The 144,179-nt window shown below is 40.6% G+C and overlaps 2 protein-coding genes across 10 annotated transcripts; one reads left to right on the top strand and one right to left on the bottom strand.

Moving 5' to 3' along the window:
* Window positions 1–35,608: 35,608 nt before the first annotated feature.
* WDR41 (WD repeat domain 41) lies at window positions 35,609–62,752 on the top strand. The gene is made up of 13 exons (XM_049794432.1): window positions 35,609–35,738; window positions 39,660–39,775; window positions 43,820–43,868; window positions 45,704–45,835; window positions 46,174–46,236; window positions 46,799–46,910; window positions 48,284–48,346; window positions 49,578–49,688; window positions 51,022–51,206; window positions 54,216–54,337; window positions 55,321–55,409; window positions 57,091–57,224; window positions 59,502–62,752. Exons 1-13 carry the CDS (start codon window positions 35,688–35,690, stop codon window positions 59,652–59,654), a joined length of 1,380 nt encoding a protein of 459 aa, XP_049650389.1. The 5' UTR covers window positions 35,609–35,687; the 3' UTR covers window positions 59,655–62,752.
* Window positions 62,753–63,668: 916 nt separating this feature from the next.
* PDE8B (phosphodiesterase 8B) lies at window positions 63,669–141,777 on the bottom strand. Of its 9 annotated transcripts, none has more exons than XM_049794409.1 (23): window positions 141,460–141,777; window positions 106,332–106,391; window positions 101,386–101,576; window positions 99,999–100,058; window positions 97,962–98,019; window positions 92,840–92,928; window positions 88,962–89,040; window positions 88,398–88,538; window positions 86,570–86,658; window positions 85,850–85,910; window positions 81,943–81,960; window positions 80,979–81,003; window positions 78,005–78,082; window positions 77,053–77,129; window positions 75,699–75,863; window positions 74,846–74,891; window positions 74,273–74,408; window positions 72,424–72,622; window positions 71,280–71,497; window positions 70,127–70,262; window positions 66,938–67,105; window positions 65,235–65,364; window positions 63,669–64,719 (listed from the first exon to the last, which is right to left on the bottom strand). In XM_049794409.1, the coding sequence occupies exons 1-23, from the start codon at window positions 141,775–141,777 to the stop codon at window positions 64,604–64,606; spliced, it is 2,658 nt and encodes an 885-aa protein (XP_049650366.1). In that variant the 3' UTR covers window positions 63,669–64,603. The 9 variants fall into 9 exon arrangements, with proteins under 9 accessions (XP_049650366.1, XP_049650368.1, XP_049650367.1 ...); XM_049794411.1 differs by having other exon boundaries at window positions 85,850–85,901; XM_049794410.1 differs by having other exon boundaries at window positions 106,332–106,388.
* Window positions 141,778–144,179: the final 2,402 nt, after the last annotated feature.

Genomic DNA, 144,179 nt, shown 5'->3' with positions numbered 1-144,179 from the left:
GGCACCGACACCTCCCTGCCTCCCCCAGTGGCAGCACATCTCTCTGTCTCCATGAGCTGGCTTCAGGTGGAATGGGCACATTGGGTGTTAGCCCAGTCCATGTACACCCTTGCAGTCAGAAACACTCCTCTTCAGGTGTTATACCAGTGTCCCTCACTCTACAGATGGGGGTTAACAAGCCCCTGCAGAAGATGTCACCACAGAAGGGAGCAGCTCAACCATTACCAGGCTGGCTGACACTTGCTAGTGTTTGCTTCTCTGGTTAATTTATTTGTGGAAACAGCCAACCCATTATTCATTAGGTAACGGGCTAGTAGTACGTGGACCACCTCTTCTGCAATTGGTGGAACAAGGAGTCTCCAAAACAAGTGATCCAGAGGTCTGCTTTCTAACCAGTTTAAGACCGACACAGACAGAATGTTCCTCAGCTGTTCCACAAGCTTCTGAGTAGAACAAGGTCATTTATTTCTGGAACCAGCACTGAAGGGAATGAGGGCTATCTGCAATTTAATAAAATTTTTTAGCGGTACACATTCAGAGTCTCTCTTCTCAATAAAGAAGCCAAATACAAACTGGTACTGTAGGCTTATAAGGCACACAACTGTGGGATGTCTGCATGTCTTTCTCCATGTAATAAACATAATATTGTGTCAAGCTTTATTTCCTGTGGTTTGAAAACCCACCCATGAAGTTATGTATTGTCCCATATCTGACATGGCTGAATAGAGGACTTTTCCTGACACTGATAAGAAAAATGTATACTACTAAAAAATAACACCACCCCCACCCCGCAATAAATCCAAACAAATACACACTGAGTTATTAATCATTTTCAGCCAGATCAATTATCAGAATGTCTTCAGAATAAAGCTGGTGTCATTTTCTAAGTTGTTTGGCTAATCCAATGAGGCTACTGAATATCACCAAGTATTAAAGATGTGAAGTCAAAAAGCTTTTTTTCAGCTCAGCTGTGCTGAATGGCAATTACACATTCTGAACAATCATACAACTTCTTTAATCAAATGAGGTAATATGAAATTGGCTAGATTTTCCTTAATACTTTCAACTTCAGTGAAAAATACAATAATTAAACTCTCGGTACAATGACTTTCAAACCTCTGCACACTCTCAGCCCCCTCCCTTCTTCTCTCTCTGGATAATAAATCCTTATGAAAGCTGCCACCACGACTGAGACAGGTTGTGAAATTGTTTAATAATGTTGACTCAAGTAGTGACATCATTTGGAGACTTTTGGTTTTCTTGCAGTGTCTTTAAAGACAACTGCGAGCTGCTGGATGTGACAGAGCAGATACAGCCCCCAGCAGCAGGAAAGAAAGTGTTTGCAGCTAGAGGGGGGGGCTCTATATCCCCCATGGGGATTGAGGTGAGTCAGCTTTAGGGGGGAGGAAACCCCAACATTGTCCTCTTTCTGCTTCCCTGGTGGCCCATCTTACAAGCCCTTTTTTGAAACACTTCTCTTAGGAGATGGACAGAGACAGGTGAGTTAATGCCTCATATTTTGGAGGCCAGGAAGGGTGCCCAAGCCCCTCTTGGCAGCCCAAGCAAAACATTTTAATGTCCCTGGAGAATAGAAACACCCAGTGAAAAGTAAACCCTGTGGAGCCAATTGCTTTCCCCATTCTGAGAAGCAGCCGCTGATCAGGCCCCAGGGCACTTGCTGAACCCAGGCAGAGTTGGCAGTCGGACTCTGGGAACATCTGTTTTACAAAACTGATCGTTTCACCAGGAAGACACAAATCTACTTTAAGAAGGAGGCAAAGAATGAGCCCATGAGGTTCCTTCCCACTGCCGTGCTTTTTCATCTGTGAATGTTAGCCTAACTCCAGCAAAAATTATCACAGTGTACCTCAACCAGCTGTATACTGGGAAAAGAATCACTTTTGTTGTTCCTTGTATGGGATGTGTTGTGAGTCTGAGCACCCTGGCTCCGGTGACACAGCCACACCACATTTCAAAAGGCAGTTCAACCCCCCCAAAGTGGTGCAAAATAATAACAAACTCCCCAAATATCTTGTGGTTTTAGAAGTAAGTATCTAATAAATCTGAACATTATCTGTTTAAACGGATGTAAAATGTCTGTCTCTCAAAAGCTGAGCCGTAATTCTAAGGATGCCATGGAAAGAAGAAAAAAAAATTACTAGCTCTAGTAACAGATGTGAAATTACATTAGATAAATATAATCATTAGTTTCAGTCTCACCCTGGTTAATTTGTTTGTGGAAATGTGCAACCCATTATTCATTAGGTAATTTTTCACACATTGATTAGAAAGCCATGTCGAATTGTGACCCAGCACATTGGGGTTTGCCTATCTCGCAGTGAACTATATCGCTTACAATAGTGGAAATGGGGGACAAAATGTTTATCTCAGGCTGATTTTGTGCCAATAAATAAAGTAAATCAATAGCCAGTGAAGTGTGAACGACATTTCTCTGCTGTATAATACGGTTTTGGGGGCAATTTGACATGCTACAAGGGGAAACAAGGGTCTTGAACAGAAAGGTAATAAAAGCAAATCATGTTGGTAACTGTTACTGAAGTCCTGTATTTTTCTCCACATGGGCAGCTTTAAGATGAGAAAAATAATGCATGTAACAGTATAAAAACACCGAGACACTCCCCAGCTTTGTAAACATTGGGGATCAAATCCAGATGTGGTCAAGGGAGGGGCAGGTCTCTGGGAAATGGATGTGCCCAGGGATGCCGGCTCTGCGTTTAGATGGGACCTTGGGCTGCGCTGGCAGTGCCGACACTTCCCTGACAGCATTCACCTCTGCTGGCTTCTGCCCTCCGGTAGCTTCCTTTCTAAGGGGTTAATTTCTGAGGCTATAAATAGTTTTGCATCAAATCACAGAAGCAGTATTCCCATATCCCCTTGAGACCACTGCAGCATGGATGCAGCTTATTTTAAGCGGTGTTTGCCACTGGTGTAAACCAGTGGAACTTCATCAGCTTCGGTGTGTTATACCTGTTTGCACCAGCAAAGAACTTGACCATTCATTACTGTTATTCAGCTTTGATATTTTGCCTTTGCAAATTGCAGATAAGTAAAAAAGGAAAGGAGAGAGGATTACACATTTGCGGTTGGTGCTGTCAGGTCTGTCTTTTACACCCCTGCTGATTTATTCTTCCCAAAAGACAGTTTGGTCAACATGCGTACATGATCAGTGATTTTATGCAAAAGACCCATTGTGGCGTACCTTGTTTCATGCATACTGCTTCCTGAATCAGCCAAACGTAAATGGGAGTAAACCTTTTTTTTTGGTCTGTGTGTGTGTGTTGGCATTTCTATAAGAAAGAGAGTGGAAGAGAAGTTACAGAACAGTGTAAGAAACTCGGGCAGTCCCAGCCAGGAACTTTCCCAACCCTGTGCCCATGGCTCTTGGTGGGTCTCAGCTTCCTCCTGCGGACACCAGTCACATCTACCCTGCAAGTGGGTACAGTGCAGGTGCTGGAGCAAGCCATTGCCTATCTCCCAGCTCTACCAGCCATTAAACTGAATTTTGGCCAGTGCGAGCAGCTAGGGAGATGTTGTTGCTTTGTTGCCCCAAAGAGGATTTTGTGCTTTCTAGTTTCTCCCTTCCCTATCACCCCAGTCTCAGGGGTGGAAAATCTCTGCAGAGTCTGGGTCAAGCTGGCAGAAAAATGGCTGCAGTAATGAAGTCTTTTTGCCCAGGTACTGAGTATTTTAAAAGCATGTGAGTTGTTTAAGCAGCAGGCTACAGGAGGGAGACAGGTTGCTCTAGAGAAACACTTGGAGTTGGGAAGCAGGCAATCCTATTTCCCTGGGGGTCCTGGCAGTGATTCACGTGTGGCACGGTCACTCTGAGGACGGTTGCACGAGCGTCTGCCTACCACAGAGGGTGCAGCACAAAGGTGTTCGTGTCTATGCAGGAATCAAGATCCTTCAGTCAAATCACACATTCTGTCTGCTGAAATTAGAAAGGACCCAGCTTCTGATGTATTTTAAGGTCAATATAAACAATTAATGTAATAAAAAAAATCAATAGATCTTAATATAATTTAAAATTAGCTATTAATGCTGCATTTGTGATTTTCACAGAAATAAAATCAGATTGTCTGAAACAGTTGCTACCTGAATGTCTGCAAAAATAGTAGAACAATGTAGGAGTCTCTTCTAACATCAAACAGGCTATATATATATATATATATATACATATATATATGTCAATTTATAAGGTGCCTCTGCCTGCCATTTTAAGCCTCAGATGTTTTCTTTAAAATACAGATTAAAATAACTTGCGTTTTTCCACATAATTCAGACTGCATTAAGGCAATTAACGTTTAATTAACAGCAGGTTTTCCTCAGCAGGTCAGATTGCGAAGGGCTCACTGTTGTTGCCATAGAAAGTGGAAGGCTGGGCTGTTTGGTTTCCAGAAAAGGAACAGCTGTGTTCGAGCTCTGACAATCTGAAATCATCTTGGGTAGGCTATAATGCTCCAAAGGACAAGGAGAGGAGGAGGAGGTTGAGGAGGAGGAGGAGGTTGTCAGTGTCACAGAGACCATCTCAGGCTGCTGGAGAATGTCATCTGCTTTAGAAATCAGTGTGCTGTTGTTAGGGTATTTTTTTTTTTTTTTAATTGAACTGGCAGTAGAGCTTTAAAACTCCTGTAAGCACTCAGTAAGCTAATTTAACTGTTTTCCTCTGATATGCTTTTTAATTGCATTGACAGAGCAGTGCAATTATTTCTCACAGTTTTGCTTTTCATCTTTTATTTTTGCTGCTTCTCTTCTCTTTCAGATTCTTCACTCTTTCTCTTGGTAGCCATTTGGGGCTTGTTATGAATATTATCCAAGAATAGATAGATGCACAAATTTCTTTAAGAAGTCGCATTGTTGCTCTGAGTTGAAAGCTGCTATCAAGATGGTGCAAACAGTATTTGTAAAGGGATCTTTAAAAAGGACTGAAATACTGAAATGAAGATAACAAGATAGATGTAGTGAATCTGTAATAACACAGACTAATATCTCCTGGGGAAAATGAAAAAAAAAAAAGCAATCTCAAAGAGAACTTGGAAGAGCATGGGGGCTCCCAGAAGGCGGTGGAGTTTGCCTTTTCAGTAGGCACAAGACAAGGCTCTAAATGATAATATCAGTGAAATGTAATAGCAACAACAACCAACTGCATTTTTCAATAGCACAATTCAAGGCTTCATATTGGGGAAGGAGGTTATCCTGGTCTGCTCCTAGACTTTGGTAATTGCAGGCAGAGCTGTTTCTACAGTTCAGGGCAGTCAGAGAAAGAAAGATTCAGACTAAAAACACCCACAAATTATTTTGGTTGTGGTTTTACTCCTTACTCCTTTCCAAAGGAGAGCTTCCCTGTTTTGGTAACAGATTTTAACCATCAAAAGTAATCCATTTGTCCCGGTGAATTCATTAATCCCCATACCTGCATATATTTGCTAGAGTTTCTGTCAAGGAAGAACTGCAGTGCAGTGACAGACCTCAGGGAAAGTGCGACCCCAGGAATAATACATATATATGTACAATACATATTGTATATGCATACTCCCAGCAAAGGGTGTGAATCCAGATGACTATTTGAAAAGAGTAGCTTGATAACTGCTATATTTATGCTGTTCCTCAGATTATGGAGGAGACTTAAAAAAACCACAAAGTACGTGAAGAAATTAGTCACTGAGGGCACAGGCATGAGTGGCAGCTCTGCCTGCTGTGAGTAGCATGTCCAGCCTGTCCCAGCATGGCCCTTCAATGGTGTTAGCTAACACTATGGGATGCACTGTCCCAGGAAGCCCAAGGCATGTGGCTTAGATAGACCCGGATGAGAAACCCAGAGGTGGAAAGAAGCTGGTGCTCTTTGCCTTCACATGTTGGTGCCGAGAGCTGCAATAAGGAACTAAACCCAGTGTATGTGGACCCTTTTGGGCTGCCTCTCCTTGGGAGGCTCTTGAAACCACTGCAGGGCTGTGGGCATCCTCCTCCCTGGCCCCAGAGATGCAGCCAAGAGCCAGGGCTAGGGCAGCACTGCGTTCCTGGGAGCCCTCCAGCTCCTCTCTCTCCACCTGTGGGGTTCTGCTTAGTAGAAAATACTTCAAAAAGAAAAGGAGGACCAAAGTGATTTAACACTATATTAGTCTTCACAAATAGCATGGGTCTGTGTAGCTTGGACTGAGGGCTGTTAAAGGTGGTGGCTTTCTTTGAGTGCCAGTGTGATTGCCTGCAAGGATAGCGCTGTCAAACCGCATTGGAGTACAACACAGAGAGGAGGAGACAGGGTTTATTTTGGTTTGTTACTGCGGGGAAAACAAAAGAAGGTGTGAAACTGTCTGGTTGGAGAAATCGGTGCAGAGTCAGCAGAGGTGGGGATTTCTGGAGACATAGCTACCCAATGTTCACTCATGTTAGGCTACCAACTAGAGCAAGAAAAAGAGCTTCAGAAATCTTGCTGTTTGGACGAGACAAATCACACCAAAACTACCCTCTGGAAACACCCTGTACAAGGAGGATCGTTGAGATTTCTTGATACCTAGATAGCCTAGCACCTGCCCTCCTCCCAGGGTCAGAGCAGCATTGTGTCCAGGGTTTAGGGCTCCAGGACGCCCCCAAAAGATGTGCTCTGCATGGGAGTGAGCCACTGCAAAGAGTGCAAATTGCTCCTGGGCAGGTTGAGTTCCTTCTGAGCTGGCTGTTTAGGGCCCAGATGTTGTAAATCGGTTGCCGTGCCTTGTCTCCCACCTTTCCATTTTTCTTTTGTTTCACCGTTATTATAAAAAATTGGTAGATGGCTAATATTACAAGTCCAGGGCAAAACTACTCATACGTTTAGTGTAAGGACATTTAAATATTTAAAGCAGATGGTTCCCAATGACCTTACATGTCTCCTTTATAAATGTATGTACTGTCTTATAGAACCATCTGCATCCCAATATGCAGCTCATATGTTTCCAAGTGTTTCCTCGTTAACCAGCAGAAAACTTCATCTTCCGTCTGACGTGAGATAAAGGTTCAAGCTCAGTTACAGTTGTGCAAATCAGCACTCCAGTTGGGAGCAGCATTTAACCCAGGGCAGTGGGGTGTTGGCACCTTACACTTTGCATTCCAGATGGATCAACATGGGTAGGGTTTGGAGCATGCTGATGGGCTTCCTCACATGAGCCGAGCCTGGGAAGTCCAACAGGAGAACAAATAATTTGCAAAAGCACAGCCACTGCTAAGGACAGGGCATACTCAGTGCTTGATGCACCTGCATTGCCTCGGCAAGGCTTTCTGCAAAGTGTAAAGCAATGCAGAGCGAGGCATAATTTCCTGTCCCCCTACATCAGCCTTGCTCCTTGCTCTGTTCTTGTACAGAAGAGCAGAGCCAAACTAGTAAAAGCAATTTTCCATTCTCCAAGGGACCCAGAGGAGATGAGCACTGATCTTGTGCTTGTCCCACACTCCCTGGATTCCCTGGACTAGCAGCCTTTCTGTGCGAGTCTGCACTGTGCAGAGCTGCTCCATCATTAGAGCAGTATGGTTGCCTCACTCCTTTCAAAGAAAAATTCTTTAATTTTTAGGACTTGCCCTGTGACTGGCCGTGTGCTACCTGCACTTTTTGGTAGGGAATCATCTTAAAGAATTGTTCATAAAACATATATAAGTGGCAGGTAGATGGGAAGTGGCATGCCTCTAATTTAAATTTCGATTAGAAAAAAATACAGAAATGTATTACATGAGGAACTGCTAAGAGTTGTATGGAATATTGTGTTTTAAGACCTACTGTAGATCTATGTCGGTGCCTGTGAAAGAGAGGATAATTAGTGCCCGTACTCTCAGTCATATCAGACTAAAGGTAATGGGGTGTAAGAAATGGTTCATTAGGCTCTCTCAAGTACTTTTACTGTGTCCATACTATTTATACCGGCAGAAAAAATTCAATGTCTTTAAAATCAAGTCAAAGCATTCGCCTTAGATTCTTCAGTTTAAGAAATAACATTGAGTGATGATCTCTTAAAGTCAAATGGAAAAAAAAATGTACATAAAAAAAACCTTAAACTGGTTTTATTAGCATTCTGTGTCACTCCAACGCAGTCTCCATGCCTATGCAAATCCTGCCTCCTTCATTTGTGCTTCCCTCTATATGTTTAGCTTGCATAGGGGAAAATTCGCAGACAGGAGGCAAGCAGGCAAACACATAGCATTTATTTTTGAGAGAAACATGCGTATGGAATATCATTTTCTTTCTGGTCTGAACAAAAGAGCAAACTGTGTGGAGAACAGCACAAATGTGAGTAAGGGAATGGAAAGAATGACATATAAAAAAGGGTTAAAAACCCAAAATATGTGTAGCTTGACTAAGTGGGGAGGCCAGGGTGGCATGCTACAAATGTTTGAAGGGTACAGCTATCAAATGAGGGTGGGAAAGTTATTTAGGCTGACAAAGGAGATATAAGTAGGAGTAATAGGATGAAGTTAACAAACGAAAAATTTAGGTTAAGGATCAGGAAAAGCTTCCTGACAGCAAAATATATAATACAGCTCTGGAGCAATTTCTCATGGGAAGCAGAGAAGCCCCATCACATGAAGCCCTATGCATTTAAAACTAAATTGGAAAAGCATTAGAAAATATAAGGAGAGTAAAATATAAGGCACTTTTCTGTGCACTGGAGGCTGGACTGCATAACCGGGACTGCTCCCCCCACACCCTATTTCAATTTTTTTCTGGTTCTTTGCTAACAATGTGCCAGTTGTACTTTCTAGAAAAGTAACTAGCACAGCAAGGGTAAATTTGGGAGTCAGTCTATTAGCATAAATTACACTATATATCTACAAGATAATAAGGGCATAGCAAAGACACATTGTACTAATACTGCATGCAATTCTGAGTCCGCTTTTGAACATACCTCATTTTTTGATTTGCAGTCTTGGGCATCTCCATTTTGATAATTTGGCCCTAGGTAAGTGCTTAGTCTAAGCTCAGACCTTTGCAGTCTCTGGCAAGAATTAAATGAGTTGCTTTTGACACCATACGCGCCACACATGGAGTGAGAGACACTGCTAAAACCAGGTGTGGAGCACCCACGCTCCCAATGGCTTGGAGGGGGAGCAGCACTGCTCAGCATGGTGGCAGGTCCTTCCCATGGCTTTTGGGTCAGTGGCTTGTTTTTGCACGGGGCTATGGAAATGCAAGCCCAGCAGTTTGAGCTTCGCATGGCAGGCAAACATTTCACAGGGGCAGAAAGTGCAAGCAGGACTGCATGACACTGTGGTGGCCTAAACTTGTATCCCTTTGCTTTTGGGCACCAGAAAAGGGCTGCATAAATCATTCCAGTTCTCCTGGGATAATAAGTTTTTCAATTGACCTATCTAGGGCACAGATTGGCCCAGTGGCCATATTGTATAAGGACAGGTAGGACACTCAACTCTTTAACATACAGACAATGAACACCCGCACCCAGAGAGAATACACAATTAAGGCATCCTGATTAATCTGGTATCACAGAACAGACATACAAGGGGGAATAAGCATATCCTGAAGGAGGTAAAGATTAATTTCCTACCTATGCAAATATACACTGTGCATTTAAGTGCCAATTTAAACTTGGGCTTTTGGCCTGTTCTCAAATTGGCCCGTGAAAAGAAAAACTTATAACTGCAAAATATTATTGGGATGTTTAGTTATACGAGCATCATAAATTGCTTTTTCATACATTTTAGAAGATGTGGTGCCTTGGTCTTAGAAGATTATCATTTCCCTCACACAAAAGAACAACTATATTTTGGCTAAAAATAGGGTGAGATGAAGATGGGAGCATCTCAGAGGCATTTTTCTTTATGTATACACAAATGGTCAGTAACCCACGACATGTACCCAGGAAAGTATTTATGCATAACTTCCAAATCACAGGGAACAGCTCATCTGTTTCACATAAGCTTGGCCTCCAGAGCTTTCCTGGTGATTGTGATTGTCATGAGCATGTGTAGGCTTTTGTGATGAGGAAGGTCAAAGTTTTTCTGCATTTCTCTGGTCTTCCACAGAAAGAATTTTTGTTTACCCTGAGAATTAGATTTATTAAAATCAGCCTCTGCAGTCCTTACGAATACATAAGAAATGCTCAGAAGCCTACTGACTTCAATGTTGTATTTCTCTTTTCCCCCTGCACTAGGACCACAGGACCACATCTTAATTACTTTGTGAGCTACGTTTTGAGCTTTCAGTGCTCCCCGTGTTTGATGTTTGCTCCTGGAAGACAGACTGAAAAGTGGTTCATGTGTTTTATATTCATTTAGAAAGCATCTATCTCCTCTATGCAGAATGCAGAATGAAAGCTGCCTTCATGGGTTAGCGTGAAAAACATTTATCAAATGTTTGGTGAAATTCTGGTGTACACTTGGTTTACCTCAAAACCATTCTGTTAATCAGCCTGCATTTGTACTATGTTTTTAAAAATTATCCTCCATGCTGTGGAAGTGCTTACAGGGACCAGTATAATGAGCCATGATCCTGCTGTGCCAGGCCCTGTGCAAAGCAAGAACAGAAAGATGATGCCTGTGTGGAAGAGTTGTCACTGTTTACATGTGAGAGCACTGAATGATACTTGCATCGTGTTTACTGCATGGGTTGAAAAGTCTGGGCTAATTCTTGCTGGCACCAGGTTTGGCAAAGGTAAGTCAGGTCCCCAGTAAGCTGCAACAGCAGGGAAAATGCCAATTCAGACGCTGTGCCCTGCACAGAGGCACAGCATATCTCCAATCCCAGGAAGCTGCGAGGAGCACAGCACTCTTGTGACCACGCACAGCTGCATGTTAGAGGCATCTTCCTCACCCTGCCATGACTCATTTCAGTAAAGCAAGGTATTTTTGCACAGAAACGCCCTTTGTAGTAAACTTTCAGATCATTTCACAATTTCACACAGGGCACCTTTGAAAATAAATCACTCTTCATATGCTACTTTGTGGCTTTCTCTAGTTACACCCCCCTGCCTCCCCCCCACCCCCCCGCCCCGCGCCAAATTCAGGGGAATTCCAGAACATTTTGCAATTAGCTAAGGATTATATTTCCTTATTTTTATTAATTTTATGTAAAGTGGGATTTATCAGTGGAGCATTCATTGACACTGACTTCAATTTATTCTGATGAAACTGACTGACATCTGTGTGTGCTGTTCATCAGTCATAATTTAAACCATTCTTAATTGCATTAAATGTAAATTAAGACATTCAATTTCAGCCATTATTTTTCATAAAACACTGTGAACTGAATTTTAGTGGGTCATGAGATCTTACATTCAAAATAAATAGGGTAAATTTGAAACTTACCATTGATGTTCATATTTCACCCTTTGTCGGCTGTATTTCTTTTGTAGCTTACTAGATTGGAACAACTAATTTTCTCTCTGAAGGGAACATGAATGGCTAAAGATGATGTAGCTGAGTTTTTTAACAAATGACTTTATCATTTCTAGAGCTTGCTTGTTACCACAATGTATTAAATATATTAAGAGAAAACGCAATTAACCTTTCATCTAAACCAAATGACAAATTAAAACAGAAAACATAAACCATGCCAGAATCTGATTTTGAATTCACAAGGCTATGCTGCTGGGTTTATTTACTGAGCTTCCTTGAGGAGGTTTTGCAAAGCAAAAACCGTTTGGCAACATGGGCTTGGGTCAGGCAACGCTCAAAATAACAGGAGGATGTGCAAGCTGCCTTTGCTGAAAGGAGGGCGATGGTCAGTGAGTGGGTTGGGGGACTGTCCAGGAAAGGTTCGATCTCTCATTTTTGGAAGTTAAGACCAAAGTTCTTCTTTAATCCAGTGGATCCGGTCCCAAATGTCTAGCACAGGGACCAGCAAACCCCCAATGGTGAGGAGGTGATTCTTAAAATCGCGTACGTTTTGCTCCAGATTGAGGGATGGACCGAACGCTGAGTCTTAATGGAAGGAGCATCCCAGCCAAACTCGCTTTTCAGTGGAGCGTGGCAGGACTCAGCTTGTCGCCAGCCTAACGTGGTCACCTTGGCTATGCTGAGCTTACAGCAGGGAAAGCTGCGTCGGACCCTGAAGCAGCCCTGCCCAGCCCAGCCTGTGCTGGAGGGATCGCTCCCCGGGGCGAGACGCAGCTTGTGCCCCTGGGGGCTTGCCCCGAGAAAGGCGAGAAGGCTGGATCCTGGCACCTGGGCTACTGAGCTGGTTGGCAGGGTGGGAGTTTGGGGAAGGGCTGCAGGGTTCCTCTCTGGTCCCGTGCTGTGGATTTGGGTGGGCAGTTACCCACCTGTTTGCCACTTTATATTGCAGGACTGCTGGTCTGGCAGCGAGTGGCACGTCAGTGTTAAGTGGGTGTCCGCACTGGTTTAAAACAAGTGATACACCCATGCGGGAAAGCTTTCCAGCTCAGCTTTAGCACCTGTCTGGTTGCTTCTCTAGACCGTTGCCCAGAGAGTGGGTGCTGGTGTGAAACGGTACTGAACACACCCGGCACCAGCGTTCCTTCCAGCCCACGGTTAAGGAAGTCCCTGTTACACGGCAAAAGCCCTGGTGTGCCCCAAATCGAGGCTCCACTCTGGGATTCACACTTACAAGTCACTGAGTAAAGGCTACTCTGGTGGCTACAGCTCTTCAGGTTGGGGTGCAAAAGTTGGCCAGCAAACAGGGGACCACAGACCTCCCCTTACATGTGTAGTAAAATTTTATATAACTATTATATACAACATTTAACGTTCCCATGCCAGTTCAGCTGATGGAGAATGAAGTGTTGCAGTAAGTCTGGAAACGGGTAGTGATGCAATCATTCTCCCAGTTTCTTGCTATTAATATATGTCTCTTACTCATTTTTAAAGATAGCGTAAATGAGAGTACTGAATATAAATGGCTTTTGTAAGTCATTGAGGTCAGTGAAGCATGTCATTGTTTGTAACTTGAATTCCATGAAAGCACTGGCTGGCTGAGAGACACACTATATATTTTTCTCATAAATAAAAACCACAAACAATATTCAGTATGTTTAATGATAATTATAAAATAATACTGTGTACAATGGTTTTCCAAAGCCAGAACTAGATGTGAGTGCTTAATAATATGACCTTACCGTGTCATCTTTAGTGTACGTGATGCCTATATGCCAGCAATGTATAAATTATTTCTCTGGCTGTACGTTACCAAACATTTGATTATGATTTATTTTGGGGTTCTCTGAAAGATGAAGTAAGTTCTTTAATATTAGCATTACTAATGATTTTAATGAGGCATTAAAATGTTGCAGTATTGTAGGAACATTTTTCTTTTTTAATATTATTTCATTAATAGTTTACATGAATGTTAATGTTAAATTGATTATGGAACCTGAAAGAGTAATCCACAAAATGTCAAAGTGCCATTAGCACAGTGAAAGAGCCCTCCAAAGGCAGGGATCTGGTAAGAGCTAATGAGATATTTCTGTACCACATAACACTGAAGCAGCTTTTTCTAAAATTAAGACTGAAAATTAGGTTTTAATATCCTTCACTTTGGGAGTCTCCAGCCATTTCAGTGACTGAGTGTTCGGCCTCAGGCACGCAAAAAGCCAGCTCAGACCCTGGTCCCAGAGACTCCCACAGAATTCGGTCTTACGTATGTGAACATCAGTTAAAAAGTTGGAAAAAACAACTGCAAAAAGATTTTAAATACCAAAGGTCTCTCATAGGATGCAACAACTGCATTATCCATCTGTCGACACCTCTGCAGAGTGGATCAGCCACAGGGATTTATGGTTCATATGCAGGAAGTACTGTGTGTCTCGCTCTTCAGTTGAACAAGAAAAAGTGTGATGAACACTTCCAGTAAGTTTTGCAAAGCAAGTTTTTAGCTAATGCTCTGTTTTCTCACCCCAGAGGGCAGGTATGTTCAGAGAAACATGTGAAAACATGCTGTGTCCAAAAACCTAAATGGCAGTAGGGCATAAGGAGGGCTGGGAAAGGATCTCTGACAGACATCTGTGAGGTTCTCCACTGATTCACAAGTTTGGGAGGTAAGAATGTTTCAAGATGCTTGTCCCACAGCAGCTCTGCCTTAAGCAACCAGCACTTACGCAGCAGATGAACCAAGGTCTCACTGACCTTGTCAGCTTTACAGGGGAAAAGTTAATGTAAAGATGAAGTGTTCTCAAACAATTTCATCTATGTGTTAGGTAAATCCATGCTCTAGCGTGCTGTCCATATATGTCTTGAATTTCCAATGATAGTTTTATTGTGGATGGGGTAAATAAAATTTACTCTTTAGATCTGATTTCTTCTTATATTATAAGAAGAAATTAAGAGGTGAGCTGGGTCATTTTATGGTTCCCCCCTAATTTAGTCCCATGCTATGGAATATATAAGAATATCCAGGGACGCTGATTTGTGTAAAAGCATCATGTTCACACCAGAGAAAAAGGTATATTGTCTTTTAAGTATGACCATCAATAAGAATGCCTGCCTGCAGTCTCCCAGCAGCCCGTCAGCTGCTGTGATATTCCACACCAAGTCTTGACTACTGATGTCCAAGCTCTTCTCACAGCAGTTATTTCCAGGATCCCAGTTTCACCACCAGGACCAGTCTTCTCTCAGCACCTTTCAAACAGGCATGGCCAGAAGTTTGGATATCCAGGGGTCCCAGGACCATGGTGACAGCCCCAGGACGTGGTGCCCTATATCTTTCAGCCTGAAGCATGCTGGAACTAGGTTGGGGCTTTGGCACAGCACAGTACCCTTTGCTGTACTTGAACAACATCCTAAAACCACTAAGCATTCTCATCATGGTAGCCAAGACTGTGAGGTGTTGAACTTCTTGTGGTGTCTGAGTTCAAGCAGAGAGGAGGAATTCAGACTTTCTATGGTATGGGGCTGCCAGATGCTGGCTGCTTTATGGGTGGTGGAGGGAGCTGAGTGCCCAGCTGCAAACTGGATGTAGGCAAGGTGCCAGCCTGGCAGCTCTGGGCGGTGTATGATTTGACAGCTCCAGGTGTCCCTCTTCAAGGTTTTCCAAACAACCACAATGCTCAAATAAACCCTAGGCAATGGCAGGTGCTGGAGGGAAACCCCAGTCCCCCACAGCCATAAGCTGTACTGTGCCACCCTCATCCCTCCAAATCATCTTCCTCTGAGCCAAGGCTCAGGCTGAAGCCCAGCAGAGAGCTGAGCCCCAGGGGGGATTGATCTCTCCCTCACTCTCTCGCCCATGTAAGACTCTTGCTGTAGTCTGGTAATGGTAATTAATTAGCTCAACACGACCCTTAGGAAAAACACTTCTCTGTCACAGATGAGGAAACTGAGGCTCCGTAGCTTATAGCATGATCCTGTCTGTCAAAACCAGTGAAAATACTTTCAGGGGCCAAATGACAGGACTACAGGTCCTCTCCTATAGGTCTTTTCCTATAGACAAAATTTGTTGGAAAAAAAAAGGACTTGGGGAAAATTACTCTAAACCCCTGTATTACAAAATTCCATAGTGGATGTTACTCCCTCTACCTTCACCATAAAAATTCCTTGATTGATTTCATAAATTGTATACTCAGAAGATCTTAACTCAATTTCATAGGGGTTTGGTGTTTTTTTTTTTTTTTTTTTCCATAAGGAGAAAAAATGGGTTGAAAGAGGGGTTGAATAATTTCCTTTTACTATGGCTTGTTTGTGTCCCTTTAGATGGAAAACTGGCTTAGTGTAGCTTCACTCAGTACGTGGACTGAAGTCAGCAAAGCTGGTCCCGAGCATCGCTCCATGGTGAAAGCGCCCCTGGGTTTCAGTTACCCCTTGCTTCTCCATGGGGCAATGGGCAGCAAAACACATTTTTGAGTTGCCTTGAGAACGCACTTAGCTACCAAGAGGCAGAACGAGGAGGCAGCAGACTCTTTCTTCTCCCGCCTTAGAAATTAGTGATGGCAACCTTAATCATTAAACCAACAACTTAAAAAGGTAGTTAAGTAGTTAATAAACAGATCATTTCCCAACAATAAGGAGTGAGACAATGGGCTGAGAGAGAGACAGTTCTGACTTGTAAACAGAATTCCTCATTCCTCTCCAAGCCCATGCAGAGCTCTTCTTCATTCTGATTTTGCTCAGGAGTTCTGTGCGGAAACTGATGGTATGATCTGGTCCGTCATACTTAAGAGGGCATGTATTTATTATCCCATTTGTTTATGTTATCTGAATATTCCAGCTTGCTTCTAATATATGGAAATTACAAATCAGCTCAATATGATGTTCTGAGTGCAAGGACTATGTTTATCCTGTAAAGACCTGTTTTGCTAAAAATGAGTGATAAGATTAATATGACACTAAACTGCATTGCGTTACTCCCTACAATGTTGAGGCAAAACTAATGGCCTCTCCCTGCACTCATAGGTGGAAGAAACTTTCATTGAGCCTAACAGGAGATTTTCCCTACGTAGACACCGTTGACTTGGCCTTCCATTCGTTCCTAACATTGGTGAATAAGCAAAGAATTAACCTGGAATACTTTGCCATTTGCAATCCGGTGTGCTGGTTTCCTGCTAGGGAGAGCTTGGGGTGAATTCATTTTCAGCTGAATATGTCACTAAGGAACAGGATTTATTAATGACTTATTAATGCAGACAGAGTCAAAGTGAACTCTGGTGCAAATTTTCCAGGATTCAAAGGAAATACACAACTTCTTATGAGGCATGTGGTCTGTATATGGCTAGTTCCTGCCATCAGATGTGGATATACAGGTAATATTAAGTATTTTGTTTAACACTGTACACTTATATTCATTATCACTCATAATAATAAAAACTTCCCAGTTTACAGTGACATTTATTTACCGTCGAGCATCAACCCAGGCAAAAGAACTCCTACTTCACTTCTGTATATAATCTCAGGGTCTGTCATTCACATGTAGAAAACTCAGCTCTCTATTTAGCACAGTGTTGGTGAAAGATAGACATTTACAGGGCCCCTCTGCCCTTGAGCTGTTCCATTAGTGCATGGAAAGCACCTTGCAGCCTGTGACAAGCGCAGCAGATCGGCACTAAATCAAAAATCAGTGCCAGCCAGGGATCTAAGCCACCATGAAGGTCACAGCCATCAGCTGCATGCCATCTCAATCCAAACAAAACACGCTGGATACAGGGGGATTTTCACTACTCACAATAGGAGACAAACACATCATGTTAGAGTAATCCCCTGATAGCAGTGAAATGGGTAACTGACCTTTTAAATACTTTTGAGTATTTAATAAAACTTTGAAGATGGGGAAAGGAGGTGTTGGTAATTTTTGGGTGCTTTTTATAGTTAACTGAAACGTTGGCTCTGTGCCACAGCAACCCAAAATGTTAACAAATAATTTCTCTCCCAGTGCTGGTAAAGCTCATATGTTTTAAAAAGCTCATGAATTAATTCTCTACATTCAGTTTTTTCCCTAAATAAATGCTCCCAATTCAGAATAATTTTCTCTGTTGAACGCTAAGAAACTTACCCAATTATCCTTAAGCAGCTGATGAATCTGAAAGAAATTTAAGTAAAGATACAGCTGTGCACAGCATCTTTCCTAAAATTGTAACCCAAAGCAGTGTCCACAGTTGCATACGGTAATAGCAGCACAAAGCTAAATGAGGGGAAAATAGAGGGATGGGAGATTAAGAGGTTTAAGTAGGGCAGTCAAGGTAGTCTACTGCCTGAGTTGAAAGGAGATGAAGAGAGATCGAAGGGCAGGATCTGAACAGGCCAAGCCACGTGCCTTCTCTCAGCCATGCTGCAGGAGGGGAACTAGGTGCCTGGCAGTGCTGCGTACGAGCCCCCACACGGGTACAGATGTGTATGGGCTGATCTTCCCACTGGGGTCTGTGCAGGAGGTGCCCATGTCATACATAGCTCTCCATCTTTCCTCCACAGAAAGTGTTGTTGAAAACCATTTCCCTCTACAGGAGTCCTCAGGGTCAAGAGGACAGAGAAGGAAGAACAGTGATGGAGGAGAAAAAAGAAATACTTCCTTCCCCTGTGGCCACCAGCGGCCGATCTCCCTGCCTAGCCCTTGGGGCTGGAGCTTGGGGTCTCCTTTCCTCCCACGGATGCCTGACCGCAGGGATGGTAGGGTGACCCACAGTGGACCTGAGCACACAGGTTTCTGTTTGGGGCCCTTCTGCAATTTCCCCCTGTGTTCACAGAGAGCTTGGGGAAATTAGGGGATTAGGGAGCTATACGCCAGCGTCATTACACTGATGTTGTCCCTTCTCTTAGGACAAATTTTGAAGTAGACTCTCTAAGTGAACTCCAGAGAAAAATGCCTTCGCTTTCCCAGGTCTCTTCCCTCAGGCTTTGCTCAAGGTGAGTCCTTCCCATTCTCTCAGGATGAACTATGTGCTCTGATGGACGGAGTCTTTATTTCCCCAGCCCTAGAGTAACTTATGTTCCGCAGCAAAAAAAAAAACCCCAAACCACCAAAACAAATATGCTGCCTGTGTGTCTGGCATACAGGGTGTGTGGGAGTGCAAGATGGTTTCCCTTCCTTTGCTATCGTAAATTGCAAAGCTCATGTGCAACTGCGTGAGATGAGAATGAGGCCCCCTTGGAAAGAAAATGACCAGAAGAAGGAAGCTAGAACTGCTTCCCCTGGGAGATCTCCACCTCCCGCTTTGGGGAGGACCATTCCTCTTAGAAATGTAAAATGTGTAAAACAAAAGGAAAGGCTCTGAATGGGTAGTATAGAAAAAACATTTATGTAATCTACTTGAACAGATCTATTGAAGTGTCAAAGCTTATTTTAGCTATGGTATTTCAGCCTTTGTCAGACTAATTGGCTGCGTCATTAATTATACAGAAAGCTAATTTAAATAAGATACAAACCAATGCACTGGGTCAGGCTACAGGTTAATCAGTGCCCAGCAGTGGATACATTTTCTTTGGAAGAAAAGAGTGGAAGAAGCAGGGCGCATACAGAAGTAATCCCTCCCGTACCGTACTTCCACAGCTCAGCCAGATTTCGAACTGTCATGTTTAAAAACCGTCAACAGACCTACCTTTCATGAAACTGCCTATTTCTTTCCTGAAACTATTTCATTGTACTTTCCTAAATAAAGATGAAAGACTTGCCAATGTGTTTTTGGGAAAGAAAGGTTTATCTTAGAGGAGAACATATGTAAACATGAATGGCATGTTTACATGACATTGCTGCTCTAAATGCTCATTTTGCAATTAAAAAACCATACACATCCACGTACATATGGCTGATTCATAGATCGTTTTATACAGGTTACATACATCTCGGGTTTGTGTCAAAATTATATATGCATCATCTATATACTCGCACACACAAGAACCCCACAACCTATCGTAGGGTGTTCCGACGACCAGGTGCCAACTAAAGGCAGGGTGTTTGCAAACCGACTGCTGTGAGACCACTGCGAAGAGAGGGGAACCCGACGGAGTTTCCCCCCAGCCCGAGAAGTTTCCCGGAATGGCGGACCCCCCCCCCCTCCACCAAAACGTGCCGGGAAAACGTGCGTTGTGGGCGGCTGCCACCTGGTGGCACCCGGGGACCAGCCCGAAGCGGGGGCCGAGCCTGCGGCTCCCGGGGCAGGTTTTTCCTCCTTTCGGCCGAGACCCAGGGTGAGGATTTTTTGTCCTCGCTGTGCCAGAGCTTTCCGTAAAACCATGCGCATCTCGGAATGGCATTATTTGATTTAAATGATCCTTAATGGCAGTTTCGTAGACTCTCAAGCGAGGGAGGTGCTTGAAGAGGAGCCAGCATGAAGTGTCCTTTCCTTTTTCTTTTTCTTGTTAGTTAATAAAGTTTTTGTATTCATCATCCGTTGGGAGTCAGCCTAGGAGTGTGCTCTGTTTAAACGCTCTGGCTTTTCACTTAATGCATCCCATCTGTTTCTGAAATAAATTGCAATAATCCGTGTTTAATGTTAATCAATGTATTACTAAATATGCAAATTATATTAAAAGACGTGGTTTGAAAAAGCTTTCATTTGTAAATATGGTAGCTTAAAACAGGAAGCATATCTAAAAGCCATTTAGATACAGTAGCCTAACTCTAACAGTGTGGCTGATTTATAAAGCGGTTTGCAAGTTGATCTTTCTCCCACAAGGGGATATGTAAAACTGTTGCATATCAGATTTTGTTAACATCTGATGGGTTACTGCTAACAGTGTAAAAGCCTAATATTCACAACCATGTCTCTTATTTAAATTAAAGCAATCTTATTCCAGCTTTCTAATTTTTGTGCTCATCCTAACGTATGAATTTACATGAAGAGTTTATGAATCACAGTGAAAGCAATTTGAACAAGCTTTTCAATCAGTGCTGCATCTTAGTGCCTGATTTGGATAATTCATTGTCTAAGGGGCTCTTCTGGCTTCTCCCTCTCCTTTTCAGGGGCTCCAGTCTGTCAAGCTGACTGTCCCTGACGGTGTGGCCACAGTCTCTCCACCCCAGTGCGCCACTTTGCGGGAGGGTCCCATGCAGAGCCCTTGTGATGCTGCTCCCATCACCCATGTGGCTCTGCATCCCAGCTCACAGTGGCCCTACAGAGTTGCCTGTGCTGCTGTGTTAGACACACAATAAAGGGTTGTTTGCGCTCATTGACTTTCCATGGGGCAGTGGTGTTGCATGTCATGGAAGTGCATGTGCACAAAATCTACAGACAGGACATGACCCCTGCTCCCAGCCTTATGGTCCTGAACACCAGAAAGGAAACACTGGTGAGGAGTGTTGGAGAGACGATCCAGCTGGGGACATAAATGCCGAGACATTCTGCAAATAGAGGTGGCCCTTTGCGGTCTCAGGCCAAGGTTAGCCATTGCCTCTCTTGTTTCTTTCTTGCTTTGTTTTTCTGTTCACACTCCTGCTACCCTCACTGGACAGACTGCTTGATGAAACCATCTCTTCTCCATGGTGGAAGAGCCCTACCTGGAAGACCAGGGTACCGAAGGCAAGGGCAGGTGGGAGAGGGAGCTGAGACCACTGCAGCAGTTGCTCACGGTAAGGCAGAGGGGAAGCCCAGGAGGTGCTTATCTCCACGGCTAGGGCTGCCAGTGTAACAGCAGCCTCTGCAAGTTTCATCCTTCCTTGAAAATGGAAACTACCTTTTGAGCTGTCCCTCAGCTTACAGCATTTGCTCAGTTTGCGTTTAGCTGGACAACACACTTTTCTTTCCCCATGCTGTGATATAGAAAATCCTTGACATTTCAGGATGTAAGTTAACCTCTAAACACAGTTATTTGAAAGGCAGCTTACTGCTTACCCTGGAGAAGGCCAAGTCATAACTGCATGCAAGGTAGTTTCTGGTTTGTTTTTCTTTCCCCCCCCCCCCCCCGTTGCAGCTTCCTGTGAAGCAGCTAGTGAAATTTACTGACACATACCAGAGTAGAAGGACTAGGAAGGCAATTTATCATGAACTCACCTGTGCTTACTGGGGATCTCTTGGGTCCTTACGTATTTGCTCTAGTTCCCGCACCCTTGAGAAATGGGACACCATTTTGAATTAATATGAGACTGAAAAGCAGCAAACCTGGGACAGTTTTGACTGGTCCTCTTTTAAATGACCATTTGATAACATATTATGAAATGTTTGATGGATTTGCAACAGTTTCCATAAGAAATTGAGCACAGATGACTTAGTAGCTAAGTTTTGTCCAACTTTTTAGATGTCCTGAAACTCAGACTTGTTCTATATGTGTAAGCAAACCTCCCAGAAGCTAGAAATGGGAGCAAGGCTAGCACAAACCCTCTGAACCCAAGCTGCTACATTCCACATAGCTCTATATGTGACACTAGTTCTACAGCTCAATAGCCCTGCAACACCACATATGAGGCAGAGAGGGGGAGAGAGTGCGAGTGCTGCTGATCTACTGTCATGCATTTATGTTCAAACATATGGAAACATTCCCCTTTTTGCCCTATAAGCTTAGTAAAAGTATTTTGGGAAATGAAAAGCTGACAAGTAGATAAAACCTCCTACTTTCTCCAGGAGAAGAAACAAGAGAGACAAGTATACAAACAAGATTTCATGAGAATGCAAACCTGCTGGAGAAAGAGCTGGGTTGAGGGCTATACTTGCCCACATGGCATGGAACTCTGAGGAAAGGTTGAACTGATGAACTAGTGATTTCGCTGTGGTTCCCTGTGTGTGGCGCTTAGAGGATTGATAGCAAAGGTCTAGGCATTCCCAAGGGTACCCTGCGCAGAGTGACACAGCCCCCTCCATTTCTCTTGGTGGACAGAAGGTGTACGTGATCTTCTCCCGGGAGGCACACTTTACTGCCACAAACCTGTAAGCTGAGTGCCCATTTCTGGGTCCGAAGTGGCAGCTTGGTTTGACTTCTCCTTCACAAAGCAGTGTGCTTCCCTCATGTCACGAAGCCTGAGGTTTGCCCTCAGCCTTCTGGGGATTTCAATGATGGCACTGTGTTTGGTTACTGAGATTGCCCTTAAGGAATTTTTTTTTAACCTCATCTAATCAAATCGAAAAAGTTAAAGTAACAGCTACGTCTGGAATGAAGATCCCTATTCATAGAGGATTTATTGACAGTACCTTTGAAAGTACTGTTTAATATGCAAGGTAAACAAATTAAAAATCCCAGCTTGTGGTCCAAGGGCATTCACAAATTAGAAATGACCCCCTGCCTGCCCTGAGAGTGCTAATGATGTAAGAGCTGAGAGGAGCCGAAGCCTCTTGGGATAATAGTGTGGGTCAGAGGGGCTTTTGTTGAATGTATCAATCTGTTTGGCTTTGACAGGCTCTTTGTCTAACTTGGGAGATGACAAGAGGAGCTGAGCCGTTTGGCAAAGGTGGGGATTTCTGCCTACATGGAGCTGCAAGCTTTATGGATTTGACATTTTGCATTCGCTTAGCTGTTGGTACTTTTTGGATGCCTGAAGGGAAAACACTCCCCATTGCCTGCAGCTACAGGGAGAGAGAAACAGCAGCCTGAGTCAGTATCAAAAAGTGTGACACAAGAGGGGGCTTAAGTCACAAATTCAGTGACTCCATTTTGCTTCACAGCTGTTTTAGTCAAAAAGGTTGTCTCTTAACCCAAAGCTGAGAAAGCAAAAAGGTCATCCAGTAAACTGTGCGTCCACATCTTACTCAAAGGCTGTCAAGGAGAGCAGAGTGCAAGTGGTGGCAGCGTCAGTATCCAGTGCAGCAATGCATCAGGACGGTCTGAAGGCTGAACTGGGTGTCTTGTTGCTGCCAAGGACCGTGCGTAGGAGCCAGTCTTCTCTCCAACACAGACTGACCTTCGGCCTCCAAACCACACTGCTGCTCAGGAAAGACTATCTAGTCCTTGTCTTTGCCCAGCTGGGCTGTTTTGGGGATTCTTATAACTTGCACGAAGAGGCAAACCTCTGCCCCCAAGGATGCATCCACAATTTTTCTTGACTCTGTCAAAAATCTGAGTGAAGTTCTAGCTCCACTAAAATAAAAAAAACCAACCTGCACCATCAACTGCAGATAATGCGAAGATGGATTTCCATATGCATATCCAGATGGATATCCATGGAAATCCAGGTGGATATCTAGGAAGTGCAGTTGGTGGACCCTGGCCATTCTTTGGCTGGTATATGAAGGAAAAAGAAGAACTTCCCCCATCCTTTTCCTTTGCTTCTCTTGAATTCTCACTTGGATCCAGAATTGAGCCCGCTAAGATATCATGCGGGGATAACTACTGCTACAACAAAAAAGGAGGTGGTAGTTCCAAGCCCATATTCACAAAGTAGCACTTGCAGAAATGACAATGAATAAAATTGTTCAACAATCAACTCTGATTTTAAATGCTGTTGCTGGAGAAGGCCTGACTGGCAGTGTAGCAAGTTGGCTGGTTAGTGGCAGAGCTGCTTCAGCTGCTTTGGAAGCCTGCACATTTCAAAAGCTGTTCCTGATTTTTGGCTGTTTATAACCCCTTTGGGATGCATTTTCCAGAGGCACTGAGCACTGGCAGCTGTGGGCAACCCTCCTTTGGTGGGCAGTGATCAGCTCTTCTAAAAGAGGACCTAAAGCCTGGCACCCCAAACCAAAACATGCCAAAATGTGTTCATTTAAGATGGAAGTTACTGAGCTTTGTTCTGGGAAGGTCTACTGGTAGTTAGGGCCTTCATAGTTCTTGATGGGAAACATGTCTAACTGCTGAATGTGTCTCTAGCAGAGAAGAGCAAGAGATTGACCAAAGATTTCCCTCTTTAAGTTCTTAACTGAGTGAGTCCTTGCCAATTCTCTCTCACCTCCATCCTTTCCCTAGCTCATGCCCAGGAGGTTCCCCCTGAGCCTGCCAGGGTGCCGAACATCGTCAAAGCTGCTTGGCCACAACACCACCTCATTTGGATCTGCTCAAGAGAACCTCTCCTTCCCCATCAGTTTTGAAGGCCTTTAGAGGTGGGACAGGAGCTTTGGGCCTGATATTTCCCCATTCCCTCACAACAAGTGATGGGAGGTGTGGCTAGCCCCAGGGCAGTAACATGTCTTTTTTGTTCCCTAATTGTTTCAGTCAGGCTGAGGCTGCCTATCTGGTGGCTCTTTGTAAAGAAGCAGCTCATGTCTGCAAACCACAATAACTGGGCTTTTTGTCTCTTTGGCTGCATGCTGTGCGACAAAATGCTAAAACCACCTGATTCAGAACAGAAGCACCCACAAATGTTTCTTGATGGTTTTAATGTAAGTTTCATCATCTGAACTGGGTTATGCTTTACTATGGCTGAGTTCCCACAGCTGAAACAGGAGCCATATTATCTTCTGGTGAATTCAGGATATGTAAGGTTCTACCAAAGCAGCTGATCATTGGTTTTTAGAAACTTGTGTTCAGCTGAGATATGATCTTTAATCTTTATCAACTGCTGTCAGCAGTCTTCAGAGCCTACATTTCAGTCATCTCAGAAGTTAAGTTTTTACTTACAGGGATTCCCTCAAGTCCAATTCTCTCACAAAATTTCACATGGTGTCTGGTACACCATCCTCTGATTCCTTATTTAATTGAAGATGAGTAGAGAGACAAGGTGAGACTGTGCCCTCACATGTCTGTGGGTAAAAGAGGAGATATAAACAGGTGTGCAAGCTCAGCATTACGTCATTAGTATAGTAAAGAGGTGAGGAAGGAGAGGCCAGCTGCTGAGGTGGAGATCAGGAATGTATCTGGGAAAGAACAAAAAAAAAAATTGGAAGTACAGGAAAGCGCTTAGTTGCTCACTTTGCTGGCTTGACTGGGAATGAACGGATTAGCTATTGAAATCTGGTGGAAAAAGACACACCATGATCCTTGTGGTTGGATGTTATAGCCAGACAAATTTCAACACTTTTAAAAACATTTTTAAACAGTGAGGTGAATCAAGCCCTGGACTAGCTTGACCACATACATGGCAGAGTCTATCACGCAAGATCCCTACAGGGAGAGCAGCTTCCTTTATGAGAGCTTGCTGCAGCTTGTGTGGAAGCTTGCTATAGAAATGGTTGGGTGGAGTTTTCTGGTTGGTGTTACATGGAAGATAAGAGTTACTGAACATAGTAGCTCCTTCTGGCTTAAAATTTATTTCTGAATAGACAGACTTTGATAGGAAGAATGCCTGGGAGGAAAGAAGAGGAAACATTTAGAAAGGACTGAAAGCCTACTAAAATGTCCTTCAAGCTAGGACACTGTGGAGACCAGTGCACTACTCAAGCAAGCAGTATTGAAAGAAGAGATAACCTGGTCTGATGCTGGTATCAACACAGCCTGTCCTATTCTAAGAGGAAAGCAAGAGAGAAGGAGGAGTACGATTCTGAGGATCCCTGTTTAGTCACACAAACTGATTCTCCTGAAATTCATGTTGTTTTACACCAGCTTTGCTCTTTTGACCAAGGCTTCCGGTCTCACTGGTCACCCATCTTAACTAGTTTTGTGCCCTTTTTTTGCCCTTCTTGTCATGAAGAGAACAGCATAAGAGAACAGGCTCTTGGGAATAATTTGTGCACTAAGTGGAAGATCGCAGCTCTCACCTAACTTTCCTTGCAGCCCAGATGCAACATCTGCCTCTACTTGCTCTGGAAAACAACCAAGCCGAGTTTCATATGGGAGGAGGCTGGGAAAGCCAGCACAGCGACAGGACAAATGACACAGCCAGTCAGCTGGCACTCAAACACTCTATACTACACCATCCAGACTCTTCTGCCACAAAATTAGCCTTGAGAGTAACACTTTTTAAGCTTCCAGCTGTACATTGTGCAAGGATTTATGAGATCAAGGCCAAAGAAAATGGGGCCCTCTCCTGACTTAACCTTACTCATTACTTCAAGGGGGAATTCGTATGAAAAGGGAGTAAAGGATATGGCCTAATACTGCTGTCTTTTTGTGGCATTTCAGTAGTTTTATACAGAGAAGGGAGTCAGAATTAGAAAATCATTTTATTTAATGACATAGTATGAATTAACATAGTAATATTTTTTAACCATGGTGTGCATAGAAACGAACTGTTCCCTAGCTAATCTTCTAAATCATTATGGCTCATCAATTATAATTTTTGTTTGAACTTATTATGTAAAGTTGAATGACATTTTATTTCAAACTGTGCAGACTGAAATGTGAAAGAAAAAACCTCAGTATATGGTGCTTATGTAACCTACACTCCAGTGTATTTCTTAACTGGAGTGCTGGACTTCACAGTCAGGCCGGATATCACCTTTTATGACTGAGCCTTTACTCCTTCAGATATTTAGTTGCCTGCTTCCCAGGGACTTGACTGGAACAAATGAATGAAATAATGAAATCTTTTCAAGGATTTGGTTTTACTCTGTTCTGAGCAGGAAAATTTCCTCTTGAATAAGGGAAAAGACATGGCACATGAAATCTAGTTATCAGCATGTGGCCCACATAGTGTTTGGGCGACATACTTAACTAAACACAGACTTGCCTTGTAATGTTTTGGTGACTCAATTCAGATAGTGCACATTGGAAATGTGATGGAAATACTTTTACAGATTAGACCTTGGCAAATAAATGGTGAAATTTCCCCATTGTGCTCACCCTCAGTTCAGAGATCAGAGCAAGGTATATGAATCTTCTATTCTTATCTAATTGTATGGCTGAAGTGGGTACCTAGTGGCCTTGTGCCAGCCCAGTGCACCAGGACAGGACATAGGAAGGGATTTCTGAGGGCAGCCACCACCTCTGTCCCCGCAGGCCCTTTCTGAGGCTGTCCATGTGCCATTGCATAGCCCCTTAGGAGCTTTTCCTACCAGAATTTTGGTTTTGATTGAAACCCAGTTCTCAGCCTTCTTTTAGTCTCCATGATACGCTAGGTGGAGCTGTTCTCTCCCTTCCACTTGTGTTTGGTTGAGCTGAATTTCTGGTGTCATCTGATGTGATCAGCCTTGGGCTTATGGTGACTGCTCCTTGCTCACATAGGGGTGTGAATGAATGTTTTCTGACTGGAGGACCAGATTTGCACATAACACAGTGAGTCATGTCTTCCTAACAACCTGTATGTTCATCTTTATAAACCCATATCTGTACTAGAAGTATCTCACCACTGCAGTTGCACAGATTAGTTGCACAGTGGTGTCACACTGCCAATGTATTCGTATGGCCAGGAACTGAGTGTTACCCCAAGGGAATGAAACAACTAACAGTAGAGGGCATTCAACAACAACTTTTTTGACAAGGCCCCAGAGGACACCAAGAAGTGACCTATCCCCTCACTGTGGTGACTCAATGTGCTGTAGGTATTGAAAGTTTCTGCTGTAGCCACCAGAGTATTCACTACAGCTAAGGCAGTGAGGCTTTTTCCATTTTGGACCTCTTTGCTATGTGCACAAAACTTTACTTTGATCAGCTGTCAGGCTATACTTTACTTCTCAAGAGGAATTTTTTGTAAGGGCAAAGAAATCTCTCAACCATTTCTGAATTACAGAAGAAGAGAACACCCTGTGACTATTTCTTGCACTTACTGTGAAGGGGACAGGCTATTAAAATTGTAAGCCTATGCCTAATACTTAACCATAACCATACGTAAATGCCACTAGAAAACCCAGGATGAAAAAATATGATCAACACATAGGAAGATAACTAAGCAGAAATATGCCACATGCACAGTACAAGACAGTCTGAAAAGGTTTATTTGTAAGTCTTTGTGCACCAACATACATGGATTTGTTTCAAAATCCATTTGAATTTAAAGAAGTTTTTAATTTGTCCAGTCCAAAGCCCAGTGATACCCACCTGCAAGTGGTACAAAGGTACCATCAGCTTAGTCCCTAAAAATATAGTGAAATGGCTTCTCAGATGTACTGTTGAGAGTTTTAGGGCTGAAACGCAACAAGACAGATGAAAGTTTGAACTTTAAACTTTCTCTCTGTGTCTCCTGGCTAGCCACAGTCTTACACTGCCTCAGCAATTTGGGTTTTGTTGCTTTAGGAAGTGTGGTTGATGATACTTTAACTTAGTGACTCCTCCTAAAGTACACTCTGAAAGATATCCAGGGCACTGTGTAGGTCAGTTTTTATTTATGACTTATGGCATACCAATGTATTTTAAGCAGCAATTTAAATTAGCTCCATTTGCTTTATTAAATATGATTACTGTGTATTTGTACTGCTGTATCCCATTGGAATCCTAAAGAGGGACAAAGATCCCATTTGTCTGAGTGCTGCACAAATACAGACTAAAATGGTCCACCTTTCAAAGGGGTTTTAATCCAAATACAAGCAAAGAGATTGCAAGGAGATGCAGATGGGGCAGCCCATGATGCATGTGATTAGGTGACAGTTTTGGTCAGTGCCATAAGGACAACTTGCAGCACATCAGCCCAGTGGTTCCTCAGGAAGTTGTGGGTTTTCTTGCAAAGGAGAGTTGGAAGAAGGGATTCAAGGGGGTGGGGTGGGAGGGGAGGTCAGTGAGGTTTTTTTGTGGGCATTCCTCCCACACATTCAAGACAGTACGGGAGAAAACACATAGGTATTCACCAACAAAGTAACAACTGATCATGATATGGCTGAAAGGGAAAAAAAACTACAAGAGCAACACTAGACCCTAACCTTTGAAGTATGAAGCTGATGGGAAAAGAAATGCTTCAGCAGGGAGCAACTCAGATGACGAGCTACCTGAGTAGTCTGAGCCAATCTCTGTGGAAACCATCTCTCCTCTGGTGAATGAGAGACCTGGGTGCCTAAGTTAGGAGGTGCAAGTCCTTTGCAGAGGTCTACCTGTTACTCCTGGAAGGGAATAGAAATCCCACCAGAATTACTTTGGTTTCATGTAGCCATAATATTGAATTCTGCCTGGATTTCATTATGACCCGGCATCAGTTAATACCCATGTGGTGTAACGTATTAGTCATAATTGGATTTACACATTTCTCATAAAGTTGTTGAAATGTAACTAATTTTACTGTAATTGTGATCTTTAAAATTTGAATGGTATCTTTTATTGAATAGCTGTTGCAGGACACCATCATCTTATGGACTTTAATATCTGGAATATAGTATAATTTACATGATTCCATTAAATGTCTATGAGATTTCAAGCTGGGTTTGAGGCTACTGCATTTGAATTGACAAAATGTATACAAATTGAAAACTTAAAAAAAAGAAAAGGATCAGAGTACAGCTTTAATTTCTTTGTTCAAATCTACCATGCGAGTGAAGAAAATTTCTTTTTAAACAAAAGATTCAGATCCATTCCTTATGAAAACAAATGATTTAGAAAAACAAGGTTAGAATGCCACCTGGGGGCTTATATTGCCATCACACTTCACTTAAGATCAGAGCAGCTTGCGATCTGACTGCCAAATTAAAAAAAAATGTTTGCTCCATTTTCTTCGCTAAGTACAGTCAGACTTTTCGGAACTCATGAAGGTGTTATACCATATTATGGCACCTGCTTCCTTAGTCCTTCAGCAAGAATACAATACAAGAAAAGGGCACTGAAGAAGCAAACCAATTTGCTTTGCAAGGGGAAACACAGCATTACGGCTCTGTGTAGGATACTGTGCTTCTTTTCACAAATAAATGTAAACCAAACACAAGATACACAAAAATAAGCATATTTATTCACAAAATACGGTAAAAACCACTAGATTACATCAGCCGTATGACAGAGAAGGCCACAGAGTTCATGGAGTCAGAAAAGTGATCACTCAAGCACAAATAAACTGTGTAATGCAGCAAATCAAAGCATTAAAAATGGAAATATACAGACCATATTTCTAATCCATTAAATTAGTATTAAAAGTAAGTCTTCCCTTGACTTTAAATTAGAGGATTGTGAACCCAGTGTGACAAAAGTAAGAACTGACCTGAATCTTTGCCAGAAATTGCAATTAAATGCAAATTCTTGCTGTTAGAAATATGTGGGTAACCTCTCCCCGCTATTAGTATTCATCTGCACTTTTGGTGAACTTTTATGATTCAGACCAGACAGGAGAACTTAATAGACACTTTGCACACTTAGGTGGTAAATCTAAAACCAAGAAGAGACAGGTAATCCCATTTCCTTGAGAATTTTACCTAGTCACCATTTAGTTTTCCCTCAGTCAGGAGCATTGCGATACACTTCTCCACTTCTCCCCAGTCTCTTGAAATTCTTCAGGAAGGGACAGGTGGGAACTCTGCGCTACCTGACTCCATCTCAGCTTATATGATGAGCTGCATCACACTCATAAGACCCTAAAGCACTCAGGTACCTACTGTTGGATCCTTCCATTGAGTGAGCTTCTCCAGGGCCAAAGACGTGGGAAGTTGGCTGTCTTTGTGGCAGAGGGGACCATGAAGGATGTCTGTCTCTAAGGGGCAGAGTTGTTGTGTATTTGCCCACATCACAGATCATTTGATCAATGGAGAAAGAAGACAGTGGGCAAAGGTGATCCCCTCTAACTGGGTAACACATGAGTTTCTAACGTGGCTTCAAGGGTAGCTGAAGCCATTGACTGGTAGGGATGAGAAAGCCTTTTCTTGTAGCCCCCAAAATCTGTTAAAATACAAAATTATTTATTTCCATTAATGAATCTGAATCCATGCACTTCTTTGGCCCATGGGCAACTCTAGCAACTCTTGATGGAAGCAGCTGACCCCTTCTTCAGGGGGGGAACATTTCAGGTCTCAGAGACAACACTGTGAGTGGCGCTGCAGAGACCCTCTCAGGATACATAGAGTCAAGTTAATTACCACCCGTGATTGAACTTCCATTCCCTCGCAAGTTCCTGGGGGAGTTTAGATCCAGGCTGACCTAAATCAAGCTAATATCCCAGGTTTAGCGCATGCTGGACTCAGGCCAGGAGGAGGAACTCAATGTGCTCAGGTGGTATTGCTGGATGATCTCCTGCCCCCCTCCTAAACCTCTATATGCTGATGGTTACGTGTGAGATAGGTGGTGATGTCAGAAAATGCATCAAATCCTTGAAGGAATGCCCCCAGGTTGCCCTGGTGGCACATTGCAGGTCTACCACAGCAACCTGGAGCTGGTGAGAGCCACAGGGTCTGTTTTTTTCTCAGGACTTTTAATCACCTTCAGTCACCAAGTGAGCTAGTTATACAGTGTGGCCTCAAGCACCAGAATGATGCAAGTGACGCTTAGCTGTTTTATCCCCCATCACCTAGGGCCACTCATACCTCTAAGAGGGACTATGGATTGAAAGGGGTAACTTCTCTGCAGTAACAATGGATGTCTGAGCATTTGTATCACTCACCTGACCCCGGGAATGCAAGGTTAGCCATTTTCCAAGGGGGTGGATTTAACCGCCATTGAATGTAAGGAACAGCTGAATGGATTTTTAAGGTACATATACTGGTCGGGGAGGAGTATAAAGTATGCTGTCCATTGAAATGTTATCTGTTGGCTGGACTACTCTGCTTCTAACTCTGTTTCTTTAATATGTAAAGTGTTTTGGACTGTATTTGATCCTGACAGAGTGTGAAATCCATGCAGGCACTATTCATCTGATATATTTATCAGATATAAGGGAAAATACTGTCTGGATGAGGCATGGATTTTGAAACCGAACCACTACTAACCACATCTCAAAGGTATATAGCCTGATTTAGATAAGTCACCTTTAAAATAACATTTTTCTGGTACCTTCTTTGTAAAAATCTCTCCAAGTAATTCTTAAACTAAGACTGACTGTAAACTGTTTACTTGTTCCTAGCTACTCTATTCAATGAATACAATCTATAGAAAAATTTGAATTGTGTAAGGTGAGCAAACTGTAATAGGCTTCAGCAATTTGTAAACAGAGAAGCAACGTCAGTGCATTAATCAGCTTTTCTCACTCCTACATAAAGTTAAATTATGATGTACATATATGTTAGCTACACATATCTGTACCTGTGTTTCGTATGTGTGTGCATACATATAGATACCTACGCATACATACATGCAAGTTCATGCAGCAAATTGGTCTATTTGTTTAAGTGTCTTGATGCCTACAGTAAACTAAGGCATTACGCAGTTTAGTTATAGGACTGCAGATGATGGTGTGAAAAGCTTATTGTTAACGATTACTTCAGGGATAACATGACAGGAAAATGCAATTTATGACTGTGACACAAGAGTGACAGCATTTGGAGGAGAGTTACAAATGCTAAGTATTCAAACCCCATGGTACTGCTGGACAGTACTTTCACTATGCAAAGCTCACAGGAACATTATTGTTATCAACCTAACGAGGTGACTGTAAATCACTGTTTCTGAAGACTCAGGATTTTTAGAGGTTTATGTTAGTGTATTTGGTTGATGTAACAAGAGAAGCCAGGCAAGAGGTATACAATTAATGCGACATATTAGAAATGTTAGTTAAGAGAGGAAGAGATAACCCAATGACAGCTTCTATGTGTAATCACTACAGCTGAGGGCAGGATCTCATTGGGGCAAGTTAAAATGGAAGCCATTGTGCTATAAGCTAGAAAAAAAAGCATTCCTCCATTCAGCTACAAAGGCCAGGGGACAAGAAATGCCACGTTTGTGGAAGAGAGTCTCCTTTTGCAAGTGTAATTATAACATGTGCTGTGCAGTGACAGTTACCCTCAAACTGACCCATCATTTCCTTGTTGTTTAGGAGCCTTAACACAACCCTTTGCCAATGGCCAATGGTTGACAGCAACAAGCTATTACTTTGCAGAAGACACTGCATCTTAGCATGGCAACTAGAACGCTGTGGTGGATTGCACTCTTTAGCTAGACATGATGAAAAACACAGCACCTGTACAAACTACACTGGGAAATAGAGAAGTTGTTTCTGCTTCTGGTAAGTGTACAATACATTAGATGTTTGGAATAACAACAACTGTTTTTTTAAGATTACAAGAAGGATTTAAAAAGGAAGTATACAGAAATTCATACAACATAAAAAGGTAGAGAAATGGAAAATGGAGTAAAAAAACTGGAAGCAGACTGCGTTGGTAGTTTAAATAAGGAATTCAAAGATGGTCAAAAGCAGAGTTCTGACAAGTCAGGTCTAATTAACAAGACAAAAGGCACTCTACTGAAGTCCATCTGTGATGGGTTGACCCTGGCTGGATGCCCACCAAAGCCGCTTTATCACTCCCCCTCCTCAGCTGGACAGGGGAGAGAAATATAATGAAAGGCTCGTGGGTCGAGGTAAGGATGGGGAGATCACTCACCAATTACCGACACAGGCAAAACAGACTTGATTTGGGAAAATTAATTTAATTTATTACCAGAGTAGGGTAATGAGAAATAAACCCCAAATCTTAAAGCACCTCCCCCCCCAACTTCCCCCTTCCTCCCTGGCACAGCTTCACTCCTGATTTTCTCTACCTATTCCCCCCCAGCAGCGCAGGGGGACAGGGAATGGGGGTTGTAGTCAGTTCATCACACATTGTCTTTGACAGGGGGAGGACTCCTCACCTTTCCCCTGCTCCAGTGTGGGGTCCCTCCCACGGGAGACAGTCTTCCACAAATTTCTCCAATGTGGGTCCTTCCCAAGGGCTGCAGCTCTTCATGAACTGCTCCAGTGTGGGTACCTTCCATGGGTTCACAAGTCCTGCCAGCAAACCTGCTCCAATGTGGACTCCTCTCTCCATGGGTCCACAGGTCCTGCCAGGAGCCTGCTCCAGCGTGGGCTTCCCCTGGTGTCACAGCCTCCTTCGGGCACCCACCTGCTCCGGTGTGGGGTCCTGCACAGGCTGCAGGTGGAGATCTGCTCCAACGTGGACCTCCATGGGCTGCAGGGGTACAGCCTGCCTCACCAGGGTCTTCCCCACGGGCTGCAGGGGAATCTGCTCCAGCGCCTGGAGCATCTCCTCCCCCTCCTTCTTCACTGACCTGGGTGTCTGCAGGGCTGTTTCTCTCACATATTCTCACTCCTCTCTTCCAGCGGCATTTGTGCCGGTTTTTTCCCCCTTCTTACATAAGTTATCCCAGAGGTGCTATCACTGCCACTGATGGGCTCGGCCTTGGCCAGCAGCAGGTCCATCTTGGAGCTGGCTGGCACTGGCTCTGCTGGACATGGGCGAAGCTTCTAGCAGCTTCTCACAGAAGCCACCCGTGTAGCTTTCGTGCTACTAAAACCTTGCCACGCAAACCCAATACACCATCAAAGCCATGCAAGGCTCCATGTTCACCATGCGGGAACTTGGTGCATTTCCAGCTCCTGTTTTGAAGAAAACATTCTAGCACAGTCTTTGCAAAGACAGTAGAACACCTACAGCCTCCGGATGCTGCCACGAAGGTCAAAGCTCTATATTTATCTACAAAGATGCTGTTTGGTATAGTACCACACTGTATATTTTCTATCCTGTCTCTTCCAGATGTGTGAATTTTGATACAGCAGAATAGGTTAAAATAAGGAGGTATGGCAGGAAAGGAGAAGCAAAAGTCAAGCAGTGTATTTTCCTCACCGCATTAAAAAAGAAATAGGATCCTTACTCAGGTTGCTAGCCTGAGTAAGCAGCATTCCCTGTCCCCGCATGTGGTGTAGCAAGTGGTCTTCCCTCTCTTTTTCTTTTTCAGAGGTATCACTATGGACACTTTATTTGAGGATTACAGGTCATACAACTGCAAGAAGTGTTATGCTGTGCAGTCCTTCTTTCCAATAAATCAAATGCAATGAAACGAGTCAACGCTTTCCAGTTTGGAGAGGATATCAAATTATTTAGGGAGACTGCTGAAGAGCAGGCTGGTGCAGCCGCATTTGGAGGGCGGTGTGTTTGTATGTTACTCCACCCTGACAAGGACATGGCAGAACTAAAGGAGGTTCAGCAACGGAGAATGGAAACAGACACAGCCGAGGGAAATCTGCTATATACAGAAAATTTTGGTGATCGCTTACTTCAGGAAACAGGTAAGGCGGTCACAATAAAACAGTAATCATTCTTTTGTCGTAGCATAAATTTCCTCCGAAACTGGAAGACGCCGAGTACAAAGCTAGGAAGTATTTTATTTGCCCGTGACACGGAATTAGCACGCTTGGCAGTTAAACCGCAGAACTCTCCCACAGGCCGGCCTGAACCACTCCGCAGCTGCCGCCGCCGCCGCCGCCGCCTCACGGTTCCCGCCACACCGCCCCCCACCCTCAGAGCGGGGCGCGGCGCCGGCGGCGGCGGCGGCGGCGCGGCACCCGCTCGGCGGTCGATTGCTCAGGCCCCTCTCGGCCCCGCCCGCTGGAGGGCTGGTCTCCGCGCGGCGCTCGATTAAGCAGGCCTTTCCCCCCAGCGGGAGGCCCGCCACAGCCCACAGTCATCCCGTCGAGCCGCCCCGCTGCTGTAGCGAGCCGCTCGGCGGTGGGGAGGCCGGTGCCGCTCCCGATGCTGCGGTGGCTGATCGGCGGCGGCCGGGAGCCGCAGGGCCTGGCGGAGGTAAGGCGGCGGGCGGGCGTGGCGGGAGGCAGGGGGCAGAGCAGCTCGCGGCGGGAGGCAGGGGGCAGAGCAGCTCGCGGCGGGAGGCGGGGCCAGGAGGAGCGCTCGGGCCGTTGGCAGGGGAGGAGGGGAGGGGAGCGTTGTCCCCTCAGACAGGAGCCGCCAGCCGGGCGGGCCGGGCCGGGCCGGGGAGGAGAGCGGGGGGGGGGGGGCACGGCGCCGGTGGAGGGACCTGGGCAGCTGTAGTCCTGGGGGGGAGCGCTGTGAGGAAGGGGGGTGCTGGGCCAGGCCTTTCCGGCGGGGCGGGGCGGGTCTGCTGTCCCCTGGCAGCGCGACTGGGCCCTCCGCTGGGCTCTCCGGAGCGAGGGGCCTGCAGGGCTAGCTGGCAGCCTGTGAGACTTTCCGGCTGTTAGAAAGGGTTACAAGCTTCGTTGAAGAGAAAGAGGAGAGGTGAAAAAAAACCCCACACGTAAAAGCAAACGTCAAAACCCCCAGGCTGAGGTTGGCCAGGAGCTGAAGGGCTTGGGACCCGTCCCTGTCAGGAGCGTCCCGGCTTCCTCCTGCTCTGCGCGTCCTGGGCAAGTGGGGGTTGTGTTGCATAGCTTGCAAGCGTATGGAGTCCTGCCCTCGGGACTCCCCGGTCGATAATGCAAATTTTAGGTCGTGAATGTGGCCTAGTTGTAGTTTGTAGTAGTTTTCTAGCATTTCGTCTTAGTTTCTCATCCGTAAAATAAACCAGGCCTGTGCAGTGCACTGAACACTGACATCCTTCCTGTTGCCTTGCTCAGAACGAGTTTTACTGGATTTGAGGGACAGTTTATTGGGATTTTCTTGTCCCTAAGAGTCTGCTGAAGTTCTCAGCCTGGTCTTAACAAGAGTCAATTAACACTGTTACCGGGCTCCTTACACTTAGTGCTTTTGTAATCTAGGCAACTATGAGGAAGTAATTATTTCTCAGCTGCTGTACGTGAGCAAGTCATGACAATATCATGGTTGATTTCAAATGCCAGTAGTTACTTTGTTGGAAATTTGGGTCTGTACCCATTTGGAATGACGATGTTTGGGAATGCCTCTGACCTGTGTCATCAGTCAAAGCGTTGGTTGTATTGCAGTCGTATTTAGCAGCTTTGTGTGCAGTTGTTTTTAAAAGAAGGACAGGAAGTATGCAACAGCTTTCTAAGGTGTGCTAGAAAATGACGTTGGTGTTGTGTCCCTCTCCAAAGTTTAAACTCTGGCTATGGTTTAGTTATGCTGTGATTTAATTAAGCATGAGCATGAGTCAAGGTGTGGTCCAGTTCTTCCATTCTGCCATTCGTAGCTTGGTTAAACCCAGTCCACAGGACTTCTGTTCCCATTGCTACCACTGGTTTGCTGAATGATGGCTATCATTTTGCTTCTCTGTGGAAAAACTGAATAACAAATATTGACAAGGGTTAGTGCCTAAATGCTTTTTGTTCTTTTTTTCCCCCTACATTATGTAATACTGTTTCATTTAAAGATCTTCTTCATAACCATTAATTCTCTCTGTAATCTTAAATAGATAAGGAGGCGCATAGCAGTGTGTGGGCTATGGACTTAGAGCGTTTGTTTCATGTGCTATGGCTTCAGCCAGTCACGAAGAGGCCAGTGTATTAAGAGTGACGTTGCACTGGGAGAATAGAGAAAGCCTCTGGCAAAGCTGTCCTAAAGTAATGAAATATAAATTTCTCCTTACCCATTTCTTTTTTTACTATGCAATTGAAAATCATTCAGACTTAAGCTCCTGAATCTCTTCAACTGGTGGCCATAGTGTATGTCATAAGCAGGTTGGCTGTGGTAATGGGAGCAGTCTAACTGCAGTAGCATCATGGTCCATATAAACTAATTTATCATGCACCATGATACATACATAAGTATGTCTATATACTCTTGTATCCATATTTTGGTGAATTGCTTTTGAAAATCCCACTTTTAAATTCAAATCACAGGAAGTTCTGAAGCAGAGATGAATGTTGTGGTGTTTTCACTGATTATTGTAGTGATGCTTACAGGTCCTGCATAAAGACATGCAAGTTGGGAGTGGATTCCATTAGCATCAGTGTCTAACTTTCTCTTCTAAAGCCGTGGTGTTCTTACAAGAGAGTTCAATTAATAGCTTATATCAAAATGTATTTCATCAGAGGAAGAATGCACATGTAACTCAACACTTAGGTAAATATTAATGAAGATCTCAAGATAGCATAGCTTGTTGTATGACAGTACTGGGGGGAAAACTATTATTTTGTTGTTATCTATAGTACTTCATCAGCACTGTACCTTTCAATATTCACAGGTGTTCTTAGAATTAAGAAAAAATAAGATAAGACACATTGTTCAAAAGAAGTACCACTATTTTGTACTGAATAGGTGCCAACAACAGAATGTAGAGTTGGGATGTTAATGTTACAGATTCTGACTTTTTCAAAGCAGTGTTACAATTGTTTTGTGAATGTATGTGTCTATTGGTAAATAAAAATGGAAATCTCCTGAATTACAGTATTGCTAATGTCATCGAGTGATGCTGAGATTTTCTTAGGATTTTTGGAAGACTCAATTTTTTTAAAGGAATGTTTTGATTAGCTTTTGATAGCTGAACTCCAAGTTTCCATGTTTATCTAACTTTTCTTTATAACCATGCAGACTCTGCTTGCGTTACTTTAAATGGGAACTGCTATTCTCACATAATTGCATAAAATGAGGAACAGTTGCTTCATGAAATGCATCAGATAGCACGAAACCAAGATAAAATCACAAGAACTAGCATTTTGACAACATCTTAATTTTAAAAATAAACACATATTTCTTTCCCTATTTATTAACTTAGCCATTCTTAATTTCTGAAGAATAGTATCATAGTACCAATACCAAAGTAATAGAAAATAATTTATTATTCCTGCAAGAAACTGTTGAAGTTTCTGAGGATCATATGTTTGTCTTTCACGTAGGATTACCTGTCATGCGCACTGCATGTTGTACAGTGTTCAGTAATTACAATTTTACAGTGTAGGTTCTGTTGAAGTCCTCAAAGAAGAGATAGTCCTGAAAGTAAGATGATGTTGACTGTCATGTAAAATAAATCTAGAAGGAGGAGAGTGCTGTCACTGCGTTACTACTGAGCTATTTAGATTTTTTTTTTTTAATAATGTCTAATAGCAAGTTGTTCCAGAATATGGAAGACCTTGTATACAAAAAAAGTTGTCTTCTATTGAAGCAAACTGATGATACCGCAGTCCTATATGATATTTTATTGACCCTGCCTGGTGATCAGCTTGCTCTGAGTGATTGATTGTTCTTTTAATTAATAGTCTAGTTGGGGGTAATTGCAGATGCTGTTCTATAAAATGATTAATCATTCTCTATGTTTTTTTAAGTGGTTTGCTTTTGTGAGTCCCAATGGATGATTTATATATTACGCAACAGAACAGCATTTATTCTTATTTATTTTAAATATGTCATCTTTATATAGGATTTTAAAATTGAATGGTAGATGAAAGATATGAGAGGTTCTCAGACCTCTTGGAAGAGGTGTAATTTAATGAAAAACTGAATGTATAGTGAATTGAGTCATGAAGCTGGCTCCACATGGCGGCTCATGACTAAACTGGTGGGTTTTCATCTTGGTGTATCAGTGATTAAAGCAGTACAAAGTGTTTTTGTTAAACAGAAAATGCTATATTATAAAGTAAATGCTATAGAAAGATATTTACTTGAAATAATAAGAAATGATTTTTTTGTAATGATTTTCATTAAAGCAAAATAATATTTCAGAAACTTAATTTAACTTCAAGTACAACTATACATGCACACATGAGTCTATATGTAGATTGTTAGACATTGCAAAGACCTGATGAAAATAATTATGTCAGTACAATATAAATTTTATTCTTTTTTTATGAATTTTAGAAATCATCTGTACAGACAATTGGTGAAGAACAAATACAGAATCCTTACACAGAGCTCCTTGTGTTGAAAGGTCACCAGGATATAGTACGATTTCTAGTGCAAATAGATGATTGCAGGTATGAAATTGCATTTCAAATTGTTTCACAGCATCCTTGGCAGTACTTTAGAGAATATTTATGAAAATGTAGTAATATTTTTAATCCTGTCTTTTTATTTTTGGTGGGGGAGGGCAGGAAAAGCCTGGAGTTAAAAAAGGCAAGGGGTGAACACTCCCTTTTCTTTGTATGTTACTACATTTTTTGGCTTCTCATGTAAGTTATACTTTCATGAGAAAATAATGGTGGTGGAGTTATGTTTCTTGGTACAGATTCATTTGTTTGAAAGAAATGCCTTTAGCTAATTCAGCCCTTCTTTTTCAGGCTGTTCCTGGGTGGAATGTTCTGTGCATGCAAACACACACTTTCTCTCAGGACAATATGCAGTAGTATCTGCTTCTGTTCTGAGTGAATGTATATGTTTTATGTTTTTTAATTGAGGACAGCTGTTATTTCACCTTTTGGTTCTATAAAAGAATGTAGTAGACTCCTACAGATACACTGTAGCAACTGAACATGACATTCTTAACAATATTGAATGTTGCTGTTCCTTTCTTTCCAATCTTTTGTTACACTTTCTTCTGATACTTTTAGTGCTTAGTTCACTTGAGCTTCAGTTAATGAACTTTTTTCTGAAGTTCTCAAAATTTGAAATTTTCACCACTTTATTCAGAATGACTACTTAGTAAAATTCAACATATGCCTAATCTCTGTGTTATGTATCTCCTCCAATTTGATCTTGTTCAACTTGCTGTACTTCTTTGAAACCTGACAGTTCCTTTGTTTCTCTTGTCCAATTTTTTACTTTGTGCACTTTTTTTGTATATTCCTTGATAATCTTTATCTTTTCTGTTCTTAGTTCCCACTGTCACTTTGGAAGTGTGACTGAGAGAATGAATTATACTAGTTTTACATTATGACCTGGTTTCTGTCCTAGCATTGTCTAAATTAGCCTTGCTGTGTTCTCTAATTTAACTTAATTCTGCAAGAGAGGAAATATTTATCTGCCTTAAAAGGAAGGTTCTGAAGCCTTTAGTCAATAATAAGTGTAGTGACTCTTGGCTGATGTGGACAATTAAATAGAAAACCTTTAGAACTAAGAACGTTAGTAATAGGCAAGAGCCTCTCTGTTAAGGAGCTGTAGTAATCTGTATCTTTTATGGATTAGGCACAGAAGGGGATTTCTAATATATTCATCAAAACACTACGTAGTTAACATGGGTAAGAGTTTGGTTTATATCCTTGCAGGTGTTTTGTGAAGGAAAGTTCTGTCCTTCCTCATGATTGGGCAGGTGGTATCTTCAAAATTTGGATGCCTGCAGAATCTTATTTTCTAATAATTTTGTGTAAAGAAAAAAATAAATTACACAGAAGACTCCATGAAGAATTTTTAGCTTGCCAGTTTTCATTCGTAATGTCATAAATATATATATCAAAAAAGTTACATGCATTACCATAAAATTTATTTTTCTACATTGTAGTAATCCACCAGAAGATTCATATAAAAATAGAAGAATCTTCTGCCTTTTTTCCAGTCCTTTTTTTCCCCAGACAAGTTATTAAAATAACCTTTCCTCAGAGTACATATTTTCCAAAACACATACTCAATAAATGTAATTGGTCTTTGTAGAAATACCAGAATAGTCTTAAGATTGCTTGCACTGTCTCATACAAAGAAATTTTTTACCATTTGGGGCTTCATTGTATGGTGGCAGGTAGATTATTGAAGCTAAACTAATGGTAATCAGTGTAAAACTAAAGCCTGGATGACCGCATGAAGACAAGTTATAAAATAGCATTTGGATAAGGTGTAAGTTATATAGCTGGTTAATAATCTGAGAGTTTGAGGAGTTTAATAGAGTCGCTTCACTGGACAGTAATTCAGAGGTTTTATTTATCAAGAATATGGTAGTTTCTGGATTGTTAAACAGCTGGTAATATTTTTCACTTGATTCTTTTCAGTAAAATTAGTATTGTTACTCAGCTTCTGAAATGCTTTTACTTAGTTTCTGTAGCTATTCCATTGTGTGCTTTTTGTCAACTATTGTAAGCCAGGTTTCACGCTTCAGGTCTTTAGATAATATCATCTTATTGAGAATTTTGCAGAAGGATTTTCTTGTTTTCTCAGTGGCTCAGCTAAAACCAGTGAGTGGAAAATTTTCTCAGATTGGTTTTTGAAGATACTAAATAAATCCTGTATAAATGTAACAGAAAGCTGTTTTTTTTGTTTTTTTCCCCTCCTTTTCTCTTGTACTTTTTGAACATGAAGTAAGGGTCGTATTGATTAGAAGATCACTAAAGAAGGCTAAGGCACAGCAAAAGTCTTCCAAAAAATGGACTGAGATAAAATTACATGTAATACTCTAGCATTTGATACATTAAACTAAACAGAGTTCATAACGCATTTTAAGAATAGGGTTTTTTTGTTGCTCATTTGACCATTTCTTGCTCCTTCAGGAAACAGACAAGGTTATAGATGATGGTGATCATGACTGGAAAAGAATCAGGTGACCCATGAATCTTCACTTTGGTGAACAGAACATAACTGTAGGGTAACTGACTCTACAATATACCTTTATATTTAAACAGAAATCCTAGTTAGAAGATGAGGAGTAAAATACACAAAGCAGCACTCTATTGAAACTTCTGTGTTGATGAATTACTCTCATGCCTTCTTTCAAACACCAGTTTTCTTCCCAGAATTTTGTTCAAGTGGCACACAGCTCCAGTATTACTCAAAAAAGAAACTAGAATTTAAAGGGTTATTGCTGAATTGTGAGAGTATTGCTCTTTTAAGTTCTTGACATTGTGACAAAACAGGGTACAATAGAGCTAAAAGGCAACAAAAGGTAAGAAATTAATGTTATCAGAGGTATGCATGGAAGGTTGTTTCTTGTTCTAATCTTTTTAAATTGGATATAAAATAATGAAAGCTATAAAGAAAGTACAGCTTACAGGGTTTTTTTTACACTATAATAGAACGAACCAGGAGGGTATGTGGAAGAAAGAGGGTGGCGAAAAACCCCTGTGGCTTTATGCCTGAAAATTTACTCTGTTAGCAAGTTTCACAGATTGTAACTGTGGAGTCTAAAAGAAAGGACATGTCTATAGTTAATGAAACCATTCACTGCTGGTAACAAAAAAAAGTTCAGAAGTGATGTAACCTCTCTTCTTCATGACTTTCTTGCACATAGTACAAATCTTAGTTCTCTAAATATTAATTGTTTAGCCCTTGGTGAAGGCTTAAAACAACAGTTAAAAATCAGAAGGCAAGTATATTTGCAAATAACAACTGAATTCAATTTTCTATGGAAGGTCTTGCTTCTGTTCTAGGCTTTCTCAGCTCATAGTATGCCTTTGCTGGGGTAGCTGGGATGTGTGCTCCAGCTACACCGTAGCTCTGGTGGTGATAAGGTGCAAATGTAGGCAGATGGTTAGATATTCACTATAGCATAGGGAAGAAGGTTGAATTTACGTCAGACTTTGTTAATATGAGATTAACATGCTAATATGAACCTGTGTTTTCCTTATATGGTATACCTTCCAGCTGGATTTTTAGAAGTCAAATTTACTACCTTAAATGCACTCCCTTGGGGAGTTCTTTTAAGCCACAGTGTAAAGTATCATGATAAGTACTGCGTGCCTCTACTCCTGGGCTGAACTCAGACGAGCGGTTTCTAACTTGTTAGATGTCTTGCAGTCAGTTGGCTCTGACTAATAGTATTTGGTTTTAGAATTTGCTGTTATTTGGTGTGTAAGATCTCATATTTTTTAAACAAGAGAATTGGTTCTGTAATGTGGGATTCTATTTATAATAACTTGTATTGGAATTCTTAAGCCTTGTTCTTATATTAAGTATATGTTGATAAACACCTATTTAAATGTACTGACTTCAGTTTATAAACTGTAATTGGGATTTATGAATACCTGTTTATTCTTTAAAGCCAGAGTCTGATATATCTTGTAAATATTGTTCTTACATTACTTTTTACTGCTTTTCCATTACATTATGCTATATTGAAGTTTTCACAGCTTTTTTCTTTCTTTTTTTTTTTTTTTTTTCAGGTTTGCATCTGCAGGAGATGATGGAATCATATTTCTGTGGAATGCTCAGGTTAGCTCTTTTTTGGGGACCTAGCTTGTGTGCTCTGGAGAGGATAGAAGCTGGGGAGAGGAGTTAGCAATGCCTAGTAGCAAAAAAGCAAAGTAAGTAAGAATTGTTGCAGAGCTACTGTTTGGAAATACGTAAGTGGAGGGGGTCTGTCAAATCTTAGTTTACAAAGGAGAGCTAGGGAAGTAAAAGTTGTATGAACCCAAGAGAACAGTAAGTTTTAAAAGTTAGAATGTTTTGGGAAAACATAGTGATTTTAGACAGATTTGAGATGAAATGGTAATGTGAAAAGCAGACGTGTATATGAACGTGTGGCTTTAATTCTTCTTCTAAAATACATTCAGCGTTTGCTATAAACACTGAAGTGTTGACTAGTAACTCAACAAATATGTAGCAAGGTGCCAATCCTGCCAAGATGTATATATATATACTTAAGTTTTAAGTACATTTCAGTGGCTCTGTTAGCAATATCTTTTTGTGGTATAACTGGTTAGACTAAATGGAGAGCTAACACAAAACTGTATTGGAAAGACAGCAGAGTCAGCAGAAGTTAAACATGTTATGCAGTGCAGGAACACTTAATTGCTTGCTGTGATAAAAATCTTATAACTTTTGAAAACCTTACTAAGACATTAGTTTTATCATGGAAATAGTGTTCTGTGTGATACCCACTGTTCTGCTCTTCTGCTGTCTGTCTCCATATCATTGACAGAATTATAGAGGAGGGATGCACTTTAGACCTGTGTTAAGGAGGGCTAGTATACAAGTTAGGTTGTTCAGTAGGAAGTCTAAAAGGGACACATACTGTGATGTCTAAACTGTGAGTATCAAACATTCCAATTAAGGAAGAAAGAAATCTCAGACTCTTAACTTTTTAGAAACCTTCTGAAAAATTGATGTGATACTTATGATGGTGTAATTTTAAAAGACAGAAGGGGGAACTGGAAAATTTTCCTCTCTTTTGAGCAGTTCCAGTTAGTGCTTTGCTGTTGTTGAAGGCCTTTTATAATTCTATGATTTGGAAAAGGAAATGGTGTTTTGAATATTCAGAACCATGTATGTGACTGTATATACTCAGTGTTCTGAGCAGTCCGTGAATGTGAACCTCATTTAGATACCCAGCTTAGGAACTGAGTTCCATTTTCTACTTCTGTAGGATTTTTATTATGGTGTTGTAAAGCAAATAATTTGTAGTTTTAATTTAAAAACTTAAGCCACAAGTGTAAAGAAACTTAGTTATAAGCACCCTATATTTTAATGGCATGTTTAAAATGCCAGTTCTGCATGTTTGTTTGTAGGGTTTTGCCATCTAACTAAATAACTGCAGCTGCTTCTGCCCTACCTAAACCACCACATTGAAGCTATTGATAATGTACATACTAAATAAAGCTGTCAGGAAATTGGCAGTACTGTGTTTGCCATAAAGATGGGTCAAGTTTTTCTAATAATTAAAATAAAAAAGATTACTTTTTAAAGAGAGGGTTTGTCAACAAATCTGAATTACTGTAGTATCTGTTAAAAAGGGTGAATGGCCAATATTTGCATTAAAATGAAATGAGAACTTAGTTTTTAATGGTTCTTAGAGGTTAGTTGTTTTTTTTTTACTCTTAGAGTAATTTATATTATATACTACAACTTTACACTTAAGAGGTTATTTAATTCCGAGTATTGAACAGTATTGAAGATAGTAAGAAGTAAATCCATAAATTACTTTAGAAAGGGAGATTTTTAGACTTTTAGAAAATCTTGCTTTCAAAAGTAATTTGGTACCTATGTCATATGCTATAGTAGGCATTTTCCAAATTTTACCTTAAGTTTTCCATGTTTTTATTTTTCAGACTGGAGAAAAACTTTTTGAACTTCACGGACACACACACAAAATTACAGCTATAGCACCATTTTCTTCGTCAGATGCTTCTGAAGAAAAAAAACATTTGGTTTTAACAGCATCAGCTGATAGAACAGTTATTGTATCCTTAGCTCTGGAAAGGATTCAAATTTCTATGGGCTTTTTGTTGGTTGTTACTTTTAAAGGTACCATTGAGAAGGCTGCAGGTTGTTTAAATTTATTGGTTGATCCAGTAGGTATAATTGGATTACACTATGATTGTGCTAGTTGTTGCTCAGAAGTAGATGCAATCCTTGCTACAAAAATGAATCCATAACAGACCTTTATTAATAAGTCTTTTTGGCCAATAAGACTTGAGTCTCTGCATACCTATTTCCCAATCTGTCATTTAGTTACAAACACAGCAGTTACATTTATAATATATAAAAACCTTTCAGTTTCCTTAATGAATTAAGTCAGGTTTGGGACTGCACTAGTGGCAGACAAGTTCAGAAAGTGTCATGTTTCCATTCCACTGTAAAGGTAAGCTGATGAAACCCTAAGGATGTCTGTTGTTTTGTTGTATATGAGAATCTATTATGTATGGCTCATGGGCCATATGGGCAGGTGTGTTAAAATGAACAGCAGTGTTTGGTTTAGGAACAGGTACATAATGAGTGGCTGAGAAGTGGGCACAATCTTAATTTGGTCTTGGAACTCTTAAAATCTCAAAATCTCAGGGTTTGGTAGTTTTTTGGGTTTTTTTTGTTTTTTTGTTTTTTTTTTTTTTTTTTTTTTGAAAGGATGTAGAACAAAGGTAATTTTATGGCTTAGTTTTGTTACTGTGTTGGAAAAGGCAACCGTCAGTCAAACTAGTTCTTGAATGTTAATAATAGAAAAAAATCACTGAAAAATCAGTTTTTTGCATTGTTGATGGAAAAATGTAACATATAGTGTGTAATTAAATCTATATTTCTCAGGGTAGTGACACCTTAATACTGTATTTTGTAGTACTTACAACTTTAGTTAAAGCTCATGATCATTTCACTGAGAAATTCCCTGTAGAAGTTTTGCAGGGGACATATATCTGATTTTTGTTCTGCAGTGTTTGACGGTTCTTCAAAGACTGGATGTATGGTTGTCTGGAGGGAGTGATCTATGTGTTTGGAACCGAAAATTAGATCTCTTGTGTAAGACCAGTCATCTTACTGATGCAGGTAAAAATGTAAATGACTCATTATAACTGTTAAAGTGTCAGTAAAATGGATCTGTATAATGATGCAAAACCAACTTGGCAAATTCTCTTTAATTCCAATGATAACATCATGTATTAGAGACACTTTTTTTTTTTTTAATGTCAGAATCTATTTAGAATTAAGACTGCTTTTAATCTCCTGTGCTGTGTGAATTTTGGAATATGTGAAATCTCAGTACCTGTACATTAGCTTGGACTTACAGGGCTGGACCTTGGATGCTGGTTTATATGTGTTTGTTCTAATGTGGATCCTTTGTCTGGCTTTCTCTGGGAACAAGCAGGAGTTTTATTAGTCCTAAGTAAAGCTTTGTAGTAGTAGAGCAGTAAAGATTTCTTTTTATTATTATCAGTACTTTTGATGTAGAAAATGCAGGTTTTGATAGAAATACAGTAAATGTAATCAGAACTTAATGTCAGTCATGGTTTTCTATTAGTAAGCTTATATATCATCTGTCCATGTGAAGAAAATTGTGACGTTATTGCCATACTTTACAAAGATACGTACAAAGCTGTGAATCAGATTCAAAGTTGGAACCAATATTTTCCTTATTTTTGTCACAGAATGGAGTAGTGGTAGGCAAAACCTTCTGAATCTTTGAGGGTATTAATACTTCTTTTGGTCCAGTACAAAATATCATGCCAAATGCTAGTTGGAAGTGGTGGTGTAGTGCTTAGCATGAGGTGCTATTGAAATTTTTGTACTAGGGGTCAATGTGATGTGCAGCATGGGCCCTCCCTTTCCTCCTAATCCCCTGCTTCCTTTGTGGGGAAAGAGACAGATTGCTTATTCCTTGGGGAATTTTCTTTTAATGGTGTGGCAGCACAGACTGGGGGAATTCTGTGCAGGAGGAAGGCAGAGTAACAGGAAGCTGGACATTTTATCTTGTACCCTGTTCTCTTCAGCTGGCTCTGCACAATATTCTAGTATCATGTGTGCTGTGGTAGTATCAGTGTCTAATAACTTTGGTACTGCATATGTTTAGAGTCTCAGTAATTACCCCAGTGTCTGTAATATTGGCCAGCATTAAGACAGAAACATCTTAACTGTATTTAAAATGAAAAGATTACTGACTCTCAGCTTCACCTCAAGTTTGATGTTCATAATTCTGCTGGATTCAGGACAAAAACTCCTGACTCTACCTCCATCTGAGGTAATCTGTTCACTTCCAAGGCCATTTAACTTTCAGTTCTGGTAATATGCTTTTATTTTAATAATAACTTTTAAGTGGAAGGAAGATTATGAAGAAATTTATTAATAAAGGAATTGAGTTTGCTGTGTTTTCTTGTGGCCAATGAATATCCTTTTCTCCCTTACCTTCTGTATTTTTTTCAAAGGTATCAGTGCTTTGGTTGAATTGCCTAAAAATTGTGTTGCAGCAGCTGTCGGTAAAGAGCTAAGTAAGTATGTTGCATTTCTGTTGAATGTTGATGTTCCTCTGTAACAGCTGCTTATCTGAGATATGTGTAAAGAGCATGCTGCTGGAATTGTATAGGAAAAATAAATGGTATTAGGGTGTGATTAGTAACCTTCTTCCTTTTTCCGTTATTTGACAAGGAGGCAGACAATACTAATCTCATTCAGGAAATTTTGTTGAGATCTGCATGACAAAACTTTTCTGTATTCTTTGTTATTGTTATTACAGTTATTGCCACCTGTCCAGATCTGATTGTGGTGATCTAAATTTGTCCTTCTGGAGAAGATCTGGAACTCATTATCTGAACTGTCAGATACTAGGCTTCTCTAGAGCCTCCTTATCCCAAGATCAGCAGTGTGAGATATTGCTGATCTCGTTATCCTGTCCAAAGCTATAAAGAGACAATGTGATGGTTGCTGTTGCTCACTTGGACACAGGGTTTTCTATGTATGCAAACTGTAAATCATTGGCTAGCTGCTGGTGGAGAGTCTTAAGTAAGACTGTTTTATAAAATTACTGAAATTTCAAAATATGGAAAAAAATTGAAGAGAAAAAGTAGAACACTGAATCAGCAAAACAGACTTTGCTCAATATGATTAAAAACTTAACTGAAAAATAGCAATCTGATATTCTGATCAAAGAATCAGGAGCAAATTAAAAATCATCTCGGATTTAGACATTGGTGTGCAATGTAAACTTCCATCTGAACTTCCCACAGTTCTTTTGTAGTGCTCTTGAGAGATCATAAAAAAAAAATCCAAGACTGATTAAAATAAAGTCTTAATTCCTGGTGATCTTGATTGCCTTACTAGAGAATATTGCATCCTTTTGAATAACAGTTTTCAGTCAGATGAGCCCTTAAGAAAGATGTTTTGCTTTTAGTTTACTTATCCACAAAGATCTCTAATACTTTTCACTTTGGCTTTTTGCAGCTTCTGATGTTGACTGATTCTCTCAATTTCAGAGTTACTAGGCTGGAATGTTTTATCCTATAGCCGCTGTAGTAAGCGGCCTTAATAATAACACTGAAATGTTTTATTCCCATTTTTTTGGTGTTATGACTGGTCATAAGTGGCTTTGCACATCTTGTACTGTCTCACTTAATATGTTTTAGTTTGTGTCTTTCCAAAAATGATATGTTTTACTTAAGCATAGCTACATTTTATTCTGAATGATAAAGTTTATTTAGACAATTTCTGTCTCTATCTTTGAAGTAATTTTTAGGTTGATTACTTCTGATGATGGGTCTGAAGGTTGGAATGTCCTTGAAGTAAAACGCCTTGTTGACCACCAGGATAACATTTTGTCATTAGTCAGTGTCAATGGTAAGAGTCATTTTATAATGTTACTAATTTTGTTAGCTACCAGTGGGATATTTCAGCTATGGAGTTTTTATTGGGATCAAACTTCTAACTGGAGTGAAACTTAATAACTAGTAGATGTGCCTTCCTGTGTAGCTGGAAAGGGAGTGAAATGTGAAAATATAATGGCTTTATTTATTGATTTAACAGTGAAATGAAACCAGGCAGGTTACGATATACAAAAGGCACAAAAGAGGCAATGTCATTGATGGGGATGGAACTCTGGATTTTCCTTGTGTTGGGAAAGTTTAAAATGGTATTTTTTTCTTGTTCCTTCTGATTCTTAAAATGGAATATACAGTGCCACATCCTTTGCAGTTGTAGTCCCAAGGTAACTGCAGGTTCTGGGTGTGCAGATGTGGGCCTGCATGTAGACCCATTATTTAGAGGCTCTGGAAGATGATGCAATCTCTGCTGCTTATTAGGGCAATACTGAGCTATTACCTGAAATTCTGTCTTCTCTGCTGCAGGTATCAACCCCTTCTACTTTGTTCTTCCCTGACTCTCTTTATAGAGCATCCCCAGAGCCCAGGACGAGTTATTACTGGTGTGATAGGGAGCGCGTATTTGTCCATGGGCTTATTTGCGTCAGCCTGATTGACGCAAAGGGGTTATGGTACAGAGGTAACAAGAAGCTGGAAAGAAGAAAACTTGGATTCTATGATAGTTGTTTCTGGGGCTTCCTGTTGCCATTATTTTTCTCCTTTTTTATTATGAAGATGAAGCAACATTTGGCTTAAAAAGACAATATGCTACCTGTATTAAGTATTGTTGAAGCAGTTCCTTTCCACGTGTGATTAACAAATGCATGAGCAGCTACTTCAGTCTTGCCATTAACTCATCCATTTAATTTGTGATCAGTATTTCTGCTTATGGCAAAGACATACTTTGCTGTCTCTGAGGGGTGCTAATATACCTACTTGTCCAGGGAATAGAACAGTTTTGTACGTAGGCAACAAATGAACTCCAAATACTTGTACATACTTTTGGTGGTATTCCTTGCCTTTGCTATACTGTACCGTGCACTGTGGCTGGTGAGCATTCTCCTTCCGAGTTTTAATTTTACAAGAGAGAGCTCATCTCCTTTTGCTCATCTGACCTATGCTAGGTAATCAAATGAGCACTTACTCAAAGGGAGAGGTTTTTATGCAGTTGGTTATGTACTGCACATTCTACATAGTTTCACTCATAAATGGGATCTCCTAACTTTCTAGGGCTGTAACTTTGTGTGAAGTGGGTTTTTTATATCATGTGATTTCTGTGTGGGGTTGGTTGTCTTTTTTTTTTCACCCTCTAGACTTGACTTTTGTGACTGGTTCTCATGTGGGTGAGTTAATAGTTTGGGATGCACTTGACTGGACAAAGCAGGCATCTGAGTGCAACTTCTGGGATTCGTCTGTCCATCCAGATGTACAGCCGGAAATAAAGTTATCCCAAAGCCCAAATGAAACTTCAGTTCAACATTTAACATCTGATGAGGAGGTAAAAAGCTTTAAACAGAGTAAACTACTTAAAGTGAGCTAGCATGACCTTTTCACAGAAGGCCAAGTGTTTTGTGTTTTCAGTTAGCTTGTTTTAATATGAGAGGCTGCTTGAAAATTTGCACAGCTACTGTTACACAGTCAACAATTTTCATGTAAAATTTTGGTCACTGAGCTAACTGAAGGTTGTAATAGACCGAAGGTATGGGAACTAACATAATGGACTGTCACAACAGCATTTGTTTTTGACTTATAAAGATTTATTAGTTGTTTACAGTACCACTAGAGAAAAATAAACAGGAGGTGTGTGTTTTGATGGCATACGTCTTTCATATTCCCTAGTTCTGGAAATGCAGTTTCCACGATAATGTGCCTCTTGAACAGTTATAGCTGTGGGTATTATGAAGTGAATTAAAGAATAGACATATGTCTGTGCTTAGTAGTAAATAAATATTGCTGCTTCTGTACAGATGGGCTATACTCAATTGTAAAGAGCACATATACAGGTCCAAAATCCAGTCTGGTATAATTGTGCTTTGGAGATAATCTGAGAGTTCTTGGTCGGAATACTCAGACAGAACCCAGTTATTGTTCAGGAAACACTAAAAATCCTCAGGCTGTTACTTACTTTTGTGAAATGTTACCAACTGTTAGTGGCAAAAGAAAAGATGTTTGTTTCATGGTTGGGATACAGTGAGATTTTTGTTCTGGGGTCTGTAGGCCCATTGCTGGGGAATGATTAAGAAAGGTATTCCTGGAAATTGTTTCAGAGAGATGAGCTATAACAAAATAAAATCTGTGGAGAAGCCTGAGTGTAGGCTGAGGGCCAGGTAGTCACCTGATGCATTTTACTGTTTCTGAAAAGAGCATTCCTAAAACACTGGAGAGAGAAACATTGGGGTGGGGGGAAAGAAATGTAGTTGTCCCGAAAGGTAGGATTTCCAGTGGTTTTATTGCGGCTGCTTAGTTCTAGAAGGACCAAAAAGCTAGTCCTCTTCAGGAGAAGTTCTATAATTTGCCTTCAGAATATTTTGATTCCCTGCTTGAAAGCCATACAAGATGTGTTTTAAGGGAGGGGAAAAGAATTCTGCGAAGTTCAGAAGTAGTTAAAACACTGAATGTTGAATCTGAGGCTGCTGAGGACTTTCTTCCATTCATGGAATTGAACTAAATGAATTGTTGCAGAATTTTATTTGTTGTGAGACTTCTGAATGGTGGGAAGAAAAGGTGGTTCTAGCAGTGTGTCCTGCAATAGGAGGTGCTTTTAGGGCAGAGCTGTCTGTATTGTAAAGTTCCTACTTAAAGTGGTAAAGAAATGTATTCCTTTAATGAATTACTTTGTTACCTGCTATCTAAAAGCAGAACACTGTTCTTCATGTTAAAAAAAAAAAAAAAAAAAAAAAAAAAATAATTGGTGTTTTCTCTGTTAGAAACTTTGTCAACAGGCTTGGTAGTTAGGTAATTGGAGAAGATGCAGTTGTCTAGTTTGACACCGAGTTTGTAGGCAAAACGTCATTCAGAAACAAATGGGATGGTAAAGGTTCAGCAATACTAGGAAACAGTGCTAAGGCGTGCATCTGCTGTCCTGACAAGTGTGAGTGTGTCTTTAACTTGCTGGTTAAGATAGGTGTACAATTTTATGCTTCATCATTTGTTATTTTTGGGATGGTTTGAGATGACCAGGGTTTTGCCAGGGCTTGTTTTTTTGTTGTTTTTTTTTTTGGTGTTTTTTTTTTTTGAAAGTATGATCTGTGAAAAGCATCTTCTGCAAAGCTGTAAGACTATATGAAACTCAAGACCTGTCTCAGGGTGGAAGACTGTAAGGGAGAAAAGGCTGAGATACATGAGTGGAAGAGTGATGTGGAAGGCCATCAGATTAAGCCTCGCACAAAACTAGGAAAATAATAAAAATGGGCTCAGTGTTTTTTCCTTGATTTGGTAGAGTGCTATCTGAGCTTAGTTTCAGAGCTATGGGAACTCCAATCACAGGTGTGCATAAGAAAAGAAAAAGCCTAACAAACCAAAACTGAAACAAAACCCGACAAAAACCTGGACAAAGTTTTGAACAGTGTCAAAACACCGTTGAATATAGATAGGAAATCTTAGTCAAAGATGCTGGGTTATCAGTTTTACAAAATGCTGACAAAGTGTGTAGTGTGAACTGCTTATGAGACATTAATGTTTGGGCTGTGTAGATGGAAGCAGGCCATTCAGGGAGAAGATCCAGCATACCATCACCAAAACAAGGTATGTTCAAAAACCCAAATATGTACTGAATGGAAGCATTTTACACTTCTCAGGTACCAAATATTTATCGTGTGTATGTACACACGATTGTGTGTTTGTCCTCTCTAAAATCATTACAAGTGATGAAAGGGTCCAGGTCCAATGATTTTTAAACTGCTTGTGGCTGCTTAGGGCCATGATGGTTATGAGACAGAATCCCTGCAATCTTCTGAAGAGCACTGAATGCAAAATTGGTTCCACACCTTTGCAGTATTGTGTAATACCTTTCTGTGAGAGAGTTCCTTTTCTACACTCAGTAGAGCCCAATTTCTTGGGCGAGACCCCTTTGCGCACTTTCAGTTAAATTTAAAAAAAAAAGGCAAAAATGCAAAAGAACTTCCTGTATTGTCAGTCTTTCTTGATAAAACAAGAGTTTGTCAAAACACAGAATGTTATTTTAGAGTAAGAACATAAATGTTTAATTGCAGAAATGTGTTGATTGTTGGTATGCTTGGTTTCTGCTTAGACTGTAAGGTACAGGATGAAAATACAGAAATGAAACAACTGCTTAGAGTATTGGAGGATATCTCTCATTTCCTCCAAAAAAATCCATATTTTTTTAGTAACTTGCTGATTCCAGATATTTGGGATAAAACAGTAACATGAGAACAGAAACAAGCTAGATAATATGGGGTAGATGACATCATAGTACTGCTGGAAATCCATGCAGGGTGATCCTTCAGTATCTGTTCCTGTAAGTTGTTCCATTGAATTTTCTTTCCAGTGTGTGTTTGCTGCTGTTGGGAAAGGCATATATGTATATAATCTTCAAATGAAGCGTGTGATTGCCTGCCAGAGAACCGCTCACGAATCCTCTGTACTACACATTGAGAAGCTTCCAAACAGGTACAAGTCATGGTACATTTTGTTAACGCAGTAAAGAAATGCAGAACTTGAAGGGTGGCTAGAGACAGTCTGCAAAGCTACATCTAATTTCTAGGGCAGGGACTTGATCTTTAGTTTGATCTGCTTTTATTAGATAGAGCTTGTTGATCTGGTTTTTGAAAATGCATCATTGTAACTCAGTGTGAAGAAACTGTAATCTGGTATGCTTGATGCACAGGCTCAGAGTAAAATATCTTGGTTATTTTCAAAATCAGACTTGATAAAGCACTTTTGTTTATGTTGTGAAAATATAACTTAATGACATTTTACTTCTATAAAGCAAAGGCCTATGGCATATTCAGAAAATATTTCACTAAATTTTTGGTAACTGTTGAACTGTCTTAACAAAAAATAGTAACTTCCAGTCTTGTTCAGTAGTGCTAAATTTCTAGCTGGAACTTATTTTGACAGCCAAGTTGGACAATTTGCTACATATATATATATCTAATAGTTGTGTTGTTAGATCCCTTTATACTCTTGTTCAATAGAGCAAAAGTCTGTCAGAAGGTAAAAATTAGGGCCTTGATCTTGTAAGTGCATGTACGGTTCTAAACATGTAATGAAAAGGAGTATCTTTCTTTTTTTCATAAGAAAATATATGTTTTTCATAAATATGTTTTTCCTTAATGAAAGTAAGCTTACAGAAGCCAGTTAATGGAACAGTGTTTGCAAAGTCTATTTTTTGTGTTTATGGAGTGGTATGCTTTTAAAATGGGATTGAAAATATGGGGTTTTTTCCCACCTATCTTGTAAGTCTGTTACAGTTTGTCCTGCTACAAATATACCTTGTTTTGCATGGAACATCTGGATTTCCTGCTACATTTGAGAGTTCTAGCAAACTCGTGCAGAACCTGAGGCACTTGCTGTCTCTTTTATGGAAGCAACACAAGGTAACTTGTGCAGATAAATATCCATGCTAGCGTTGCTTATCAATGTTTTTACAGGCAGCTGATCTCCTGTTCAGAAGATGGCAGTGTGCGCATTTGGGAGCTGCGAGAAAAGCAGCAGCTGCCAGCTGAACCAGTTCCGACAGGTTTGCTATTACTGGGGGGTGAAAAGAACATTTAAAAAGGATAACGGGAAACCCCGTATTCACTATATAGGGATAGAGAGGTTTACAGGCTTTGTAAGAAGAGATAATGTCTTGTGTTCAACCAGCTGATAACAGGTGTGGGAGGGAAATTGAAGACATGGATATATGAGCCCTCCAAGATCTGATATGGGAAGTTAGAAGGTCCAGCTGAAGCGGTTCTGTGCCATAAAGCTTATTTAAAGTTTACAGTTGTGTCAGCTGGTTTAACAAAAATTACGACCTCTCCTGACAAACCTTGATCCACTTCTTGTACTGAATAGTGCTGGATCCTCTACCATGCAAGAGTAAATAGTTGCAGGACCTTGTGAAGAAAGCTAAAGAGAAGCTTGCAGATGAGCATCTGGCACAAAAAATGTGTTTTCCACATGTCCTCCTTGAACTTGGAATGACATTGGTACTCACTTTGAGGCTGTATCTAACCTCACTTACATGCTTCCTCTGGATGTGTGCTGGTTTTGGCTGGGATAGAGTTAATTTTCTTCATAGTAGCTAGCATGGGGCTATGTTTTGCATTTGTGCTGGAAACAGTGTTGATAATTCAGGGATGTCTTAGTTATTGCTAAGCAGTGCTTACACAAGAGTCAAGACCTTTTCTGCTTCTCATACCACCCTACCAGCAAGCAGGCTGGGTTGATTTAGAAACACTTTTTTTCAGGAGTGTTCTGTCTTCAGTGTTGCTAGTGACAGCTGATTTACACAGTTCTGCTTCTTATTGTGACAAGTAGTATTTGGTTTCACATTGGAAATTTATAATTTCTATGATGGGGGACATTTGAAAGAAACCATATGCAACAGTGAGATAGGTGGACTGCTGCTGACTTGCTCTGTTTTTATTCTGAGGAATCCCCTGAGTAGGTGTTCATCTCTCCAGTTATCTCCCTTGCACCAGGGCTATGGTCTAGCATAATTCTTGTTTTGTGTGCTGACAAGGCTGAGGGAAAGGTCAGGAAGAAAGTCTGAACTGCATTGTGTACAGAACCACACTTTCTTACTTCTGTCACTATTATTACACAGTTCTTCTGGAGGCTGTGGCACAGATATGTATTTTCTTGCAATCTAAATGGAACACGTGGAGTAATATGTTTATGCTCCAGTTTGGCTGATAGTTTTAAATCTGAAGGAGAAAGCCAGTGGGCAGTATAAAACCAGGCAATTCAGCTTCAGAAACTTGCTTGTTACCTGTATGCCAGCACTCTAATGCCTTAGTGCGGGACACACAGGGACTGGCACCTCATTTCTCTCCTCTTTGCACAAGTAACAGTTTAGGAGGACAGAGCAAAGGTAAACATCACTGTGCTGCATCTACATTTGTTCATAGTTCATTTAGGCAGTCCTTGGATTTCTTGCTAAATCTGTGTATTGTCTCATCCAGGTGAGTAATTCAACATGTTTGCTAAATTACCTCTAGTAAGGATAAAAGAGAAAGTAGCTATGTTTCCTTCCCCTCAGGATGAATAATCTAGATGTAGAAATACTGTGCAGTACAATGCTTCTGTCATTTTTCATGCAGACTGTCCTGCTTTTAGATTTCAAGTCACTCCTGTAGTTCTCTCTTTAGCTAGAGGAAATAAATTGTGTTTGTGATTTTTGCCAAAATAAAAGATTTATTTTTTTTTTCCAGGGTTTTTCAACATGTGGGGATTTGGAAGGGCAAACAAGCAGGCAAACCAAGCTGCAAAGAAGATGCAGGAGAATACACCTGTGTATTTCTTGGAGCTGGTTGGTGATTTGATTGGTCATTCATCAGCTGTGCAGGTAGGTCAGCTTTAGTAAGAATAAGAAAAAAGTGAATTTCACTTAGTAATGTAATTTTGGCAGTGTTTCTTAAACCGTTGTAACTTTTGACTGTCTGGCTCTGGAGGCTGGGAACGTACTGATTGTGTGATATATTTTGTGCAGCGTGAAAACAACAATACATACTGACTTGATATTCTAAAGAACTCAAACACTCACTGATGCTGGAGGATTGTGTGTTTATGTATATACATACATGCTACAGATAATCTGGTGGGGTATTGGGTTTCCTTATAGACTGAAAACAGAGCTGGGAACTACCTGTTTGTTCCAGATTTCATCTTAAGTTTACAATCTAAACAAGGGCTCATATAAAACAACACATTCAGGAATTTCTTAGCCACCTGTGCTGTGGGCCTTAAGGAGGTCTCTTAATTTTAGATCAGTGTCCTGGTTTCAGCTAGAATAGAGTTAATTGTCTTCCTAGTAGCTGGTATAGTGCTGTGTTTTGGGTTCAGTATGAAAACTGATGTTTTCAGTTGTTGCTAAGTAATGTTTAACTAAGTCAAGGAATTTTCAGCTTCTCATGCCCAGCCAGCAAGAAGGCTGGAGGGGCATAAGAAGTTGGGAGGGGTTATTGTTATTATCATTATTAGTTTCTTCCTTTCTGTTCTATAAAACTGTTCTTATCTCAACCCACGAGTTCTCCTTTTTTTTTCCCCGACTCTCTCCCCCATCCCACTGGATGGGAGGGAATAAGTGAGTGGCTGCGTGGTGCTTAGTTGCTGGATGGGGTTAAACCACGACAATCAGGTACCATTCCATGCTTCTGTCGGCCTAATAGCATATGTTTTTGTTTTAAATGGCATTTTCCCTCCATACCTTTTTGCATTTGACAAACCTGTTGGAGTAACAAATCACTTTCTTACAGTGGACTTTATACACATTCTTGGCAGGAGCAGGGGGAAGGGCAGGTAGAGGGGAGCGGTATGGTTCTGCAGTAGTTCTGCTCACAGGTACAGGAGCAGGGGGAAGGGCAGGTAGAGAGGAGTGGTATAGTTCTGCAGTAGTTCTGCTCACAGGTATTCATGAGACTGACTGGATTTCAGAACTGCTACTGCCAAAAGCTGAAAGCTTTTCACTAGTAGCTAAGGTGAACCTTTCTGCTACAGGGATTTCTGCAAGGCTTTCTGCCCCTCTCTACTATCTTTCTTTCTGAACAACTGTTGAAAGAGGTCCTATTATCATAGGGAGATTTGCTCTCTGAGAAAGAGGACATAGTGTGTAATTCAGCAAGAGACGCAGGAAAGAAGGTGAGATGCATATGCAGGGGCTTCGTTGGGATGCTGCAGAGCCAAGGAGTAACTGAGATGATGGTGGATGTGATTTCTGGCAATGTTCTATGTATGGAAAATTAGATTTTTAATCTCTGGGCAGACTGGAGCAGTTGAGGCTGGAAATATTGAGTAGTGATGAAATGTGATGGTCAAAGATGTGGGCTTGGCCAGACCCACATAGCTAGTAAGTGGCTGTTCGCAGAGCAGGTTGGCTGTAGCACAGTCTTTGGCCTGAATGCTTCCCCTGGGCAGATCCCTTCAAAAAGGTGAAGAGTCAGGACACTGCAAGCATGCCATAGTGGCATCATGTGACCTGCTTCCACTGGCTGTTGTGTTGAACTGCAATTAGTGGCTAGTTTTAGGCAGCCTTGTGGAGGCCTCTGAAGTCAGGAATGACTACATGGCTTGTCAGCTCCATTGCTCTTGCATAAGCCCTTCAGTGCTGCTGTACTTTTCTTCTTTGTTGCAGTTCTAGCTGATTTGGCTTCCTATGTGTGACCAGGCACATGCTGATTACTCTTTGATCCTTCCAGGCCTGGTGATGGTAGCCTGTGGTGCTGTGTGGGAAGGGGACAGTGTACCCAAGTGAACAGAACAGTGGCTTCTGTTCCTAAGAAATCAGGAGATCAGAGTTCACACAAGTCACTCACTCTTCTACTGCTGACTTAGAACAAGTTTCTTCAATATATTCTGTACCTTAGATTCCCTATCTGTAAGGCTTTACTGCTCTTTCTAAACTGAGATCTTCCTGTGTGAAGTGCTGTTTTAAAGAGTTCTTTTCATGTAGGGATTTTATGACATCTCATACATCTAGAAGGTATACATTGTAATTTTGCATACCTATGTTCAAGCAGAACCATTTCAGACACATGTATTTGTTTAGTCCAGCTGTACACTGAATATTTAAGCAAGCTGACAATCTCATGTGAGCATCATGGTAATAGTAATTGTTTCATTGCAGATGTTCCTGTACTTTGGTGAACTGGGACTGGCTACATGCTCTGCTGACCACCTCGTTATCTTGTGGAAGGATGGTGAACGAGAATCTAGACTCCGCAGTTTAACACTGTTTCAAAAATTGGCGCAAAATGGTGATTTGCAGGTCAAATTTTAAATTGCTCACATACAGGCTACATATGTGTAACCTGGATGTGTATTAAATGTGAGTGTAAAGGAAAGTCTGAGCTACTGGGAATGGGACAACCAGTAAGGTTTACGCTTAATGTCATGTATTATATTGGATTTTTTATTAGTTGCTACTACTCTTCTCAAAAGAGAATTTTGCTCGTTGAAACTTACTTGGCTTACTTTGTCAGCAGAAGTGGTGTTCTCTTGAAAGGCTGAAGATAATGATTGACTCATTAAATAGTTTCTAATGTTATTCCTAATGTTTAAAAATATCATGGGTGGATGTCAAAATCAAGATCTGTGAAAATCCTTAGACAGATCATAACTAAAGCAGTTGGGGGCATTCCACAGTGTTACGTGCAGAAACAAGGCACAGAAAAAACCCCTGAGGCTTCCTGCTTTATGTAACTTGTTTCTTGAAGCTAAACCGTAGTTGCTGATGGCTCAGATTTATGTATCTACGAAAAACCCCAAAAGAAACAGTTCTCAAATAGTAACTTCAAATGCAAAAATTCTATCCTGCACTAAGGGTAAGAGCAAGAAAGAAAAGTAGGCAACACCGATCTGTCAGGTTTTAATTTTTGGCAAAACAAGTTATATAGATACTCCTTGCTTGCAGTAGTTGCAGTTTTACTGTGGGTTAACCTACACTACTGGAGTTTATACAGCACCATTACCATGTCTAGCATGAAGTGTGATTGGTTTAGCTTAGTCTTTTCCATAATGCATTCATCAAATTAATTTGTATCTAATAAAAAGCACTGGCCTTACCATGGATTTTCAGGATGTAAAATACTTTCTTAAGCAGGAGCAGTTCATGTCTTCAATACTAGCAAAACACTTCTGTCAGATGAGTACTAAATTATTAGCTGAAGTTTGACTGCAGAGGAATCTGCCACAAGTTCGTAAGGATAAATAGTATTTTAGAGTTTAAAAGTAAGAAGCCTCTAAGTACACAATGCCTTTTTCAAGCTGCAGATAGCAGCAGTAATCTGCAAGCTAAACAGGAGTAGGAAAGTAACCCCAAACTGAAACAAAAACTGCAAACCAAAGCAACAAAAACCCAAAAGGAAAAAAAAAAGGCAATGTTAAGCCCAGAACTGATACAAAGAAAGTGGGAGGGAAGATAAGATAATGGGTGCTAAGTTACCATTCCAACAGAGGAGAGCTAGGAAAGCGGGGAGTTTGGGAACTTAGTGGTCATAAAGCCATATAGAAGCTGGTGCTGCTGTCCTCAGGTCTACTCAGAAAGTCCATTACTTAGTTAGGAGTAAGTGTCATGCAACTTTTCAGTGCCATCTAGTCCCTTTGAATCAGAGAACTGTTTCCAGTGCAGGGTACTACAGGGCTGTAATTCCAGATTTAAGAACCAGTGGCTCCAGTTAAGTGCTATTAAAACAAAGGACTAAACAGATCCTGACAAGAGCAGAAGCAAAAGGAGGAAGCCCAGGCTTCCTAGAAAAAACCAAGGAGCCTTTTAGACTTGCTTCCCCCAGCCCCTGTGGGCACTTGCCTTGCCCCTACCACACAGAAGCCAAGCTTTGCCTCTTGAGTCTGACCATAATCTTCCCTGGAAGGCAGGGCAGAGGAACAGTAAAATTTTGAGTTATATTTTTTTCCCCACTTCAGTCAACTTATACAACTAATCTTATTTGATTGTAGAGCTCAAAATGCCATCTTTGAAAAACACAGAAGAGATGGAGAGTTGTTAAATTACCCTCTCCCTTCAATCCAGGAAGGTTAAGTCAGTGTTAAATCTTGAGCTGCATGTTCTTTGCTCTGTGTAGCTATTCAATAGACCAGCATAGGAAAAGTGTTTGCATTGCAGCTAATGATAACTTACCTTTGGGTGTATGGTATTGAACTTGGAGGAGGAAGGCATGTTAAGCCTTTCTGCCTGTCAGTCTGCACTGTTTCAGCCTGTCTTCATCAGCAAGTGTTGCATTTTTGGCTACCCCAGTAGAAGCTGGGGAGATCAGGTTCTCTTTGGCTCCGTTTCCCTTGTTTCAATTGAGAAATAACTGTTTAGCTGTGTATAAAGTGTGTGTTTACACATTGTTACTAAAACTTTACAGCAAAAGCTTATAAAACTTAGTTGTTTTGGAGAGGCTACTGCTACCATCAGTTACAACTAGAGAGAAGGACCATTATCTTTTTATTATCTCTTCTTCCTATACCATGAGAATGACTATTTCATTTTTATGTGACTGCTTTTAAGTGAATACCTGGTAGAGAAACAGACCTGTTTAAATGAACAGTTCTAGTCACAAAACTCCCTGTGCATTTTACAGGGATGTAATTCAGCCTTAAAAAGTCCTACATGCATGTATAAATATTTCTATCAGAAGTGGCATGGTTCTCAGATACACTCCCTTGGTAATAGATCTCCCAAGGGTCTCTTCCTTCAAAGATGGTTGAGTTGAAAGCTTTAAATCGAGTTCTTTGTTTTACAAATGAACTTTTAAGCATAACAGTGAACACGGTAAGGCTATACTAGCCTACTCCTAATAATTAAGAGTTTGTCACTTGCTGCTGGGAAATGCAGTGAGCAGAATTAGGGTGACCAGATGAGAATTTTTACTTCTACCTTATGTCCTTTTAAATTGCTTTTTCCACCTCACAGTAGTGCAGAATTCTGTATGTTCACATCATGAAAGTAAATATCTTTATCAGATCTACCCTTATTACTTGTATCATTCTGAGGTGGCTGTTTTACATATGTGTGCACTGGCAATAGCATGAAACAAGCAGCTGTTAGTTAACTGGACAGGTTAGAGTTTAGGAGATCTGAGACAGCTGGCAGATGATGATTAAAGAGGACATATCTTTACACAAATTACTTTTTTTGCTTCGTCTCTGACTGTGGGAAGAAACACAGGATCTTGCAACAAATATACTGATTCCACATTAACACCTTAACTCGTGAACCAGAACTGAGGCTGAACTTTATTTCTTAGGTTCCTTCCACCATTCACATTTTCTTCCTTGTGACAGAAGTGTGACAAAAATAATGAATTGAAATGTTTTACATGGATGTGGTCTTACAGTGTTGCTGTATTTAACAAATTAAATTAAGATGACAAAGCTTTGAGTCGTGTGAAATTTTTTTCTCTAATGCAAGCTACAGTGAGTGTTCAGTCATCAGAACAGTTAAGATACAACCACTGATAGCACTAGTTCTAAATAAAGGAATGGTAAAAGCAAACAGTTTACAGTATAAAAAAAAGCAGAGGTTTGACTTATCTGAATAAAAATCCATTGAAGAGTGTTGCGATAGATAATAAGAAAGAATGAATAAACATACTTCACCAGAAACACCATTCTTCAAATATACACAATGCAGCATTTTAATACACAGCAACCTGCCTTAGCTATGACAGAAGTAAGGTTCTATTACAATTCTAACAAAAATATAGCTTATATACATTTCTCTGCACATACATTTTATGAATGTTTCCTTTTGTTTCAGAACTTGGTACAAAACATACAAAAAAGGTTGGCACATTATGTAAGGTACCTGCAGTAAACCACAATCATTGTCACTTTTCTTCCACAGCAATCTAAACTTAATTTTGTTGGGTTTTTTTTCTGTTTACTGGGTTCAGTTCTTGGTAAAGCATAGGGGAGGTAAAGAGTATGTGTCAGTTGAGAAGTTTCCTTTTAAAGAGGAGTGGACTGCTTCAACTGCAGCTGTGGCTTTGATGCTTTTGTGTTGCAGTGTGGAGTGCACAGTGTTAAAAATCAGCAGTTCTGCTAGTATTTATTAACTGAATAGTCTGACAATAGTCTAAAATTTGAACTCATGTTCGTGTTCTGCATGTGCTTAAAATGAGATGTACAAAAATATGCCTTTGTGCTGTGGAAGCTTTAGCATAAATTTTGTATCTTAAAACTAATGAAAAACTTTGTTTGATTTTAACTTATTTACATCTTTTGAAATACTTTTTACATCACAAAACAAACCAGCATTTTATTACGAGGGAAAAAGCGGTACAAATTACAATGCTGTTACAAATTGTAACCTGGAAACTTTTTTTAAAAAGCAACAGGTTTATCCTAGAACTAAGTAGCACAATATATGGACTTCTCATAAAATTTAGATTGGTTTAAGAAAATTGATGACCATGTGTACAAACACCACTTTATAAAAAAGGATGTTGATCAAGTGCCACAATGTTTTTTGTGTAAAATTTGATGAAACATTGCATCATAACATCTCCTAAGATGGCAGAGGAACATGTGGATGGCACCAGTTATACAGAACATGCTTATTTTCCTCTATTATATGGCCAATTTTAAGGGAATTTGATTCCTACCACAATTTTATATGGAAAAGAAAGAAGAGAGAACAGGCAGTGCTCGGAGACGGTCTCTGTGAGAAGAAGGTTGTTTTAACTTATGCACGGTTTGTTCTTTACCGTATCCAATTTATTGAGGTTTACTTGTTCTACTGTGCATGTTCTCTTTAGAATTATGATTCAGAGAGCTGAAGAACATTGATGGAATTGGAGCAAATTTATGCTAGATAAGTGGGAAGTTTTTATGCTTATTTGTCAACCTATTCTTACTCTACTGGTGACTAGATTAGCCTCCTGTCTCAGAAACAGATGTGTGAAGTGTTAATGAATACAGTTCTATCAATTACAAGATTTGACAAACACATATTCAGTATTAGAAATTAGTTTCAGAAGTACATTTTCTGCCACAAAATGTTATTTCCAAAGAGCACTTATTAACCTGTGGATTATGTAGCCTTTTCAAAAACATTTTTCTGTAGGATTCAAAGAAGCTTAAAAGTGATGAATAAAATATTTCCTTCTTGCCACGCAGTCTGAATTTCACTGGAAAGGAAACACCATCCCTCTTGTAGCCAAGTCAGTAAGCGATTCACAGTGAAACTGGTAGATCAAGAGGTCTGTTTTTCTTGCCTTAGTGTTAGTTGTTGTTTTCCGATGGGAGCCTGAGACTCTTGCACTTTAACTCATCCAGTGTTTTCCAGTGTTTGTAGTTATTAGCCAAATGTTGCATCAAAACAGGCAGATGTGCAAATGCTGAAATGTACAGGAGAAAGAATTGTACTATGTATACAGACTGGGCAGAAGAACAGCCCAACCTCATCTGAAATTCTCCTACTTTTCTGTTCCTTCAGCTGTAAGCTAATGCTAAAAGAGGACAGATTTTTTTTTTTTTCAGCCTGTTACTCTTTCAAGCAAGTCCCTTTCATAATTACAGTGACTTTATTAAATTATGCTAGCATGCTACCACTGTGGTCTCAGTTTCTGCTCCTCAGAAATACATTGCTAAAGGAAAAAAGACCTAGATGAAAAAAAGCTTAGTTCTGAACCATTACTCCTTCCTTCTTTACAGAGATTGTCTGGTAAATGCTCAACTTTCATAAAGCTGGTGGTGTGTGCAGTGAAATGGGCTTCAGCAGCATCGCTGCTTAGATGCTATGCAGGTACTGCCCTTGGAAAAAAATTGGACTCAAGGCCAGCTTGAGATTATTCGTTTTACTCTGTAGAAACCTCTGCCTTAGAGAAAGGAAGAAAAAAGCAGAAGTACTTACCATCCCATGCATCGAACATATCTGTTATAAAATAATCAATGAAGGAAATTTGAGACTTGGGGATGCTGCAGGTGTTTCTATCAAATACTGGCATTACAACAGGCAGACCCTGTCTCTTCTCTTCATCAGTCTAAGAAAACAAAACTCGAGTTAGCCCTTAGAGCTTTGCTGGCTTTCATGCTAGTGTAGCAAAGGCCAGGGGATTAGATGAATTGCAGTAGGAGATTTGAGACAAACTTTAGAACCCCAGAGGCAAATTGCCTTAGTTTCATGTGTTTTTTTCCATCTGGAATGGGGACTGAAATCAACATTGCTTCCCTTTCACAAGTACTTTATTACTGTAGTGCTGCGATTGCTCTTAACTCTGGCGAGACAGAACGCTCTAATCTGGTGATTAGGGCGCACCAGCTAAAAAAGGAAAATGGGGTTGAAGAGTCCTTTAGCAGACGACAAGTCTGAGCTCTCCTTTTTTCCACATCTCTAGTGGCTGTTTCAAACCATTTGTCCTTCAGGTAAGAGGGATGTTGCTGTCGCTACTTTCTCTGTGTGTGTGGGTTATAAGATGAATAGAAGTAAGGGTATACCCTTTGACTCTGTGTCCGCAACTGGAAGCGGGCTGGTTTTGTTGCACTTGGTATAGTGGAGGAGCCAATCACCTCAACAGTCTTGGAATTTAATTACAAAAAAACCATTTTGAGTAGTGTAGGCAGCACCTAATGCTGGAATTGGCAGCAGAGCAGTCCCCAAAATTACCAGAAAAAGCAAATGAAGAGCAGAGCAGTTCTCAGCACTTTACATTACTAGTAGGCTAGTGCCTAAGATTGGCAGTTTAAAGCTAGCTCACGATACCTTGACTGCTAGGGAGATACAGCCTAAGTGATCCTTGATCTTACTTAGGAAGTGATCAAATTTATTCACTGTCATTAAAATGAAGTTCACACGTCCCAGGCATTACCTACAATTTTCTTCAGTAGTAACTATCACATGTATGATCTGAATTTGGATGGTAGGCACGCCCACTTTTCTGTCTCTCTGGTCGTAGCTGCTGATTTCTGCACCATTAGTGGCAAATGAAAGCTAAGAATCTAGCAGGTGTTCAAATAAAGAACGAGAAGAATGTTCCACTTTCAGGAAGCTGGTGCATTTGTGTTAGAAAAGCTGAATATTAAGAAAGGAAGTTGAGCTTCCAGTTCTGTCTGGAGCAATCCCATGTGGTAAGCATTTACACTGGCCACATGCCTGCAGTACTGGCCTACTACATCATCTGCCTACCGTGACAATAGTTCAGGTGCCATCTTAGAAGAGAAAGGGCCAGCCTGATGATTCAGTTGAGGGCTTCATCAGGCATCGATCATGCTCTTTTCAGGGAAGGTATTGGGACTAGAAGCTAGAATGGTGACGCTCTTGAATTTCAGCAAATTAAATTGACTAAGGCTAATCAAATTGACTAAGGCTAATCAAATAATTTTGTTTTGGCCAGATGGAGAAAGCTGAAAGTGTAAAACCTCCTTTCCACCACTCTGTACTGCAAACTTCATGGTAAGCAAACTAGAGTGAATTCCGAGGGGCCAGTTCTGGCTGGGGACAAAAAGCATATATCTGGACTCCATTGTGATGCCAGGCAGACCCCGTGTGGAACAGCAGACCAGCTGATGTGCACTTTGTCACCTAACATAATAGTCAAATTATAAAAATATACGTACCTGTGCAAAATACTCCTCTGAAATCCTCCCTGCCCATTCGATACATAGCTCTAGGGGGCGACATGGATTTGCTACATCCGCACATTTAATCATCATGCGCTTGATCAGTGTCTGGTTATCTGGAAAATTCTTTATATTGGCTGTACAGTCGCAGTTGCTGCCTTCGCTCTGTAAAAGAGAAGTGGTTACAGGGACCAGTGGCCAGCATCCCTGCTAGCAGGAGCGAGGGCATCATTATCAGCTCTTGCACTTAGGCAGTAAGCGGGCACCCAGCCTGACGCCTTCCAATTTCATGCAGAGCACCAGGAACTTGGAGGAGAAAGTGATGTCTGAGAAATGCAGCCTTGCTAATGATAGCCCCATTACATATGACAATTGTGGAAGATTCTCAGAATTAATAGCAAGGTTTGTGAAATAAAGGAGTCACAGGCTCTTCATCAGGTAGGGTGAGTTACCCTTTCCCATGTCCCAGCTTTGCCCTCTTGGAACAGGACCAGGACAGGGGACGCAGCTGCCAGCTGCAAGCTGATAAACCATACTCACTGCTGAGTTTTTAAATGTGGGGGCAGTGATGGTAGGGAGCTGCTTTATTTAGGGGAGTTTCTGGAGTTTGGTTTTCATTCCTAGATGGGAAAACTGAGGCAGGCACAGAGGGGTGAACTGACTTGCACAACTGTTCCTTTTACAGGCAGAAAAGCCGGTCTGTGCTGTTCAGTTCTAGTATGTTTGCAAATAAGACTGCTGCCTTTGTACTGGATTCTGAGCCCTCGGCCTGGAATACTATTTGGTCTTAGTTACTAGCTAGGATGAAGTCTCAGCTAATCTATGAGATTAACACTATGAAAATGCAGGAGTAGCAGACTGACTGCAGAAAGTCTCTGCTTGCTAGGCCGTAAAATACCAAACTGCTTATTGACTGCTCTGGAGAGCAGGTGGAGGGGACAGAGTGGTTGTTAGAAGTCTGCTGTGGCATCATCTTCTGGGTCTTGAACAATTTAGAAAGGCACAGGTATATTATGTTCCTTACTGAGTAATAAAAAGCCTCCACTTCAGCTCACTATGGCATTAACACTGTTCTCAAAATAATATATTTGTGTAATTATGGCCTCCCTTCACTGCTAAATTCAGCTCTTGAGTCAAAAACTGAACATAAATACTTTTTACCACCACGGCTAAATTAATGTCTTTGTGGTTTAGGGGGAGATATTTTGCAGTGACAGTTGCCAATTCAGGCATTAATCTTCTAACTTTATGTTTAGCAGTTAATTTTTTTTTCAGCATGGGTAGTCCAGCAAAGTGCTGCCAGATTAACCCTGCTCCTTAACTGCTGTTCAAGATCAAAAATAGGAAAAGCCACTGTTAACAATAAGGAACAGAACAACCTAATACTGGAGAAAAAAACCAGTCTGTAATAGAAGTAGTTCTGTGCTCCGCTTTTATTGCTCTCCATCTCTTGTACATTTTAAAATAGCCTCTGCTATAAACTGGTAAGATAAAGGAAAGTGAGTCAAAGAAAGGGTTTTCTATAGGTTAAAAAAGCTGATTGCAGTAGAATGTATGGAGAGCATTTAAAAGCTCTTTAGGAAGTGCTGGAACAAATGCATTCATGAGATAAAAGGAAGATTTCCCAGAAACGTGTTCAGAGGATGGAAACACTGTGGTTTCAGACAGGCTTGTGAATCTAAGCGCTACAGACCAACGTGGGAATGGCAGAAAACTAAAGAGATTTTAAAAGGGTGGAGATGGAGGAAACATTTCAGAAAAACACTTAAGCTGTCAGAGGGAGAAAGGAAGCACTGTGAGAAGCCACATTTCCCAGTGACGCCTCAGAGGGCTTTTCTAGAAATTGGGGGAGCAAGGTGCTATCTGGTCCACATGTTAAGTACCGAGAAACCTGAGAGCGGGTAATTCCATGCCACCCACTTTTGTGGACCTTCCTTTCCTCTGAGCTTTCATCTAAAGTGGGATCCCCACTGTCCTGGCTTAGCCCGTGCCAGGAGGGGAAAGCCATGAAACGCAGCCTCAGGTGATGTGTTGGGACCACAGTGCAGAAACAGTGATAGGGGCCCCTGGCGGAGCCCAAAACACATCCCCCCGTGCTGTGGGACTTCTGACACTGAAGATGATCAGGCTAATTCAGACCCAGTGCCACAACCAGTGGGCCCTCCAGAGCGTGGAAGTGCTGGGGACGACAGTGCAAAGCATCCACAGAGCCAGTGAAGTTTAGCAGCATTTGTGATTTCCAGCTCAAACTGTTGGGAGAACAGAGCTCAGTGATCCCTAGAAGCAGGTCAGTTCAACCAACATAAAGCTGTCGCTGAAGCTGTAAACTCCACTGGTCCTGACTGGTCTCTGCACCAAGGACAGTCTACAGTGCAAAAAGTCCAGTTATGGAGAACAGACAGAAGCTACATTTATTTATTTTTAATATCACTAACCTTCAGTTTGGTCTCATTTTTTTTTCTATGTTTCTAATAAAGCACTGTTTTCACTGAGCTGTGGTAAGATGATCTTTGCTTAGGTGAGTAACACTGCCCTGGAGAACCCTGTCAGGCACTGAGTGCTCAGCCTCGAGAGGCAACAAGCGAAGTCAAAGAGGGGCCCGGCCTGGGAAACTTGGAGGCATCTTATGGAATATACCCTGGCTGGTGATGAAGCATTGGGGTATATAACTGATAGGAATAAAGGCCTGGACATCTCTTGGTATAGTCAGAAATGGGGATGGGGTGGAGATGTCTCAGGAAGCAATGGAGTTATTCCTCATGGCTTGAAGTCTCCAGATTATATAGACGCAAAACTGCCAGGGCAGGTTCCTCACTTACAACCCCAGGCTTAGGCAAATCCCACTGTCTGGAGGCAGGACCGAAGGCACAACTGCTGACCTGGCTCTATGCACAGAATTTGCATGTACAAAAACACCCACCCGCATGTTTTCTGAACACAAGATGGCTTTGAAGGCAAGGCTTTTAAAATGAAGTGTTTAAATGAGCTAAGAGCAGGGCCAGACATAGAAAACAAGAAAATAAAAGTATTGTTTCACACTTTGAGGTGTCAGGCCACAAATCCAATTGTGTCTTTTGGGCATTGCCACAGTGCAAATTAATACAATGTGAATGAAAATGATACTTAAAGTTGTCATGGAAGAACTTCACTGAAATGCCTAAAGGCCTAAGTCCTGCAAACACTTACATGTGAGCTGGTCTCCTCAGATGCCATTGGCTTGTTAATGCTGTTCACAAATTTGTTCACATGCTCAAAGTGCTTCGTCATCTCCGTTGCCAAAACCATATCGATAATGGCCTGGCGCAATGTCCGGTAGTGATTTCTAGGAAAGAAGAATAGTTCCTGCTCAGCAGCCTGCCAGACAGAGCTCCACCCTTTCCTCGTCCCTGCCGAGACAGTGCTGCAAAACACTGCTTAGTAGCTCACCCACATCAGCTGGCACATTCAGAGTTATGAATGGTCTAGGGTTGGAGGAATGGACTAGATCATGCCTCTTGAGGTTCCTCCAGCTCTGAATTCCTGTATTGCCTTTTTAATGTTATTTTTACCTAATGAAAACCAATCCCCTGAAGTCAATATAAATTTACAATTCAATTTCATAATGCTGTAACACTAAGACAACTTCTCCAGGAATGGTACCAACATATTTCCAGCTCACTGTATGTTAGCTTGGAACACAAATCTCAAGTTTTTCAAAAAACAACAGTGTTATGGGGGCTAAACAAATTCATTACCTGTTTGGGGTCAGGCCCTTTCCCTTTCAGATCCCTTTCTCTCCCACCCCGTCCCTGCAAAAGCTAGGCTGATGCAATGGGAACTCCCAGGCTATGTGGATGCCCAGCAGCAGCGTGCCTCCAACTCTCCCAGAGCTTTAGCTTCCTTCACCACCACCACCCCTTTCTCTGCCATGCGAATGCAGCAGTGCCAGCAAACATGGGCCCATGCGCAGACATAGCATGCAGCATCTGGCTGCTTGGGTGGAAACACATGGCCCAAAACCGTTGTTTCCAGGCTCCTGCAATGAAAAGGCAGTGGGTCAAGATGCAGCCTTGAGGCTGCCAGCTGGACCATGCCAATATAATCCATAAAAGATTATCAAACATCTCTATAAGCTTCCAAAAAATACAAATTGGAGGATGGGGGAAGGGCGGGAGGGGGGTGGAAATTAAAGCCTTTTAAAAAAATCATGTCTACATAGGATTCTGGAAGAGGTTAAATATTAATGTGCCTATTTAAACTATATTTTCTGGTTTAGAAGGTAAGCTCTCAGTCTGCCCCGAACTAAAATCACCAAACAAGCAACCCACACGTGCACACTGCCCTTCTTCAGCAGACCCACCTATCAATATTCTTGAAAATGTTGCATTTGCTGTCTTTAGTTGTAAGCTGAAATGCCAGTGCTGTGTGATGACTCTCTAATACAGCTGTGTCATTGTAAAGGACAGCTAATTCACTGCCTGCATTGCACAGGAAAGAGTTGGTCCGTCCAGGGTGGTCTACGTCATGAATGGTAGCAGCTATTAATGCAGCCACCTCATCTAAATGGTCAAGACTTCCCTACAAGAAGAGAGAAAAATTATGACGTTGCACAAAAATTCCAGTAAATAATTTCTGACCATTTCCAGCTACCTACAAATATGCAAGTGTAAGCTTGAGTGCAGTGATCCTACCTCCTTGGAATCATTTTCCACTCACTGAGCCCACAGGTTACCTACTCCAAAAATCCCCCTCCCACCCTTACCCAAACCCTCCTTCCTTAATGAAGCTTTTTACTATGCTGTCACCTAAGCAATATCTTTGCATTAAATCATCTAATGGTGGATGGATCCTCTAGTGGTGTCATTCCACTTTGTGTGCTTGCCCGAATGCCTCTGTCCTGATTCTGATCCTACACAGCTTGTGTGTTTTAGGATAGGATAGGATAGGATAAGATATTTCAGTCAGAAGGGACCTACAATGATCACCTAGTCCAACTGCCTGACCAATTCCGGGCTGATGAGAAATTAAGGTGTTAAGGGCATTGTCCAAATGCCTCTTAAACACTGACAGGCCTGGGGCATCGACCACCTCTCCAGGAAGCCTGTTCCTGTGTTTGACCACCCTCTTGGTAAAGAAATGCTTCCCAGCTTCCAGTCTAAACCTCCCCTGGCGCAGTTTTGAACCATTCCCACACATCCTGACAGGGGATCCCAGGGAGAAGAGATCAGCACCTCCCTCTCCAAAGCTTTTGCAAAGCTTTATTAAGAGCTGTTACTGAGTAAAAAGCCAGTTACCAAGGGATAGAAAACAGCCAGGTTTCCCCCCTGTTATTGCTACTTAAAAATGTAAATTCCTTACTCATGTAAAAAGAAACTCTGTGGGCCTGCAGGCATCACAGGAAAACTTAAAGGGCAGAGAGACTTTATGAAGCCAGAACCATTACTTAAGTAATGGTAAACACACCAAAATCCTAGCCCAAAGTACTCCTTAGGTGATGGTTATACCTTAACTCTCTCCTTCCCAAGAAAGAAGGCGGTAGCATGCAGGACATCCGCTGCGTGCGTGGAGTTGTGGTATGAGTTGGAGGAGTGGTAATTGGCTTCAATGACCTGCAGCCATGCTCGCAGTGTTGCTTCCGAACAGTTTAAAAACTCAGAAACCCCAAATCGGGCAAAAACCTTTAAGCCCAAATGCACTAATGGCCTGAAAAACAATAAAAGAAAAAAAGCACCATTGTAACATAGGAACTTCTGATGTTCTAAAGAGTGATAGTTTTGACAAAGAAACCAATAAGACCTTAAGAATAAAAGGTGGGGGGAAATGTTAAACATTTTTGTATTGCACATCTATAACCTCTCAAAAGCCTGGCCAAGGTTACAAATTATTACATCCTTTCAGACATTCTTTTGATATGTTTTGTAGAAATGGAGCAGTTCCACTAGAGTTTCACCAATTCTTGTGTCTTCAGAAAAAAATTCTTAAAAGCCCAGGTCTTTTGTGGTTTTGTATCTGTCAGTCAATAAAAAATACACTTTTTTCCCAACGACAAAAAGCAGACTTTGAACATGACATGGGCACATCCCAAAGGCTAAAAAGCCCTAAGACAAAAAAGGTCAAATGTTTACTGTTTCAAATAAACCGGTGACTTCAGGGGCTCCAGATTTCTGCTTCCTGACTATTTGAAGTTGGCAATAGGCAAAGTATATTGATGCTTCTCAGAGCAGCTCTTTGTATCAGGTTCCTGCATGTGAACTCTTCTAGCTTTAGGAGGGCAGGATCACTTTCTAGAGCTGAGGCAGGAGCCTGCCATCGGTAACCACCCCACCTCCCCTGCCATAAATTTCAACCCAGGCAGCAGATAACTCTGTTTGTGTGTGTCTCCTGGCTGGAGAGGGAATCTGAAGTCTGGTGAGTGTAATGCTGGAGAGTACAGCGATGCGCCTGTGTGTGAAACAGTAAATAGAGTAAAATCTCTAATCTTGTTGGTTCTTAAATCCAAATCCACTCTGGCTTGTCATTTACTCTGTGTTGCCTGTGACAGAGTCCAACCTATCAGTTACATTTTTCACCCCTGCAAGATGATCTACAAGGCTCCTGAGCTGAGAAAGGTATAACCAAAGCCAACACGTGCAAATTAAAATCAGGCAAATATGAATTCCCAAAAGGGCCATTTTCTTCAAACAGAGTACAAGAAACCTGGTAGTCTCTCCAATTCTTTGCATCTTGGAATGAAAATCACTTTTCTCAGTGGATGTCATGTTTAGTTTTGTGGTCTGCCTGACCTCAAAACTACTGGCATCTTCTTTCATTATTAGCTTTAAAATCTCAGGCTTTTGATCCTATCACTGGTTTATCCTCCAGCCCAGTGTTTTTATCCCTATAATCAAAAGCCACAGCTGCCTCGGAGCTTCCTAAATCATAGGGTGGTTAGGTGAGGGAGGGGAGAGGCTTGCTTTTTCCAGCATGACCATTTGCACATGAGCAGGAAAATGCGGCATCTGTGGGACATCCAGCATGTAACACCACGAGGCTGTGCCAAACAGTGTCACCTGGACAGAGTGGATGGGAGTCAAGCAAGGTAAAAGTTGAACAGAAGACAGTCCTGGAGGGCTGCAGATGCTGTCAGGGAAGACAACAGTCTGTACAGGGCTCCCCATGGTCTGTGCACACATCTTGACCAAGGTGTGTACCTGGCTTGTTGAATGGGACAAGTGGTATCGAAAACACACACACACAAGAAGACAGCTCTCACAGATTTGCTGTGTCTTGCTTCAGTCTATCCAGAGCAAACTGCTTTCTGTTACAGTTCCTCAAAAACCTTTCTGCGGGCATCCAGGGAAAGGAGGCCAGTACCTTTTATTTGTAACAGCTTCCAACTCAAAAATATTGAAGTCCCAGCTTTCCTCATTATCTAGCAGCTGTGCAATACAGGGTGGAACATCGTTGATGGTGTTTGGCACTGAAAGGTGACTATGGCTCAGGTTCATATCTGTTGAAATGGAATTTGGGAGTTACAACATTCCTGGATTATCTCCCCCCTCCCGCAGAACTCCATTTAGAAAACAACTCTTTTTCAAGAAAAACAACTCTTTTATTTACATGAAAAAGTCTGTAAAAGCCTATAATGTGTATGGTTTATGTTATTACAGATTATTTGGACATAAACCAAAAAGACCAGTGAACATTTCTTTGAGTGACAATTTAGTATTTTCCTAGTCTGTTTTTCTACATTTTGAAATGCATTATTTTAATTATTAGAACCTGCTTCAACTCCAAAATGGAGGCAGTCTACCACTTGTTCTGCAGTCACTTAGACAACCATTTCCAAAGACATACATCCCACTGCAACTTAGCTTGGAGCTCTGTGTCATTAGCATCTACAAAAGAAGTCACACGTGCAAAGGGAAGTTTAAAATGGTGGCTTACTCTTAGAAAACACATACTCGTTTCCTGACAGTCTTCTCAAGCCATCCTGAAAAAGCAAGTTTATCCTAAGTTTTAGGCAGAGTAACCATGCATCATTAATTGCAAAAACACTGCATGCACTTTCTCATTAGATACTATTCCTGTCTACTAAAAGCTCTGCTCCTATTGTAGCATTATAAGCACCATCCTTGTTTTAAGGTCTTTCAAAACAGACATGAAAGGATCCAAGGAATCCAACGACTAGTATGAGATCTCCAGAAGGGATGTTATTAACTATAAAGTGTTTTCCCCTTCTTGACCCTTTCATTGGCAGCTGTAGGATTTCACCATTCAAATTAACCACTATCTTTTATTTTTCTTTCTTTTTTTTAATATTATTTTGACAAGGATTAGGTCAGTGTGTGTTAAAAAACGAGGTAAACCATGATGAAATCTGGGTGGTCTGTCTCTGGCAGACAGTGTTACTGCTGTTACAGGACCAAAGTCAGAATCTGATTAAAGTAACTTCGCTCTTACACTGGACCATCTGTAGAACAATCCCTCTAATCCCATCTAAGATTCTAGGGTTTCTACAAAGTATCTCTTTGAGACAAATCAGATTGGATGATATAGTTTCTAGTGGCAACCATGTTCACTTATATATGAGGATTAATGCACCCAATGTACTGAGATGTGGCCATATCTTACTACATCTTGGTGCCTGCTGTTGGTAGAGAGGCCAAAATACTTAAGTGAAGTGGTCATGAATTATGAGTCCCCTTCCCATTGCTTGTGAAAATTCAGCACAGCAGAGCCCTGAACTGTGATGTAGGACATTGGTAACAGTAGTTTCATCTTTACTAATTTTACTCACAGTCATAAGACCTCCAACAAGATCATTTGTGTGAGGATCTTCATCTTTGGTACCTAGCTGAGGGGAGTAAAGTTCTGTTGTCCGCAGAATTTCCAGAACTCTGTCCAAGGCTTCTGCTACTGTGATGGGGCTGTTTTCCTGGGCAGCATTAATGATGTTAATAACCTGAAAGCAGGTTAAGGAGACAGAAGAGAAAGAGTGAATGGCACTTTTGTCTTTTTTTTTTATTACAAAATCTTTATTCTTGGCTTGATTATGCTACTTTCCATTTAGCAAATGCCATGTAATTCCCCCCAACCCTTGAAGTGCAACTCTGAAAATGTAAATTTGTGCTCAGATTCCCTGGTATCCATCTGCTATTTATAACTGGCAAACTCCTGGGAAGTGAAAGCAGAAGGGTCTGAAATATCTGAAATAGTTGCAGGTGGGTAGACCAAAAACTAGCCATGTCCCAGTCCTTCAGCATAGCCAGGCTGCTCAGAAGCAATCATTCAGTCCCGAGAGGGAAAAAACCAAATGGACAAACTCCTGGATGTGACTCAGATATCCTGATATTGGATGCAAAGCCTTAGTTTTCTCGATGTGAAAATGAAAGGCAGAGAGCAGAAACAGGTGGGCCATGGTTAAAGGAGAAGAGTATGGCTCTTCTTTGCCTCCCACCTTGTGCCACAGCTGCAATCTGGGAATGCAGCAACAGTGCCAGGACTGAGAGGGAGAAAGCCCCAGTGCTGTCTCCTCTAGCAACCAGAAGCGAGGGCACTACAGGCCTCCCTGCGGGTATGCCTGGGGAGAAGGAAAAGGGGAGGAGTCAGCTGCTCTAACAGCCATGGTGGTGCTAGGAAGTCAAGACCTTAATGACAGGAAGAGAGAAGAAAAAACCGTTTGAGGGTGGGAGATGGCAGGCACCCTAGTTTGCGAGACAAGCGATTGTGCAGCTGGTTTGCAAGAGCAGAGTGTATAACACAGATAGTGAAGAAAAGACTGCAGGCAAGTGGGGGACAGAATATGGGGCAGGTGCTCCCCTCCCTGCATGCTATCTTACAAATATCAATGGTAAAAGCAAAGGTGAGATGGGAAGAACATGTCCTCCTACAAATGCATGGCTCAACAGACCAGGGTCCCCTTCCTGCCACAAGCAGTGCATCTGGCAAGGACATCTTTTCCCCTTTTTAATATTCTTCCTTAAGACTAGGATTTAGGATGACACAATGAGATGCAGTAAGTGGTAAGAAAAAAAAAAAATTATTCTGTTAAATACAAGGTGCAGGAAACCCCTGGATATCCTGCCACAAACTTCCCTATGAGAGCAACTCCAAACTCTGAGATTGTGGAAAAGGCGGCACTCAGGACTCACCTTTGTGATAGGAGCTTCTATTGTCATCGAGTGGATCCTTGCCATGGAAGAGTACCGTCGGGTCTGTAAACCTGGAGCTGCCGTTAGAGATAGCACTGTTTACATGCCACAGAGTGGAAATCAAATGACAGCATTTAAAGAGTGCAGAATGCTGTCACTGGGAAACAGCACGACAGAATCCAGCCTCATCCCCTATTTCTCCTGTGTCTCCCCTCCTGCAAGTTCTTGTTTTACTGCTTCATTTCTTGCACTGTTCACTAGCTCCTTTGCAGCTACCCCTCACTTCTGCTGTCAGTTTTTCTGTCCATCCTTCACTTCAGCTATACTGAAGTGGAGCTATACTTAAGCTATATTATACTTCATGCCCAGTACCTGCCACCGTCCCTTTGTTTGCAATGGATCTCTGTCAGACACAGCTCCTCCTGTGAGAGTATGTGTGTGTGTGTCTGTGTCCCTTGTCTCAGTGATACATCTGCTCTGATGGAACCTGTTCCTCGTCCCCATAAGCTGTGTGCTTCTCTCACTACCTACTGGGGCAGAAAGAAATCTCTACCACCACCATCCCAGCCCCAGCAAGCAGTCACAAATGGGATCAGGAGCAGAAGTACTGCTTTCAAGTAACCAGCAGCAGTAGATCCCTTCAGCACAAGCTGCAGCTTTCCAAGAGAGGTGGAACTAACCCTTCACCATGCACTCTTTTAGCAGGCTGCCCCCATCCTATAGCAGAGCCACTCCTCCTCTCTGTGAAGGCACTGCGCACTGCTATGCATTGTATAGTGATGCTGAGGCACTGTTTTGCAAATCAGAATAAAGAAATTTTATAGCAGTTGTAAAAAACTGGAATTTAATCAGCTGCGAATCTGTCTGGTTCCTCTTTCATTCTCCATTTTTATTGCCTAAGGCAAGTCTGTTCTTTATTTACAACATCATTCTTGACAATTTACTTTCTTACCATCACTACTTTGAGATGTTATTGACTTAACATCAATTGAGTCTTTCCGTCTATTCTTGCATTTGAAGGAATGGGATTCTGTAAATACAAACCAAAAACCTTTAAAATGCATCAAGTAAGACCTCTACAGAGTTGCCTCCATGTAAAATTCTGGACATTTAATTAAATGATCTTAACAATACCACATAAGTGGGGGAAATATTGTAATCTGTGCACATCAGAACAAGGTACCTGGTGTCTGTCAGTTTACAGCAACTTGTCTAAAGTCACCTGGAAAGCTGTTTTGCAAGGAAGTCAAGATACCTTATGAAACAGAGGACTTGCTTCACCTAACTTTAGCTCCCTAAAAGCAGCAGTCTTTCAGGCTGTCTTTCTCTAAGACAGATCTAAAGTTCATGCTTTAAGAGAGATGTCTCAAGCAGGCAGGTTGAACCCCTCCTGCAAGTCCCTTTTGCTCTCCACCAACCACTGAACAAGCCTAAGTTTAACTGCCTAGAAGTTTAGCCAAGTGAGAAAAATACCATCTTAGTCTACACTCTTCCAGTCCAAGCACAATTCAGACTCAGACAGCTTTTGCTTTTAATTGCAATAATTTTTTGTACCCTGTGTTTAAGAAGAATCCAACACACTGAGAATTATTATAAACAATCAATCAAGTTGTTGTGAAAATGAACAATGCACCAAGCTGCCATTCTTGAAACTGCCATTTGCTAAAGCAAAAGAAATTGTTACACCCAGACAAATGCAAAAGCTGGGTAAAATGCCCGGAAAGAGCCTCAAAAAAAAAAAAAAAAAAATCTGGTGAAGTTTCATTTCCCTCCAAAACATTACAGTTTGCACTCTGCCTTATGTTTAAAAACAGCACCAATGTGTCTATCCAGCTTCTTGCAAGAGTCTCTATAGTACCTATTCCCAGAGTATCTGAAATTCCACTCAAAGATCAGAGACCCTAGCAAGCTTTCACAAGGAGATAATCACCATGTGAAGAATCAGAAATATCAGAAAACTGATATTCCCAACATAAGGACCAATTTGCATAATGGTGTTACAAGACAGGGTATATGCAGCCTGTCCTTAGCAAAAATAAAATGTTAATATACAATTCTCCAGAATTAAAAATATATCCATCTTAAAAACTACTGAAATACAGTTTCTGTCTTAATTCTTTTCTTTACCATAGCTTGTGTTTACAAGACAACTTGGGTCTTCTTATTTTGTTGTAGTCTGGACTGGAGAAATTGAAAGCATTTTCCTCTGTTGACACCTAAGAGTGGGGCATAACTAATGCATGTTAAATTATTTTATTTATTTATTTGATAGGACTCCTCTTTCAAAACCCTTTCTTGCATTAACATTTGGAGGAGTTTAACATAAGGCACTTCAATGGGATCGAATATCTACACATAAACATAGCTGCGAGTGGCAGTAGCTGACAGGACAACTCTTCTTGTGTTAAATACCAACTAGCAAGCTGGAAACTTTGCTAGTACCACCTAGAGAGTTACAGGTGCTTAAAAGCTACTATGCCACACTACAATTTCAGCTGAAAATATTTAAATGCCTAAATAAAAAAATTTCCTTCACCTGTTGAATGGAATGTCTCCCCATCCAGATTTGTTACAAATTACATCATTGCAAACAGCACAATACACATGGATTGTTTTTCTACATTCGTCACATACTGGTATACGTCGATGGCTCTGGGAATTTATTCTTGTACCACAACCATGGACTGCAGAGAAGGAACCTACATCACGTACATGTGACTCTAAGGTTGCCTGCTCTCACTGCACCACCGTCATCAACATGGCTTCGTGGGATGTGGCTTCCCAGGCTTGCTGAAATCTGTCACAATAATGAGCAAACCTAAATGCCCCACATAATCTGTAAAACACATTAGTGAACTAGTAACAACGTGTTAACTAGTAAGAAGTGTTCTTCAGCTTAATTCATGTGTGTTCTCACCTTCCTGTTTGCAGGAAAGAAACAGTGAGAAAGAAAAACTGTGTTTATTACAGGGTCAGAGAAGCAAGCAGTTTAGCACACCATGGATCGGTTCTGATGGCAGCAATGGTAACGAGAGCAGAAAATGTAGGGCACATCAAGCAGTCATTTCCCATGCTCTTGGTATGTTAAATACTCCTCCCATGTGAAAATCAGAAGCTGCTTGACATTGTGCAGCAATGTTGTCCAGTGTTTCATAGTGGGAAGAGCCTCAGGTACCAGAAGATAACAGAGCACAAGAACCTGTTCACTCCGAATAGGACAGCAGTGCTGCATCTGGCTCAGATCACTAGAATCACTAGTTTAAAACTGGCCTTTAGTGCGTCCTTCCTAAGGGAAAATTGTTACTCCAATATTACACAGCATTGGAAGAAGAGGTTATCCCCTTATATTCCACACTGTTAGTCAAAAGCTATCTGCAGAAGTTACTGAGAGCTTGAACGTGCTGTGTGCAAGTAAGCAAACCTGGCTGAGACACAGGGCAAAGGCTGTGCAGCCACGCTTCAACAGCCCAGCCCTGACAGGACATGATTAACTGTAGCCTGGACACTACAGACAACTGTCTTAGCCCTGTGCTGTGGCCAAACCAACGGCCTGCTGACAGGTCCTGAACTTGAAAACCCTAGGGCAGATCTGCTGGCAAAAATCAGAGCAGTTCCACATTAATTTCAAACACAAAGGGGTGCCAAGGCACACCAGCTTCAGGATCAGACATGGTGTTTTAGTACAACGAAGAGCAATGCATCTTAACTCTGAATGCTCGGCGGGAGCTCTGCACAGGAGATTGAATTATTAATGAAGGCTACAAATCCAATTCGTGGTGCGACATCAGAGCAGCTGGCATCTATCATTGGCCATCTGCTCTGACCACAGACTCAACAGAGGGAAGAGACAACATTTCATACCAGCAAAAAATCCAGCCATGACTTCAAGCACAGTGGTATATAAAGGTAAATGAAAGTATTCTTACCTGACTGGTAATTGTCTCCTGTGTACTTCTCATCATGGTAACTCTTGTAGAACCGAAGATGCACCAAAAGTAAGATACATATGTAAGGAAAAATAATAGAAAAAGATTTTAAAAGCACTACATTCAACACTGTCCTTATCCAGCATTTTCTGTTCAGTTATTTAAAAAGTGTTTGGCAAAGACTCTTTTTTAGGTGTAATTAGATGTAGAGAAATAATATGAAAGTAAACAGATATGCAATGCAGAAAATTACACATACAATAGTGCTTTTAGGTATTAAGTTCCTGCTTAATGCCTGTGTCTGCCAGAGAACTGACATTCATTTTTAGATAGTATTTTAAGTGCAAATTGCATATGAATCTGAAAGATTCCAGGAATAAAACACAAGAAGAAAAAAAAATAATCCTAAAATATTCATTTTTGCCTTCTATATGGTAATTTAAAACCATTTTCTTAGTACTATCTAATCTAATTGTGCATGCCTTCTTTCATGGGTCGCTGATAAACCAGACTTCAAAAAACTCAGTTACAAAAACAAGTCTCCAGGAACTGAAGGGTAGAGGTAGGTGTCATCCATCAGAACTTTATTTCCAAGTAATTTTTAATCATTCTCATGAAGGAAAAAAGTTAAACACAAGATCTTAATTATTTGTGCTTCTGAAACATCTTGGGTAGCTCCACCAATAGATATTTCAAACTTTCTCAGAATTTAAATATGATTTTTTCCATCATCTTAAAAGTTTACAGCTATTGCTTGGTCTACAATAACACAGATTAAATGCTCCTCTGCTTTTCCATCCTGCTCAGAAACGAAAGCACAGTCTGTCCAATACCTGACAGTTTAATATCTGCTAATCACTTCACCCAGTTCCTTTGTTACATGGTTACAAGAAAGTATTTTGCTGTTCATAGGGAAACTGAGTAGAACTTTCAGTTCCTCAAGTCTTCCCTCTAAAATTAGTACATGATGTATTACATATAGCTAACAGAGACATTGAAAAGGGATAAAAATAATGCACTACTTTTTTTACTGTAGTCACTGGAGAAGATATACATACCCTCTACTTCAGATGAATAAACTTCAGTGCTTGACACTGCGCTTCGACAAATTCGTTACACATCACATTTAGGGAGTCCAGTACTGTCATCTAATCTGTGGTGATTGGTTCCTCTGACTAAAACCATCACCTGCCTATAGCAAAGCACTAGATCGCATGGAAGTATGAAATCCATGGTTACAACCTGTGAGTTAAAAGGAGAGCACAGCAAGGTTGCACTTTTGTGCTCTTAGCATCTGTATCAGTTTGTGACAGTGCACACTGCAGGGTCCTCACAGGGATTATTTAGGAAAGAAAGGAAAGGAATGATACAAATTCTCTTTTCCATCATTCTTGCACACCTTCCATCTTCTTTTCTTTTTTTTTTTTGCTATTGAGGGGAGGAGGGGAAGACAGTGAAAGGGAAAGAGAAGAGAATGGAAAGGAAAGGTAAAACCCCCAAAATTCAGGAGTGGCTTTCTGTGATGAAAAGGAAGAAGAAAAAGAAAAAAAGGGGGGGGGAATCCTCCACTCATATCCATATAAATCTTGTTCAAAGGAGTGTAAGGAACAACTCTTCCTCCAGAAAACCAGTTTTAAAAGCTTGAACACCTCTTTTGTAATCATGCAGGTACTCTCAGAGAAATCATATCATTCCAACAGAGTAAGATCAAGGAAGCTCATCAGATATGGTACAGTGACACAAAGCATCTGAACTGCTCATTCTGGTCCCAAACTGGAGCTTCTCTCAGGGCCCATGGATATAGCTCTGTCTACTGCACACTGGCAGAAAACTTTGTCACAGTCCTCTAAATGCTTTACTAAAAAAATAAAAGAAACCACATTTCAGTTCTGAATACTCCTCTCAGGCTTTCTGCAGGCATGACCTGAAAGAGCCATGAGATGTAAGTTATGAGGGCAGTTAACACAGTTAATCTTGGGCCAATACATTCCTAAGAGGAGAAACACCACCTCTGCTGTAAATCTATGAATGTGCAAACACTGGACTCCATCCTGCCAGGTCTCAAATTGACAAAGGTAGCATTAATCATTACCTAGGTAGGCTTCAGTACACGGGAATAGTCACATGAAAGTCAACCCCCATTCGTAAATCTTCACTGTAAGAATACTTAATGCACTCTTAAATGTATTTTTTTTTTTTCAGTGCATAAATCTAACATGCTTAATTTTTGTGTGTGATAAATCTGGCACAGAAATCCATGAAGGTTCCTGCACAGTGATCTCTAATCATACTGTGGTATCCCTTATGGAGGCAGCTGGTAATGACAAAGAACACATCTACATTTTTTAAGGTGAAACAATGCATAACAATGTAAGGAAGTTTCTAACTCTGGATACGGTGTCTGAATGCTGAGTTCAAGCCATTTATAATTATGTTGATACAGTGAAACATTAGATATTGACATCAAAATTTGAATCAGGACAGCTTTTACTGCTCTGTAACTGAATAAATAGTTTGTTTGATTTCCTTTTATCCTTCCATAAAGAATTATCTGTGGCTTGGAAAGAAACCTGATTTTTTTTTTTAGAGTAGAGAAAAGTTCTACTGCTGCAAGTATTCAGGCATGGGTTTTAGGAAAACTGCAGTGTCCAAATGTTGATCAGGATTGATACCATCACATTAGTATTGCTACGAAAATAACTCTAAAAAGTCTTATGAATATAATACAGATATTCCTATATGTCACTATCACTGCCCACCTTCAATGAAAAAGCCAACCCCAAAACAAAACCACACACAAACCCCCAAAATTCCAAGGCACCGTTTGAATTTTTCATGCAATACCAGAGCACCTAGTGCTACAGGCAGGAGATATTTCCACCACAGAAGTGGAACAAGGTAATTACCTAGTTCTGTTGGACACACCTTGCTTTTTCCCCCATGGACCTTAAATCTCCACAGACTGTGCTTTCTGTTAGGCTGTGGTCTTTAACCTTTGTGGTAGATTTCTGTATCTGTGGAGAACCCTTCAAAGGCCATATTCCCTGGGCTCATCAGATGCATAAAGCTCCCCAGACCTATGGCATGTCGCACTAGTGGTTTATTTACCAATAACCACTCACGAACCAATACTAAAAAATGTGAATTGATGCTTTCCAACAGTGTACAGTAGTACAGAGAATATGAATGTGGCCTTGGACACAAGTCCCTAACTAAAATTTGTTTCTTAAGCTTACTGGCTTAGACAGCCCAATGAACGGGGCAAAGAAAAACAGAAAAGGACTTTGATCCATATTCCTACAGCTGCTTTTTAGAGATGGCTGCAGGTTTGTAATTGTTTTGTACTCATTATCTTGCACTAAGTATCATACCTACACTTCCCTGTACCAGTCTTTCAGTTGTGTGTGTATTATAGAAAAAACATCAGATTGTGTATCACTTTCAAATCAACATAAAAGCAGCTATAAATGAAACAATAACGAGGTTTAAATAATGAATTAAAAAGAAATACATGTAAGTTTAGCACTGCTTCTGTTACAAAACTCTTTTGCACTCTAGCACAAGCAGTTCAAAACATCCTGCTATTGTAAAAGATACTTTGTTGCTAATACTAAAATCCATGTTTTAGTTCAAAGATGAGGTCAGTTTAGAACATTTTTAGCCTTGTTTTTCAGTGATAAACCTTCAAAGTTCTTCCAAAAGTTGTGGTGGTTTCTCCCTTGACCTGTTACTACCCGCCCCCAAAAACACTACTGCAAGGGGGATGGTTTCAACAGTTAAATTTTACAGAATACCAGCTATGAATTTCTTCCAATAGTAGAGGTTTTCCAATAATGTGTTAATATTCAGTATTGTTATACTGAAGAAGTGGAAACTAGAAATAGTAGTGACCTTCTAAATACCTTTTAGAATACCTTTTGAAGTGTCTTTACCCACATCATGGATAAAAGCACATTAAAATTAAATGTTAAATTTAAATTAAATGAAATAATAAATTAAATAATTTTTATTTATTTAATAAATAAATTAAATACATTAAATAAGACACATAACCCCGTCCCCTAAAGAACATGGAAACATACCATGTTTCCCAAGCACATCCCCAGTCTAAAATGTTGCCAGCTACTTCCTATACTTCCCACTTTCTATCTCACCCCTACAGGCTAAAGATAGATTTCACTCCTTTGTTCACAAAAGTCCAAACTTCTTTACTCTGCAGGCTATGTACTAGAGTATTTTTGAGGCAAAGCATGGGATACGATCTTTTGCTTCAGGCACTTCCAAAGGGAGGGGACCAGGAGCAGCTGACAGCAAAGAGCTTTGTTGCAGGACCTGCTTGGGTGGCCATGTGTCTGGAATGCAGAGACCGGGGTCAACTGCTACTGCTGGTTTACTTGGGTGATGGCTTGGATTTACACCCTTCCACAACACATGTTCTGAGGTGCATGCAATGTCTCAGGCCCTGCATGAAGCCTACAGTTCATTCAAGTACCTCACATTGACAAACCTTGTGACAGCTGACCATAAATCATTACTAGACATAAGTATAACGGATCAGACTGGCAAGGGCAGCTCTATAAAAAAGCCCCTGAACTCCCTTTGGAGTATGGTCTGTGTTGCTCCGCAGTATCATGGACTTAACTGTCACATCCATGGTCCAGAAAATTAAAGCCTTTCTTTCTCTGCTCAGTAGTCCTACAAAAGGAGATTAGCCTGTGCAAATGCTGAAGTTTTCTTGTTTGTTCCAACAATCAATGAGAATCTCATCGACAATACAGATCACATCTTCTTGGAAAAATACCGATTTCTAAACCAAAAAATATCAGCTTACTAAAAGCTATGAAAATTATGGCATGAAAGACATACGATACCTGTTTGTTGTTTTCATTGGCATCATGCAGCCTTTTGAGGGACACAACGTGTCTTATTTTCCTAGCAACAGAAATAATAACTTGTTACCATATCAAATGGTAAAGACAAAAGCAAAGTGATACACTGCTGTTTTCTAAAGCAGAGGTCTCCATGCCCTCAGGAAACAAGATACCAAACCCAACGCCAAACAGACGACGCGCTCCTTCAGCGTTCCAGCTATGTTTTTGTTCCAGGACACCTGATCCTTTTGCTCCTGCAGGAAATCATCTGCACATCTGGGAGCAGAATCTGGCAACGTGCCCATACTACACTGCAAAGGTGCAAGCACATACAAGCATGCACAGAAACAAGGGTATCACCCAGCTGCTAATCCTTCCAGCTGAGCAGGTAACAGTTTGGATTCTGTAGAATAGCTTCATAAAGAAATGCATGGTAACATGAACCTAAATGTCAAATTGCAGGTGTAACAGTAACACTATTAATGGTTATGAGTTTACAGTTCTTTTAGCCAGCATATGACTGGACCAAAATGGACAAACATCAGCAAAGAACATGACCTTCTCAACTTTGCTTATTCTTTCCACATTGCTTGAAGTCTGCAGTTACATCAACACCTTGCTACTAAATACATGGAGGTTCATGTCAAACTTATAGATGGGGAAAGCAGAGAGAAGGCCCTAAAAACCAGAAAGTAATTATGTTCTGGACAAGTTAGTTACCCTCCTTGACCGATCACAGGTGTTATCTTCACATGCTGCTGGATACTGTCTCCTGATTTTCTTCTTGCGTAGTAAACTCCTTGCCATTCCTAAGCAAACACACAAACACACACAACAGAGACAGCATCTAAGAATACATAGCTTGCAGTCAAATATTCATTCATTATTACATAGTCCTTAGATAGCAAATAATTACATATTATTTCATGGTTGTGGTTTTTTAAATAGTGTAAAATTTATTAATACGGAGTAGCATATTTAACAGGCATTTGCAAATGTAAGGAGAGTGTAATATATTTTGCTTTTGAGAGAGTATACAATTTTTCCAAAGAACTTTAGGAATCATCTACTTTGAGGGGTTAAAAACATTCTTGCTAGGTACCATCATAAGTAGTGGTGGCTGCAACATATCCAGAGAATATCTCCCTTGGGAACAGCAGAACAAAACTCTGTGCTGAGCACCATTCAGCTTTGAAGTTGTCAGTCATTAAGCAGTATATATATATATATATATGCTAAATTTCAGAAGCCCTTGACCTAAGGATGTCCTTCAACTAACCTCAAGTAATCAACAGCCTATTCTCACTCCATGACTGTTTTTGCATGACCTTGGATATCTGAGACACTCTAGATCAGCAAAAGGAAGAAATAATTTCTTCATGGCATCTTTTATCCTGTTCTCCCATGCAAATGCGTATTTCTCTGACCAGCCACTAAATTTTGCTCTGACCCCACTGCTACAAGAAAGCATCGAGAGGACTGCAGGCTAACCAAGAGCCATATATGCACCATGCTTAAGCAGTCCACTGATGCAGAGATAAAAGATATCCTTCAGTATGGATTGGAGAAGAAAGGAAGGTAAAGCAGAAGGCTTCTCTTTCCTTACCACCTCAAAGAAGAGAGATTTTAAGGAGGGAACTATATGGCAGCAGGGTAGGACGAAGCTGGAAAATGAGTGGAAGACACTGTCTCTGTCACAGACAAAGACAGATGGATGCAGAAGACACACAGGGTCTTTGACCATGCAGTGCTAGCAGCTGGGCAGCCTATATAAATCAGGAGGAGCAAAGCAAAAGTGACCTGCAGGCACTGCTAATGAACCAAGGTGAACCTGCAAACAACTCCAGACAGTGACCCCCAGAGCTCAGATAATTTCTGGAAATTATTCAAAGGTTCAAGAACCTTCCCCAAAATTCATGAAGCAGAGGGTGAGACCAGGGAAGGGTGAGAGGTACTTCTGTGACCCACAGGAGATGGGATAAGAGACTGTTGCATGTATTAGGGGAACACATCGCCAGGAACATGTAGTGCTTTTGTGGCCTGTCACCACCATGACAGGAGTTCACGGTGCACTGCAGATATTCTAACTATAGTTAGAAAAACAAATCCCACCAGGTGCTGATATATTTTGGTGCTTAAAGCATGCAGTCAAAAAGGCTCTGCAGTTATGACAAGAACAGTTAAACCTTTTGGTTGGATGATGCAGCCACCTGAGAGACTGTCTGAGGGACAAATTGTTATGTTCCAACTAACAAAAGCTCCATGGTCTCTAAGCAAAACAGAAACACAGAAAACGTTCTTATATTGATCTTAAGCCAACGGATCGGTAGAGGAGTTCAGTCAGATCCTAAAAGCAAAGCTAAAGAAATCTGTAGTCACTTGTCTGAGGCATGGGCTGTTGTGCTCTTAAGACATCTGAGGAGCAGAATTCTGGTATTATATGTGCACTTACGAAAACCACACATTGTGTTCTTAAACCTAGAGCATTAAAAATAAAGCAGAATAGAAATCTGAAGCAATTTTGCAAGAGTTTATTTTATTTGCTTACCTTTCCTTTTTTAATAAATGTGTTGATGGTGTCTAAAAGGTCTGCACAGTTTTTATCACTTTTTGGTAGTTCAGTAAGTTCCTTGCCAATAAGCTCTCCCTTGTGATACCCCATCATCTGTTCAAAGGCTGGATTAACATACTGCCAAAACAAAAGTACTTTAGGATAATATGAAAAAGAACATACTTAAAGGATAATTACTCACATACAACTGTCAAAGTGTTACAAGTTATACGTCTAAAGTCATAACCACACATCTCTACCATTCAGTGTTTTTCATATATAAAAATACTATGTAATGGTGAAACATTTTATTCAAGTAAGAAGCTGAACCCAGAAGGTGGTATGTAAACTGTTATCAGAAGGAACAGAAGGAGAGCAAACCTCTTTACTGTACAAGTTATATAGTTCTGCTACAGATTTCATGCTGGTTTTACCAAAAGCAACATTACTTCACTGAAAACTAAAATACTGAAATAGAACAGAAACTACTGAGCAAAGATCTCCTTGGAGTTCCTCTCTCCAAGCACTACAAGATAGTTAACTTCCCCTCCCCACCCCTACCTGAATGACATGATCTTCACTGGTTATTTCTATAGCTTCCTGACAATGGTCTAATGCCGTGAAGACTGCATTACAAGCCCTGAAATTAGTAAATGATTCACATTAGTTTTATTGTTAGAACAGTTTGCTCACTAAAAATACATTATTATATTGTACTTGTCGGTAGATGAATCACAAAGTAGCATGTTGTTTTGACTAAACTATGTAATTATGTCCATTATTACTTCTTTCAGGGTATTCAGCTTCAGACATCCCTGTTAACGTGTTTTTACTGCAGATCACATTGTAAAATTGCTCATGGGTATTGTAGCACCTTAATAGTATATTTCCTTCTCCAAACATGCTCTAGACAGCAGGAACTAATAATTAGCAGTAAAAATAACAAATGGCTGTTACGTCAGAATAGGAAGTTTTGTGATCATTAAAGGCAGGGAACACAAAAATCACCACAGCAGATATATACAAAGTTTTCAATACAGCAAATAGATTGGCATTATGAAAGAAGTTGTAATACAACATAATTAAAGGAAACAATTTAAGCCCTCTCAAACTCCTAGTCAGAAAAATATCAATTTTCCTGATTCCAAGTAATAATGCAGTGACTTGATTTCCATACACTCAGATCTTTATTAAGAGCCAAAATGATCTTTGTTTCCCATTTTTTTCAGGGCTGTCCTTGAACTAATGTAGGAAAACAAAAACCTTACCTTCTTGCTACAAAGTTTAAATTGCTTAAATTATGATTTACACAGGGTGGGATTAACATTAATGCAGGCTCCTAATACTATAAAGAAAAAAAATTTATATATATATATATAGAGCACATACTAAAAGAAACAACTCAGGCATACTTGCTTTGATAGATGTCAGTACTTCATCTTTGATTGGGACTAAATACAAACTAATTATCCTCTATGTACCTCTCATTGGAGCATAAATGCACCATGCATGAACATTCTTGTATACAGTTATTACCTAAAATGAACATCTTGCTCCTAGCCTGCATAGTGGGGTTTGAATTAATATTGATGACTAGAGAATTAAGAAGTACGGGACATTGCTAGTTCTGCTCATCATGGAAGTAACTCAAAATCAAATAGGATACACCAAGAGATATATACAGAGACATAGACACACAGCCAAGTGGATTTAGATTTGTAGGGAAAGTCTTGTGTGCAGAAGACGAAAGCAGTATTTCAGCTCGTACAATAAAAGGAGCTTCCAATGTAATTTTACAAGTGATTTTCTAGCAGTCCAAGCCAGCTCCAAAGTGTGATTTTGTGCTGTGTGAAACAGCTAATTTATCTCAGTGATAGATGCCTGTCTGGTACACCAGCTGCTAACAAATGTCATTACATAAACTTTCTGCAAGAAAACACACAGCTATGTTTGCACTATTCAAACGTTAGTATTTTCATTTGATCTGGCAACCAAGCCAGCAAGATTACAAGCTTAAATGGCCCATATCCTTTTTGATTAATACACACCTCCCACAGATGTCCAACCACGCTTCAAACCAGAAGCAGGTACATGGAGAAGCGGAGTACCCGGTTGGAATGGAAAGACACTTCTGACCACTGACATGACCTTATATACTGCCTTCTTGGGCTGGTCCTACTTTTTCACCATGTTTCTCTTGTATCTGAACACTTGAAATATCCTGGTTTTAATTCCATTGACTAACTTTCTGAAAATATTCTCTCTTCCCTTTCACTTTTACAAAGCTGTAAAGAAGACCTACTGAGACAGCAAAAAGATCAGAGACCCAGTGGGATAGACATACAGTGAAACACTTTTTTCCCCACTTAATTAAACCACATGATGAAAACAAACTATAACCAAAGAGCATTACCAAACACTAGTTCTGTTCAGTTTTTAATGGAAAATTCATTTAGAGCACCTGCCTAATCAGGCAAAGGTAGGGGGAAATCCTCTGTTGCAAGACATCAGCTTCTCCAAGTTACAAATATGCCTCTTCAGAAAGTTTATCTTTTAAAAGGCTACTTCATACGCCCAGATGTTAGTACTAAGTGTTGCTTATAAGCACTCTGTGTGTTTATTACATGACAAGGAGTATTTAATTATGTAACTATCTTGGGCCTGCATCTATTAAACTCTTTAAACTACTTAGATATTCTGGGACTGCACCTGGCAATGGCAATAGAAAACCCCAGAATACCACCCTTTTTTTCATAGTATTTTGCAATGCTGCCAAGAGTTCCCGAAACAGTCATGTTCAGAGGTGATGTGAATATATATACACACATAAATATATATAATATGTATTATCAATATACAAAAATATACAAATGATAACACAGGATAAATTTTAGATAACGTTATTATTTACATAAATTAAAAGGAAGTAGGCTCACAGTTTATGTAACTGCATTCAAGAGAGCAAAAGCAAGCAGAATTACAAGTGGGTGGTATACTGCTTTTTCCATAAGCAATAGGGATGAAAGAACTGTCAGTAGATGAAGTGCTGCTGGGGACTGACATTGTTTCCTTCCAATTTTAATGAATTCTAAGATTTTTTTGGTGATGGCTATAAATAAAGTTGCAGAAAAATGTGGTAGCCAATATGAATCATGCTCCCTGTGTTGGAGTTTTAATTATCTGCATTCATAATTGATACTACTCATGTAGAGGTGTTCAAACTATATTTGCATTTTATTCTTGAAATGAAACATAAGCTGCAAGCATTGTGTGTATGAATGACAGTTTAATCTTTCTATATAACACTGATGTTTCTGATCTATGCTGACTTAATTCAGAAGTCACTCATGTCATGTTACATTTATAACTGAACAACAAACCAAGTCAGAACTACCGTAACACCTAATTAACTTCTAAAATTTCATAGCTGCTTTATTTTCCTGCTGAGTTTTGGAAAACACCTATTAAAAATTGTGCGAGCCCAAATTCTATTTTTTTTCCTCTGGAAATTTTACTGTGGTTGCATTCTGCATGCACAAACACATAGTCACTTGAACATGAAGTCGTTTTGCAATCCGTTTGCAAAGAAAACCTTAGAAAAATCTACTTCTTACAGAGACACTGAAACCTGTAAAGAAGTGATAGTATTTTCTGTAGATGGAATTGGAATTAATTTATGACACCCAGGGAACTACAATTTCTCTGCATGACACCCAACTTCAAGTGCTTTTTTTCCATATAGTTGTATTGCAAACATATTTACATGCATGTATAAGCACCTGTATTAAATACAAAATTAGTCACATTAAAGAAAAAGCGATAAGGGAATGAAAGTAATTTAATTTCTCACCAAGATAAAAAAACCTGTGCTCGTGGTCCGCCAAGTCTTGCCCAGGCAAGAGAATGAAAACTCAGGGTATGAAGAGCTGGATCAAGATTGTGTTCAGCTCAAGCTATCAAATATGAAATCTCACACGCATGAGATCAAGAATGACTTCGTGAAGTTTTACCATCATGTAAATTTGCAGCTGAAGTCATCGTTCTGCAATATTTCTGCTAAGGGATCTTGCCCTGACTGTAATGCTGGTAGTAATGGCTGCTAGAACACTGCCAAATTCAATATGGGCACTTCAAGACATATGGGACACAAGCAAGCATCAGAATAAAGGACATGTACTGCATTTTGCTTTAAGGAAAGCAGTCATTTAAACCACCAGTGAATGAAACATACACAGACCAAGCTTTCTGAGGGTACCAGACTAAGGCACTTAAATTTCTCCTTTACAAAATAACAGAAGAAGGAAATAAGGGTAGAGTATATCAGTTAACGTACAGATGCAAAGCACATATATGCGTAGCTGGGAAGAAGCAGAAAGTAACCTGATACAATTATGTAGACCAAGTGGTTGTTGTTTGCAGTTTCTTACACTTCTACATACCGTAATTTGAACTGAGATCGCACTTCCCCATGTTCTATTTGAACCAGTTCATTGTAACAAGCAGTTATGCTGCTATTCTCCATGAATTGCTGGAAGACAAATCAAGAGTGCATGAAATAGATTGGAATGGTTTTAAACTGTTATTTCTGTTCCTGCACCTAAAACTCTAACCTTATAAAGAGAGCTGGCATGAGTCCAGCAAAGGGCCATGAAGGTGATTAAGCATCCTTCCTGTGAGGAAAGGCTGAGAGAGCTGGGACTGCTCAGCCTGGAGAAGAGAAGGCTCAAGAGGGGATCTCACCAAGGTATATAAATATCTGAAGAGAGAGTGTAAGAAGACAGAGCCAGCCTCTTTCCAGTGGTGCCCAGTGACAGGCCCAGAGGCAATGGGCACAAATGGAAGCACAACAGGTTCCCTCTGAACGTCAGGAAACACTTCTTTTACTGTGAGGGTGGCTGATCACTGGCATAGGTTGCACAGAGGGATTGTGGAGTCTCCATCCTTGGAGATCTTCAAAAGTTGTGTGGGCATGCTCCTGGGCAACCTGCTCTAGGTGGCCCTGCTTGAGCAGGGAGGTTGGGCAAGATGACCTCCAGAGGTCCCTTCCAACCTCAACCATCCTGTAATTCTGTAGAAATAAAAAGCTGTAGTGGTACTTTTTGTGTTCAGTAACCATCTTTTCCCCAGGAATGATTTTCTAGTTCTTAAGAAAACATGGCTATCTAAATACAAAGCAAGTATGAAAATATGCTAAAACCTCAACTGTGAATTTTCCCATTTGGTTTTAGCAACCCAGTTAGAAACAGATAATCTAAAAAAACCCAAACACAGTCTCACATAAAACCATGAAGTATTGTCTTGATGTTTCATTTCGAACATCTATCATTAATTCGGAATAGGAATGGAATACCACAGAGACATAAAACATTCATGCTAAAAAAAGAAAAAAAATATAATTAATGATATTTGGCATTTCATTTGTTTTCAAGCAAATATTGCAGCTGAAGCTCAGAAGGTGAATTAACTTTGCTCCACAAGTAATCTCACTGAGCTGTCACTGTGAATTCAGAAGTGCAGAAACCAAACTATTATATACTCCAGGTGAGAGAGAATGTCCTCTCTTTTTTAGGCAAAGGTAGTAAGCTGAAAGGTCTTGTGCTTGGTCCTGCTGAAATCAGAAACTTTATGTTGATACAAAAGAAGTAGATTCTCTGACTTCAGTTAAAGTTTACTGCTCATTAGTAAACTTCTGCTATGAAGAGCTAAAACACTCCTTTAGAAATACACGCACTGACTCTAGTTTTTACAGAAAACACCCTGTGTTGTCATCAGTTCTCACAGCACAGCCACATGCAGAGTCAGAGGCAGCACTCAAACCTCTGAGGAGCAAAGAACAGCTTTTAAGAAATCTACATCTCTCCACTGCATGAAAAATTGTGTTTTGGGGACCAATGGCTTAATCCTAAATTGCCAGCAAAATGTAAAAAAGTAAAATTAAAAATAACTGTTGACACGGGTCTGCTCCACTCCTTAATGTTAAGATCTTAAAATATTTCTGTAACTCCTATTTCACACACTAAGTGAATGCATAGAAAACCTGAAGAAACAATATCAAGTTGGCAGAAGCAAAGGTGCAAGTGATGTTGTGTTTTTGCATAACAAACTGTCTGCAAACAAACTTGTCTTCTACAGCACTGTAGATTTAGGTTTTCAGTTTTAGGGTGCTCTTTTAAATATCCAAATATGCTTGTGGTAAATTTAAACCAATATAAACCCAAATCTATCAATAATATACAATTTAGCAATGATGGCAACCTATTTTACAAATTGAACTTACTAGAACATACTAAAGCTCTTTATAAACTGAGTTTTAAAGTAGTGCTGTTTACTGACAAAATTTAACCACTACTGTTTACTGGCAAAAATCAACTACTATCTCAGCACAAATCTTTGGCTAAGAACCAAGAATTGCAGGTTGTTGAAGGGCTAAACCTGCTCTTAACTGTTGTATAGTCTTCTGCAGATGCACAGAATATCTTTATTTAAGCATAGTACTAATGCCATTCATTCACTGGCCCACTCAGAGCTGAGAAATCAATTGAGAACTGAAAAAAGCAGGCAACATTTCCTTTTTCTAATCTGTGCATCTAAATGAGGCACAAGAAGATAAAGATCTATTAACTCCCAAATATTAGAAGGCAGATAACAATACTTTCTTTTAAAAAAGTTTAGTATTTATACAGTACACTTTTATTTAACTAACATATATTCTTATTCATTTTACTTCTTTATAATTGGATTCCACTGTCATCCTGTACAGAACTTGACACAAGCCACAAGAGTTATCAGCTAGTAGGAATGCATCATTCTTCTTGCTTAGCAAGAATTACTAGGTTTAATATTAAAGATTTATGTTGCTGCAAACCAGAAAGTTTTAATAGTAACTGGTCAATGAGAATCAACATTGGTTTAGGAAAAGAAGTAAAATTCAAAAGCAAGACAAGATTGTAATTGAGTAACTGCAAACATTAAGGTCCCCTGTTGTCTAATTTAAATCATAGTTAAAAATCAGTCAGGAAGCCAAATCTTTTATTTAAATTAGTCCATCCTAAGTAGGCCATCACTATTAGATTCACGAGGCTGAGGGGAAAAAAAAATCAGCATAATAAATGTACTGCATTAACAACACCATTAATACACAAATACAAAAGCTGTTAATGATACAGGGCAAAAAATAAGAAGATATAATAAAACAGACTTTTTTGAGAAGGAGGAAGAAAAAACAGAAATAACTCATCATAAAGAAAAATGCCAAAGGGATGTATAGAATTAACAGAAAAGAGTCCTGAAATCTCTCTGTTCATAAGATCTTTTAGTGATCATAGTGATCCAGATGTGGATAGTGATCAGTCAGCACTGATTTCATTAGAAGAAATGAAAAGTGATTTCTTTAGGACTACTTACAATATATAGTATAGGCACACATAAACTTAGAAAGATATTACTCTAGCATAAATACACATGAAAGCAATAGACTATTTTAAAGCAGAATAATCAGCTATTCACTGCGCAAAAAAAATTTATGGTTATTTGCAAGAGTATGGCCCCCCAAAAGGATTAAAGGAGTCCTTTGGAATCTTTAGATCCAAACCTGATGTAAAAAGTCTGGTTTTGTCTACAAAACTCTACAAAAAGGTAACAGATGAATTGGCTAGAAGCTCAGACTCTTTACTAATCAAGTTAGAGATGCATTTAGAAGACAGCCATCACCAGACAGAGTGATTGCATTCAGTGTTTTGCCAAGGGAAGAGGAGGAAGATGATGAGCAAAAACAGGACAAATGCTGATATGATGAATAGTGATAATGCAAAATAAAGCTACCAGAAAGACTGAACTGTAAAAATAAAAACAGTGAAGAGAAACTTATAATTTGAACAGATAGGATTTTCCAAAAATAAACTTCATTTTGCTGCTGAGGAAGAGATTCCCTGCAAATACTGTCTCTCTGTTTGAAGAAGGGTATTTGGAAATCTTTGTGTGTGTGTGTTTTTTTTCTGTTAATGGATTTAGTCCCTACTGACCCCATCCAAGCAGAAGTAATTCCTATGTCCACCCCACTGTGAAAAAAGGATCTTTGACATCAGATGTGTTTTAAAGGCTTGAAAATAATTCCAGTAGGGTATTATTATATCATGAAAGCTCTATAATAAATTTGGGACAGCTAGAGGGAATGGTTAAAGCAGCTGTCAGGTAGGTGCAAAGAGATTTTATTTTCCTAGGCAAACAGTGTGCCACTGAAATGTGTCTCAGAGCTGCACAGTGTCTCCTCTGTCTCTACTCGGTACTACACCTACAGTTATAATTACCCCACAAAACATATTGCCCTGCATTGTTTTTAAATGAAACACCAGACTTGAGAAGAAATACAGATTTCTTTGAAAAATATTAAACGGGTTTTTTTTTTTTTTTTGAGAGAGAGAGAGAGATGGAGAAAACTACACTAAGAAAGCACTGGCAATATTGGGCTGACCTTTCTTTTAGTCTCAACTTCTCCAATTTTCAGAGCATCTAAGTGCTTCAGAAATGTGTTTGACTTTAATGCTTTTGCTCCCACAGTACCCTTGCTGGAGAAGCAAGATCTATTACCTCTTTTTGGAGATGATCTACAAATGGTGACTCTGATGCATGTTCTGCTTTGTAAAGAAACTCAGGCTAAATATGAGCTAGCTCAGACACTAGACTCAGTATGAGCATATTAGCATGAGATTCTGCCTGGGTTAACTCCCTTCCTTCTCTGGTTTTCCTTCCTACAGTTAATTGTCCTAACTACATTTAGTTCATTTTCCCTAACTACAGTGTCCACTGATCTTCTACCTCTTCTATACAAACCTTCCTTTTGAACAGCTAACTTCAATATTACAGCTGATTTATATTACATTAATGTAACATTAATATCCATCCAAACCTACTCACATAAAGGCTGGAAGAGGATAAGCGACTGAACCTAGATTTTCAGAGCTGAGAACCCCTGCATTTCTGCTCTCTTCTACAAAGCTATTTTGAGAAACAGTATGAACAATTCTCTTCCCTTCTGCTGCCTGTACAGGAGAGCCTCTAATGCTGTCTTGAGAAGAACAGATGCAAGCCAACACAACAGACCTCATGGGAAAAAAAAATAATCTTTGCATCAGGAGGACATGGGCTAGGCTTGTAGTCCCCTTAGAAGAGGAATCCTACCAGTGTGAGACACACAGAGATGGCTGGGTGACTAGTTAGCATGCTGTAATATGCAGCATACATTAATCAGGGTCCCCCATAATAATTTTTTTAATGCAGTCATAAACAAAACCCACTCACCCACCACCCACCCAGGTGGCAAGAAGTTAATCTCAGTATTCCTGTTTATTCTGGAAGGATTAGCTAGATCACAGATTCTCTTACTTCATATGCTTCTTGGATACACTGTTGAAAAGAAAAGAATACCCAACCAACTGCCATTGGTTTCTCCTCAATAAATTTTTGACAGAAGCAAATGTATAGTTTTCAATTTGAGGAAGTAGAAGTGGCTGTGATTTATGAAGCAATCATGGTTACTATATTAAATATGTAATTTATACATACCCTATCAAAGCCTGCATTAAGAAGGGGAAGAACAGAAGTCTCTTCTTGGTCAGCAGATCTACAAAACAAAATCATAGAATCATAGAATCGTTTAGGCTGGAAAAGACCCTTAAGATCATCAAGTCCAACCATTAACCTAACACTGCCAAGTCTACTGCTAAACCATGTCCCTAAGCGCCACATTTACACATCTTTTAAATACCTCCAGGGACAGTGACACAACCACTTCCCTGGGCAGTCTGTTCCAATGATTGACAACCCTTTTGGTGAAGAAATTCTTCCGAATAGCCAATCTGAACCTCCTCTGCCGCAACTTGAGGCCGTTTCCTCTCATCCTACTGCTTGTTACTTGGGAGAAGAGACCAACACCCACCTCGCTACAACCTCCTTTCAGGCAGTTGTAGAGAGCGATAAGGTCTCCCCTCAGCCTCCTTTTCTCCAGACTAAACGACCGCAGTTCCCTCAGCTGCTCCTCATAAGACTTGTGCTCCAGGCCCCTCACCAACTTGGTTGCCCTTCTCTGAGTTGCTCCAGCAACTCAACATCTTTCCTGTCATGCGGGGCCCAAAACTGGACACAGTACTTGAGGTGCGGCCTCACCAGTGCCGAGTACAGGGGGACGATCACCTCCCTGCTCCTGCTGGCCACACTATTTCTGATACAGGCCAGGATGCCTTTGGCCTTCTTGGCCACCTGGGCACACTGCTGGCTCACATTCAGCCGGCTGTCAGCCAGCACCCCCAGGTCTTTTTCCACCAGGCAGCTTTCCAGACACTCCTCCCCACGCCTGTAGCACTGCCCGGGGTTGTTGTGACCCAAATGCAGGACCTGGCACTTGGCCTTGTTGAATCTCATACAGCTGGCCTCAGCCCATCTGTCCAGCCTGTCCAGATCCCTCTGTAGAGCCCTCCTACCCTCGAGCAGATCAACCCTCCCTCCCAACTTGGTGTCATCTGCAAACTCACTGAGGGTGCACTCGATCCCCTTGCCCAGATCACTGATAAAGATATTAAACAAAATTGGTGTGTTGTATGGTCACACAACATTTAAGAATTAGGTGGTACCAATTTCACATAGTTACCTAAACATAATGAATGCAGTGAGAACACTCTTGCATAAAATATATACATAAAATTATACTAGTACAGAAGTTGATGCTATAGTTTTCTTTTATAGGTATTTGCAGCTATTACTGCATCCTCATAGTTATTCCTACAGCAAACCTGACAGATACTCTACAGAAGTCCTGTGTCTCTTCACAGACACACAAGGACATTCCAAACTGAAAGCATGAAGAATATAAAAGACATCCTGTGGAACTCTATGAGAAAGAATCTAAAAAAATGTTACTAAGTAAAAGGTGGAGCAAGTTGTAAAGTCTTGCTCAGCAGCAAACAGTCTATTTTCTAATCTTGACAGCAATAGTTCTTCTCCTGCTGCTTTATTTCCTAATATTTTAATTCAGCTAGGAAATTAATAAAATTGGAGTGGATTCAGTAGTGTGCAGGAGTTTTAACAAAGACAAGAAAGGTCTCTTTTTTGAAGGTAATTGATAAAAATGTATTTAAGCCAATAAGAATTTTACCTCAATATATGTGGTATGAATTATTGAATAAGGATTTCAGGACAACATTCTGGTGAGTTTAGTATCAACAGGATTGAAGTTTACTCCATTACCCAGTTTCCTAATAACGACAGTGTGTTATTTGATCTAGTTATTTCACTTAGAAAGTAATGGACAGATTTCTATTTTTTTCTTTTAGAAACCAACACATAGCTTTCTATTTTATTTTAGTATAGAAGCCATTATATTATGATCCTCTGAGGGTGATAGGGATAGTACTAGCCTACATAAATGGAAAGTTATCAAATACTTAAACAGGCCACATAACACATGACTAACCCTTTTCAGATAAAGTAATATTAAACTTACTCTGTAAGGTTTGCTAGTAAGAAACTTTCTGGTTTTAGATAACTATTATACATAACATTCTTATAAAATAAAATAAAAATGTTTCACAAAACAGTAATACTTACGCTCGTGGAACCACAGCAAGTATTACAGTGTGCTCTGATGGTTTTGTGGCACGAATAGACCTGAGGAAAAAAATTGTCTCAGTTACACCACATGCTTTCTCAATGTTACTCTGAGTAACTTCACAGAAAATATAAAAGAAAACAAGGATTGAAAGACGCAATTGAGGCTAGGAAATAGGATATCACACTGCCAAAATCTACCTATCCGCACTTAGAAAATCCATTTCCATTTTGCTACCAGATTCCTCAGATCTTGCTCAACACAGTGAAGAAGCAAGAGCTCCAAAAACACAGGGCATGAACAGCAACTCTTCACATCCACTCTTATAACCTAGCAAAAGTTTTCCCTGTTAGCTTATGTGGAGCAGACTGCCCTGAATGCATGGATTGAGAAAGGTCAGTCTATACAATGCATTTTCAATACCCATTTGCTAATTTAAACAAGAATCTCCACTACCTTCTCCCATATTTACCATTGTCCTACTAGATATTGTAAAATTTTCTTTAGAGGGTGGGAAGTGCTTTTGGGGCACGCAATTAAGAACAAAGGGTATAGCAAATTTATATGATCCACTATAATTTATGAAATGCTGAATAAACAAAATTTTACCACTTTACATATTATTGAGAAACTGAAAAAACCATGACCAACTATCGAAAGAACACTCTGTTCACCTTTTACTAGCTAAAGGTAACTTTTTTCAATCATGTCACACAGTCCTGAATAAACAGTCTTTATTTATTTATTTGTTCGGCCTTTTAGAAGAACTTCCATCAGCACAAGTATTTAGGCTTTAAAATGCTCGTTGTCATAAACATGGCAAATTCCAGCTCATGATGGACTGAGAAGCACGGCATGGTGAATGGTACAAAATGTATGCTTCAGCTGAAACACTGTATTTTAGCAAAAAATCCCAATACTAAGTGCTTGCAACCTTAAAGATGCTAAGACAGAACCAGAAGAGTGACGTGAACTTCTGTGAAGAGCTGTCAGTGCCTGACCCAGTGGACAAGCACACACATTCCTTTGAAGCCCTGCACCTTCAGACTTGGCTGCAGCAGTAACCCAGGAAAGAAGCAGGCACAGACAGCAGGGAATAGTTTCACAACAGCTCTGGCTTATGCTCTGGTAGAAGCCCATGACCTAAAGAGACAATTCTATGATTCAGCTTCACCAAAAGTGTATTCTTCATATTGTTCTCCCTTTGCAGATGTAGGCAAACCTCCTGGCCTCAATCCCCAAACTTCCATTTTACTATAGTTTTGGTGGTTCATTTTTGGGTTGGTTGTTGGGTTTTTTTTGTTTTTGTTTTTGTTTTAATTAGGAGGTTTGCTTTTGTACAATATATTCTGAAGTTCAAAAGAAGCATAAGGTTCTTTAGGTTACCTGCAGATATCTTCCGCATCAAAATATCTGGAGTTCCTGTGATCTATAACAATTATTTCCTGGTGCTTATCAAGAAAACATTCAAGTGCTGACTCTGGAGTCCGGGCAATATTGCACCTGTATCCAGCTCTGTCACAAGCCCACCAGAAACCATCACTTTGGTTGTCTTCTTTCGCAAAGATCAGCAAAACCTGCAAAGCATGCAAAACAGCGGCATCACATTAAACATATAAAATAGTTCTCTGCATGGTGCAAATTGTAACAAAGAATTCTGCTGTATGAAAGATTGAGTCTACTTTGAAAGTGGGAAGATCGAACTACAGACTGTAAAACCGCTGATGCAGTAGCACAACTTTCTTAATAGATTGAGTGATTATCAATAGATAACCAATAGTTAACTGTCTATGACTGATATTTAGGACAAAACCAGCTGCCAGATGATGAGTCTCTTCTAACTCATTTTCAAATTGAATCAGCAGCCACCCAGAGCTGGTGGGTAGGTGTTCAAATATCACTGCCACTCTCATCAGGCCACCCCAGCTACACACACTTTTAATTGTAATGAACCGTCTGAAATGCAACTGCCTCAATTATTGCTCTTCAGGGACAAACAATTAACATAACAGAGTTTTATTCATTATTTCTCCTTTGGCATAAAACAAAATTGAGTTAACCCATATTCTTTCAAAACTGAAAAGAACAACAGACAAGGAGGTATGGATGGGGCTGGGTAGAGGAAAAAAACCCGATTCAAACATCACAATTTTTACCCAATAAATTGTCCCTAATTATGTAAATATATGAGGTAGTTTTGACAATTTCAACTGAACACTTAAGGAACCGCTCACACAAGATCAGGTAGAATGTGTTCTGAGGTGCTGTTCTGAAAATCAAATTGATGCTGTAGGAAGTCTGTTTGCTAACTGACACACAGAATACAGGCTGAAAAGAGCTGTATTTTTGTGCTTCTTGTGTGAAAGAAAGAGTGCTTTTAGGAGAGAGCAAATTTTTCATCCTTGCCCTATAATACATTATTATTACCAGCATACGAATTACACAGCTAGGAACACAAGTCATGTAGAAAATCCCCTTCACAATTTGGACATATTTACCATAGCAACTGATCACTAACTATGCCACCCTTTGTGACAGATGAAGAAAAAGGTTAATTTAGTGCAACTATGCTGTGAAAAAGGAAGGCCTCAGAAAGTCAAAAGTTTATCCACAGCTATTCAAATTGCACAGAAAGGCAGCAGTCAGAGAATGACCTATGTATAAAGCAAAATCCTGTTCATTTCACGAATAAAAGTAATCTGACTTCACTGAAACAACATGTCTGAGCAAAATATGCAAAGTTTTGCCCCAAATGCCCATAAAAAAAGGTCAATGACCTTTCATCTGTGCTCCTCTATGCAGCTGTGCTGTCACCATGTGAAATTCAACACCATCAGTCTGGAAGCTAGAAAAGATGACCATAAATTTTCTCTTACATTGAGCTGTCTGGATCGTAGAATTCCAAACAATGAAAAAATCAATTAATGTGACTGTGGCAGGATAACCAGCTGAAGTTTCATTAAACAGCGGAAGAAAATTATATGCTCAGAAGTTCCATAAATATTAAGAAATAGCTTAAGTTTAAATTTATTAGAGTATTTTTATTGCAGTTAACAATAAGCAGATTTGGGTTACTGACACTTAACATCCAAGGTAACTGTTGTCACTCTACCTAATCCCTGATTTTTTTCCAGCCATAGAAGTGTTGGAAAGCTTTGACATGACTGAGCTGCAGACTTTGTCTGTGGATACTCAGGTAAAGTCGCTACTCTGATACAATCTTCTGTTTGGTTCCAGCTGCTATTAGTTTTATTTCATTCCTAGTTTGATCAGTACAATATGGCTCAGAAAACTGTTTTTTTTGTGGCACATTTTTGATATCTTTTCACAAGATTCCCAGTTTGGAAATAAAGGATTGCAAAATGCAATCATTTACTAGCTGTAAAATAATGAAGCTTAATTAAACCACCCCATCTCCCACTGGTAGCTAATTACCAGTGTATGAATCCTTCTGAGAATATTAACTTTAAAAGGTTTTTTTAAAAGTATTACTACCATGCTTTTTCATTAACATTTGTATGAAGCTTACTATAATCCATCAAAACATAATGTAACTAGAAGTATATTGTAAGATACGCTCTCAAAGTCAAGATAAAAATATAACAATTCATATAAACAACACCGTCAAGGAAAAGCTTGAATTCAACCTGTGTTTCCTGGTAAAACCCCCATGTATCTATTTTTTGGTGTGTAATTTGTCACTGTTACTGTAAAAAAGATCATTTTACTGACTGCTGCCCTAGTTTAGGAGTACTGTGGGCTTCTCCTGTGGAGACCTTTACATCTTTTTAGTGATGTATTGGAATTTTTACCATCTTTCTAAGTATTTGCTTTGTACAACTATTGCATGTCTTGTTCCCAGTTTGTCATACAAATACAGAAAATGGACAGAGATTTGCTTTAAAGAGCTCAAAATAAAACAAGAGACACCAGCTGAGTACAGACACATAGGGTACCACAACGAAACTGAGAAAATTGCAAACAGCAACTTCAGAAGTAAAAATAAAGTTACTTAATTATTTTTATGTTATTGTATCCCTGCAAAAGAGTTTTAAGGTGGAAACACATAGTGGCTCTGAATTAAGTTGGAAAGGAGCTCTTGTTACACCACAAATTGGCATGGGGGAAGAGTAAAATGCTGTGCATCATCATGCTTTGTTTGCAGCTCAACAGAGTAGATCACCATCATCAGAACAGAAATGAAGTTTGATGTCAATGCTATGAAAGAGATGACGGCCAGTGAATGTCCTAAGAGGTGAGAAAATGTAATATTTGAACAGGAGACGCATCCAAAATTTTATCAGCCCTGGTAAACACTCCCACAAAAGGATGAGACAGCTTTTCAATGTGCACTAAACATTTATAAAAAACACCTTTCTTCTGTGTCTTCTGGAGAAAGCACATTTATCATGGTCAATTCTAAGGTCTCAGAACCAAACCATGCTTATTTGCAAGCCTTGGTACAAAATTGGGGCAGATGTGCAAGCTGCGTATGTGGAGGGTGTTTGGAGGGCTGGAGCTGGTAGGTTTGCTTGGGACTCTTCCCCTTGCCCCTTAACGGCAGCAGCACCTGGGTCATGATCTAGTAGAAAACAAACCAAATTTGTCTACCAACACAGACAGTCACAAAGTACAGTGAGGAATCTATTAAATGGCTTATGGCAGGTCACAGTCACAAGTAAGGTCACCTCTCAGACAAAAAATATGGGCCATTTTGAGGTTGGCACAGGTGTCCCATGACAGCATAAAACACACACCAGAATAAAATTAACATCACTAAGAAAATCCCCAGTGGCAATTGTTTTAACAAACTGAATTGACTTATCAGACATTTGTGAACATGATTAAGCAGCCACAAGTAGACATTTAAAATATGATATTCAGTAGCTGTTTGCACCACACAGAGAAACACGTAACTCCATTGTTGAGGTGGAATAAAAGATTAACACAAGTTTTTTAAATGTGTGGATGTGTGCAATACTTGCCAAATTAGCTGAGGTAATGTGACTTCCCTGTAAATAAGTTAGTGTATGGCAATGTCTTAATGGAAAACTCTTCAGTTAATAGTTTTACTTAAGGTCTGCTTTTTGCTTTACTTAAGGTCTTCTGTGGTAGCGCTATAGATTCTCACTTGTGTAATGTAGGGACAAAATAACAGTCACACCTGACAAGATACCAAGAATGTTAAACACTTTAAAAAACAATAAAAAAACCCACTTTCCCCTCTTATATGAAAAATCTTCACTTATAACAGCTAACACTGGTACTATGATATTTTGGCAAATCCAATTTCTACAAAGTAAAATCCTGACATAAGCACTGACAGTACTTTTATTTGTTAAGTATTTGCTGGACCACCTTTCTGAAGATGATCATAGTCTAAACAACATTTTTCTGTGAAGAGTTCCACAATTTTATGTTGAAATTCCTTACAAAACTGAAGACCGGTCTACATTGAAGCCACTGTTCCACAGTCTTATTATAATATAAACAAATAGTTTTATCAGATCAAGTCATCATTAAGACTGAAAGCTTAATACAGAAATAAAAATGTAAAGCTTTATGATGCATATACACATGATTTATTTTCCTTGAGAACAGCATTTCTTCCATATGTAGGTTTTCCCTCTCATAGCCACATAGGGGCAAAAAAACCCCCAGGCAAAACAGAAAAGGTGACTGGTGACTAAATGTCTATGTATTTTACAGAGTTAAATGACCCAAAAAGTTAATTCAAATGAATGCTGTATCACTAGAGCAATGTTAAGACTATTTAATCTGCTATCATCTGAGAGCTCTAACACCTACCATAAGTTAAAAAAATAACACTTGGCATCTGTTTACTGGCACAGGAACAAAATGTACAGAAACAGAAGCAAGTACGTGTCTGAGCTGTTGCTCGTTAGGCTGAAGTTCAACCTGTCTTGTTGGAAGTGGTGTGGTTTCTTGGACTGGTGACCTGTAAGAGCACAAGTATCTGTCCTGTTGTGCAAAACCCAGCAAAACTTTGGTATATCAGAACTGAACAGTTTTTAACATCCAGAGGGGCAGCTCTTTCCCCTGCTAATGCACATACACACACACTCCTATTGACAGGACACATAAAAGGAATGATTTGATGTTAATGGAAATCTAAACACCTTGTTCACCGAGTTAATTTACTTGTAGATCTCTTCTCAAGCAATCAGATAAACCAAAACACCAATTACGCATCTCACAGTCCTTGCACAAGTAAAATGAAAACATTATACTTAACTATAGGGGTTGAACCTTAATTTATTCACCCATTAACACTGACTTGACTGTATCAAGAAACTGAAGGAGCATCTTACCTGAATTGGATCTTGTGTCAGTCTCATGGGCCCAATTTGTACTTCTGTAGTTGAAGCCTGCTAAAGAAGAGTAACACAGATATTTTTTCCAGTCTGGTTCTTAACAAGATAGCATTTTACATGCAAGAATGAAAGATCAAAAAGAACCATGAAAGACTCTCAAAGGCAGGCAGGCATATGACTAGCAGCCTTAATTTAGTTGCTTTGAAGTGTTTCATTTATGAACATATTTTACCAAACTCCTAATTTTGTTTTATTTGCCTGTAAGCTAAAAATTGTAGGGTTTTAAATAAGGAAACAAGAAACACCACTTCCTTTCCCCTTTTTCCCCAGCAGAGTACCTTGGTTACATGGAAGGACTTGTGTTTTGCTTAAGACTACAGAAAGCTATTTTTTCTGGCGAAAAATTTCCTTATTCGTTTGAATGTAATACAGAACTTGTATTAAAGGTCTTGTGACATATATTCAATAATAATATTTTAATGGGTTTGGTTAGGAAAAAAGTGACTTTTTAGACAAGGGAACTTGTTTGGATTGCAGATTTAAAATTGTTTTCCAGAACCCATAGCCTTTAGTTTTCAAGAAAAACACATTGCTACCATGTGAGCCATGACATTTTCAGAAGACATGAGAGCACATCATAATTTAAAGCTACTGCAAGAAACCCAGCAGACGTTGGCTGTGGCTGCTTTGTTGCCCTATTTCCTAGGAGTTGGACTATCTTAATACTTTCTGTGTCTTGATACATTTCAATACACTTTTGCACACTACTGATTTGTTTCACTTCAGACCATTAGCCACAGAAGGTTGTTAAGCAACTGAACTGTTGAATGAATACAAACACATGTCCTCCCACAGATGCATGTACTTAAGGAAAAGCGTCTTTGAACCCTTAAAATATTGTTCCCCTCATGCGTATGGAGGATTATTTGCAAGTTAGCATCTCCAAAAGGGCAGATTCTCTGCTTTCCTGCTACCAGTTATCCCAGGTGCCTGGCGTAGGCAAGTTAAAGCAATTGCCCTGCAAGACTCGTAATTTGAACAAAACCCTAATGTAGGCAGATTCCCAGGACTGTTCCCCGACACACCTCCAGAAATCCTGGTGCCCTACTTCTGCAGCATTTTGCTCTGCGGTGCTCATTAGTTTGAGCCTTTTGTCCAGGTATTACCTTGTTCTTAAATTTAGTATTTTTCAAAGAAATGTGTATAAACATTCAAAATGGATTAAGTTACCGATATTCAGCTTTTTTCCTTAGAGAACACAATACTGTGTTAAGTATTAACAGCCTTGCCTGCATGAGAGACAGTGGTATTATGTATAGCTACAACTGACATGTTGGACTTTCATGCACCACTGAGCATCGATTCTTCTCAGCCCAACAATGTACGTCAGAAGGTGGTAACAGGCAGTACTCCAAAAGATTAAACTACAAAGCCTGCCACTGTTTTCCAAAGCAAAAACTGCCCCCAATGTAAGTGCAGTTAACCTCTCCTTTTCTCACACAAAAGCTTCACTTCCCACTTGAGCTCCTGCCATGGCAGAATTTAACAATGCCAGTAAGTGTATCAGAATAGAAATGAAAGTTAGTACCCATCGTCAACCATGACTTATGAGTAAAGTTAGAGAAACAGTCCTCTGAAAGCTCCCAGCCTCTTTTCCCCCTCACCAAAGAAGAAAACCAGCACATTCACACTACAATAGTATTATATAGGAAAATCTTAAATATATTTTTTATCATTATTCCCTTTGATTTTAAAAAAAAAAAATTTAAAGTAGTCTCATTAGATAAATCTGTAAGAAAACAAACACAGACTTGGGTCAGTATCAGTGCACAAGCTTCTTTTTTTACAATGCACAGCTCCGACTGTCCCACAACGTATTGATCAAGAGACTGGGATTCTTCACAAAAGACAGTTAGGACAGAGATATTTATTTTATTATCCATTTATTAATGCTACTAAGAAACTGACATTGTAAATGAATGCCTTCCACTTTTCTACCACTTCAGAGGACATCGAGCTTTAATTATGCTGTTTTGTCCAAGATGGAATAACTGTGTCTAAGACATAGATCGATGCAGGTAAGTCTATCACTCCCTTTACAGGGATTCCCTTACAGGGTAGCCACTTCTCTTAGCCTGGGTATTTAAAAAACAGCAACAACAAATCCACACAACTGTGACCCCGCTGCTTCTGTGTTAGCCTCAGGAACAGAAAAGACCTGAATAGAAGGACCTATAAATCAGGCCCCCCCCGCCCCGCCCCAGTTTCAGGGTGTTCCTGCCTCTGCTAATAGTAGGAAAGCTTCATGAGGATTAGAAGAAGCAAGAGCCCTGGTGTAGGTGAACTTGTCCCTATCCTGCTCTATGCAGACACAATAGGGTCAGAACCATACAGGGATGCAGAAAAGGTGCTGCTATATCTGAAACATTGCCATGTATAACCTTTAAGTCCCTAAGCTGCTCAACTTCATTACTCATACAAATGCACAAAAACAGATGGGACCCTCAAATTAAGTCTGATAATGAACCTGAGCATAGGAATGATTAATAAACAATCTCATCAGATACAGCAAAAAGTATGTCTGAAATGTTCCTTTCCGGACTTGGAGTTCTGAGTTTTGTTTTACAAGCTGAATCAGTCCCTTGGATTCATATGCCCAAATTCCTCTGGGTACAAGTGACTGTCTCACTTCTCCCTTTCAAAACACAGCTCGAGGAGGCAGCAAGAGTGCCTGATCTTCACAGATGTCTGACAGATCTCTTCTTGGCCTGAAGGAACTAATTCAACATCTTCCTAACTCCCAGAAGAATATGACCATGTGGACATTGCATATTAGTGATACCACAACCAATACCTCTGTTCATTTCCTGGCTTAAGTGAGTATCTTGATAGGATAAGAGGAAATGGCCTCAAGCTGCAGCAGGGAAGGATTAGGTTGGATATTAGAAAAAAATTCTTTACTGAAGGGGTTGTCAGGCATTGGAACAGGCTGCCCAGGGAAGTGGTGGAGTCACTGTCCCCAGAGGTGTTCAAAAAACACATAGATGTGGCACCTCAGGACATGGTTTAGTGGGCATGGTGGTGTTGGGATGATGGTTGGACTCAATGATATTAAAGGTCTTTCCCAACTTAAACGATTCTATGACCTGATTGCTGATGATTTCCAATTTAAATAAATCTCTCATTACTTGATTAAGTGTTCAGGAAGGACCGCTAATAGATCTGAAACCTAAATCAATTAATATAGTAGCTTATGACAAACTTTTCTGGACATGTGGAGACAAGCCTGGTTCCAAAAAGGTCAGTGAGAAAATCCCTGATTTCAGTGAGCAGAGGAACAGACACAGGGTTGGAAGCAAAGGAATCATAAATAAACTAACCATCTGGGAATAGCAAAAGCTTAAAAACAGTGAAGAAATGTTTTAACATTTTAAACATTTGAGTATTATTTCCAGTATCATTCTAACCTCCTAGGCAATCTCCACAGGAATCAGACAGTAATTGAAGAATTAAAGACAGTCAGTGGTACTTTCTTAAACTGTATGTTTTTATGTAAATCAGTGATCATCAATTACCTCACTATCATAGCACTACCATTAAGCAAAATGTACTTAACACTTCATTAATTTCCACCCTTTTAAATCACCAATACAAAAATCTTCACCCTCCCATATGCCTGCAGACTTACAGCCCCTGCAATGTGTGTATCATCAATAATTAGTAACACAACTGCTGTAAAAATAATGACTAATTAGTACAGCAAAATCTTCTTTAATAATTCTTCATTGCTCCAGAACAACAGCAGCAACTAGAGCCAACTAAGCAGTGAAGCAAAGGCGTTGGTGAGTTCAGCCTCCTAGAAAGGCTCAGGATAGATGTGCCAGTTGAGAAGCATTGCACAGACGCCAAGGTCTCTAAGGACACCTTTTTGCTCTAAAGGCTCCTTCTCCCTACCCGCTATATCTTCTTTCCACTTTAGTCACTCCCACAATGATGCTTCCCTTCCCTCACCTTTGTAGTAAGTTTTCAGACCTCTGTCCCTTTTATTTTGTAAGTGGGTAACAGTACTGTCTTTTTGACCCAGCATTCACTGCACCTCTGCTGCCCTGGCTCCATCTCCCCATCTTTGCTAGGGCTCATTTTAATTTCTTTCCAGTGCAGCTTTCCCCATCTACAGCGCTGGTGAGGGTTGATACCTCAGCCCGTCATTTGCCTAGTACCATTTCCATATTCAATTATACCACTATTTTCAACCTCAAATCCCTTCCCTTTTTTTCCTGGCCAAACTGCGGTCCTGAAAAGGATTACCATGTGTGACCTCAACACTGGTCTTAGCCCTGCTTAAACTCCCTTATGAGACGCAAGGCCCACAGCTGTTCTCCACCATCCCTGTCCTGGAGTTGTCCTGCTCCTCTTCATGCTACAACACACCTGACCAGGGTGTCCAGCTCCTCTTCCACTGTTCAGCAACATTTTGTCCCTTTCTTCTTCCCCTTCTTTTCTTTGTTTTGCCTTTCTTAGCAGAACTCTATCCCAGTCTTTCTCCTTCTCTTTTACTCTTTTAACACTTCTGATCCATTCAACTCCCATCCACGGGCATTTTTCTACAGTTTAACACTTGGCCGCTCTCTCTCTGTTTGGAGCCTCCCCATGCTGCTTTGCCAGCTTCAACCATTACAGGGAATATCACTTGACCTGTCCAGCAATTTGTGTGCATTAAAGAAGGGACAAATTTACAGGAGAAAAATGAAGAGCTCTTTTCACAAAGATGCCACCTCTGGCTCAAGAAGCCCCTAAATGACAAGCTGGCAAAGGCTGGGAGGATAAATGTGATAGATCATTACACATTGCTCCTGCTGGAGACTTGGTCCTGAGCTAGATAGCTTTTGGCCTCACCTTCATGGCTTTTCCAGACACCATCCTTCCTTGATTCATTCATTTGGCCGGCTGCCTCTCTTCATCCTCTCCATCCACCAGTACAGCTACTCTCCCAACTCCCTTTCAGGGAGCACCACTCTCTGCCACCTCTGCTGTCAGGTTCTGTTTTTTTTTTTTTTATTCTCCCCTTGCTCTGCCTTCCAGTTGACCTGTGCTGCTGCTGTCCCAGCTGCTCATGCCCTGCATTTCCCTGGCTCCCAGCAGAGGGCTGCCAACTCGCTCTGCTCCACAAGCTGCTCCCCTCACGCCAGCCAGCTGCAACCTTCCCAGGGAGCCCAGGGGAGCCTGAAAGAGTTGGATAGCTCAAGTCTAAGGTTAATGTAAGGTCATGCTGTTTTATTAACTGAAAATAATGGTTGAACACACATACCATTTAGAAGAAATAAGGCTTCGTGGTTGTTGACTTAGCCACTGCAAACTCTGCAAGCATCCATAAAAGAAGCCTGACCCATCAGATACATACGAACTGGTAAAAAAAGATGGATATGCATTTTGAAGAGCTAGCCTATTCATGACGTGTGACATAAGCTTTGTATAAATCACAAATATTTTCAAAACCAGCAGCTGGGGTGTTTGGAACCAAGAAACTAGGACCAATGCAGACCCTCAATGCATCAATAACCTTTACACAGGCTTCCACTTGTGGTAACAACATGGAAAAAACCAGCTGTGTGCCATCTACTGTGAAGACCACAAAAGTAACCAGGCTTCAGTTTCAGCCTGAGATGAGTCTCATGCCTTTCCTTCCTTAACTATTTTGAATTCACATTTGCTTTGCACTCCAGTCAAATAGAAGTCTCTAAATGTCTCTCTTTAGAGTCAAAGCTCAGCAGTACTCCACAGTCCTCTTCCATGCCGCCACCAGCTGCCTTTCATACCACTGACACTTTATGGTTTGAAATCTAGTCTGACTCTGGCTTTCAGAAATTTTCTCCACCCTAAGACCTTGTCTACTTCTCTCTTAACCCCTTCAGAAGGTCCTCCATAGAACATCCTCTAACTTTGGCAAAGATCTTGTGTTGCTTTTCCTTCCACATGTATCACTGACTTAGAAATACCAACCTTTCCTATTCCATTTACCTGGAATAGGAAACCCAGATTTCCTTCTGTTCTTTTCTTGAACACAAGAAACAAATTATTTGCTCCAGAAACACAGCTGCACTAAGGACTTACATCTATACCTCTATACTCCAGACCTCTTTCCACTTTCAGCAACAGAAATCTCAGCTTTTCTCTATGCATGTGTCTAGCTGTCATTTCAGGTAAACCTCCCTTCCAGATCAGTGTCTGCCCCATCAACCTTTATCTGCAACTTTCTCTCAGTCACTGGGAGTACTGCCACCAACCTACTTCTGCTCACACCCACAATCTGTAAGTCATCATCCACTTGAGTTTCTCTTAAGTCCTCCAACCCTGGCTCTTTCTAAATCTTGCTTCTTCTACGTTATCTATAAAATGTGACCTTTCCTTCGCAACCAACTGCAGTCTTTTCATCCAGTTCTCTTATCTTGCCTGCAAATTATTACAGCATCCTTCTCTTTAGCTGTGATGTAGGAAAACTTGCCAAGTTTACATTCAACTTGCAGAAGGATGAAGAAGGCACAGACAAAATCTTCTCTGCAGATGAAAGCAAAAGAGAAAACAAAATAAAAGGGCTGTAAACAAACCCGCCTTCTCTCTTCTCAACCTATTTCTTACCCCTATGTGAATTATCTCCACTCCCTTTGTCTGGAATGTCAGGCTGTGCAGCTGAGATTTCAGGTTTCCAAGTTTTCAAGATCCCTGCATTTTTGCAATGCTGACAAACAACAACAAAAAGTAATCCCAAAAGCCATGCCCTCAAGTGTTTAGATGGTTTGTGGATATGACGGTGTCACTCTTACAATACTCTTACTCCTCTCATCTGTGTCCCTGTTAATACTCCATTAACAGCTACAGGCTGCTCTAAGGCAGCCCTTCCACAGTGGTGTCCTGGTCTTTTAAACAATAGTCATGGATCTGGTTTTTGTGCCTTGTTGAAAAGCAAACACACCCAGGGCCAGCATATTCAAAAAAAGCTAGTACTTTTTATTATTTTATAGGTTTATCATTTCAAATGGTATCTGCTTATTTGGATTCTTGACTAAGAATTATTATCTCACTTTAACATTTCCTTGGGCAGAAAAAAACCATAATGAAATTTCTACCTTAAATAAAAGCAAAAAGAGGAACAAAACTAACATCTATACACACTTTGCCTAAAGCATTAGATTACAAATTTTTTTAAGATAGGATGGGAAGTACAAGCAAATTTTTTCAGAATATTGATATACTAAATGTACAGTCCTAAATTTTTATAAACCTCGCAAATAAGTGGTATTTTCCCACATTTTTAGGAATCAGTCCAGCTCTTATTACTGTAGAAAATACAATTAGAGCCAAGCTCTTCTTAAAGGAATTTGGAATGTTTTGAAAACAATCTTCTCTTCATATTTGTACAACTCCAGATTGAAGCAAGTGTGATCTGACTGTTTGGAATTTAGGTCTTTTTGTTTTGCAAAACTTTCAGTTTAACTTCAGAATGCTTTTTGTTTTTAAGAAAGTGTTATTTAAAATGTGGCACCTTGAATAAGTTAATGCTATAAGAAACCCCAAATCAAAACCATTTTTAAAGCATACTCCATAAGAAGAGTTTTAAACAGTTTCACTATGAAACTCTAAGATAAGCATAGTTTTTTTTCCTTAATATATTAATTTAGCACTCATTTAGGAGGTCTGCAATATATTTGCATCTTAGTTTTAACTCATGCAGTGTAGCATTTCCCCAATCTAATGATTTAATCACTTAAAGCTTATCTATATGTCAGGAAAATTTTATTGTGTAGTTTTGAGTGTATTCTTCCCACATGTATAAGCAAAATTCATGATCATAATGCGTTCTTCTCTTCCAGATACTATATGCGATTTTGTTGACAAGCAATAAACTTCAAAATTCCCTTAGGGAAAAAAAAAAGTCTTCTACTTGTGTAGCTATCAAACATACAACTACTCAACTAGGCCAGATCCTCAGCTCAGGACAACACACCTTCAGGCACGTAGCATGAAAACACTACACACAGAGGCAATAAACTGGACCCAAATTCACAAAGACATGTAGGTTTGGCAGGCTCTGCTGTACTTTCATGCACCTAGCTCAAGGGTAGAGTTCACAGACCTGCAACTGGTTCTTCTGCTTCCCAAAAGCAAGCAGGCTTGGGATGAGACCCTCTCAATGCCTCCAGTTAAAGCTATGTCACTGCACACAGGGGAATTGAAAATTTGTTAGGGAGAGGGAGAAAGTCAAGGGGAAGAAGAGCCTTCCCTTCCATGACCATGCTCACCTCTGGGTGATGAAGTCAGGCTCCTGTTGCATACTCTCTCCCTCACCCATGACCCTTGCACTCCTTTTTGCAGTAACCTGTGCCCGAAAAGGAGCTTTAAGCACTGTCTGACTTCCTTTCCCACCTCCCCCTTCCCCATCAACCTTGCTTTCAGCTGCTGGGGGAGCACTTACCTGGGAGAGAAGCATTTGAAACCAAGCTTGGCTGGGCATGGACTATCATATACTGGATGCACCAGCCCAGTGTTGTCTCTGCATTTCCCATGTGCTCTGAGAATACCAGCCTGACTGGGTCCTTCAGGAGACCTGCCATAGTAGTGTCTCTGGCTGTGAACTCCACATATTCTTCAGTGTGACGTGTGTGCCAAGACCACATATTGTAGTAAAGCTAACACTGGCAGCAGTTCTGGAGATCAGCAGAAGTCCTCAAAAACACTTCAAAATCTAATGACCAAATGGCTAAAGTCGAATTTCTGTGAATTACACCGTTAGTAATATGTTGGATGTTTATTTTTTGAGTTTGGTTCTCAGAGTCTGCTCCTACAACTGCTTCTGTGCAAAGCTGCAAAGATCTGTCTGATCAAAGTAAGCTTCAGGAACTGATGTTAAGATTTCTATCTTTCTTCCTTCATCCTCATTCCACTCTACATGGTTTCTTGGCTTGTGTTTCAAATTAGAAATTAGAAAAGTAAGTGTTCAAAAACACATATTTGGTTTTTCTCTATTTCTCACTCTTTTCCCCCCTGCAACATAATTCTCTATTTTTAAGCAATTACAGACAGTAGTGATAGCATAATCTTGCTGTTTCAATCTAAAATCAGTGGTAAGGGAAGAAAAACAAACCAATGGGATGCAGGTAAACCTCTGAAAGTCATGGGGAACAGAGTGGGGAACAAAGGGAAGCTAGCACAAACAGGTCACAAAAGTTGGATCATCCTTAAGAAAAAAAGAATTGAGAAAGACAAAATGTACCCATCTCAAGTGGCTAGCAATTTCAGGCAACCTCTTGAACAAGCAAGCTGACACTTGTAAAATAATTCTATGAGCTCTAATATAATAAATGTGTGCCTGATACAAAATGATAACTGAAGACAGAATATTATATTAGGACTTTTTACATTCTATTCACATTTTGGTAGCAGCTTCCTTATGAATACATTATCATAATAGGAAGTAGAAAAATCAAGTAGAAAAGACATTAGTTTGGCCATTATTTTGTTAAATTTGGCATACAAACTACCATTGTCAATCAGTCCTCAATTCTGCTCATAGCAGCAGCTCCTCTGAGACTTGTCAAGGGAAGATAGGCCACAAAAAGCCCACAATCCATGAAAAGTAGATCACTTCCCTTTTATTCCTATAATTCACAGATTAAGGCTTCCAACAGAATCTGGAAGCAATCCTGCAGGTTTGTACACACAATTTCTCCCCCCCCCCCCCCATTTTTCTTAAGTGGATTCAAGGCTTATGATCTGCACATTGATCCTACTAAGACCAGTACTATGATTCTGGTTCTTGATGTTAGCACAAAATAGATTTGTGTCCAAGTTACAGTTGGTTGAACACAGTTGATTAGGATGTCCCTCAGTAAAACCCCACAAATATCTGGAGAGATTTCTAAATGCGCTCTCATGTCCTTTTTAGATGTTCTGTGAAGAACAATTAAAATTTGGTCAGACCAAGCAATCTTGGCCCAACACCCTGTCTCCAGAAGTGGCCAAAAGCAGACGACAAACTGAAAAATGCAAAAACAGGGCAAGCACAGGGGGACACTGTCCCTTATACCACCTAAGATCAATGCTGATAGCTCATCTCAGCTTATGCTTTCCTTACAGAAAAAGCTATGTTAATTCTTCTCCAGCACGTCATATTATCCAATTACCTACCACATCTACTTGTGCTCTGTTTTATCTCTCGACATAGTGCCTTACCCAGTATGGAAACAGAATGTAGTTCCTAGATGATCTTTGGTACCCTCTAAGGAAGACTAACGTGTCATTACCTTATTTTCACTCCTCTGAAACTGAGATCAGTTTAAAGAACAGGTGACACACCTTAGTTAGTAGTTCAGCAATTTCAGATTTATGTTTCTTATGAACTCCTGGATCAATATGCCTACTGGGTCCTAGCAATCTTTCCTTCTCCTTTACTTCCTCTCTACAGCAGACCAATAAATGGCCCACATCCCCAGATCTACTACCACAAGTGTCTCTTGTTCAAGAGCACAATGCCCAAAGACATGGCTCAGATGACTTGTCAGCTATTCACATTGCTTAAGAAAGGCACGGTCTGAAATGATACAGTTATCATTATCGGTGTACTCACTGTCAGTGAAGCTTTTATGCCAATGACATAAAAAAATTTAAGAATAACAATAATGTTATAAATTAATTTTAATAAGTAAAATATACCCCAGGAAGACATCAAATTACAAAATGCTGCATCACAGTCTGATAACAAACATTTTCCTTTCAAGAAATTCTATCTTTGACGCATCCTATCTTTCTCACTCTGAATTCAGTATTGATTTTAAGGAAAAAAATAATTCCTTAATGGGTTTTCTGCTTAAAGTTTTACATGCAAGTCTACAGAAACAAGAAAAATACAGCATAGTTAGCTTATTTCCTACGTTTTCATGAGAAAGCTAAATGTAACCATTTATTCCTTTTTAAATTAAGCTACTCTTAGGTATTGCAGGTTCCTTATTCTTGTGTTTATGTAGTTTAGAGGTACATTTGCTTAGAATTGGCTGGATTTCTATACCATAGGAATAAAAAATTTGAGAAACCAAATAGACTGTGACAACGTATCTTTTCAAGACAACAGCTCCTTATCCACAGATGCTGTTAATTTGTTCAAAAAGGGAAGAAATCTACAAAACATCCAAAAAGCAAAAAAAACCCTGCAGCATTTTTTCCTAATTAGGGGGTTAAATCATGGCAAAAATCTAATGCATCAATTTTCAGTAGTATTTTTACTAGGTATTCCTGCTCATGAAGCAGCATGAGACATAAATTAAGAGCATACCTTTCTCCACTATCTACAGTGCCTCAGGGTCTACAGTAGTAGAAAACTTCCTCCCTCTCCCCCAGGTACTCAGAACCTGAATAGGAAGAAGGCCCTGACTAACGTCTAGAGATGCTCAGTGAAACACCAATGAGTAAAGAATCACAAAACTGTTGGTTTGAAAGGACCCCTGAAGGTGGTCTAGTCCGTCCAAGTGGTGCTATCGCAATGCTAGATCAGGTCAACCATGCCTTTTCCTACCCCTTTTCAGCATGGTTGCTGCTCAGGAAATATCCTCCCAGCCTGTACTGACAAGAAAGGAATTAAAATCCATAGACTGGTCAAGTTCTTTAACTTCTGAACTACTGTGTAAGAGAAGTACCTGTTATCATAAAGTAGCCCTGTTTTACTTCACTCCCTTCTCCTAATTGTAACATTGAGCAAATTCAGACTAAATTGGCACTTTTTTTTTGAAAACAGGCAAACAAATTTTACTTTGAAATACTTTTAAAAGTGAACATTGAACAGACCCCATGGACTCCTCCAAAGATGTGAAACTTCAGTAACTCAGTATAACTATTGTGGCAAGTTCAAAAATGATGACTTACTTAAGAAAGGTACGCGTCCACATTTTAATCCAGCAGCACACAGATAGTAAAGAGACAGACTCGTGTCACAAACAGCAACATTTTTAGACTTGTGGAAAGAAAACCAACTATAGAATGCAGCCTCCAGTGACATCAGGTTTATTTTGAATATTGACTTTGTCAACAGAAGTTTCTCTGAAAGTTTATTTATTTTGTTAGTGCACACATTTCCCTTCACTAAATACGCATGGCAGGTAAGTTATGTTAATGTCCTTGCAGTGTAAAGAGGCATAGGGAAAACAGCCTTTTCCAAACATCTGTCAAAGTAAGCAGAATCTGCCCAAGACTTGTGGATCTTGGCATCGGGAGACCTTTTTCTGTAAATCCATGTGTCATTACTGTCCATTCTCAGCTTTGTAAGAGCACGAGTCACACACATTACTGGAGAATCCAGTCAAATCTCCTTTACATCAATCTTAGGGAAAGCACAGCAGCTAGACCTGAACTGTTTCAGAAATACATGCACTGGTGTTTAGGAGACAGCAAAATCCAAAACTGTAGACACAGAAAGATTTAAAAATTAATCTTATTTTTATCTTAGTATGTTCAGCTAGTCAAAAAAGCAACCAGTGTGAGGATAGGAACAAAGAGCCAAACAAAACAACTTTATGCTGCCATGTAAATTTATGATGAACTCACACCTTCAATGCTGTACATCATCTTTTGTTTTCCTTGAGACAAGTTAACCAAAACTAGAAAAATAAAGAGAAAGCAACAAGAATAATCATAGATGTTCCAAGACATCTTCAGAGAACTAAAAAGACTGCTTCTGCCAGGAAGAGAGGTGTCTGAGGAATAGAATAGGCATCTATGAAATAATGAACGGTGTAGAGATGAATGAAGAATGACTCATCAATTGTCTTCACAATACAAGAAATATGATGCTTTCACTTAAATTATCAGGCAACTGGAGGGAGTGCCTTTTAAAAAGTAGTTGAACAAAATTTACTAAAGATAGGCCCCTGTGTTGCTGTGAAACACATCAGTAGTAGCATAACCTGAACTCAGAAGCCCCGTAGTTGTAGGCTGAGAGAGGCCCAGGGAGACATCCCGCTCCTTCTGCTCTTTTTTCTGTCTGTTGCGTAAGGCTCTTTGCTCTTGCCCAAGACAAGATAATGGGCTTGTAGACCTATGGTTCAATACAGCAGATCATTTCTTGGGCATGGCTATTAATATTGATACAAAAAGATATGAAGTGATTTTCAGTACTCGAATATTCAGGTAATATGTTCCTGTAAGTATGAATGGAAACAGCTAGAACATTAATTTGCAGCAAGTGGTTAGCTAAATAATCCTGATCTTCTTCCATCAGCTCTTGGTCTAGCTAAATACTCATAACTTACGAAGCATACTGTTAGTCTGCAATCAAACAATCATTTTAAAATGTAAAATTAACTTTGCCTTCCAAAGACTGACTAAGAAAAAACATCTGGAGGTTGTCTGCATACACCTGAGGGGCTGCCAGCTCAGCATTTGCTCTAGAGACTGTTCAGTTCCCTCCACCTCACACGGAAGGTACTGCCAAAACAAATTTCAAGTCCAACTTCTGTGTTGGGTTGTGGGGGGGCATACTTCCAGGGCTCTGTGACATCAGTAAGAGTTTGCTGGAAGACATTTATCATATTTGAAATTCCTCCTGGAAATTAGCAAGGGAAGAAGTTAAATATTTTAATACTTGACTATTCAGGAGTTTTCCACAAGTCTAATTTTACTAGAAAAGGGGAATCTGTCTCCCTACTCTTCATTCAATGTATTACTGGCTTTGGCTGCTGCTTGTTGGAGGACTATTTTAGTTCAGGGAGATTTTGACAAGAAAGAGTGTGTTCTCAATTAATTTAACACTGCTGTTGCAGTAGTAGATGACCTACCCGGTTTCTTACTGAAGGAAAAAAATTTAGTTGTCTTGGCTTCCACAGTTTATCTGACATAAACGATACAGCGTTTTACTGAAAGTGAACAAATTAAGATTGAGCTGAACTCACAAGTTCTCTCTTCCCTTCAAAACCACTAAGATTATGACACTCAATAGTCCAAGAGCAGTTGGAAGGAGCACCTCAAATACCGGTTTGCAAGTGCACACGTAGGCATTACGGACTCTACTCCAAGGGTTAAAGGGAAGACAACTTTTTGACCCAAGGCATGCACTATGTTTTTAGTGTCCTATTTTTCCAACATTACTCAAAGCAGATACTACTAGCTATCAATATCAACCTTATGCTGGAGTGGTTAGCAGGCTTCTTCTTCAGAGACGCATGTTGGATGCCATGATCAGAGCTTTGGCTTAGTATCACCTCTTCTTATTTCTTATCCCAGTTAGGCATAGCTGGAAAGAATTTCTTCCTGGTTCAACAAGGTCTGCTTATATCTCCTCTTCCAGCTACTGTAAGGCACCCACATACTCTCTCAGCCTAAAACCAACACTGTATTCCTCTTGCTGAACACAGAAAAACAAAACAAAACAAAACAAAACAAAACAAAGATGTTCTGATGAGTGCTGATTACTTATTGAAGTTTTCTGAATTGTCTTGTACTTAGAAAAAGCTCAGGTGTGAACTTTGATCTACATTTTACAAAAATACCAAAATAAGCTCTAGTAAAGAATAGGGTATTCCTTACTTTCTTCGAAGACAATATTCTCTCTCCTGGGCTCCTTCACACTGTCTGACAGTGTTTGCTTTGTAGTTCTTCTGTCTTGATTGTTCGAGTCTGGGGACAGGCAGCTGAAGCCAACTAGTTTGGCTTTTTAATTAAAATTTTAGCACCCACAAGATGTGTCTTAGAATTATACCTAGAAACTCCATTAAGAAAACAACCCAAAAACCCCAACCAAAACCTAACAACTACTCCAAATTGCAAATACACAGTACGACCACCAATAAAACAAGAATTAAATCCTCACAAGTTTTCACGATAACAGATACATACATGCACTTTTTCCATTATAATCTAACATTGACTCTAAAATCAAAAAATAACATTTAAATATGTCAAAATTAACTATTTTGCTGTTGATCTTTTTATCAGAAACCCACAGATAAAAGAATTATTCCCAGAACAGACCCTACCATCTCAGGTATCAGGAGTGATGCTGCCTCCGGTAACAAAGCCTCCAGCTCAACACCACCTGTTATTGTGCAGCTACAAATTATCAATGTGGAAGTCTGTGCCATGTTTCACACTAAAAATTGTGCAGACAACAAAAATCAAACCCAAATTCTCATCAAAATAAACAACTCAGAGTCTCTCATGCTGACTGAACAATTCTTGATCACATATAATTCAGTTTAAGTTTCTATTTTACTTTTGACAAAGTCACTGCAGATAATCCAGACAGCAGCAGTAGTGTGTGAATCTAAGACTCTAATATTGACACCTGGATATCACCTTCTGGGACATGCACAGTGCCTTGCCCACTGGTGAGTCACTAACTGAGCCACTTGGATATTACCCAAACCCAGCATTTTGACCGTCTATATTTTGTCATTCAAGACTGAAGTGTTTAAGAAGCTTGCCTCATCTATTTAGGTTATAAATCTCAGAGGCAAAGACCACCTCTCCCTTTTATAGTACCTGGTATAATAGGGCATAAGGGCTGACTGATCCTGTAAGACCTACCCAAATACAGATGAAGAGTAGAAGTAGTATTTATACAAGGTGGAATAGTGGCACACATGAAATAGTCAGAGGAAGGAGAAGCTCTGACCCAGACAGAGTAGTGGGTGGTAGATGTACCTGAAGTATTCATACCTCACAAAATAAGAATTGCCCCTGGAAACTTCATTACCCAGTCTTACAAACTTGAATGCAGCCATGTTAATTTCACTGCCCTTACTTCACTCATGTAAATGCTGGTAGGATCAGCATCTTATGTTAGGGTTTAACTTTTGCATACAGCTGCAATCCAAATAAGCTCTGCAAAAGTATGGAAAGAAGGCATTGCATAGTCCTTCAGCTGGCCTGCTGCACCGGAGCAAATTATTACTTACGCAATAAGCAATAATCATTCTGGTATTACTCATCACTATTTCCACAGTGTGGAGGGAAATCATTAAAAGCTTTCTGGAAAAAAGACTCTTTTTTGGATATTTGATTCCAGTCTTAACAAGGAGAAGCACCACCAAATTTAAGTGCTACTTTCCAGACCCAGCATTACAAGAGTCATGCCAATGCTCTACAGAGAGCTCTTACTGCTACTCCAGTTTTTATGTACTGACATCTATTTGAAGACAATGTAGTAATTTTAGTCCACCATTAAGATCGTCCTTCATTAGGATGTATTATGCAACTCACTACTAACACAATACTGAGACGATAAAAAAATTACAGTTACATTCTCCACAGATAGTGAAACACAACTCTCCTGCAAATGTCTCCACAACCAATCTCCCATGGCTTCTGCACGTGCACAGTATGAACTTCCACACCGAAGAATTAAAAGCAGAAGTTCTGGCCTCTGAATGCAGTTAACTGCCGCACCTTCTCTCCCCAAAGAATAGTTACAGCTGCCTACTTTCAATGCACCTTGTATTGCAGAAGCTAAATTCTGTGTACCACTGCCTCTGCTCAGCATTCTGTTTAATTTTATTCTATGAGCAATATCACTGGAGGCAAAAAGGGCTTCTTGTACAGTTAAAGCTACCACAGCCCAAATGCTCAACATTTTAAAGAATTAAACAACTATTAAGCAACAGGAGCTATATACATATCATAAACTGTAGGAGAATATTAATCTCCTCTCCAAGAGGTCCCATGGACAGTTCAACACTGACACTTTCCAACCAAGTCAGTGGACACTGACACTTTCCAACCACCTTTGTCTAGAAATCCTGCCCCTGAAAGTCTTAAAAGATTTTAGTTCCAATTCACTGACAAAATTCTCACAACAAAGATTTTATAAGGCATGATTTCTTCATTTTAGTGGATTAGACTCAGTATCACATACAGCTCCACACTTATGCATAAATTATTCACAATCTAACACTACAGTCCATGCAATTACAACAGAAAAATATATTGCCAGAGTTCTCTGTTATATACCTCTCTTACATAGCTCTTTACTTTACAACTGTCTTTGGATGGGCTCTGCAGAGAAATATGTTATATTTCCTCTTAATATCGTATTTTTTCACAAGTGCATGTCACAATATAGAAAACAGTAACTTCTATAAATTTCTTGCTGAGTAACATTCAGTTTTCAAAGAAGTTGAGAAATACTTGATTGACGTATGCTGGGGGAAAGGAGCTGCCAAGAAAGCAGGAAAAGTGATCTGGGCAATCATAGGCCCATCATATTCGCACTCATGTTAAAAATCTGTGTCAGAGTTGGAAGAATATGGACAGAATAACAATATCAAGTTATATTGAACAGAAGAAGTAATTCAATATACCAAACTTACTGGGTCACCCTAATATGACCACTGATAAAAAAGTATAAAACAATGGAAGTGATCTTCTAGAGAAAGGAAATTTAATAAACCTATCTTGTTCAAGGCTGCTGAAAGGCATTTGTTGGGATGCCACAGGCAAAGCTGTTAAAAAAGCTGCAGAAAATGGGGTGAATAAAAGAGCTGCAAGGTAGATAGGGTAGCAGAGAACCTTGAGGGCAGGAGTCAGAGAAATGGGATGAAATTCAAACAATATGAAGTACCACACTGTGTAGTTATACATGTTGCTATATGTTAGAAGCTTCTTAGCTGAATACAACAGAAAAAGCAGAGATGACAGCTTAGGACTCCTGTCAGTAAAGTCAGAGAGGACCAGAAGCAAACTTTTTCAAGGCTTTGATGAAATTAAAGGAGTTATAGAAGGTGGCTTCTTGTCATTGCAGGGGCCAGCTCTCTGACCCAAGAGTCCTCTCCAGAAATTGCATTTTACTTTACATAGCAAGTTACCATTAAAGTTTAAATGCTCCTCCAAAAGTAAATGAGAGACGTCTGGCTAGGAGGCCTCCTAACAAAATACATCTGTAATGAAATGTCTGTAATTGTTACAGTTGTTGAACATGAAAAGCCCATTACTGGGCACACATAAAACAGTCTGACTAGCTAACTGGTCCCATCTGCAGAAACCTTGTGATGAAGCGATAACACAGTACAGATAGCTGGAGCCTCTGCACTGAGCAAAACAGGAGCATCACTGATCCAGTTATGGCACTGCAAATACATTAGTACTCCTCCTTACAGAATTTAGGCCCCCAGTCTTCAGACCCACCTAACATTATGGGAACAAGAAATTTTCACATATGCAGTTCTTCTTGGGGAAATACCACTTTTCCTTTTTAGACCCTTGTAGCGACACAGAGCGAACCAACTGTTCTATAATTAGCTGCCAGACACAGGTTATAACCACCCCAAGGCTGTTTTAGACTTCTTCTGAGTGCAATGACCCTGTGGAAATGTGAAGTCAGACTGGTGCTGTGGTTTTTCCAGTCAAGCTGGATGGTTCTACTCGTGCACTTAAATATTTTGCTAAGTCAGGCTTCAATGGAGGCCAGGATTGCAAACACATAACAACAGGTGCACTGGGTCAGATCAAGCCACCAAACTAACATCATGTCTCTTGAGAATGGTCCACACTGGATAACACATACAAGACCAGGGCAAGCATGTATGATACTGACTGCATCCACTCCCCACAACAGGCCTCAGCGATTTCCAGAAAAACGCAGACATCATTTTTGATTTATTAATTCTCAAGAGATCTCTCTTTCACTTATTTTTTCAGTGTCCTGGTGAACTCATGTTACATGCTCCATGGAACACTACCTCCTTTTTGTATATATAGCTGTAAAGCAAGGCACAGTCTGACACATTCTGTAATTTGCAGTCATTATGTTTTTCACAGAAGCTGCCGAATATCAGGTACAGATTACTCAGAAAACTTTCATTAAAAATAAAGCAAAGCCATTTTTAAGTCCTCAAAGTAGATAAAGTCCTATTTTCAAAGTTAGTGTGAATCAACATATCCCTGAATCTACAGTAGGTCTGAGACAACAGCTCTGATAGCCTTTAAGGCAATTTAACAGTCAGCATGGTGAACTCATCTTGCAGAGAGATATGTTCTGAAATGGGAGTTTGCCTCATGTACTCTAAAAGAAAATTGGCCTTGATATACCACCTACGTGCATCCTGTCCAATGATTTTTTTTCCCTACAGAAACTGAGGATGCTGCTTCTCAGGTCCAAATTAGGATAATTTGGTTTTAGGAAGACCTTAGGAAAGGAGCCCCCCAAAAAGTTAGCAGTAAGATGAGAAAGCAGGTGAGAAGTAATTTTGTTAGTGATGCAAACTGTAGGGAGTTTATAGAAGTGTGCGTTGTTGACCCATTTCAGCATCAATTTTCAAAAAAATGTGCAATGAAAACATATAAAATACTGAAAAATTGCCATTCCCCCCTAAAAGTCTGAGTGCTGGGTTATGCTTAATATTTCATGTTTTAGAATTTTCTTGTGTTTTAATTCCTCTTGCAGCTTCCAGTAGAGAGGTATATATATTTGCACATACAGTTTTTCCTGTAAAAGTTCTAATAAAATACATTTGCGTTAACTGGCATTTTTATATTTTACTTTATGAAACAGCTCAAATATCCTTTGACATTAAAAATAAAAATTAAAAAAAGTAATTCCCTAATATTTTAATTTCAATCATGATGTATGCAGAAATACTTTTAAATTATTCAGTCACTCTTACCACATTTAAAATATGGTGGCCTCAAAACACTTACCATGAAGTCAGCTAAGGAATATATATTTGGAGTTTTTCAGAGGATAACTAAAAGCAACCCTATGCACAGTTCCCATTTTTCTCCAGAGTGGCATCTTCATCTCTGGATTGGGAACTATCCTTCCAGCCATGGACGAGTCAGCTAGGAGCTTGCTCCCACTTGGTGACCCTGGGACATCTGTGGTGGTGCAGGAATCCTGATCGCAAAGCAGGAACTCTCTCTGCAGCCAGCCATCTCAGGGAAGGCAAAAGCCACAGCATTAAAGACATCAGGCCATCTCAGAACTTGGGACAAATAAGTCTGAAACTGACTTTGCCTATATCAGATCAGAAAAAATGTTTACCCAATTTCTACATGTAATAAAACTTACTATTTTGTGGTTATTGATCTTTTTATCAGATTAAGAAAGTGAAAATATGTTAGAATAGAAAACTTAACCTATGTTCACAGGAAACAAGAACTATTCCTCCATTTCTCATGCATGCCAATTACTTTAAGTGAGTTTTTCTGTGTTGCATAAGAGACTTGCTATAAATTGCAATGAAATTTTACTCAGGTTGAAGTAACTAGATTATACTATGAACACAGTAATTTCACTGGTACCCACCAAAAATTGTTTTATTATCCTTGGAAGACTAGTGAAGATGCTGCAACTGTGTACAGAAATAGAATAAATACACACTACTTGGCAAGGATTTATAAATGAGCTCTAGTGAAAAGGTTAATTCAGAGAAAATGAAACAGCTGCAAGAGCGTCTATCTTATTTAAGATGGCTTGGTTTAATACTGTCTATGCTGCTGTTGAAAGGTAGACTGCAGACATTTCCATCTGAGATTATTACTTATCACTGAAATATGTACAGCATGAAGCAGTACAGAAGTCTCCATGAATTTTTATGTACAGCAGAACACACACGATTGACTGCCATTCACTTTACCTTTCTGTTGCTGACAGTAATATCAGGTAAGCATTTCATTCATATGCTTCCTCATATGACTAGGTTCTCCATGAAAAGAAACATAATGACAACAGATCAAGTAACAGCCTACTAGTCCAATTTAAAACCTTGCTTGGCTTCTTTTGACTGATTTGGACTCAGATGCAAACTAAGACTGAAACCATATTTATGTAAAGATAGCTTGCTAAATTCTTCACCTTAGTGCTCCACTTCATCTTTTCCTTCAAAAGGAACGATTTTCCATTTCCATATGTGCCTACTAAACACATCTGCAAGCATTCAACAGAGACAGTGAAGCCAAATCTGTAACAACACAAATCATGTTATGGCTGATGGTGAGAAGAGTCAACAATCACTCATTTTATTTTTTCACCCTGAATTTTGACCTAACAGTGCAAACTCTACCAAAGGTGCAAAAAACATCACTGCAAAAAAAAAAAAAAAAAATCAAGTCAGTTAGCAAATGAGGAGGAAGAGCAGCAGCAAGCACTGCAATCCCATTTGTGGAGTCCCTGGGCCTTTGTAGATCTGATTCAGTTGTCCAAGGCTACCTACTTGTCGTTTGCAATAGTGTCACAACTGTGGTGTTTAGGTGTCTGATCTGGTCCCTTAGTACAAGGCTGGTTGTGTCTCGGCAGGAACTATGAGATCTTGGTCCTACGCTTCCAATCTCAAAAGCATACATCGTTGGGCTGTAGTTACATGTAGTCAGTGCAGCCAGCTGCTGAAGCATGTATCCGGCCCTCCAAGCGTGTGTTTTACAGCTGATGTTGCTGTAATCATTAGCCCTCAAGCTATAGTAATTTAAAGTTGTTTTAAAACTACTGTGGGTATCTCCATGGTAACGTATCTTTAGACCTCCCAACTGCAGCATGAAATGAAGTTATCGAAGTTAGCATTGCCAGACAGTTAGATATTTTCCAGCTGGATCTTCCCAGCCACCAGAAAATTTTCATTTATTAGAAGTAAAGCCTTTTGAAGAAGCAGTAAATCAGGTGGACATTTTTATCAAAATACAAACAGAATCTGAGGTAGACTATAGTAAGTTCTGATTGACTTGAAACATTTTTTCCAGAATTATATCTTTGAAATATTTCTCTTGTTGAAGTGACATTTCCAAATCAGCAGGAAATCCAATTCCCACTAACTTCCCATCAGCATACAAGTCAGTTGCCAAGCAAATGTCTGAGCAGAGAAGCGGCAAAAGTTTGGAAGGAGTTTAGAGAGGATGCAGAGAAGACTATTCTTCCTGTTTTATGCTTAATCCTGTGACAGGAAGCAATGAAAGTACTGTTTTAAGTCACACAACTGTGCCATGATTTTTTTCTGTCCATGGCATACATGGTAGCAGAAGATATGCCTGCTGTTGCCAGATACTCATCAGTGTTGACAACGCTTGGAATAGGCAGATAGAACTGCTCTCCTCCAGAGTGAGTAAGAACGTAACTGATCATCAAAGAATAAAGAAAGAGGCTTGGCAGCTGGTAGACACAGGATGTGAACTGTGACCAAAAAGAACCAAGAAGTCCACACATTTAAATGTATCCTGCTTTGATCCCATTCTCAGCAATGGCAACAACTCTGCAACCGGTCAAATGGGAAAAAAAACCAACCAACCAACAACCAAAACTGGAGGGGAGATACCAGAAGATGGCTCACCTAATCTGCAGACAAGCATACACCAAGTCTGCATACAAAAATACAAAAGGATCGCCCATCATCCAAAGAAGGTAGACTATACCCTTCAGTGATTCTGTGCTGAAAGAATGAGTGAAAAATAAAAATCCTGTGAGAGAGAAAGTGGCAGATCAACAAAAGGGAGTGGCGGCAAGAAGCACTGCCAACATCTCCAAGTGATGCAAATCTGGTATGTTGCACCGATGCCATCCCACTACCTCCTTCACTCATCAAGGAATGTTGAACACTTACCCTGATAAGTTAGGAATGAGGCATTTGAAGAACCAGTACTGCCCAGCCCAACTACTAGCTACAGCTAAAATAGCTAAGGCCTGTGTGGGAGATATGCTGCCAGCTGTTTTAGTCCCCGACAGCCCATTAACCAGAAGAGATTTCAGGCCCCAATCATTCATTTCTATTGAATTAAGAATAAAACATGGGGAAATTTTCAGAAAATTTGAATAGTCTTTTGCCCATTGCTGTCTTCCTATCTGAAAAAGGCCAAATCTTCTTACTGATGTCTTTCCAGGAGCAAGATTTTCACCCTAACATATGGTGACTTCTGAATTTGGCCATTTTTACCAGACTACATGTACGAATTGCACATTTCTGCACTGGGGCTGGAAGTGCAAAACAGTACATATATGTTGCATGTATGTCTAGTACCCATTTTACAACATCAATAACACAAACTGAAACACCTTGCTACTGTGAGTAAGTTGCCTCCATTTTCCTTCATTTTGTTCCAGTGGACCCTGTGCAACTATACTACATGAGTTCCCATATAAAACAAGGGTATGTTGAAGACATTCTCTACTCAACTGCTGTTTAACATGCTCTACGCCAAAGACATATGTGTATCATAAAATACCAATTTGTAAACATACACATACCTCAGACTTGGATAGGTAAACTGCATTACGTATTGATACCAGAGAATAAGCATGGGCATGGTAATTAAGGGTCATCATTTCACAGGCAACCGTCTGCATTAACCATGAAGGAAACAGCGTTCTCTGATAAGACTACATGTGAGCTACAGAAGTACAGAGCCCTTTTTGACTGTAAGCTATCTCCAGACTATTTGCAATCAAATGAAAAATAACAATAAAGTGAACATGAAAGCATGGCCCTAAAGGAGTTACTTTCAGCACAGCAGAAAAATCTTTCAAATCTAAGGCAAGGCCACAGATGTCTTACAGCTCTAAGGGGAAAAAAAAAAATCCTTGATCTAAAAATAACCTCTTGTATAAATCTGGTGGAACCCATGAAAACGATTCCCTTCTTTGAAGATGATTCATTACTGAACTCTTTGAACTGTATGGATGGTCCCTAAGTCACTGAAATGCCAGAGGGCCAAAAAAGATCTGTATGTGCATCGGCTGTTCTAGTTAATGCATATCTGCAAACAGACAACAAAGGAATCTTCCAAGTTGATAGGGCAGGAAAGAAACAAACAAATGTAAGCCCAAAGTCTAAAACTATTGGTCTGAACTATTTTTTAAGAGAGTTTCTCACCACCTGCTAGTTTTTCTTCCTGAACTCTGGAAGCATGTGTTGGGGCAAAATGGTAAGTATTAGGATGAAACCCAGCAACACACTGAAATACAAGATTTTGTTCCGCTTACATTTGAGGGCCCAAATCCCCCAGAGAATCATAGATCTAATTCACTGCAGGATCTTACCAGAGGTCATATAATATACTCACATTTTCGGCTGAGTGTAACACTGATCAGTCCCACTAGTTTTTATGTTATTGATAATTTTATGATATTTCACTTTCTTAAACAGCTGGCTTCATACCTGAAAGAAAAAGTCTGATATCTCTAACACGAGGATGCACAGAATCTAACTTAAAATGATGAAATTTTAAATATATATATTTTAAAGACTGGCACCACTCTTGTCTTGAGCTTGAGTCTTTAGTAATATCTATCAAACATATGGTTTTCAGTCTATTAATGGTGTGAGAAACAAACAAGTTCTGTTGCTCATTCCAAGCCCATCTGAAGGACCAGAGTAGTAGCTCTGTCACATTGAAACAAGGAAGAATGCTAGAATGCACTGTTGCACCAAATAAAGTGACAACATTTATACAAAGTCACTTTTGAAAGAAAAAAACTTCCATTAAGATTAAATTTACTCCCATGCACCAGACCCACAGAGCTAATTCACTGTGTGAGTCCTCTCCTCGCAAAATCCTATCTGGGCCTGGAATATAAGAGCGTATGCTGTCATTTCACAAAGTTGTACCAGAATTATCTCCATATTACAACTATTGTGATTGTTATGCCCTGCTTGGTGGTTTGGGGGTTTTTGTTGCTGTTGCTTTGTTTTGGCAGGGTTTTGTTTTCATGGATTTTTTTTTTTTGTTTGGGGGTGGTTTTGGTCTGTTTGGTGGGGGGGGGTCAGTTCTTTTCCCCCCTTTTGTCAAAGCTCTCTTCAGGACAAGACCCTCCCAGCAAGCTCCTTTACCTGACTTGTAGTAAAAGCACAGATTTAGCTACCAGACTTCTTCCCCAACTATCATGAAACCACACAAACCAGCATGGTTTGACTGAAGCAGTACTCCAGACAAGGAGAAAAAATGTGTGAGGCTAAGAATTTTTCTCCTTTCAAGAGTATAGAGCTTGCACTGGCAAACAGACTGGTTAGTAGTCTTCAATTTGTCTAGACAAACATTAGATACTTCTCTCTTGCTCTCAAATATTAAATTACAGACATTTAGAAGGAGTCCTCTGCTGTTGTGATGGTTTGGTGTCCTGGTTTCATCTGGGATAGAGTTAATTTTCTTTCTAATAGCTGGTATGGTGTTACGTTTTGGGTTCAGTATGAGAAGAATGTTGTTAACACTGATTTCAGTTGTTACCAAGTAATGTTTAGACTAAGTCAAGGATTTTTTCAGCTTTTCATGCCCAGCCAGAAAGAAGGCTGGAGTGGCACAAGAAGTTGGGAGGGGACACAGCCAGGGCAGCTGACCCAAACTGCCCAAAGGGGTATTCCATACCACGTGATGTCATGCCTAGTATATGAACTGGGGGGGAGTCGGCCTGGGGGGGTGGGTCAGGAACTAACTGGGCACCAGTCGGTGGGTGGTGAGTAATTGCATTGTGCATCACTTGTTTTGTAATTTCCAATGCTTTTATTATTGTCATTTTATTATTGTTGTTACTATCATTATTAGATTCTTCATTTTTGTTGTATTATACTGTTCTTATCTCAACCCACAGGTTTTACTTTTTTTACCCCAGCTCTCTCCCCCATCCCACTGGGGGGGAGTGAGTGAGTAAGCGGCTGCATGGTGCTTAGTTACTGGCTGGGGTTAACCCATGACAGTTGGGAAATAAAACCACAGAAAAGCAAAGACTATTAGGTGACTTTAGGCAGCAATGGATACATTACTACAACTTTGGAACACAGAACACCGTCTATTCATTTCCTGTTGCAGTGAAACCAATGTATGATTGAATTGTTTTAGAAGCTCATTAAGATTACCACAAATAAACTCCAGAAATAGCATGTTCAAGATGATTGCTACAATCCACAAAATTTTTTAGCACTGAGTTGCAAGCTACATTTTTGTCATGTAACTATAAGATCTGGACAGAAATCACTAGGTTCAGACTTCACATCTCCTCAAGACTTCCAAGGGTCATCGGCATCCTGTGCCACCAAGACAAATCTTTTTTTTCCCCAAAACACCTCTCTACCCACATGCCCCTTCAGCCCCACTCCCTTTGGCTTAAGTTTCTGTCCTGCCCTCCTCCAGCCCATAACAGATGCTCCTTCCACAACAACCCCAACTTAGGCTAGATTGTTTACTTTCTTTTCAGTTGAACTATGATGTCTCACTCTGCTTAGCCCATCTCAGCTCTTCACTTCATCCATCTCTTCTCTAACCATCTACTGCACCCTCATGGTACTCTAATTGACCTTTTTTATGTCTGCAAAAACCTCCAGAACAAAGGTAGCCAAAGATTTCCCAGGTTTCCACCAGTGCACTGTGGCAGCTGTCCAGATCTCCATGGGGACAGAAGCGCTGTCCAGCAGCTGCAGCCCATTGCACCATGTCCACGACCCACTGACCATGTCCACGAGAACATAAGAAATCACAGCTTTTGAGATGTCTTGCTATCCTGGCTTCCCTCACTTTGCAATCTAAGAAAAAGGGAAGCAGCTTGAAATGAAGCCGCAGCAAGGTGTTTGACATGGCAGTTACCTCCTCCACGAGTCACAACACTGCCTGGCACAGAAGCACAGCTTGAACCATTTAATACATGTGAATGGTTTTATTCTGAAATGGAACATACCACCTTTTCCTGACAACTTGTGTTATTTCCCAATATAATTAAACATCTGTTTAGGAAATGGCTTTCTTTGCAACAGGAGGAAGTAGCGATTCATCAGGGTGGGACTCTTTGGAATGGATGGATTTCAGGGAAGTGGTCTCAGAGCCAAAAGGAAGAGAAAACCACAATAGCCAACAGTCCAGGAGACAGGAGGCAGTGAACTCACGTGGAAGAACCTCTTCAGACTCTTTCAAAACAGGGAATTGAACTTGGGTGTCTGCTCCCCAGGAAACACCCTAGCCACCACATTACCACCTACCCTAGGGTCTCTGAGTTTCAAAAGAAATTTGATTCACTTTGGAAATGAACACACACAAAAGTTAAAGCCTCATTTCCCCCCTCCTTTTCTAAAAGAGATTTCTTGGTTTTCTGGCTAGCACAATGGCTTCATAAGTTGCTTTTCATAAATGGACACAATGATTATTAAACATAACTGCAGGAAAATGACGATCATTGACAACATTCAAGTTCACAGTGCCTTCAGACAGCCTTCCAAATCTGCAAAGGGGCAAAAATAAAGCCCATTTTGCTGTCCCTGTGGGAAAATGGCTGACGTAAGAGCAAAGGGAAAATGGAGTGCTTGAAGCAGCTCCAAAGTTAACTTCAGAGACCTCGTGCCCAATTCCACTTTTGATTAAGCTCTTTTTTTTTTTTTTATAGCACTAAAATGTATGCCGCTGGTAAGTATATCACTATTTTGATTAAAACATGCATAAAGTGAGAAAGGAAACAGACTCCGCCCCTTCAAATATAGACAAGTAAATTGTAATTAAATCTAACAAGTTATAGCACTACATGCAAACTGGCTGTGAGCAAAGGTTATCCTAGGCTTATAAATAGCTGTTGAATAGCTTGTTTTCCAATAGCTACATTGCTTCAAAACTCCATTCTGCCCATTTCAGCTAATTGCCTTACCTTGCAGTGGACATTACTGACCCTACTAATGCAGAGTCTCTCAGCTAACTGTTGTTTCTCTGGATTTCTTATTTAAGCACAATTTCATAGCATCTATACACATGCTCACACTTGACTGCATTTTCTGTGAATTCTGTATGCTGGAGTCGAGGCGGCCCAGATCTTTGCAACTCCGGCTCCACTCTTCCACGCTATGAAACCAGCTGACATGAGCCCAGTTTTCCCATCCTCTTAGAAAGCAAAGTGCATCTTCAGATGCAGTATGAATCTAGGGCAAGAGATCAACAAATTGTAAATCTACATCAAAATTAGTTCTGTATTTTCAAAGTGAGTAACTCACAGTATTAAAAGCTTAATATTGAGACTAATAAATCTAAGCTCTACCCTTTTTGTATTCAAGATATGAAATATTTGGCACTGGCTGGCCAAATCAGTGGGTAGAGATGTACAGGGATTTTTTTTTAACAATTCTCCAGAGTAACTATCTATTCACAGAGTCAGTTTAAAGGAACAGAATGTCTCTAATACATTTTGTTCTTTTATAGCTGACAATACAGGTGAGAAAGACATTTATAAATAATTGGAAGCTGAAGGCTGGGGCAGTGGTTGGCACAAATGGTTGACCTGCAAGGGAGAAATAAAGCTCATGAGCAAATGGACCAATGGTCCTTTCAAGTGAAGAAAGTTATCTGCAGAAGGCTGTGCAGCATGCCATCTTACTCAGAATTAATAATCTATCTCCGGACAGCACCTCTTCCTCACACAAAAGGAAGGGTAACTCAACTTTCAGAAGCCAAAAGCACCAGTGTTTTGGGGGAGTCGTGGGAGCTCCCACAGAATGAGCTCATCATACTTCATTGCCTGTGAGAATTGCCCCAAAGACGATGCTCTCAGAGAAGCAAGGGGACACTCAGCTGTTGCTGCCCTGCAAGGCTGGTGACTTACTGGGCTAGAAATGCACCTACTAAACTGGGCCAGAGGGAGACGGTACTACACTTGAGATCATCAGGTGGCAGATGTTACTGTAAGCTCCTGCCCTCAACCACAAAATGATACATTTCAAACACACATGCTGCATTCCACAACCTTTACATTGGTAAAGGTGGCTGATGATTTTCTCAAGCCATATTCCTGCTACCATTGACTTACCTTGAAGTCCAGAAAATACTGTTTGGTTACCATGACAACACTCCCCCTAAAGAGTTAAACCCTGCTACATCATCACAGTTCACATGCTATTTCCTACCAACCACACAGGTACGTACAGCCTTTGGTAAAGACGATTTTAGAAAAGTTACATGTACATTAAAGATAATTCTACAAATTTCATATACACCATGCATCTTTCACTTTGGGCTACACTGAAAAACCCTGTAACTGAGACAGACTTGAATCTTTCAAAAAATTAAGAGGAGTGACCAACATGCAGACAGGAAATACAGTCAGGGAATGTTCTACATGGTAAGTAAAGTACCCTGAGATCTGTCAGAAATGCAGCTGGTGCAAGAGGAAAATTTAACCCAAAGCATGGTTTCTTTTCCATCTCTGGTTTCCCTTCACACCACTACTTACACTTTCAGCAAATCTTACTCTCCTGGACTTGAATTTTCAAGCAACAACACTTTTGAGGGAACACACAGATAATTCAAAATGAGAATAGAGTAGTCACGCAAATAGCCCCTCTGCCTCGTACTGTGAAGATTTTTATTAAAAAAACCAAAACAAAACAACAAATGAAACTCCCAACTTTCCTTCTTTTTTTTTTTTGCATATAGGACTAGGGCTTATGAATGTCTCCATCTCTGGTTGCATTAATCTGACAAGCTTACCCATGAGCACACAGCATTTCAGAAATCACTAGGATCTAGAAACAACAGTCCTTTTAACTTCTACAGGCTTCACATATCATTACACAAAATTCAGGACTACTTCACAGAACATTCCCAAGTTATTGAAAATACGCACTTCCGTTACTCCTTACTTCAGGAATGCCTATGCTGTATGATCCACCCTGGCACAACTACCTTATCTAGGAGCTCACGGACATAGAAGAGGTACAGCAACCTGGCTAAAATAACAAACTCCCAGAGAAGCTGAAGGACCCCCCCACCAGGAACAGGAAACATTTTTCTGAGTCAGGTGCTTAAATGCTCATTACAGCAAATAGAGCAACCCCATCATCTCAATGTGATAGGTGTCCAAGGTGCAGAGGGGGCACTCAAGCCAGCTGAAAGGAAATGTCTTCAAGAGATGTTTGGTAGCCTTGCCTCTCTCTCAGGCTACCCGCAGAGCAGGTGTGATGTTTAGTTTCTCAACCTAAACCGGCTCAGTTACTCTGCTGTCTACACCACTACATCAAGTATGATAGATGACTAGATTATTCCTCACCTGAAGGAAAGGAATGGGAAACTGTGTGCCCATTTTCTGTATCACACCCTAGTGATCATTGAGCATTCTCAGCTGCAGGAATTCAAACCTGTCTGTGCATCCCAAGAGCATGCACTATTCTCCAGGGTATATGGCACAACTTCTCAGCTTGCATTATGTCTTTCAGCTGTGTGGCCAGTTTTATTTGAAATCCCTCTGCTCTGCATTCAGCACAATCATGGAGTATTACAAATTGTCAAAAGATCCACATTAAGCTCCTTAGAAGGTAAAACCTCAGAGTCTCATTTTGTGCATAGCAAATAGTACAAAGTAGAAAACAGATGCTACTAATGCTCAGTTTACCTAAAACTGGTATTTTGGGCACTGAAAGCAAATGTTCCAAAATAACTTTTTACTGGAGGACTTAGAGGGGTGCAGGGGTCTTGAGACTCTTGTTGACTCTCGGTGCCTAAATGGTTGAGGCTCATTGTTCTTTTACAAGCTTCCAACTCCCAACTCTTCTCTTTTCCTATAGAAACTAAGGCAGGGGTGTGTGGGGTGGTTGTGGTGGTGGAGGAAGGATGCATTTTACATTTAATGATATAAACGCCTATCACCCAGAACAGTTTTGGATGTTCAGAATGTTGTGTGACTCAATACCAAGTAAGTTTAATCTACCTGGCTGCTCCGTTTCCTTTGTCAAGTGGTTTATTATATTCTGAAGAAATGGTTTTCTCCATTCTGTCACACTTCCCCTGGCTAGCATTGCTTAAAAGCACAACTGGAGTGCTTGTTGAAGTTTACCTGTACCATTTGAAGGAGGAACAGAAAGGTCAGATATGGAGCAGCAAATCTTTGCAAAAGTTCTTTTAGTGTCTTCATTTAGGAAGTCTGGGCTTAGTCCAAGCAAAGCACTTCTATACTAGCAATTTTCTTTATGGTAAGAGTTATTCAGGTCAGTACCTCTCAGAGAACAGCTAGCCTAAATTAAAAAGACTCTGCACTGTAACACAGTTCAACACTTTTTGGCCTGCCCTAATGTTTTTCTGTCAGCTTTGTAGCCTCAGAGTATGTTCAAGAGGACTCTGATGTCTTAGCTGTCCTATGGAGTTGTGAAATGGACCTTCATCACACTAAGTTACAGAGTTGGGAGGTTTATTTTCCAAGTTTACTCTACATATGGTACATTCCATGTTCTACAGAACGTATTAGCAGCCAGTTAAACAGCAGCACACTTCAAACAAAACTAGAAGTGCCAGAAGTACAGTGGCTTTTCTTATACATTGTACTGCTTTAAAGAGAAGAATTGTATTTGAAATCAAGGCAACGCTTATGGTTGCATTTCTCCAGGACCCGTAGACATGATGCAACTCTCTCAGTACCTGGATTTCTCAATGCTCTCCATAGCACTTTGTGTTTTTATTTGGCAGCTGCATTCTTTTTCCTATTCCTCCAGATAAAAAAAAAAAACAAAAAAAACCCTAAAAGCTAGGTGCTTGACATATCGGGGTGCATCCTTCTCCTTAGTGCTCCCACTTCAGAATTTAACACAGTCCAACAGTGGTAAGAGATACTGTCCAGTTGTATTTCTTCTTATTTCTGAGCTTTGCTTCTAATAATTATTTTGCTATAGAAAAGCCTGAAAACTGCCAAAACATGTTCCTAGTGTGACCGACTTTGAAGAAAGGTTCATAAACAGGTTTTTCTCTTTCATAAAGAACACAGCATAAGAAGAACCAAACCATTACACCTGCTGTTCTTGTCATTTCAAGAAGAAAAATAAGATAATCAATAGAATACTGCAGAGGGCTTTTTTTTTTTTTTTCTCCCCACTAGGCTATATGTGAGCAACAGGAGCCTTAAAACTTCTTTGTTCTTGTAATCTTTAAGTTTGGCTAATGTTTAAGTATGAAGATGTTCAAGAACAGTGTATCTACGCATGCACTTTTGCTCAAGATTTGTATTTGGCCATAATTAAATGATGTATTTGTAATCATAAATAAGTTAAACTTTTATTATTTTTTCAAGTCTCCAAGGAAGTGTTCAAGAAGCTTTTTACTTCTTGCTAAATAGCTGGTACTGTTGCACTTCAGAACTAGCAATAGTTGAGCAGTGGTTCAAGCAGCTGTTACACACTCAGTATCATCTCATGTTCAATGTTATGTTTCAGTGATGTAAGCTAAATGCCTTGTATCTTTATGTAGAGCTGATGTAGAATTTGAGATATTAATACTGTCTGCTGTTGTGATACTGTTTGGTTTTATTAAGGAGGGAATGTGGGCCAGAAATGTCTGGTTTTTACTTGACCGTTTCTGCCCAAGTACCTTAGTAACACAGCATATGGCTGGGCACTAGAAATTGTGGGTCCTATTCCAAATGAGGGCGCAGACGCATCTTCTAATACTTGACAAGTCCACTTAAGATCTTTGTCAGGTAACCTGTAGATATTTGTTACCAAGCTTTTGAGATCCACAAAGAAACACACACACACTAGAACTGCTGAATGATTACTCATAACCAGTGTGAGCAGGATGCGAACAACACATCTCAATGCCCTGAACAAGTCAGAACTTTTTCTTAAGGAAAGGACAAGAAAAGGAAACAAAAAAATTGTCTTTGTAACACTGACCTCACCCTAATGAATACAGATTAGATGGACTTAAAAAGTAAGGTTTAGGTAAGCCATATATTTTAAGTGACATGGGATCATTTTTGTTCTTTTGTTTGAATTGTGTCAGGTTGAAATCATTACAGGTTGATTTCTTTTAATGCCAGTTTAATATTATGGTATGGATGAGTTTTAAAACATTGTATAAAGATAGGGTCAGATGTAAATAATGAAATACTTGATTGTGTAAAGGACTAAAGAACAGTTTAGAACAGAAAATGAAGACAAACAAAGAAGCATGGTATAAGTTGGTTGAGCAGTTACACAACTGGAATATTATATTAATATAAAATAGTGCTAACAGCCATTTGACCTGTGTATTTGTTTTATCCCCTAAATACAGTTAGATGAGGTTTCAACACAGCTAATACGTGCAACCAAGCACTACAGCAGTTAAAACCAGGTGGTACTACTAGACACTTTTTCGGTATCAAAATAACTAATATTTTTCTTCATTGTTGAACTTCTGTGGAAATAAATGTTGTTATCATGTACTATTGGAGAACCATCTTTCCATACTTTTCCACTTCTTATAGCTTATTAGGTACCAAGTACTATTTTGCCTTTATGATAGTTCTGTAATATTCCAACCTTGCTTTGGTCAGACAAATACTCAAGTATGATATTAACCTGTAGGAAATCATGACCCAAGTAGCAGCAAGAATGGAGGCTCTAACTAAGTTTAAAAATGATATAAAATATTTTACAGATCTTAATTCTTCTAAGAATGGAAACATTTCCACTATATCACTGAAGCAGTTGTTCAATAAACTTCCCCCATCATTTTCCTTAGGTGCTTGTGACTCTAAAGCTGTCAAAAGAACAGAAACTATCCAAAAATAATATTACAGTGTCAATTATAAAATTCAAAACCATCTGAAATACATTGACTTTTAATAAGCAAGAAGTTGACAAATATATTTGTTTATAAGAGCACATGATGTAATAACAAATAATAAACAATTCAAAAGAACAGAAAAGGGCACTACCACTTTGAAAAAAATGATCTTTTTTTCAAATCTCAAAGAATCATGCAAGAATTTCTATTTTGCTCTCTTCTACATTAAAAAAAAAATTAATTGTATTTCGTCTTAAGTATTCCACTCTGAAATGTAAAAAAGAATCCTCAAATCCAAGAAATGTAGTAATTTTTTTACTCCAGTCCTGCTCACTTTGTCCCTATCGCTGATTATGCAGGTTCTGCTTCCAAGTGAGTAAAACAGCTGATGTAATCACAGACAATTCTGCAAGTTTCTCAGCATTTGAACAAACAAACTGGCTATGGGTTGTAGTGGTGGGGCTTTTTTTCTGTGTGATCTCTCTCACTTATGTCTACCTTATAAGATTTCTGGATTTTTTTAAATTATAGAAGATCATCATATGATCTTTTATTTTCTTAATTATAGTCTAACAAAATACCAGGATCTATTTAAGCCCACGGAATTACTTTATGACATGATACCCTCCTTCAGTAGTACAGCAGAAAGGTGACTTAGGGTGCAGCTGGGTTCATGACACCGTTTGTTTTGATAATAAACTTTGGAATGAGGCAACAAAGCAAAATTTAATTCTTGGAAAACTTTCCGGGAAATCAATGAACAATCTACTCTGATACTAAAAAGAGAGAGAGAGAGAGAAACCCAGCGCGACCATCTCTCTCTCAGCCGCTAAACTTTAAGGGAAGGTGTTGACGAGCAGGGTGCAGCAGTGCCTGCCTTAGCCACTGCGAGGAGGACCCAAGCCTCCAGATTTGGAGTGAGATGACCCTACAGGCACAGCCCCGGCCCGGCCCGCCCCTCCCGGGGGTATCCCCTAGCCCTACACCGGCAAGGTGTGTTTGCCTACGTGTGCGAACCACAGCGGTCCGGTTCTCGGCTGAACATCCACGCCTAGCCGCGGCAGTTCATATTAACCAGATACGGGGGGCGGGCGGGAGAAAAAGGGGTGAAGAAGACCCAACAGCAAGTACGGGCTTTTTGCTGTTGAGAATTGATGGGGGGGGGGGGGGGGGGGGGGAGATGTTACCCCGGCGTATCAACGCCTCTCCTAGGCGCCCGCTCCCTGCCCTCAGCCACGCAGCTCGGGGCAAACCCTTTCCCCCCGCAGCTGTGACTCCAGGAGCGATCTCAGCGCAGGGGCACGCCGGAGCCACCCCAGGGCTGCGGGCGCGGGGCGGAGGGACCCCGGAGGGACCCCGGAGGGACCCCGGGGGGCCCGGCGGCCGCCCCCGGCGGGGGGGGGGGGGGGGGGGGTGTGCTGCAGGCGAGGCGGCCCCCCCGCAGCAGTGCCAGTCCGGCCCGGCCGCCGCAGCTGCGGTGAGTCAGTGGGCACCAGGGCAACCGCTCCTCGCAGCTGCATCCCGCCTGCCGAAGCATCATCTCCCTCCCCCGCGGTAGGCGGCGGGGGGGGGGACGGGGACGGGGACGACAACGCTCTGGCTCCGTCCTCCCTCGGCCGCGGCCGGCGGGGAACCCACACCAGCCCCTCCGGGGAGCCGCTCCGCAGCGGCCGCGGTTTACCTGGACGCTGGCGTTGCTGGTCTGGGTCTGGGTCTCCGCCTCGACGCCGCAGCAGCGGGTCGCCCTGGCCCGGGCGGAGGCTCCGGGCTCCCTGCGCTCCTTGCGGCGGGGGCCGGCGGAGGGCGGCGGCTGCTGCCGGCTCTGGTAGGCGAGGACGGAGGGGATGGAGTCGGCCGCGTCTGTCTTGATGAAGAGGCCGTGCAGGGTGGCGGTGCCCTGCGAGATGGTGGTGGTCTGGTGGGGGGAATTGGACTCGTCCGAGTCCCGGCAGTAAATCACGCCGCTCTGCGAGACGTGGATGCTGGGGGCGCAGCCCATCCCTTCCCTTCCCCACCCCGCTACACCGCCGGCGGGCCGGCCCGCTCCGCTCCCACCTGCCGCCCGCCCGGGCTGCGGGGCCGCCGCCCCTGCGCCGCGCACCCCGCGGCGGCTCCGGCTCCGGCTCCGGCACCGGCACCGGCACCGGCACCACCCCCCGCCGGTGGCGCTGCCCCGGCCGCTCCCGCCCATGCGGCGCCTCCCCGGCACCCCCGCCCATCCCCCCGCGCCGCCTCCAGGGACCCCGGACCCGTTAAGCCCCTTCCCCTCCTCGGCAGCGTCTTACGAGGTGCCTGCGGCCACCGGCTCCTTCAGCCGGCGGGGAGGAGGAGAAGGAGGAGGAGAAGCGGCAGCAGCATCATCGGCGGTGCAGCCCCCTCCCGAGCCGGGCAGAGGGTCCGCTCTCCAGCCTTCTGCGCGCATACGACACCCCACAGCTGTGCCAAATTCTTCCCCCCCCCCCTTCTAAAAAGCAGTTTAAAAACTTATTCTGACAGTCAAAACGAGCCCACTTTTCTGAGCCACGGGTGAGCAAATCTCAATTGTTCGGGGGGAACTGCAGGGAGGAGTTCGGAGCCGGACGGCACCCGCTGCAAGTTGGGAAAAAAAAGGTCAGGATTATTCCACAGGTTTTAATGCTGTTTTTCCATTAGGCCAATATTCAAAGACACAAACTGCTGGTTTAGCCTATGTGTCTGACAGCTGCCAATCCCCGTTTCCAGTCCCTGGGGAGATAACCAAGCAAAATGTTTAATGCTGCAGAGATTTACACACCTTCTTAGCATTCCACAGTGAATAGTTTCATTGACCTCAGTTAAACTACCTATGAGGTGTAAAGCTAAACATGCGGTTTTTAAGTCTTTGCAAGATTTTAGTTTAAATCTCTGTTTTCAACAGCACATTATAAATCCTTCAAGAATTGGTAATGTCATCCAAGCAGTATGCTGCCTGCCTAATAAAGCATTTGTCTGACACCCAGTTACCAGCAAACACTTGTGTATACACCTTTTCTTCTCCTTGGACTGTCGCCTGATGTTTGATAGCTGTTTCTCTACCTAGTTCTTAGTGAGTGGTGTAAAAATACTAGAAATGCGAAGCACCATTGGTGCAAGGATTGTGATGCTGCATGACAAAGTGCTCCGAACATGTTATTTTGGCTCCTCATACTCCTGAAGCACTTTCATGGATTAATGACCAGTTTATTCAGAAGTGATGGCTTCACAGCTAAAATGCCTCAGTTTAGACTATTGGAGCCTTTAGCCTCTGTCTCTGCTCATCCAGTACCTGCGTCATTGTAATTATGGCAATATGGGCATTCAGTCATCCATCAAGAACTGGGCTGAGACCACCGACCCGTTTGACAAACTATGGTTTTCCAGTTACCACAGTGAGCCTGTGTCTGCCCTAATAATCAAATTTATCTAGGTAATTATTTTCCCCACTAATTGTCAATGTTCACAAACCAAGTTGAGGCTCATGTTCTGCATATGCTGCATGTTTGCCTGCTGCTCTGCTGCTGGCTGTCTTTGAAGACCACCTTGAAGACAGGCTCAGTAGAAGCAAATGAAGCAGACTACAGTTCATCAGCCAACCATACAGCCTTTCTTGCTGCCTAGGCTGCAGTTCTGGATGAGACCCTCCAGTCTCCCAGAGCATAATGCACTTAGTTGTAGATGAATGTGTCCTAAAACTGCATTTAATGACAAAAGAGCTACCAGTTGTATGCATTCCTTGCAATATTTTCAATTCCCTCTTCATTTCTGTTAACGGTTGGAAAACTAAAGTCGGGGATTTGAGTTACCTGCCCTAGGCCACACCTGAGATTTGCAGCAGAGCCAGGAGCTCAGGAATGCCACTCAGAACCCATACATTGGTGTAAATGATGTTGCCCCAAAAGACCTCAAAAGTTGTTGACTATCTAGTTTGAGACTTTGTTCATAGGAATTCACCCAACTCAGGTGTCAACAGCATACAGGATTTTAATAAAGGACGTGAACGTAAACCATATTTTGACATTTCAGACTGAGGTTGGTAAAAAAGTCATGGCACACCCTAAACTGTATTGCTAGGTATTCACAGTCCGTTTTTCTGAATCAATATCAGTGATAAGTTACTTCATAAGTCAGTCAATACCTAGGTTTCCTTAACATCCCAATACTCGGGTTTCTGCCCTCTTCCTACTGAATTCTGTGACAACTTTGCTATTGATTTCAGACAGCATTGCAGACACCTGCCCATTCTCACATGGAATTCCTTTGCTTAGGTATAACATTTGAGTTGATGTCAGAGAATAAGTTGTAGGAATAAGAAGTCATAGCTCTGGAGAATCTTTGCTAAATGCAGCTCTCGAGTAACTCTCCCTGTGCTGTTGATTTTGGGGTAATGGGGAAGGTTCACCACTG

This window comes from Accipiter gentilis, chromosome Z (genome assembly GCF_929443795.1).
Source record: "Accipiter gentilis chromosome Z, bAccGen1.1, whole genome shotgun sequence".
Classification (NCBI taxonomy): domain Eukaryota; kingdom Metazoa; phylum Chordata; class Aves; order Accipitriformes; family Accipitridae; genus Astur; species Astur gentilis.
The sequence above is the reverse complement of the archived record's forward strand: the minus strand, read 5'-3'. Positions and strand labels throughout refer to the sequence as shown.

Coding starts and splice junctions, on each gene's coding strand:
- WDR41 (XM_049794432.1), top strand. CDS start 35,688: ATGCTGCGGTGGCTGATCGGCGGCGGCCGGGAGCCGCAGGGCCTGGCG. Junction 45,836..46,173: donor CAGCTGATAGAACAGTTATT/GTATCCTTAGCT, acceptor GAATTAAGTCAG/GTTTGGGACTGCACTAGTGG. Junction 46,911..48,283: donor CAGTCATCTTACTGATGCAG/GTAAAAATGTAA, acceptor TTTTTTTCAAAG/GTATCAGTGCTTTGGTTGAA.
- PDE8B (XM_049794409.1), bottom strand. CDS start 141,777: ATGGGCTGCGCCCCCAGCATCCACGTCTCGCAGAGCGGCGTGATTTAC. Junction 70,263..71,279: donor ATTTTCAAGAATATTGATAG/GTGGGTCTGCTG, acceptor CTTCTTTCCTAG/AAATCACTACCGGACATTGC. Junction 65,365..66,937: donor CAGAGGAGTATTTTGCACAG/GTACGTATATTT, acceptor TTGTTTTCTTAG/ACTGATGAAGAGAAGAGACA.